This window comes from Rhineura floridana, chromosome 19 (assembly GCF_030035675.1).
Source record: "Rhineura floridana isolate rRhiFlo1 chromosome 19, rRhiFlo1.hap2, whole genome shotgun sequence".
NCBI classification, from domain to species: Eukaryota; Metazoa; Chordata; class Lepidosauria; order Squamata; family Rhineuridae; genus Rhineura; species Rhineura floridana.
In genome coordinates, this window is record NC_084498.1 from 26024146 (window position 1) to 26146041 (window position 121896).

General features: G+C 45.1%; 3 protein-coding genes across 7 annotated transcripts; 2 read left to right on the top strand and 1 right to left on the bottom strand.

Annotated features, from left to right (window-relative positions):
- Window positions 1-307: 307 nt before the first annotated feature.
- On the top strand, window positions 308-14090 carry LOC133373410 (zinc finger protein 14 homolog). Its single transcript, XM_061603095.1, has 5 exons — window positions 308-574; window positions 6438-6667; window positions 8292-8418; window positions 9306-9419; window positions 10617-14090. Exons 2-5 carry the CDS (start codon window positions 6638-6640, stop codon window positions 12125-12127), a joined length of 1782 nt encoding a protein of 593 aa, XP_061459079.1. The 5' UTR covers window positions 308-574; window positions 6438-6637; the 3' UTR covers window positions 12128-14090.
- A 31656-nt stretch (window positions 14091-45746) lies between these two features.
- Window positions 45747-47459, top strand: LOC133373177 (apelin receptor-like). The gene has a single exon (XM_061602563.1). The coding sequence runs from the start codon at window positions 45846-45848 to the stop codon at window positions 47085-47087; it is 1242 nt and encodes a 413-aa protein (XP_061458547.1). The 5' UTR covers window positions 45747-45845; the 3' UTR covers window positions 47088-47459.
- Window positions 47460-58414: 10955 nt separating this feature from the next.
- MORC2 (MORC family CW-type zinc finger 2) lies at window positions 58415-111013 on the bottom strand. Of its 5 annotated transcripts, none has more exons than XM_061603227.1 (26): window positions 110276-111007; window positions 102958-103011; window positions 101624-101658; window positions 99098-99166; window positions 94227-94317; window positions 90309-90417; window positions 88951-89110; window positions 88313-88424; window positions 87118-87243; window positions 85810-85889; window positions 85379-85461; window positions 77370-77455; window positions 73865-74005; window positions 71321-71475; window positions 70684-70812; window positions 70086-70191; window positions 68357-68486; window positions 67292-67366; window positions 66792-67199; window positions 65706-65843; window positions 64899-64953; window positions 64009-64150; window positions 62847-63038; window positions 62299-62392; window positions 59796-59984; window positions 58415-58739 (listed from the first exon to the last, which is right to left on the bottom strand). In XM_061603227.1, exons 1-26 carry the CDS (start codon window positions 110341-110343, stop codon window positions 58671-58673), a joined length of 3096 nt encoding a protein of 1031 aa, XP_061459211.1. In that variant the 5' UTR covers window positions 110344-111007; the 3' UTR covers window positions 58415-58670. The 5 variants fall into 5 exon arrangements, with proteins under 5 accessions (XP_061459211.1, XP_061459212.1, XP_061459213.1 ...); XM_061603228.1 differs by having other exon boundaries at window positions 65718-65843; window positions 110276-111006; XM_061603229.1 differs by lacking the exon at window positions 110276-111007 and adding an exon at window positions 109729-110237.
- Window positions 111014-121896: the final 10883 nt, after the last annotated feature.

A 121896-nucleotide genomic window follows, 5' to 3' on the forward strand; every position in this document is an offset into this window, starting at 1 on the left:
CGGCAAACAAGTATATTTTATAAAGAAATAAAAAAATAAGGACCGCTGGTCATGCAAAGCCCTTTGGGACCACAGTGCCCAAATGTGTTTTTTTTGGGGGGGGCGCGGGAGGGAGGCAGTTCAGAGCCCTTTTGTCTGCACGTCTCCAAACACGCGTCTTGCTGGAAAGGGGAGCCGGCCAGGGGGGGGCGGTATGCGGATCTCCCGCCTGCCTTCCGGATTGCAGCCGCTGGGGAGGCAAGAGTTAATCCTCGGAGAGCTTTGCGGACAGCCCCCGTAGCCTTTTCACTCTGAACCGCACTGTCAGGGAGACGGAGGCGAGCAGAGTAGCTGTCCGGGATCGCCGGCTCCGTTTTCTCTCTTTTGCTTTTGCCTTGCTGTTCTTGTCAAAGGGCTGATCCGGATCCGGATCCGGATCGACCAAGCGGGGGCAACACCCTCTCTCCTCTGTTGCCACTTTTGCAACAAAAACAGAGGGGGTGGCGCAGAAAGGCAACGGGTGGCAAGCCGCGGCGGCCCCGATCCGTGTAAGCGCCCCTGCACGCCTTTCCTCGCACCATGGGAATACTCGCGGGTAAGTGACGGGTGTTTATCAGCAAAGAGCTTAGAAGGGCCCCGCGTTGCAGATCAGCCCCTAAGCGGGTGTCGTTAAAAAAAAAAAAAGTTGGTCTTGCTGCATTCCGTGGGATTTACTCCCGAGGAAACAGGCATCGGGCTGAAGCCTTCAGTGCCAACGAGTTTGGTTGGACTTTGGGTCAACTTTCAGGGCTGGCTGTGCGTGGGGAGTCCGCTCCAGAAACTCTTGGAGTTAGCCAGAAAAAGGAAACGACAAGGGCAAACCTCTTTGTTTCACGCCTGGGCAGAACACAAGCCATCCCGGTTTGAGTTTCACTTTTTGGAATCGTCTTGATTTTTCATTTCTGGCAGCATCTCAGGCTCTCGCTTCCCCACCTACAAACACATTCACCATATGGAACTCTGCTCTGGGGAGGGCCTGGCGGGGAAAGGCAGCTCAAGCACCGCTGTTTTGACGTTGTCGGGATCCCCCCCACCAAAGGTTGCATCCAGGTTGTGGGCATGTGCTGTCCGCGTGTAGCTGAAAAAACCTGGGCTCTAGGAAGAACCTCTCCAGTTAAGGATCAAGTGTGGGAGCGCCTTTTCTTGACAAAGCCTTGACCAAAAAAATATCTGTTTAGGCTGCAATCCTCTGCAGGGGCTGCCTGGGGCTGAAGGGGGTTGCAGTCCAAAACCTCTGGAGCGCACCAGATGTCCAGCATCCCTCTGCATGTTGGTGAGCCGCTTTTGGGAACGGGGTGCCCAGGTGTCTTGGGAAACCCACCAGCTAGTCTGGAGAGGCAGCAGCTCTCCTGAGCAGTCTGATTCCAAAAGCTGGCTTTTGGGGTTATATGTGTGCTGCCTCTGACTGTTGGGCTGTTTAGTATTTATTTTGATTTTTTGTAATCCTGCTTTTCCACTCCAGAGGACTAAGAGCATGCATTTTAAAAGATGTCCTGTATAAAAAAAAAATCACCAAGGACCATGGAAAACTTGCACACAGAGAAGATATGATTGCATTGCATGATGTTATTTGTCAGATGCTGTCTTGAGATCATCACTAAAAGGTGGTATATGAATAGAGTGAATGAATGAACGACTGGTAATGTTGGGCTGTATTCAGCTAAGTCCTACTCAAATTAGACCCACAGAAATTAATGGAACTAAGTTAGCCATCTCTGAGTAGGATGAGCATTGGATTCAAACTGCTGTGTATGGGCTATGTCAGTGGTAACAAAGGAGCAGATGTCTTAAGCTTGCAAAGGCATATTTACATAGCTGAACTTTTTTTTAATCAGTCCATCTATATTTAAATCACACAGAAGCCAGGTGAAACCCAAAAGTCTCCAGGTGGAAAACCAATCGCAAAAGGAGGGTGTTGCTCAGGGCCCCCTCAACTTCCATAGCTTTGAGCGCCTTCCCCTTTGTAAAGCCATAAAGGTAAAGGTGTCCCCGCACTTGTAGTGTGAGTCGTTTCCAACTCTTAGGGTGACGTCTTGTGACGTTTACTAGGCAGACTGTATATATGGGGTGGGATTGCCAGTTCCTTCCCTGTTGTAAAGCCATATGTGGCAGAGAATTCCCTTAGATCCAGCACTGGACAAAGAGTAAAGAGAAATGCTGCCTTTGCCTCTTAAAAAGCAGGCAGAGGGCATATCTCTGATCTCAGTGTTGTGGTGCTCAGTGCTAAGATCAGAGATGACAGATCCCTCTGCCTGCTTTTGAACTTTTAAAGTTACAGAAAACCTCTTGGTTGCCAGCCCCAGCCTCCAAGAGGTCTTCTGTATCTTTAAATGTTGTGCAGGGGGAAGGGAGAATTTCACCTAGTGGTTTTCCCCATTACAGTGTTGCAAGAAAACCTGCACTTGGCTGAATTTTCTCTTCTCTTAAAGATACAGAATCATTCTCAGGCCCTGAGCCTGGCAACCCTATGCCTGGACCACAGATTTAAATGTGAGACTCACAGGAATGGCAGCTTGATGAGAGTGCTGCAAATTCTGTAAGCGGTTCTCCCTCCAATGACAAAGCTACAATTCCCAGAATTCAGGTGGGGTGGGGGAGGACCCATGGCAGTAATTACAATTTAGAAGTCTAGAGTGGTTGCTGTCTTATTTCAGAAGAATTCAAATTTCAGCCTTTTCATAATATGAATTTCTTGGCTCAGTGTTTCATGGTGGTATAAGCCTTCACTAACCTGGAGCCCTGCAGTGTAGACCAAAACATCTGGAGTTCCAGGTTGCTGAAGTCTGCTTTAAAGACATGTCCTAGTTCCAATGGTGTAATCCGAAGCAGGTTTACTCAGAATTAAGCCCCACCGAGCTCAGTGGAGCCTACTCCTGAGTAAGCGTGCCTAGGATTGTACCATGTATATACTTCTCCTCTTCTGATTGTGTGTGGATGCGGCAGCTACATATTCCAAATGTTTGCTTTTCCAGCCGCACCCAAAACAGGACGAGAGAAATCTCAGCTGTGGTTTATTTGCATATGTTAATTCATTTAAATGTATGCACATTTTTAAAATGGCCTATTGTCTAATGCTGAGGCATGCCACTTTCTCCAGAGACAGAGAGAGAGGAAAAGCAGGCGCTGTTCATTTGCATATATTAGATCATTTAAATGGGTGCATATTTGCATTTCCCGGAACAAGGCTGAGGAGGGGAGAGGAGGGGAGGGGAAGGGACGCTGTCAGGCAGGTTTAAAGCAGAGCTGGCTCCAGTTCTGGCTGGATGGTGGGAGGGAGCTGCCCATGGGAGTGGGTGAAACAGTGGCTCCTGTTTGGGGAGCTAGGGGGTGGTGGTGGCACATGCCCGGTTGTTGTAGATGAACTGCCTGCATTGTGTCTTAGGGAGCGATGGTGGTGATGAGGGTTGGTGGGTTTCCTTCTAGGGGAGAAGGAAAGGGGCTCCTTCAGGAAGTGGAAGAGGGCAGCGCCTGATCTCTGATTGCATCACCATGATCAGAAGTGCAACACTGCCTTCCGTTCAGCCCCTTTCACCTCCAGGGATAGTCAAGCTGCTTCTCCCCAGCTGTTGTTGGACTACAGCACCCATCATCCCTGACCATGGAGATGTTAGCTGGGGTTGATGGGAGTTATTGTCCAACTGCTTTTTTTGTAGAAAGCAGTTGCGGCTGGTGGCTCCATGTCAGTGGGGCAGTGGAATCCGTTCTGGGTTTTAGTTCAAACTTTCAAGGCACTGCCCAAGGTGCTTCTGCTTGAAAGTTTGGACTAAAAACCTGGAGCAGATTCACTGACCCACTGACATGGAGGTACCGGCCGCCGCTGTCAGGAGGGCAGCACATTGGCTACCTTTGTGGCCTGTGCCATTGGGAAGGTTGCCGTTTCATCAGCGTGCCCATGCGGTGAGAAGGGCAGCTGTGTATGGGGCTTATCTGAGCCTTGAGGTTGTCCAGCATGTGGAAAATGGTGTGCTTGAATTCCCTGCAGCTAGAAAATCAGCATGTCGGGGGGAAAGCTGGATTAGACAACCCGAATGCCAGGAAAAAGCATATTAGCCAACAGGACGGTTTTCTACATAGATGGATTTTTATTTTTCTATTTGGAGGAGCATTCCAAAACATTCCCTCCACTTGGAAAATTAGCATGTTGGGGGAAAGAGTTTTGGCCTAACCTTCTCCTTGACATACTAGCTTTCCTGATGGAGTGGATTGTTTCAGCAGAGCAGCATTTTTCCATCATGTATGTCACCAGCTGTTGTATGATGTGATACTGCTGAGGCGGGGATGGGAGAAGGTTTTCCTGCAGTCAAAATGCATAGGTTGATGCCGCAAGGTGCTTAATCTAAGATTAACTTTAGGTTCTAAGGTGATGAGCCTTTTCTACCCAAATAAAGAATCCCCCTTTTCAGACACACCCACTCCTTATTGCATCCTTCGCCAACCTGGTGCCTTTCAGATGTGGTTGGAGTGCAACACCCAACAGGTCCAGGCAGCACGACTATCCCCCTAGCATCCTATGGCTGCACCAGCTGAGGCTGATGGGAGGTGAAGTCCAAAACATCTGGAGGATGCCAAATTGGCAAAGGCTGCCTTATTGGGTCACTTGCTGGTCACTAAAAGCCGCTGGACCCATTCCACAGAACAGTGTCAGCATTCTGGACAAGAACCACTTCAGGCAGCAGGCCATATTTGCTCATGCTCCGTTGCATCCCAACGGAAGGGGAAACTGTCCCTGTTTTCCAAAGGTTCCAAGGTTTTGGCCCCTGCCTTCACCCAAATGCTTGTCCCATCTGACCAGGGGGCCTTTTCTGAGCCCCACAATGTCACACTGCGGCAGCGACAGCAGGCCGCCATGGAAACGCTTCAGGAGCCAGAGGGGCTGTGGCTTATATGCACGCTTAATCTGCACATTGCTCATGCTGTTTGCATAAAATTTGCATGAATGAGCTGGACTCCAGGGCCTGGCTTTTGAAATGTCCTGCTGCATGAGGCTGGTTTGTGCAGTTTTTCCAGGATGGAGGCTTCATCTTTGTAAAAGGGCCATTTTATTCAGATGTTTTAGAAATGGGTCTCTCTTAAAATGAAGCTCTCTTGCTCACTCACTCTTTACCTTGTTGACACTATAAAGGAGCAGTGGCAAACACACAGAGTCACAATTTAGGGTTGCCAACTGTCTGTCTGGCTACTGGAGCTTTGCCTGTAAGAGAAGGCTGGTGTGAAACATGATCACACCTGGTACTGCCTTATCTCCAGGCAGCAAGAAATCATCATCTGCTGATTTCTGCATATCCAGGTGCTCTTTAAAGCCTTGTCTGGTGAACTCTGGTCAGTTGGCAACACCTACTCCTTGTTCCGAGGGAAAAGGATGGGAGGGAGTCACAGCAGGCACAAATATTTCTTTGAGCAACGCATAATGAACTTAGGGAATTATCTGCCACAAGATGTTGTGGCTGTGATTTATCTGTTCAGTTTGTTAGTTGCTTAACAGTTATTTATTTCATTTATGAATTACTTCCCCAAAATAATCCCAAAGTGATTTAACAAAAAACGTATTTTAAAAACATGTTCAATGTCTAGAACAGATCTGGGATAAAATAAATACAGAGCCGTTTCTGAGTCAAGGGCTGTGTATACGTCATATGTGTAAAGCACCTTTAAAGCAAATCTTACCCCCCTCCCCAAGAACCCTGGGAACAGTCATTTACCCCTCGCGGAACTACAATTCCCTGCAACCTTAACAAACTACAGTTCTCAGGATTCTTTGGGAGGTACTTTAAATTCGCTTTAATTTTGCATAATGCCCTCAATATAGCGTTGCCCCAAGGCACTGTGGGAAATAAAAATGGTGGCTGTCAGATCCAGTGCAGACAGCCCAGGGTAAGTGGGCTGCGAGAGGAAAACTGCAGCCTGGCAGAGGCCCGAGGATGCATTTGAAATAATGCCGAAGCACCTTCTGGTGGCACTTGGCTTTGGCAGCAGCCCATTCACATGGGCCACTGGCCACTTGGCACTGTGACTGCTGACCAAAGATCACAGCACATGTGATCTTGCCCAGAGCCCTGGCGTTTGGAGCCAGATCTTCCAGGGACTGCTCCAAACAAGACCCAGACCCTGACATCCCTGCTGCAGCTGCGTGCCAGGAAATGGTCTCCATCTGCGTCCTTCCTCTCCGCTGCAGAAGCATTGCGGTGCAGGAAGAAGGAGGCGAGTGATTCAAGGGAGGGTTGCTAAATTCCCTTTATGGAAATGAGCTTTTCTTCCTCCCCAGGCAAAGGCGCAATTTGCATAAGCTTTATGCAAATTTATTCAAAGCCACCAACGCCTTTGAGTTTTCAAAACTTGGAATTGGCAGACCTGCCTGGTTTTAAACTATATTTCTCTCATCACCCCTCCATTATTTTTTTTTCTCTCCCATCTCCCGACAGGCAACAAAGATAAAATTGGAGCCCTCCTTTTTATGTCTGCTTTGACTACGGAACAATGGCCTGCAAGACAGGACCCACGCAGCCATAAGCAGCCACAGTACTGATTCCAGGGCCACCCTCATCACCTCAGTTATTTTTTGGCAGCACGAGGAGTAATCAAGCCTTTGAGAGTCCAGTTCAGAGGAGCATCGGCTTGAGAGATGGCTGGAGCTGCTGAGTCTATGCTTTGGGTAAGAGGCTCTTGCCCCTTTCTGTAAAAGCTTCTGTCATCAGCACCTGATCTGTTTATTATCCTTCATCATTTCTATTGTGCCCTCAACCAGAAGCAAAATAAGACAAGCTCAGAGTTCTCACTGGCTGAGCTTTATCCTAGCTGGGGCTTCGCTCTTGTATCTGTTTTTGATGTCGAGACCCAAACCTGATATATGCAAAGAAAATATGAACTCTCCATCCCTGTCCAGCCCACTCATTTAAAAAAGGATTGGATGGTCCCCTGTGCGAGCCCCACTGAAATGAAATGGAGCCACCATCTCATGCGCAGCCCCTGGTGAATTCTACAAAGTGAGTCAAGAGTAGGGTTGAATCTGATTCGGTTTGCATTTAAATGCAAACTTACCTAATTTGCACTTTCTGAAACAATATGAGAATTGAAACACAGCCGTCCTTCAAAGTTCACACTTCTCTGGATTTTGAAATGCAATTCCCCAGCCAAGTAATCTGTACAAAAATGCATACACAAGGGTAAAGCAGGCACATAAATGCATATATCAATGAAAAGAACATACAAAAATGCACTCTGTTAGGGAAAATTGCATGGCAAAAAAGTGTATAATAGGCAAAATGGCTTTGCAAAAACGTGTATATTAAGATAAATTCACACTAAAATGCTGATGAATTTTCATGAGGACTTAATAATAATAAAAAGCAAACGTATGAAAATGGGGAGAACAGAATGTAAGATTTGGAAAATGAGAGGAATGGAAATTAACATATTTGGCCATTCATTGTCAATTGCTGAGTTTAGCCATCCCTAATATCACCCCAGATCTGTTGTCCATTTTTGTTTTGTTTTAATATATTGTGAAGTCTGTTTTTAAGATGTTTTAAAGTGGTTTTTTAGTGCTTTTGTTTGCCTCCCTGGGCTCCTACTGGCAGGGCGGGTGGGATATAAACCAATCAGTCAATCAGATTTGTTCTCTGCTGCCCCAGAGGGTAGGACTAGGTCTAATGGTTTTAAGTTGCAGGAGCGTAGATTCAGATTGGACATTAGAAGGAACTTCTTGACAGTAAGGGCAGTTCAGCAATGGAACCGACTGCCTAGGGAGGTGGTGGGATCCCCTTCGCTGGATGTCTTCAAGCAGAGGCTGGACAGCTATCTGCGGGAGATGCTCTAGCTGTGGATTTCCTGCTGTGAGCAGGGGGTTGGACTCGATGGCCTACAAGGCCCCTTCCAACTCGATGATTCTATAAATAAATAAATAAAATAAAAAGATACATAAGCTGATGGTAACTTTGTTGCACGACAGATGGCACAATCTGTTGCACGAATTAGTTTCCGCTAGTGCAACTGTTGCATTGGATTCCTCTGTTGTGCAACATTAAAACTCATCCATCCGCCAGGCTAGCGCAAGAAACCTTATGCTAATGGACAGAAAATGTTGGATATACAGCCCTCAGTTTAGAAGAGAGACAAAAGGCATTCTTGTTGCTGCTCATGTGAAACAATTGTGAATCCGAATCCTTGCTGATCTCCTGCAAATCACTTAGAGATCTACCAGTAGATCCCAATCAACCTTATGCATGAGTCTAGAAGCCGAGGTTGTGGAAAGTGTGTTGGTATCATTCCTCTTTCAGGACCCTGTGACTTTTGATGAAGTGGCCATCTATTTTTCCCTGGAGGAATGGAAGGAACTGACAGATTGGCAGAAAGGGCTTTACAAGGACGTAATGAGAGCCAACTACGAGGCGCTGGTTTCATTAGGTAGGTAGCTATCTGCTGTTTGAGGGTTCGATGGTTGTGGCTACCCAGTGAATGTGGGGCTCCAAAAAAGTAGGCCTTCATTTTGTTGAGTTTATAATTTATATCCCACTCTTCTATTTAAAAAAACAACAACCACAACCTAAAATGGCCTACAAGTAAAAAAGGAAATCTACTATATATTTTGGAAACTTCTTGTTACCCGTCCTGGGACCTTTCGGTGAAAGGTGGGTAGTAGTAGTAGTAGTAGCAGTAGTAGTAGTAGTAGTAGCAGTAGTAGTAGTAGTAGTAGTAGTAGCAGTAGTAGTAGTAGTAGTAGTAGTAGCAGTAGCAGTAGCAGTAGTAGTAGTAGTAGTAGCAGTAGTAGTAGTAGTAGCAGTAGTAGCAGTAGGAGTAGTAGTAGTAGTAGCAGTAGCAGTAGCAGTAGCAGTAGTAGTAGCAGTAGCAGTAGTAGTAGCAGTAGCAGTAGTAACAACAACAGCAACAACAATAATCTTGTTCATTTGCTATGCATTTGGATATCTCTTAAGATACTGTCACCAAATTTTGCACTGATGGTTCCTGAGATCAAGGCACAGATTTTTGTCTATGTTTGGATATAATTGGGTGCCATTTTGAATCAAGATGGCCAAGTGAACCTTTCAAAACTACCCTGATGTTAACTACTGATTGCCAAACTGATTTTTTGGTTTCTGTGGCATGGGGGGGGGGAGCAGAGAGAAGGAGAGGTGAAAGGGAACAAGCTGGTCTGCTCAAAATCCTAGAAAGGAGAGGAAGTGAACTGCCCCAGGGCAGGAGTGCATGGAATGAGGGGAGAACCATCTTCCCCTTTGCCTCAGGTGGCATCAAGGGCTAGCCCTGAACTGCCCTGTTGGTCTCTGCTTTTCCAGGCCTTGCTGCCCAGAAGCCTGACATCATCTCGAGGATCGAGCAAGGAGAGGAACCCTGTGATGGGAGACTCCAGTCCTCAAAGATGAGAGAGGTTCCAAACCACAACTTCTACGGTGAGCCCCAAACCATCAATCAGTGTATCAGAGCCTTCTGACCACTCCTTAGATGTGGCTGAATCTGGTGCGTTACTGCAGCGGGAGACCTGCATTCCAAAATCTTCATGGTGTTTTATTTGGGAGGGTTTTTTCTTCTCCTAAGATGGCCTTGCCTACTAAAACAATGAGTGGTGAGGTGGTGCCACTCACTAAAGGTTTTCTTGTTGCTTAAGAGAGGGGTGGAGAAGTGTTTTCAGTCCAAGGGCTGCAGAACCTCATGGGTAGCTTTCCAGGGCTCGCTTGTCATGTAGGGATCAATGTCAGATCACATTGAAAGGCAAATGTACCAAATTCAGACTTTCGAAGCAATATGTGGATTGAAACACAGCCGTCCTGCAAAATCCACACTCCTCCAAACTTTGCAATTTAGCTCTCCAGCCGAGTAACATGTACAAAAAGTGCATACGCCCAGGTAAAGTGTGCCTACAAATGCATATGTTAGTGAAAATAACACCCCCAAATGCATCCTGTTAGGGAAGATTGCGTTGCAAAAACGTGTACATTAGGGAGGAAAAATCACATACAACAAGGTGTACGTTGGGAGAAATTTGCACAAAAACGCTAATGAATTTTCATGAGGGCTTTTAAAAAAATAAATATATCACAGATCACAAACTGATGTGGAAATGCAGAGCACCGAACTTAAGTTTCGAAAAACGAGAAACTGAAATGGGAAGTTTTGTCCATCTCTACGTGGCAGTGATGCCACTGAGGCCTCGTCTGCACCATACATTGAAAACACTCTGTTAGACCCCTCTTCCCCTTACAGAGTGACAATTCCCAGACTTCCCTAGGAAGAGGGGTGGATTATTAAAGCACTCAGGGCATTGTACCTCTGTGAGGGGAAGAGGGGGTCTCCCAATAACTCTCAGCACCCTCAACAAACCACAGTTTCTAGGATTCTTTGGAGGAAGGCATGATTGCTTAAAGTGGTGTAAGAGTGCTTTAAACGGAGAGTGCAGATGGGACCTGAGCTACAGACATTTCCCAAGAACACGAAGAGTACGTAAAGGAGAGACTTTCCACGCTGTGCTGAGGTAGGTGTGCAGAGTCATAGTCTTTCTCGATCAAAACAGAGTCGTGTAATCTGTTGTGATCTAACTGATTGTCTCTTGCTCGTGTATAACATCTGGATCTGGTCTTCCATTGCTGCAGGTGGCCAGATCCTGATTAAGAAGGAACCCTGTCCCGAGGAAAACCTAGAGCGACTGCCCTCCTGTGCGGTACAGCCAGAGGCGACGAAGGGGGACCTGAGCAATGGGACCATCCGTACAGTTCCCACATGGTCAGGAGGTCACCTCAGTGCCGCCTCGGCTGTGAACGGAATGGCTGCTCTGCCTCTGTGGCCCACTGAGCTCCGGTGGCCAAACTGCACAGTGGCTAGTGTGCATGCAGCCCCAGTTGAATTTCAAGTAGGGCAGCCTGGGGCCTCGGGTGGCAGTTTCTGGCCTGGGGGTGTCGTAGTTCCTCCGCCCAGCACCCACGAGGAGATGCTGCTGATCTGCACCCAGTGTCAGAAATGCTTTCCTGCCCGTTTGGCTCATGGTGCCCCCTCCGTGGGACCCACGGGAGAGGTGACGCAAGTCTGCCCCGAGTGTGAGAGCAGCAGCACAAAGGGCCTGCCGCCTGGTGCAGTTCAGCAAAGGCATGTGACCTCGCAGCCCTGCACATGCCTGCACTGTTCAGGGCTCGGCATCCGCCAGAGAGTCCCCAAGGAGGAGCGGCCCTACAAGTGTGGGAAGTGCGACAAGAGCTTCCGGTTTCTCCACGAGTACACCTGGCACCAGAAAGTGCACGCCGGGGAGAAGATTTACAAGTGCAATGTCTGTGAGAAGGTCTTCCGCCACAAGCAAGAGCTGATGTGGCACCAGCGGGCCCACACGGCCGAGTGGCCCCACAAGTGCGGGCTCTGTGGGAAGAACTTCCGCTTCAAGCAGGAGCTGACATGGCACCAGAAGACCCACTCTGTGGAGCGGCCGTACAAGTGTGCCGAGTGCGAGAAAAGCTTCCGCTTCAAGCAGGAGTTCATGTGGCACCAGAGGGCCCACGTTGGGGACCGTCCGTACAAATGCAACGAGTGCGAGAAAAGCTTCCGATTCAAGCAAGAGTACAGCTGGCACCAGAGAAGTCATGCTGGGGAAAAGACCTACAAGTGCCCCGGCTGTGACAAGAGCTTTCGGTACAAGCAAGAGTTCTACTGGCACCAGAGAATCCACACTGGGGAACAACCCTATCCTTGTGCTTCATGCGACTCCACCTTCACCTGCCGGCAGGAATATATGCGTCACCAGCGGCTGCATGATGGAGAGAAGCCCTACCAGTGCCCTCACTGTGATAAAACTTTTCGCCGGGGCTCCACCCTGATCAGGCATCGTCGGATCCACATGGGCGAGGGGCCCTTTAAATGCTCCCACTGCAACAGAGCCTTTGGCCAGAGCGCCAACCTTATCAAACACCAGAGGATCCACGCGGTAAAGGATGAGCCAGTGGATAGTGCTTCGGAATGGACCCCCTGTTTGCAGAACTCAGGGACCCCTGTCCAGGCAGACACCGTCAGCATGCTGAGCCTGAAAACGGTTTCTGTGGGGGCCCTTCTCCTACTGAACCTCCGGGAGCCTAAACAGGAAGAAGATCCAGCTGGCAATTCTTGGGAACCTCAAATGTGACCTAAGTTTTCCGCATTGCCCCTCCAGAAAAGGGGATATCTTCCATAGAGGGGAGAGGGGGAGAGATATTTATTCCAAACTGGTAGATTTGAGTCCATCTATAGATCACGAAATCTTTCGGGGTCGATCACCAGCTTACAGGCATTATAAACTCTACAGCAAGGCAGTGCTCTCTAAAGCCTAGAGGGAGGGGAAACGGTCCACAGTCAGATCCTGGGGAAGAGCCAAATTCCGTGGATGGGGGTCCCTTTGGAATATGTAAGGTTGTTACGTCTCATAGCCCAGCTGTGAACAGGAGCAATAGATAGAAGGAAGGGGCTGAGACTCTTGCAGCCACCTGCCACCTGGTGACTTCCAGATGATGTGGGCTACAACTCCCATCACCTCCAGCCAACATGGCTGTGTCAGCTGAAGCTGATGGGAGTTGTAGTTCAGTACAGTTGGGGCTGATGGGAATTGTAGTCCAAAACGGCCACATTAGCTTGGGCTGATGGGAGTTGCAGTTCCAAAAAATATCTGGACACCTGTGTTCAGAGCCTCTGATAGTTATCTGAGCACCATCACACCGCCCTTTGTTCGTGAGCCTTCCACTGGAGACAGAGCGTCAAATTAGATGTGGTTTTGTTTGGCTTTATTTATTTTTGCCAGATCCAGCCAGGCTACACTTGGAGACAGGCTGCGTTGGTTTTTTAATGCTTAGATCTGGGCCGCATTCTGAATTCATGCAGTTTCTGCCTTGTCTAGGTAGGTCTTGCTGAGGCTCAAAGCTAGACAGTCAGCAGATAGTTTACAAGTACACTTTGCCATTTGTGAAACCATCGAGCTCTACTCTTGTGTCTGCAAGGACATCCATAAGGGTCTTCGTTGGTAATGAGTAGAGGGTCCTTGGCTTTTTGGGGGGGGTTCCTTTCTGTTGTTCATCCCTCCTGCCCCTCTCCTTCTGCACCCTAGAGAATCACCCTCCAGGCATGCAGATGGACGCTTCCAAACTGTCAGCCAATAGCTCATAGCTCTGGGGGTTTCCAAGTGCAAAATGAGACCAACAGCACCTAGCAACAGCTAGCCCAAGAGAAGACTTGCAGGTGTTCCCTGTCGGAGTTTGGAAACAGCAATGAACGTCTGCACAAGGCCCCTTGTTTTGCACCTGCATCACTGCGGCGGCTCAACCAACTCTTGCTCTGAGCACGCTGGTTTCTCCAGTGGCTGGATTCAAACTGGTTGAGCTTTGCCCTTTACTGCCGACACTTTTGCCAGGCGGGAGATTTGCCCATTGAGCTCTCTTGCGTTGACTTAAGTGCCGTTGGGAGGAGCTGAAGGGATTGGCTTGCCCATCTTCACCCAGGCTCTTTCGGAGTAGTGGCAATGAGAGGTCCCTACTGGGAGCGGTCAGGACCTTTTGGATCTTGAATCAAACATTCCAAAGAGCACCTCAAGCCCGCACATTAGAAGGTGTGCAGTGTGGTAGGATAGAATCATAGAATCATAGAATAGTAGAGTTGGAAGGGGCCTACAAGGCCATCAAGTCCAACCCCCTGCTCAATGCTCTTCCTACGCAGGCCACTCTGAAATGAATGGGAGGCTTTTGTCCATTTTGGTGCGCAGGAAAGCATTGTGGCTGACTGTGCTTTATTTGATGAACACTGTCTCCCTCTTTTAATAGCCATGCCACCCGCCGTGTGGCGGCAGTGAGGAGGGCTGCATGGTAGGGGCTACATCTGAATGCCTTTGGCATTTGCACAACATGGAACAAAGACAGCAGGCACTCGCCTGGGACTTCCATTGCACAGTCTGACTCTGTCCCAGCGTGCCAACACGGATCCTTCTGTCCTGAACGGAAACCCCTGGTGCCATTTTGATTTCCTCCAGGTCGATGCTTTCTTATCTTCATTGTGAGTTTCTGCGAAATCCACCTGAAGCCACGAGGCTGCTATTTTCTTACTTAAATGAGTATTTTAATGTTGAATTGTGTTTGGATGTGTCATGAAATATGCAAATTTTTAACGGTGCGTGTTGGAAGGGAAATGCCTACAGTGAAGGTGGGGAAATGCAGCACTACTTTTGGTGTAGAGTTGCCAATGTTTTCTTCCTGGAAGAGCTCTAGTGTCTTTAAAAGCGGCACGATAATCAGAAACTCACCCATAGTGAGCTTTCTCCATCGCTGTGATGAGATTAGCCACTCCTAGCATAAGGGCAAAGATCTGTTGACCACAAATGCCTTTGTTGCTCAAAGATGAGGGCTGGCAAGTTGAATCAGCGGGGAGCGGGGTAGGTTTTTAAACCAGCACCACGTCTATCCCAGCACTGCCACTTTCCACCAACAGGTGGTAATCTTTCCTTCCTTTTCAGCAAAAGAGCCATGGTTTCCTTTGATTGAATATGGATGCTCTTAATTACAGACGGGCTCCCTCCTTTGGCCCTTGGCAGAGGCAGCTGGCTGCAGCTTCAAAAATTATACACCTTCTGCCGCAGGGCTTAGGTAGCAAGCAGGCAGCAATCGCCGAATGACACGTTTAGCTTTATTATGTCAGAAAGGTCTAGGGTTGCCAGGCTCAGGGCCTGAGAATGATTTTGTATCTTTAAGAGAAGAGAAAATTCAGCCAAGTGCAGGTTTTCTTGCAACACTGTAATGGGGAAAACCACAAGGTGGACTTCTCCCTTCCCCCTGCACAACATTTAAAGATACAGAAGACCTCTTGGAGCCTGGGCCCGGCAACCAAGAGGTCTTTTGTATCTTGAAAAGTCTGACTCAGTATAAGGCAGGTTCCTCTGTTCCTAAAATGGATAGGGGAAAGTTTCTCTCTCTCATTTAGACACACCCAGGGAGGTCATCCAATGACATTGACTGGGAAGGGAGTCAGGAGAGACAAAACAGGGCTTCTTCACACACCGCATCATTAAACTGCGGAACTGAACTCCCAGGCTGTGGACTGAAGGCACGTGAGGCCATCTCCCTGCTGAAGCTAAGGAGAGTCAGGTCTGGTCAGTGCCTGGATGGGAGACCACCTGGGAGCCATATGGAAGCCGCCTTGGGTTTCTATCGTGAAAAGCATACGTGTAATAAATAAATAATAAACGAATAAACTCTGAGGAAGGGGGGAGCATCTGCTTTGCCTGCAGAAGGTCCCAGGTTCAATCCCTGGCATCTCCACATAGATCTGGGAACGCCCCCTGTCTGAAACCCTGAAGAGCCGCTGCCAGTCAGTGCTGGTAGTGCTGAGCTATATTGACCAAGGGTCTGACTTGGTATAAACCGTTTCCCTCTAATGTCCTCTATTGCCATTTGCTCTCATGAGATGTAGTGATGGCCCTCGATTTGGGTGGCTTGAAAAGGGTTTAAGACATATTCGTGGCGTTTAAGACTATCAATGGCCTTACTCATTGGTTGGGACCACCAATGCCAATGCAGTGCATCCACTGGGTGTCCCCAACCTTCGCCGCCTGCCCCAGTGACCCCAGTGTCAAGGGGACAGTCCCGTCACACACGCTGCTGTTGATTAGCAGCAACAAAAGGACTCCTCCCTACACTAAGGGATACTGTTATTTTATTTATTAATTAAATATATATCCCGCCCTTCCTCCCGAGGGAGCCCAGGGCGGCAAACACACAAGTGACAAAACAAAACGTCTAAAGACATCTTAAAAACAACTTCAGGACAGATACAGACTGGGAAAGATCTCTGCTTAAAAGGCTTGTTGGAAGGTCTTGGGTAGGCACTGAGTTTTTAATACACACCTGTCGAATTTACACTTCCTGAAACAATTTGTGCCCTGGAACCCAGCTATCCTCTGAAAGGCACACTTCTCTGAATTTGAGATGCAGCACACCAACCGAAACATGTTCACAGAAGTGCATACATTAGGAGGAAGTGCTCATTAAAGATGCATACATTAGTGATGATAACATACTAAATGCATTCTGCTAGGGGATGTTGCTTGCAAAAATGTATATATTAGGCAAAATTGCATGCAAAGGTATATATCAGGAGTAACGTGCACGAAAATGCTGATGAATTTTCATGAGGCCTTTCAAACAAAAATCGCAAACTGATGCAGAACTGTGGAGAACTGAACTTAAGTTTGGGAGAGTGGGAAACTGGCACTGACTCATCCAGCTGTACTCTGTAGTGAGTTTCATTACGTTCCGTGGGCTTCCTCTCAAGGAAATGTGCAGAGAATCACAGCCTTCGTCCATTAAGCGACTGGGTACATGTGCCTGGGTATCTTCGCCTAGGCTCCCCTGTGCGTTTAAATGTGAGATGCGTATAGATTTGTTTTCCTTCATTAGATGCGGGCAGGACATGTTTTGAGCATGGAGGACAAGTCTCATCTGTTGGGGAAGTTGGGGGGGGAGGCTGCGGACCACTTGCTTGTTGATGAAGTGCATGTGTTAATCATAAAGAAAATACAACATTCCCAGGATTGTGTCTTGAGTCCACCCAGCTAGCCTTTATCAGTGCTATTTAAAACCCTGGGTGGGAGCCTGCTCTGTTTCCTATTTGGTTTTGCCACTTAACCCTGAGCTGACTCACATATACACGCACACCACCCCTCCCTCCTCTTCTTGACAGCCGCTTCTCTGCAGCCCAGGTCAAAAGACATTTGGGGCAAGGGAGTCTCAGCACAATTTCCCCAGCCACCTCGCTATAAATGGTCGGGAAAGGGGCTCTTGACAACAGTTAGACTCTTCCTCATTTACAGTTTTCTTTATTCTGGAGTAAGGACTTGATGTAGGAACTGTACGACTTGACGTATAGCTCTCAGGAACTCATTAGGGAAGAATAAAGGAAAGACTCCCTCTGAGTATATGCGGAGCGCACTTCTCATTAGGTAGCCCTATCCAGCTCATGCACTGAAGGTCCGAGGAGCAAGGCCTTCCAGGGGAGAGAGGTGGTGATTGACCGGGCTAGACCCACGCCATACATTTAAAGCACATGATGTCCCCCACAGAATCGTGGGAATGGTAATTTGTTAAGGGTGCTGGGGATTTGTAGCTCGGCAAGGGGGGGGGAACCACCATTCCTGGGATTCTTTGTGGGAAGTCATGTGACTTAAATATGTGTTGGATGCATTTTGCTGACAGACTCTTTCTTTAAATCCTGCCATGGGACGATAACTGCAAGATGATCTTCCATCTCACCCCTCTCCAGGCCCCCAAGTCCTTTGAGAGCAGCCTGAGGGATGGAACCAATGACCAAGGGAGATGGTGGGCTCTCCAACACTGGAGGCCTTCAGGAGGCAGATGGACAGCCACCTGTCAGCGAAGCTTCAAGTTGGATTCCTGCACTGAGCAGGGGGTTGGACTGGATGTACTCACAGTCCCCTTCCAATTCTACTGTTCTATGATTCTATTTGGCACCCCTGGGCAGCTGCAAGGGTCCTATTACTGATACCTTCCCTGCCCCCCCCCAAGAGATTGTACTCAACTAAGTTTTCTTAAAGTCAAACCGCTGAAATTATTAGAACTCACTTAGTCCTGTCCATCAATTTCAATGGGCCTACTTTGAGAATTACTACCATGACAGTCAGTGTGGTGTAGTGGTTAGAGTGTTGGACTATGAACTGGGAGACCAGGGTTTGAATCCCCACACAGCCATGAAGCTCACTGGGTGGCCTTGGGCTGGTCACTGCCTCTCGGCCTCAGAGGAAGGCAATGGTCAACCGCCTCTCAATACCGCTTACCATGAAAACCCTAATTGCAGGGTCGCCCTAAGTTGGGATCAACTTGAAGGCAGCCCATTTCCATTTCACCGTTGCATCGTTAGTCCTACCCCCTACATTGGTCCCATTCATTCAGTTCAATGAGTCTTCTTGGAGTAGAATTAGCACTGGATGCAACCCAATTAATCCAGCAGCTGTTGCTCCATTTAGCAGCAGGCGCTGACTGAGCAGCACTATTTCCCATAATGCACTGGAGCAGCATGCAAACTGAAAAGGGCCATTCACAAGAGGTCAGTGCTGATTCAAAGCGCTCCTGCCACCAGAGCCCAGCACAGGAAGAGTGGAGTGAACCCCACTGGTATGGGGGCCAACTTTTGATTTCAGAAATCCTGGCCGGCTGGCAGGGACCCAGATCCTAAGGAAGAGATTGGGGAGCCAAGGGGTGACCCAAGGTGCATTATGGGAGAAGTCTGGCAAAATCATAGGTGCACAGGAAGAGGCCTTGTGTGAATCAGGATGATTGGTCCATCTAGCTCAGTACTGCCCACACTGACTGGCAGCAGCTCTCCAGAGTTTCAGGCAGGGGATATAAGGGCTACAAGGCACATAAAGGCAATAAGCTCAGTGGTTAGAGCATCTGCTTTGCATGCAGAAGGCCCCAGCTTCAATCCCCAATGGCATCTCCAGGTAGGGATGGGAATGTCCCCTGCCCAAAAGCCTGAAGAGCAGCTGCCAGTCAGTGTAGACAATACTGAGCTAGATGGACCGATGGTCTGACTCTGCGTAAGGCCTCTTCCTATGTTCCAGCCTTTCCTGGAGGTGGTCAAGATTGAACCCCGAGACCTTCTGCATGCAAAGCAGATCCTCTGCCACTGAGCTATGGCCCTTGGAATCTGGAGTTTGTGGACTTTCCAGACCCCCTGCCAAAACACAGCTTTACTGACTGGCTCAGCAAATACTAGTCAGCAGTGAGTGAGTGGGGGGGGGACTTCCTCTCTTTCCTTCTGAGGTGCCCTTGAGTCTTCCAATGCTGAGCTGAAGATTTTCAGAGGAGGAAAGTAACCCGAGCACCAGAATCATTTACCAACGTTTCCTGAGATGTTTCTGCAAAGTTATTGACCTCTCCCTGAAGACTCCCCCATGCGGGGGGGGGGGAGCTGGCTGTTCCTGCGGGGAGGGGATTGAGGGGGAGATTTGGGGAGTCTTGCTGCTTTGCTCCAGGACGAAAGAAACAATTGATCTAGAGTTGCCAATTTGCAAGCGCCATCTGGACAATGGTGAGGAAGTGCAATATAAATAACAAGAGAAAGAGAGGTTTATCTCTCTGCAAAAGGTTGATAAATGTTTCGGCTCAGGACTGGAGCAGAAAAGAACTCCCCCACCCCCCAAGAAATTCTGAATTCAGGCATGACAATTCCAAGTATTTGCCAAATCTTTGCAGAATATTTATTTTCAAATTTCATTTTCAGCACATCTGTCTGCTTTATAAACTCACCCTTGTTCATACTCAGAGGAGACCCACTGGACTCAGTGGACGTACCCACTGATTTCAATGGATCTTCTCTACGATTTAGTGGGATATCACCCAATAGGTGCATTTCATTCTAGGGCAGAATCAATTTATTTACAAATGATGTGAAGCCAAATAACATTATATATATATGTATATATATGTTTAAAAATGGCAGAAATCAAAGGCAGGTAACACAAAGAGATGGACGGAAACCAGTTCTCAACAGCACATGCTCATCTAGGCATGGCCTTGCCAGCTTTCAAAAAATCTGCAGAAAGGAAGTCCAGTTGGCCTCCTCGGGGAGTGACACAGGAGCAACTACTAAGAAGACCGTGTTTGATACTGATAGTTGACATCCATTGATATGGATGAAAAGGCCCTTTTAGATGGAGCCAGCACTAGAAGCTAAAAGGATGAAACTGAGGTTATCATCCTTTGGACACACAATGAGAAGACCTGATTCACTAGAAAAGACAATGATGCTGGGAAAAACAGCAGGGAGTAGAAAAAGAGGAAGGCCAAACAAGAGAAGGATTGATTCTATAAAGGAAGCCACAGACCTGAATGTACAAGATCTGAACAGGGCGGTTCACAACAGCTGCTCTTGGAGGTGGCTGATTCATAGGGTCGCCATAAGTCGTGACTGACTTGAAGGCACATAACAACAACAAGCACTAGAAAAGCTAGCCGTTATCACCTGACTAGTGGTCCCAGCATTACAATCTTCATCCTTACGGGGACCACCAGACACTTCAATCACTGGTCTTAAGGTACTGGAAGATTTGTATGGAAGAGGCATTCTGTGATATATTTGGGTTCCAGGCTGTTCCAGGTGTAAGCGTCGTTGAATTGGACTCAGAAAAAAATTGGCAACATATGAAATTGGTTTAACATGGAAGTTATTTGCCTGCCACTCCCATAAACACTCTGGCCCCCACATATTTTGAACTAAATGTAATTTCCAGACTGCCGTCCAGGGGAGTCCTATGTAGAGTGCATTGCAGTGGTCCAACCTGGAGGTTACCACAACATGGGTGCCCGTACCCCAGCTATCCGTATCCAGGAAAGGCCGCAACTGGTGTATCAGCTGAAGCCAGGCATAGACACTCCTAGCCACCGAGGCCACCTGAGCCACATGTGACAATGAGGGTTCAGGGAGTACCCCCCAAATAATGCATCTGCTCCTTTGGGGGGAGTCAAGAACAGGTCGGCCTAAAACGTCCCAGATGTGAGAACTGCCCACCTGTGCCACCTCCGTCTTCTCTGGATTGGGCTTCTGGTTTTGGGCTCCACATCCAGTTCATTGCTGCCTCCAAATGCTGGTTTGAGACCTGCGCAGCCTTCCTTGGTATGGATGGGACAGGGAGGCAGAGCTGGGTGTCCTCAGCACATTGATGGCGCTTTCCTCCACATCTCCTGATGACAGGTCTACATAGACAGTAACATGTATGAGCAACAAGGCTGAACCCTGAGGAGCGTTGCAGCCCAAAATATCCAGAGGACACCAGGTTGGGGACAGGTGGTCCACTGGGGCGTGTGGGATGCTGCTCCTCCAACCTTCGTCTGCCCTCAGCCAGCCTCCACATGCCTGACCAGTCCAGGGTTGGCCCTGTTAGTCAGCTGGCTCTTCCTTAAGTCTCAGGGCTGCCCTTGTGGAACTCGGCAGGGAGGAGAGTACAATGAGTTGGCCTTGCCTGCCATTGGCTCTGGCTCCACCACGGTTGGGCAACCTGCCTTCTGCCCTACCAATGGGCACTGGCCGCTACTGGTTGGGGAAAGCTGGCTATATGAGCGATTCCCTTTCCTTTCTTGGGACAAAATGAAGTTGCACTCTTTTCCCTTGCAGGCCAAAGTTAGCAGGGTGTGGCTTGGGAGATTTTAAAGCCATAGAGTCAAACTGCCCGTACTGCTCCTAGTCACTTGTTTTTATTTTTAAAAGGGGCTGGGCGTTGGCTGGGGATGGAGATCTAAAGGAAGTGTCTTAAGTGTTTGTGCAGGTCTATCCTCTCCTGAACCCCCACCCCCACCCATTACACAATGGGAGGAAGCAATGGGGGGAGTGTTTGATCCTGTTATTCTCTCTGGGTATCTAATCTGTTTCTTGTCTCTCTCTCCCTTCTCCTTCCTCTGCTAGGAGGATTAATTCAGTCCCTTTTATCTGCTCCCCAAAATGTTTGCAATTAATGTCCTGCAATCACATTTACTGTCTGCCACCCCACCCCATAGACAGCAAAATTCCTGGGGGGGGTCAGCCCAATATCTACATTTTTGTCTGCAATTTGCCTGAAGTACACATTCTTGCGAGCTCTTTCCCCTAACGCATTTTGCATGCTATCTTCACTAATTAGATACATATTTATGGACATTTCCCCTACTTGTTGTTGTTGTTAGAGAGCCGCATTGTAAAATTCTAAGACGTGCAAACTTTGGCACACATATTGTCTTGGGAAGTGGGAATTATGTAGGTGCACATTAAAGGTTTGCATTACCTTGCAAACTGAACTGATTTCTCTTTTTCTGTCTCTTCCCTCCATCTCTATTTGTCAACATGCATTTTTGAAACAAAGCCACCATCACTTGCACTTTATTTCCACATCCACACCATACTTTAAAGCACATGGCTTCCCCACAAAGAATCCTGGGAACAGTAGTTTACCCCTGCCCATTTGCCTCAAAAACACATTAGCCTTCCTCCCAAATGTCCTACCACTAACGGATTAGGAATGGGAATCATCACCAGCTCCCCAAAATCATGTTTCCGTGTCTGCCTGGGGAGCTGGATCCTCTCTGCCCTTCCCAGACCCTCCTGCCCTCCCGAACATCAGTCGTTTTTATGGGCTTTGGCCGGGGAGTTAAAAATGTCAGGGTGATGCTAAACAAAGCCGCCTCTCTCACCTGGCAGGCTCCGAGAGCAAATCTGTTCCTGGGAACTTCCCGCAGCTCCGTTCCCAGCCCAACTTTGCTTTGGCAGCTTATGGGATTTTTTCCCCCTCCTCCAGGCATCAGGCAAACAGCTGGCTATTTGGGGCCTCTGGCAAACATGGCCATCTATGGATCAAACTGGGCTCAGTGTCACTCACTCACATCCTCTCCTTGAACTCCTGTGGGAGGCCAGAAAACAGCAGAGCTCTAACACTAAGGAGAGCCATGCTGGATGGGCCAGACCAGCCTCCCCTAACCTGGTGCCCGCAGATGCTTTGGACTACAGCTCCCATCATGCCCAGCCAGTGTGGCCACCTCTCCCTCCCATTCTGGAGGCTTCGTCAGGCATTGCCTCTATGCTTGCCGTAAGGACTAGAAACGTGCTTTTGAAAAGTGTGTGCAGCTGCTTGGGATGCTGAATCCTGCTGTATTTCCCCTGGGCTCTGTGGGATCATACTGCCTGTGCAACCCTAAAGGCTCCAGCAATTGCACAAGGGGAAACTTCATTTGCATTCCTGGCGGAAGCAGACTCAACCCGGGAGAGAACGTTTTCAGCTGTGGCCCCCAAGCTTTGGAATACTCTACCCCAAAATGTTTGCTCTGCTCCCTCCCTGTTGGTTTTCCGGAGACTTCTGAAAATGACCTTGTGCCTTTGGGAGGGACTGAAGGTAGAGCCTGACACTGATTTTATGCCTCCTACGTTAATTAATACCAATCCCTATATATATGTACACATATAGTATTTTATGTATTTTAATTGTATTTTAATGTTTTTGTGATTTTACTGTTTACAATTTTATTATGTACATGTTTGATTTTATTTTTGTAAGCTGCCCTGAGGGCCCTATTGTAGGGGAGAAGGGCGGGATAGAAATATTTTAAATAAATAAATAAAACCCTATGCCAATGCAGCCTTCATCACATGCATTTTTATTTAATTTATTTCTGCATCCACACCATACATTTACAGCACATGGCTTGCTCCCAAAGAATCCTGGGAACTGTAGTTTGCCCCTCACAGAGCTACAATTCCCCACACCCGCAACAAACTACAGTTCCCAGGGTTCTTTGGAGGGAGGGAACATGCTTTAAATGTACGGCATGGGTGAGATCTTTGAGTCAGAACATTTGTCAGTCTTACTCAGTACAGTCTACCGTAACTGTCACCGACCTTTCAGGCTCTTGATCTGAGGCAGTGCTTAATTACAGCAGGGGAGGGGAATCTTTTTTAGCCCCAGGGCCGCACTGGGTCACAGTCAACTTTCTGGGGGCCACATGGCAGAAGAGGGGAGGGCACAGAACAGAAGTGTGGCCGAAATGGGAGGGAAGAGGCAACGGTGGCTGGTGGTTCCATGTCATTGTACCTTGGACAGCTCCTTGAAAGTTTGGGCTAAAACCCAGAGTGGATTCCACTGCCCTGCTGACATGGAGCTGCCAGTCACCACTGGGAAGAGGGTTGGCACACATACATACGTAACAGCACACACATCAGGCTTGTCTATGTTACAAAGAACACAGGTACAAGCTGTTTCTACACATGTGTTTGTGTGAAAGAGTATATGCTCGTTGCACTGCACAGCTCAAGTGTCGTGTACACACCCCTATTCTCACACACACACAACACACAATATATATCACACATGCATGCTATTATTTATTGACTAAGTGTGCATCTCTCCTTTCCTACCAGAAGGCGCTCAGGGCGGCAAACAATAAGTGATAAAACACTAAAAAATATATTTAAAAATAAAACAGCTTTTTAAAAAATCTTAGAAAGAAAACACCTCTGAACATCTTTAAAGACATCTTAAAAAACAATTCCAGTACAGATGCAGACTGGGATAAGGTCTCTACTTGAAAGGCTTCCTGGAAGAGGAAGGTGGAATGCTGAAATTTATGTCTGTCTGGAAACATCCCATCTGAGATGGAAGCCCTTCCCAAAATAATCCTGATGTGCCAGGACTCAGTGGTGTTGGAAAGGCAGTCTGAGCATGTTCAGGGGCATTTGCAACTCTTCTGACTTCAAATATCTCAGGGTTGATGCTATTAATTAATTAAAGTGCCTTAATGTGTGTGTGTGTGTGTGTATATACATAATTATACACATCATTGTGATTAACAAAACAGAGGTTTTTATTTTACTAGCAAAAAGTTTCGGCTTCCACCTTCATCAACTACTAACATGGTTGTATGTTAGCAGCTGATGAAGGCGGAAGCCAAGATGTATTGCTAGTAAAACAAAAAACTCTGTTTTGTTAATCACAACGATGTGTATATATTTTTAGGTGATTAACGGAATCTTTACAGGGATCCAGAGCGAGCTTGGATGAAGTTCTGTTTCTTGCTTTCAAAACTCTCTCTCTCTATATATATTTTAGGTACCAGTTCTGGCAGGGTTGGAAAGAGGAGCAAAAGTGCCAAGCACAGATTTTATTCTGGGCAGAAGACTTTCCTTGTCACCTGAGATTTTTGTTTTATTTATGAAAAAGATAAGTCAACAGACAATAGTTTGAGAAAGGTGAAAGTGTATATGTACTCCCCATGACATATGCACACATTTCTTGTGCCCCACCTGCCTGTGGTCAAATAGGTTTTGCAGGCTTTTGAAGCGGTACCAAAACCTGCCAAGCCCATTTGAAAAATGAAATGGACGGCCTTCAAGTCAATTCTGACTTCTGGCGACCCCATGAATAGGGTTTTCATGGGAAGCGGTATTCAGAGGTGGTTTACCATTGCCTTCCTCTGAGGTTGAGAGGCAGTGATTGGCCCAAGGTCACCCAGGGAGCGTCATGGCTGGGTGGGGATTCGAACCCTGGTCTCTCAGGTCGTAGTCCAACACTCTAACCACTACACTATACTACCTCTCCCAAGCCCATTTAAGCAGAAGCAAAAGCAGGCTGAGTGTAGACGCTGAGCTCCCTCTTCCAAAAAACCTGCAAATGTGTAAAGGAACAGAAATCTCCTGTCCCCTGAGTCCAGCCTTCGGAGACCAGATGTGATTTCCAACTGGGCTGTGCCATTTTGGCAACATCGGTCAAGCTGGCAGAAAGCCCATGCCTCAGTTTCCCTGCCCCAAAATCAGAAGGAGATGAATGGGCCTATGCTGGGAAACAGCATTGTTCTACTGGAAGGGCATCTTTCCTCTGGGGGATGTTTTCCACTGTGATGGGGACTGTTTTGGCTGCTGTGGTGGAGCCATGCCAGGGTCACCTCAGTGGGGCAGCCACAGAGGTCACGGCCCCCGTCGGCTGCCGCCTGCAAACAGGAACCAGCCTTGCAATAGTCAGCCTTCCGCCGCCCATCTTCAGGAAAATGCCCTCCGAAGGAAGCAATCAAGGATAAAAATGGGACAGCACTGTCAGAGGAAGACCCTGCAATTAGTTAATTCTCTGTGGAAGTTGAAGGAGGAAGCACAGGATATAAACATTATATTTGTGGGGAAACACAGGGACAAATCTCTGTTTCATCATGTAGGGAGACGCATTGAACTGCAAGGCCTGAGCTCATCTTTCCCCAACAGACCTCCCTAGGGGGACCGGCACACTCGTGGTCCACCTCTACCCAAGACATCAGGGCAACTGGTTTTATTCAGGACAGACAAAAGGACTTCTTCACATGGCGTGTAGAATTTGCTCCCATAGGGGGTAGTTATAGCCACCAACATGGATGGCTTTAAAAGAGGATTACGGCTACTAGCCATGATGGCTACGTTCTGCCTTCACTATCGGAGGCAGTATACCTCTCAATACCAGTTGCTGGGAATCACAAGTGCAGAGAGCTCTTTTGCACTCAGGTCTTGCTTTTGGGTTTGCCATTGGGGCATCTGGTTGGCTACTGTGAGAACAGGATGCTGGATTTGGATTCCTGCACTGAGCAGGGGGTTGGACTAGATGGCCTTATAGACCCCTTCCAACACTATTATTCTATGATTCTATGAGCTGATGGCCTGATCCAGCAGGCTGTTCTTGTGTTCTTATGAGGGGAGGGCTCAGCTGTGGAATTCCCTCCCCACACAGGTGCGCCTGGCACCTTAAATTGTACAGTATGCTGAAAACGCCCCTCTTTATTCTGGCTTTTGACACCTGAGAACACAGATAAGGGAGAAATTTGATTCAGTTCATATTTAAAGGTGAATCTATCAAATTTGCACTTTCCAAAACACAGCCATGCTTCGAAATTCATGCTTATCCAAATTTTATTATGCAGTTTTCCAACGAACCACAGGGTTGTGTTCAACTAAGACTTACTCAGAGTAGACCCATTGCAAATGGAACCCAAGTTAGTCAAGTCTATTAACTTCAAGGGAACTGCTCTGAGTGGGACTAGCACTGAATACCACCCACTGTTTACAGAAATGCTTAAATTAGAGGAAGGTGCACATAAAAATGAATATATTGGTGAAAACAACATACAAAAATGCATTTTATGAGAGAAAATGGCCTGCAAAAATGTTAGTCATAACTGCATACAAAAAATGTACTTATTAGACGAAATTTGCACTAAAATGCTAAAGAGTTTTCATGAGGATTTTTTTTTAAATCACAAATTGCTGCAGAAATATGGAGAACTGAATTTAAGACTGGGAAAATGAGGAACAGACAGAACTTTCCATCCCTACTTGAGAGGTAGAGATTTTAGGACCCAACCTATTCTTCTGACTGCAAATTGTTGTGACTGATTTCCTCATTGCCCTGGAGGCTTATGGTGAAGGGCAGGCTAGAAATCTAAAAAAATAAAAATCCGCATCATTTTATTATTTCTGCTGTCCAAGAAGGTAGAGGGCTCGGGATGTCTATTTTGCACTCCCTGAAACGATATGTGAACTAAAACACAGCAATCTTTTGAAACTTCTCGGAATTTTGCAATGCAGACATATCACCTGCCTCTCTCAACAACCAGAACAATTAAAATGACCGTATTGGACCGGCACGTACACCAATATCCAGCAAATGATCTCATGGTGACTCCTGGCAGCAAGTCCTGCTTCCAGCTCTCTGCCTGGCCCTTTCCCACTTTGCCTCAGACTCCAGCTACAAAGTATGTTTAGAGACTGTCAAGGTGAGGTTACTTTTAAGGGTTGTCACTGGGGGTCAAGATTTAAGCAGAAGGGCCGTAACTCAGTGGCAGAGGATCTGCCTTGTGTGCAGACAGTCCCAGGTTCAGTCTCCAGATAGGACTAAGAAAGTGAGAATGGCCCTGTTGGACACCCAGGAGAGCTGCTGCCAATCAGTGCAGACAGTATGGAGCTAGGTCTGACCCGGTGTAAAGTGGCTTCCTATGTTCCTAAACTGACCAAAATCACTTCAAAATGTGTTTATTTTTGCAGGATGGTTTCCTAAACAATCTGAGGTGCAATTAAGAGATCAGGCGAGATAAACTGGCCAGAGCTGAGCTCTGAAATTTAAAACAAAACAAAACACACCCCTACCTGACAACAGTGAAATTGGCCAGAGCTCCTTCGCAAATTAATTCCGGCCTTCAGCTAAACTCCCAAAGGGTTGGGCTGTTGGAACAAACCACCCAAATGATGACGTTTACCAGAGCCCCTTGCAGGAGCGTCTCTGCAAGATCATCACATTTGCCAAATGAGTGTGAGGAGAGGAGAGGTAGAAGAGGGGGGTGGAGGGAGACACTGAATGTGAAGAGGCAGCCTTCAGCTTTCTTTGGGAAACATGAAGGCCATATATTACAACAATATAAAGCCCGAGGTGGCTTCGGACCCAAGTACCTAACAGACCGCCTTCCCAAGTAGCAACCATCGTGGACCCCACAATTGGCAGGTGAGGCCTTAGTGGTGCCGCCACTGGGGGCCGCCCAGTTGATGGTGACCCGTGACAGGGCCTTCTTGGCGGTTGCTCCCTGTTTGTGGAATGCCCTCCCTGGTGAGGCGCCTTAGTCTCCCTCATTGATAGCTGAAAACCTTTGAAATCACTGACTGAGGGAATGTTTTAATTATTTTTAAAATGCTTTTTTAAAAAAATAATTGATGTGTTTGCCACTCTGGGTTCCTTCAGAAGGAAGGGTGGGATATAAACAGAATAAGGAAAATACTAATAAAATAATTCAGTAATTTGTCTGGTTATAAAATTGATCTCAGTAAATCTGGATGGCATTTAATATGCCAGTAGAATGAAAGAATGTGAAGGATTAACATTCAATAGAAAACCAGTCCAGTCAGATATCTAGGAGTCTGGACGCACTCAGAACTGGAAACATCTGTAGAATCTAATAATTAAAAATTAAAAACCTCAGTTGAACAAGACATAGGAAACTGGACCTTGTAACAACCGTCCTGGTTTTAGGAAAGGAATAGCAACTATTACAATACATCTGTAAAATTCATTTCCGCTTATAAGCATCTCATTCTCAGAAAGCCCAGTTCTTAGACCCCATCCACACAATATATTTAAAGCATCTTTATAGCACTTTCACAGTCACGGTTTGCCCCCAAAGAATCCTTGGGACGGTTATTTGTCAAAGGGGCTGGAAACTAGAGCTATGTGAGGAGTTTCCTACCAATTATCAGCACCAGTAACAAACCACAGTTCTCAGGATTCTTTGGTGGAAGCTAGGGCTGTTAAAGTAGTATAAAAATGGAAATGGACTGCCTTCAAGTCGATCCCGACTTATGGTGACCCTATGAATAGGGTGTTCATGGTAAGTGGTATTCAGAGGGGGTTTACCATTACCTCCCTCTGAGGCTAGTCCTCCCCAGCTGGCGAGGGCCTGCTCAATTGCCACAGCTGCATAAGCCAGCCCCTTCCTTGTCCGTAACTGCCAGCAGGGGGGCAACTGGGCTCCTTGGGACTATGCAGCTTGCCCATGGCTGCACAGGTGGCAGGGCACGTGACCCCTTAGCCACTCCCTGTGGGGGTGATCTTTAGCTGGCCCTTGACACCCAGGAGACACGAGTGGGGATTGGAACTCACAGACTCTGGACTCCCAGCCAGGCTCTCCTCCCCACTGCGCTATACCAGCTAAAGTGGTATAAGAGCGCTTTAAATGTTTTGGGTGGATGTGACCTTGCTGTCCGTTAGAAGGCAAAAAAGGGAAATGGTTTTCTCCCTGTCTCATGAAGCAGACAGCTGGAAGATTCAGGACGGATGGAAGGAATGGCTTCTTCATGCAGAGCACTGATCAAACTAGGAATTCGCTGATGGGTTCAAAAGAGGGGTTTGCTTACCATTAAGCCAGGCCCTTCTTGCAACAGCTCCACGGTCTCTTATAATGAGTTGGCAACACTGACAGATTCGGAAAGGGCCGTAGCTCAGTGCCAGGGCATCTGCTTTGCATGGAGAAGGTTCCAGGTTCAAACCATGGCATCCCCAGCTAAGGTTGGGAAAGATTCCATCTGAAACCCCAGAGAGCTGTTGCTGGGCAGTGCAGAAAGTACTGTGCGAAAATATATGTCTTGCTAATAAGGCTGGGGAGAGCCAGTGTTGCACAGTGGTTAGAGTGTTGGACTATGACCTGGGAGACCAGGGTTCAAATCCTCACACAGCCATGACGCTCCCTGGGTGACCTTGGGCCAGTCACTGCCTCTCAGCCTCAGAGGAAGGCAATGGAAAACCCCCTCTGGATACCACTTGCCATGAAAACCCTATTCATAGGGTCACCCATAAGTCAGGATCGACTTGAAGGCAGTCCATTAAAAAAAATTAAGAACAAGCCTGGGACTGGTGGGAGCTGCAGTTTATTTATTTATTTAGTATATTTGTATGCCGCTTTTCATCACCAGGTGACCTCAAAGCGGCTTCCATAGCAATTGAAAACAATTGCAGTTGAAAACACTGGGAAGGCAGCAGATTGGCAGCAGCTGACTTAGATGTATGAAGGGGGTTATAATGAAAAGCAAAGAAGGGAAAGACACTTTGCACACGCTCAGTGGTCCTTTGCGTTTGGAGGTCCAAGCCTTAGCTCTGAACATTGCCAAGTTACTTTATTCAGGTTAAGCCTTGGGTATGCATGCAACTTCAACACAGATCGCCTTCCCTAAAAACATCCCAAGAAACCCGAGCCTCCCCCCCCCCTTTCTCAATCATTCAGTCTCTGCGTCCGAAAGCGAATCTGCGGAAACAAGAACTGAACAGCTGGCAGCGCTGGGCAAGCTGTGTTTGAAATCAGACCTCTGCCAAGGGACAAAAACACACACATCCACCACTGAGTGTCGGCTCTGTCCCGCCAAACAGGCTTCCCAAAAGCCGTCTGCAGGTGCTCACTTCAAAGGCATCCCAAATGGGGAGCTGCTTTTACAGGAGCGTCTGAAGCCAAGGACTTTGTATCTTCCCATTCATGCCCCCTTCCTGAGAAACGCAACTCAGCTTGTCTTCCCTGCCCCCCCCTCCAGTTTGTGATCAGAGCTATGCGCGTTTTAGACAACTCCTTCATTCTGTGTTATTTCTGCATGGGGAGAGAATGGAACAAAGCACGCAGAAGACCGAGGTGTCCTCCCTACCGAGGGGAGGCGGGCACATCACGAGGCAGAGTTTGGGTGCCATTGTAGGTGGGAGACAGACAGCTCTGAGCTGCCTGTCCAGCCAGGAAGGTCTCCTGTGCAAGCCCCCCTTGAAACACACAGAAGCACGTTTGTGGTGTTTCTGCAGCTTCTATGCTTGCTGCAGTGTGAGACCCACCCAATATTCCGGGCGGATTGGGTCCCCTGGGAGTTATTTAGCGGGAAGAGCTGTTGCTCGGTGGCAGAGCATCTGCTTTGAGTGCAGAAGGTCCCAGGTTCAATCCTCAATGGCCTCTCCAGGTAGGGCTGGAAACTCCAGAGAGCCGCTGCCAGTCAGTGCAGACAATACTGAATTAGATGGAACCAAGGGTCTGGCTCAGTATAGTGAAGGGCTGGACTTCAGTGGCAGAGCCTTGCAAACACTGCATGCGTGCTTGGTTGTTATACCCAGACCCCAAATAGAAACCCGAGGTTCTCTATGCCAGGGGAAAGTCTGTATGGGCTGACCCAAGCTGTTTTCTCATTCCAGGGGCTCCCTTGCATGCTCATTCCAGCATCCCCTTTTAATCTCACAGAGAATGCATCACTGGCGATGGAGCACAACGCTCAACAACACCCACAACTCTCCATAAGGCATTGGGAGTCATGTCGATCCATTAGGAAAACGTCAAAATCCACTGCCAGCCTTTATTGGGACCAACCAGAAGAGCACACTTGGGTGGCTTTGAAAGAGGAATAGACAAGTTCTGGAGGAGGAGGGCTATCCATGGCTACTAGCCACGGTGCCTGTGCTCTGCTTCTGTTGTCAGAAGCAGGATGTCTCTGAATGCCAGTTGCTGGGAATCATGAGTGGGGAGAGCGCTCTTCTGCTTAGGTCCTGCCTGTGGGCTTCCCATTGGGGCATCTAGTTGGCCACTGTGAGAACAGGATGCTGGACTAGATGGGCTTCCTTTGCCCTGATCCATCAACTGGGCTCTACTGAGGTTCTTATCTATGCTCTCAAAATAGTGAGCAAGCATTTGAGTTCTCCAGAACTTCAGGACGTCCAGCCAGATGAAGAAGACTTCTAGAGGATTTGGGATTGTGAATTTTGGTTAATCCCAATCCCAATCCCAATAATAATAATAATAATAATAATAAATAATAATAATAATAATAATAATAATAATAATAATAAAAGTTGCCCAATGCTGAATTGTGAAGGACACACTGGAATCATGTTGCAAAGGAGCAACAGAGTGGAGAGTGCTAAGAATTAATTATATAACACAGGTGTCTTGAGATCCAGATTCAACATCGCTGGCTTTTTGGATGGATCCTGATACTTTTTTTTTTTTTTTGAGACACCTGCATGCCATTAATTCTCTGGACCCTTTCAGCAGGTAACTCCGTGGGATGCATCTTCAACTCTGCCCTTAAGGGACACAATCAGTATTTTCTGCAGAGGAAATGAGTGTCAGGAACTGCAAAATTGCTGCTTCTCCCTTGGCTAGGCGTTAATTAAAACCAGGAGGCCTTCCTTGAAAAAGGAGGGCAGGGAATACAATCACATGCAGGTATTTGCCCCGATTACCTGCTTTAAAAGTGAAACAAAACAAAAATGCCCATGGCGAAGAAGGCAGAAAAGGTCTCCCATCTGGTTACAGATGGAGATGGCTATCATTCTGATTGTTACCTGCTGGAGGGCAGGTGGCTTAGAAATGGAAGGTCCCATAGGCGGAAGGAAAGAAATGTCAGTCAATGAGTCAAATGTCAGTCAATGAGGGTTCACATGCCAACAGGTAAGGCGTTCAGGTGAACCACATGAAGCCTTTTCCTCTGCCTTCTCTTAGAAACTAGGATGGAGAGTGACTTCATTAATATAGCCTCAAATTTCTTAAGTTTTGGTTAAAAAGGGGGGGAGAAGAGAGAGGCACGCCTAAGACTATTTTTATTATGCTATTTATTTAAATATTTATAAACCGCACTTTCATAGCAAAATAACAAAGGGGGGTATGGCATGAAAGCATAACACAATAATCATAACATCAAAAAAACATCGATACAACTCTAGAGTTTAAGGCTATCCATTTCATTGTCACTGGCAGGCAGTGCAGTGCTTTCAGGACCAGTGGTGACACATGGTCCCATTGGGTTGCCTCACTTACCAGCCTAGCAGCCACATTCTGTACTGGCTGCAGCCTCTGGATCATCTTCAAGGGTAGCTTCAAGGGGAATGCAGTGCATTACAGTAGTCCAGAGAGAAGGTCACCAGAGCATGGACAATTAAGGCAAGGCTATCACAGTCCAGAAATGGCCATAGCAGGTGAATCAGCCTAAACTGAGCATAAGCATATTGATGAATGAACTGATAATTTCTTCGTCACTTACAGTACTAAATTTCTGTGGCTGGTAGCTGTTGACAGCCTTATCTTCCACGAATGTGTCTGATCCTCTTCTAAAGCCATTTAAGTTGGCAGCCATCACCATTTTTTGTGGGAGTGAATTCTACATGGTGTGAAGGACTTTCGTCCCGAATCTTCCACTGTTCAGTTGGCTGGTGGCCACTACAAGAATTCACACACTTGGCCGGGGTGTCGCCCAGACAGGAGCAGTCTGGAACAGTTTGAAATCTAGGCAACAAGCAAAGGATACAAAGAGTTCAGTTTAATTTAATTTAATCTTTTTGCAGATGCACGGGGAGGCTTTTGCTACCTTAAAGCCAGTCTGTTGGGGGACGTGCTGCTCCCTCCTGTTCAATGTGTACATTAGAAGACATCACAAACTTCTAGAAGCTCCCAGTCTCTCTCTTAACAATGGAAATGATAGTTGCACTCAGTGAAGGGCAGGGCACGGTTTGTATTTTGTGAGATGGATTCAAGGACATACTGGAAATGTAGGTTTGTACAATTAAGGTGGATTAAAGGGCTCTGTTGCCCTAGTGGAACAAATCCACTTTTTAAAAAAACAACCCAGACTTTTTGTGGTCAGGAAAACGATGGAGGGAAATGCACTGAAGAGTACAGGATGAATAATGGGATGACATGTAAACACAAGGAATAAGCATCAAATCAGGATGGATGTCATATACATTATCATTTTTCCTCCCTGCAAACAAAACAGAACAAATGCTCAATGAAGACCAAATATAATTCATCTTCTGTGCAAGCAGATTAGGACGGTCAATAAATAGCTCATCTGCAGCAGCCCTGTTTAAAAAGGTCACGGAAATGTCAAAATAGGATCCACATTCCACACATGCACCAGTGTGCTCCTACTTGGCCAAAGGAATGTGTGCGTGCCTGCACCCCCAGACACATGCACACCTTCATCTGAATGCAGGAGTCAGACCACCCTGTGGGAATCCCAAAAATGAGCTGGAGCAGGCTGTGCTCTGAACTCCAGAAGTTGGCCTCCCCAAAGGGGCATTTTCAACCCACCTGGACTCTTTATGCAGTCCAAGCCTGGCTCCAGCGACAGGAGACACTCAGGGTATATAGCTCATTCCAAAGATCCCAAGAAAATTAACTTAATCCCACACTACCAGGGTGGGCTGGGGGGGGGGGAGAAACTAGGAAGCAGAAAGTGGGGGGGATGTGATGGGGCCCAGGTCAGCAGCAGCAGGAGAGCTGGGAAATGAACCCAAGCTACTTATTTTATGAAATGTAGAGGCTTTGCCTTACAGTCACTAGTCAGGGCCATCTTCAGGTTTCTGGGGGGCCTTGGGTATCAGCTGGGGCCCTTGTGCCTTTGCTTTCCTCCTCAAACCACACTCCTCTGCAGTCTTGGCCCTGCCCCTTTCAAATAAAACAGATCTTGAGATATGGCAAACCACCACCACCACCACTGTCAAAGAAAAACAATACAGTGTTTTGAATTTTTGAAACGAGTGCCGTTTCTTTATCTCTGGATACCCCAATCCCACACATCAAAAATTAACCCTTGGGTCTCTACCATAATCTCATCTCACATTTCCTTTTTTTGGAGATGAAAATGTAACTTTTTCTTTACAGGCAAATAAATAATATTTGATATTATAGCAACAGCCATAAGCTGGGTCTGCTGGCTGGGTAGGGCTGGGGCCAGGGAGGGGCCCCTCTGAGCTCCTGGGATCTTGGCCAGAGCCCCACCTGGCTCACTGCTGGAGCTGGGCTTAGTCACTACAACCCTCTCTGGCGGCTGGTTGCTATTCCCTTTCTTCAGATAGGGAAACCAAGGCTGGTAGAATAGGTGGGCCACCCACACCCGGCACCATCGGAGAGTTGTCCATTGGTGTAAGTGTTCAATAGACCCCTCAGCCTGAGACCTTGGGCCTGACGTGATCCCTTAATTCCACCCATCCCAGACCAGAACAGAGGACAGATTCAGGATCATGGAAGCACGAGTGTGGCATGATCTCATTACAGGCCAGGCAAGATCTTTGCCCTTGATCCAGAGCCAGGTCCGTTTCGCTATGTGCCTTGAACACAAAAGATTTTATGGCTCTTTCTTAAATTTTAGAAAGGATGTTGAATTCAGATTTACAATCCCTGGCTTGTTTTCAACTATTGTTTACTCATAGTTAGACCCACTAAAAGTAATAGGCGTAAGTGAGCCATGACTGCTAATTTCAATGGGTTTATTCATTCAAAGAGTAGAAGTTAGTTGAATACGACCCCTATTTTGCACAAGCGGGTACATTTTCCTGGGAAAAGTTACAGGGGGAGTGAGGGTGAATGGTAAAAATCCTGCATATTTATTATTAATTTATTTATTAGATTTATATCCCGCTCTTCGTCCCAGTAGTTCCATATGTAAATCTTCCGTTACAAACATGTAGCGAAACATTAAAAAAATGTAACGGTGTCAAAGGCTTTCATTAATGCTACTAGTAAGGAAAAAGGCATATTCTATACAATGGGGTGCGGGACCTCAGGCCTGGGGGCCAAATGTGGCCCTTGAACCCTCTCCATTTGGTCCTGGGCTACACTCCCTCCCCAGCCACATCATAATGTTGCGAGGCTCAGGGCCTGAGAATGATTCCGTATCTTTAAGAGAAGAGAAAATTCAGCTAAGTGCAGGTTTTCTTGCAACACCGTAATAGGAAAAACCACAAAGTGAAATTCCCCCTTCCCCCTGCACAACTTTTAAAGATACAGAAGACCTCTTGGTTGCCAGGCCCAGCCTCCAAGGCAACCCTACACACCCATCTCTGGCCTGTCTTTACTCCCCAAGTGTTTTTGCCTGGCTAGAATATGTCCTTAAGCCCTGGCAAGGCCTCTTGTTTGCATGGATGGAGAGACGTGTGTGAGCATGTGTAGAAACCAGCCTACAGCGCAAAAGTAAAAAAAATTGCATGCATTGCTCCTCTAGCTTTTGCCGCTGGCCCCGCCCACTGCCACTGGCATGTGGCCCTCCGAAGGTTGCTCAGAAGGGAATGCGGCCCTCAGGGTGGAAAGGGTTCCTTGCCCGTGGCTCAGTGCAGAGGAAAGGATCCTGGTTGAGAAGCAGCGGGATGGGGGGAAACCTCTGGGGTTTGTGGTTTTGTTGAACTCTCAGACAGATGGTATGAGGCCAGCCGCGGGGTGTGGAGGAGGCCTTTCCTTGCCTCTAATGCTTCTTCCCAACATCCAAGGAACTCACGACCTCGCTGGGATGGCCTCAGCCACAGAAAACCCATCTGTTTATCTTCTCCAAACAAAGCAACTCTTCCAGGAATTGTCTGTGCGGAGGGGACCCCAGGACTGCCCACCTTCCATGGCCCCAGAGCCAAGGGGGAACCCACTGTTTATCAACCAGAACAGAACAGCCTCCTCCACGGGTTTTGTGCCTAGCAAGATCTGCCCCCCGCCCTGCAGTCTCCAACAATGGCAAAGCAGAGGCAGCTCAGCTGTGCCAAGCGACTGGGGTGTGTGTGTGTGTGTTGGGGAGGGGGGTAGAATAGCCTAGGCTGCTCTGAATCTGCAGCTGGATCTGCAAAAAGGAGAATGCAAAGCCTTTTGCTCCAAGGACAGCAGATTGATCATGTGCAGATTCAGCTGCTATTAAAGGCACAAAAGCAAATGGGGCGGTTCATTAGTGACAACGTTTGTTATTATTCATTTAAGGACAGAATATGGAGAAACTGATAGGTTCCCAATCGGAAAGGGTGTGAGACAGGGGTGTATTTTATCACCCTATTTGTTTAATCTATTCGCAGAACGGAAAGTGGGATTGGATCAAGATGAAGGAGGTGTGAAAATTGGAGGGAGAAATATCAATAGTTTAAGATAAGCAGACGATACCATAGTACTAGCAGAAACCAGGAATGATTTGAAATGAATGCTGATGAAAGTTAAAGAGGAAAGCACCAAAGCAGGACTACAGCTGAACGTCAAGAAGACTAAAGTAATGACAACAGAAGATTTATGTCACTTTAAAGTTGAAAACGAGGACATTGAACTTGTCAAAGATTATCAATATCTCGGCACAGTCATTAACCAAAATGGAGACAATAGTCAAGAAATCAGAAGGAGGCTAGGACTGGGGAGGGCAGCTGTGAGAGAACTAGAAAAGGTCCTCAAATGTAAAGATGTATCACTGAACACTAAAGTTAGGATCATTCAGACCATGATATTCCCAATCTCTATGTATGGATATGAAAGCTGGACAGTGAAAAAAGCGGATAAGAGAAAAATCAACTCATTTGAAATGTGGTGTTGGAGAGCTTTGTGGATACCATGGACCAGAAAAAAGACAAATAATTGGGTGTTAGAACAAATTAAACCAGAACTATCACTAGAAGCTAAAATGATGAAACTGAGGTTGTCATACTTTGGACACATAATGAGAAGACCTGATTCACTAGAAAAGACAATAGTGCTGGGGAAAACAGAAGGGAGTAGAAAAAGAGGAAGGCCAAACAAGAGATGGATTGATTCCATAAAGGAAGCCACAGACCGGAACTTATAAGATCTGAACAGGGTGGTTCATGACAGATGCTATAGGAGGTCGCTGATTCAAAGGGTCACCATAAGTTGTAATTGACTTGAAGGCACATAACAACAATTACTATTTATTAAATTTATCTCCTGCCCTCCCTCCCAGAAGGAGTCCAGGGCAGCAAACAAAAACATTAAAAGCACTCTAAAACATCTTACAAACAAAAAGCTTTAAAACATATTAAAAAAAACCATCTTTTAAAAAATCTTTAAAAGAAAAAGTTGGAAAAGCTAGCACATAAGTTGAAACTCTCGAGGGGACAAACTACCCAAGAAAAGGTTTTTTTGCAATATGATTTTATTTTATTTCTAATACAAAGATGCACATGGAAACCCCATTCCATCAGTCATAAGAACATAAGAAGAGCCTGCTGGATCAGGCCAGTGGCCCATCTAGTCCAGCATCCTGTTCTCACAGTGGCCAACCAGGTGCCTGGGGGAAGCCCGCAAGCAGGACCCGAGTGCAAGAACACTCTCCCCTCCTGAGGCTTCCGGCAACTGGTTTTCAGAAGCATGCTGCCTCTGACTAGGGTGGCAGAGCACAGCCATCATGGCTAGTAGCCATTGATAGCCCTGTCCTCCATGAATTTGTCTAATCTTCTTTTAAAGCCATCCAAGCTGGTGGCCATTACTGCATCTTGTGGGAGCAAGTTCCATAGTTTAACTATGCACTGAGTAAAGAAGTACTTCCTTTTGTCTGTCCTGAATCTTCCAACATTCAGCTTCTTTGAATGTCCACGAGTTCTAGTATTATGAGAGAGGGAGAAGAACTTTTCTCTATCCACTTTCTCAATGCCATGCATAATTTTATACACTTCTATCATGTCTCCTCTGACCCGCCTTTTCTCTAAACTAAAAAGCCCCAAATGCTGCAACCTTTCCTCGTAAGGGAGTCGCTCCATCCCCTTGATCATTCTGGTTGCCCTCTTCTGAACCTTTTCCAACTCTATAATATCCTTTTTGAGATGAGGTGACCAGAACTGTACACAGTATTCCAAATGCGGCCGCACCATAGATTTATACAACGGCATTATGATATCGGCTGTTTTATTTTCAATACCTTTCCTAATTATTGCTAGCATGGAATTTGCCTTTTTCACAGCTGCCGCACACTGGGTCGACATTTTCATCGTGCTGTCCACTACAACCCCGAGGTCTCTCTCCTGGTCTGTCACCGCCAGTTCAGACCCCATGAGCGTATATGTGAAATTAAGATTTTTTGCTCCAATATGCATAATTTTACACTTGTTTATATTGAATTGCATTTGCCATTTTTCTGCCCATTCACTCAGTTTGGAGAGGTCTTTTTGGAGCTCTTCGCAATCCCTTTTTGTTTTAACAACCCTGAACAATTTAGTGTCATCAGCAAACTTGGCCACTTCACTGCTCACTCCTAATTCTAGGTCATTAATGAACAAGTTGAAAAGTACAGGTCCCAATACCGATCCTTGAGGGACTCCACTTTCTACAGCCCTCCATTGGGAGAACTGTCCGTTTATTCCTACTCTCTGCTTTCTGCTTCTTAACCAATTTCTTATCCACAAGAGGACCTCTCCTCTTATTCCACGACTGCTAAGCTTCCTCAGAAGCCTTTGGTGAGGTACCTTGTCAAACGCTTTTTGAAAGTCTAAGTACACTATGTCCACTGGATCACCTCTATCTATATGCTTGTTGACACTCTCAAAGAATTCTAATAGGTTACTGAGACAGGACTTTCCCTTGCAGAAGCCATGCTGGCTCTGCTTCAGCAAGGCTTGTTCTTCTATGTGCTTAGTTAATCTAGCTTTAATAATACTTTCTACCAATTTTCCAGGGACAGAAGTTAAGCTAACTTCTGGATCCCTTTTTGAAGACTGGCGTTACATTTGCCACTTTCCAGTCCTCAGGCACGGAGGAGGACCCAAGGGACAAGTTACATATTTTAGTTAGCAGATCAGCAATTTCACATTTGAGTTCTTTGAGAACTCTCGGGTGGATGCCATCCGGGCCTGGTGATTTGTCAGTTTTTATATTGTCCATTAAGCTTAGAACTTCCTCTCTCGTTACCACTATTTGTCTCAGTTCCTCAGAATCCCTTCCTGCAAATGTTAGTTCAGGTTCAGGGATCTGCCCTATATCTTCCACTGTGAAGACAGATGCAAAGAATTCATTTAGCTTCTCTGCAATCTCCTGATCGTTCTTTAGTACACCTTTGACTCCCTTATCATCCAAGGGTCCAATTGTCTCCCTAGATGGTCTCCTGCTTTGAATGTATTTATAGAATTTTTTGTTGTTGGTTTTTATGTTCTTAGCAATGTGCTCCTCAAATTCTTTTTTAGCATCCCTTATTGTCTTCTTGCATTTCTTTTGCCAGAGTTTGTGTTCTTTTTTATTTTCTTCATTTGGACAAGACTTCCATTTTTTGAAGGAAGACTTTTTGCCTCTAAGAGCTTCCTTGACTTTGCTCGTTAACCATGCTGGCATCTTCTTGGCCCTGGCGGTACCTTTTCTGATCTGCGGTATGCACTCCAGTTGAGCTTCTAATATAGTGTTTTTAAAGAACTTCCAAGCATTTTCGAGTGATGTGACCCTCTGGACTTTGTTTTTCAGCTTTCTTTTTACCAATCCCCTCATTTTTGTGAAGTTTCCTCTTTTGAAGTCAAATGTGACCGTGTTGGATTTTCTTGGCAATTGGCCAGTTACATGTATGTTTAATTTAATAGCACTGTGGTCACTGCTCCCAATCGGTTCAACAACACTTACATCTTGCACCAGGTCCCGGTCCCCACTGAGGATTAAGTCCAGGGTTGCCATCCCTCTGGTCGGTTCCATGACCAACTGGTCTAGGGAATAGTCATTTAGAATATCTAGAAACTTTGTCTGGTGAGTATGAAGTACAAATTGTTATTTTTCTTTCTAATCTGTGATGAAACAGAAAAACAGGTTAGTCCCCGGCAGTCTATAGGCTGTTTTATTCTCATGACAGATGTTGGCCCTTAATTATATTACAATTATTAAATATGGTTTAAATTTACCGCAATATCCCTGTTTAGAAATCTCATGTCAGATTTCTTTTTTGTACTTACATTTTTATTTTCATTTACTTTGGTAACCTATTGGTTATTGTACGTTAATTGCTTTGTGTGATAACATGAAAATTTAATAAAATATTGATTCAATAAAAATATTAATCCCCCCCAATTAGGGGGGAAAACACAGTTGGGCATACGAAGTCCTCAAAGCTTGGGAAGAGCCATAGCTCAGTGGTGGAACACCTGCTTTGCATGCAGAAGGTCCCCGGCATCTCCAGATACAGTGGGGAAAGGTTCCATGTCTGAAACCCTGGAAAACTGCTTCCAGTCATTGCAAAGAGGTGGATGGGCAAAGGAGCTGCCTTGCTATAATGCAGGGTTCCTATGTGAGGGAAATGGCTGTAGCTCAGAGGCAGAGCATCTGCCTTGCATGCAGAAGGTCCCGGGTTCAATCCTCAGCATCTCCAGGTAGGGCTGGGGAAGAAAGACTCCTGTCTGAAACCCTGGGGAGCAGCTGTCCGTCAGGGTAGACAATACTGAGCTAGATGGACCATTGGTCTGACTCGGTGCAGAACAGCCTACTGTGTTCCTATGCCAACCTTAAGGCAACAGCAAGAGTGGACATGAACTCACTGAATGGAACAGTGGCAGAACCCTCTGACAATCTTGTACCCAGGTTTATTTGGGAATTCTAAGATACCAAAAGATCAGTGCAGTTTTGAAAGCAGTGGTTAAAATCAGTTCAGTTTTCAGATGTTTCAGTCTGCTGTCTTGATTCAAAATGGCGTCCAATTGTGTCCAATCACAGATGAAAACTTGCTCCTTAGTCCTAGGGACCATCCTCCAACATTCGGCTACAACATCTTAAGAGGTGTCCAAATGCATAGCAAATGGACAGACAAGCAACTTTCCAAGATATATAGTAGTTTTGGAACAGGCCTGAAGACAGCGTCTAGATTCCATGAACCATGTGTGGGTCTAGAATGCACCACTTTGGACAACAGGTGGATGGGGGTTTCCACGACTGAATGCTCCTCTGTACAAAAATAAAGAAATCCCCCTACACACACAAAAACTGGCTTTCCCTATGTAGAGGGTTTTTCTTTTTAATTTTGCATGGAGGGCAATCCAACCCTGGGTGCCCCACCTGCCGTGTGACATGGTACAACCTCAGCACGGGCTCCCAGTGAGAACTAGGGCCAAATGGACAGTTGATGTACAATCATCTCACTCGCCCATGCCACCCCTGAGAAACAGGAGAGCTGCACCCCCTCTTGGTACCAAGCAGAATTGCACGGAATGCGAGGCTGCATCCTTTTCACACCTTACATTCCAGGGTGGGTAGAAGGTAGATGTGGACCTGCCGGTAGATCTCTGGGTGACTCGCAGTCGATTTGCAAGTACAATCTGACTCCCTATCGTTTCACAATAGCAGCGCCAAAACGATCAATTCCATTGAGTTCTGGAATGCAGAACAAACTACTGGGCTCAGAATTCTCCATTCCAGCTCCCTTTTGCACCAGGCTGCAGTTGGTAGATCTAATAACAATGAAAAACATTAAGTACATCCCACAAGCCTGAGGTCGGCCCACCCCTAGCTGACTTACAAGGGTGCCTCTCAGCCCCAGAGCAGCAGAGCAGGAAGCAGCAGGAATCTCTCCTGTTGGCACTTCAGCCATCACCCCCTTATCAGCCTCCTCCTTTGGGAGAATCCAATTTGGCTGGCCTTAGAAAAACATCAAGGAAAAAGAAGGAAAAACAAGGCTGGGATTTCTCTCAACTCATTGAGACCCCAGGGAGAGAAAGGGGCAACAGTGACCCTCCTGGGTTCCCCTTTCCTCTGTTCCCACCCACCCTGACAAAACAACAGGATTAGGGGCGGTGGGGGGCAGGAATTATGACCTCTATAGCTGTTTTGGACCATTTGGGAGGGACCATTACAGTATTTGTTGTTTTAATGTGCTGTTTGCTGCTGGGGGGGGAGGCCTTTAGGCAGTATGTAAATACACTGTAATAATGGTAATAATGATTGTTATAATCATAATTGCTGTTTTTACCGCTTTAATTGTTATGCTGTTTCAAAGGGCTTGTCTTATTGCACATTTTCATTATGGAGGCTTTTAGTGTTTTGATGGAATCGTTTTATTGGGTATTTTAATTATTTGTGTGTGTGTGTATATATGTTTATAAACTACTTAAGAATCCATTTTGGCAAGAAAGCGGTATATAAATGAATAAATTGCAAAATATAATACTGCAAGCCAAAAACCAGCTTGCAACGGGAGATGTGGAATCTATTCCCCATTTTCACAATGGCCATATCTGGAGCAATGATGGTGTCGAGATTAGAGTGTTGGCCTAGGAGCTGAAAAACTTATAGAGATTCAAATCCCTGCTCAGCCATGAAGCTCGCTGGGTAACCTTGGGCCAGTCACTGTCTCTCAGCCTGCCCTGCCCTGCAGGGCTGTCGCCAGGATAAAAATGTGTTTGGAGAGTACCATGTATGTCATCTTGAGCTCTTTGGGTGAAAGGTAGAATATCAATGTAATAATAAATAAATAAATCTGTTTGTGGGAATGTGCATTGTGTATGCACAAGATGGCCATTCTATGAAAACTGTGCGCATCTGGATGGCCAATTTTGGAAGGTGGATAGATAGCAACCTTGCCTCTGAAGGCTCCTGTGCTGGCTGAGGCTAATGAGAGTTGTAGTCCAAAATATCTTGGGGGCACTAGGTTGGGAAAGGCTGTTAGGCAAGACTCTTGGCCTGATCCAGAGACTTCATCTTATGGTCATGGATGTGAACACAGATGTATACAAGTTCCTTGGTGAAGGAACTTAGTGGCAGAGCACTTGTTTTTCGCATGCAGAAGGTCCTGGGTTCAAACCGCGGCATCTCCAGATAGGTCTGGGAGAGAAGCATGCCAGAAATCCTGGAGAGCCCCTGCCAGTCAGTGTAGACAACACTGAGCTAGATGGGCAAATGGTCTGATGCAATATAAAACAGCTTCCTAGGTTCTCATGTGTTCCAGACTGCAAACTGAACGGGTGCCAACAGACCCTTCCTGTGAACGCACGGCTGTCTCGAAGCCGAGTTCAGGAATACGCTGACTCTGCCTGGAAAAAGGGGGAAACATCTGAGCAAGATGACAAAGCAGCCTCCCCCATGCACGCCCCCCCTCAATTTGGGGTGATGAGTGTGGCAGTGAGGAGCAGGCGACACCTCCGACACGCCACCCTTGCACTGCAGAGCATCTGCACACAATGCCAAGCAGGCAGATGTGTGCAAATCCCCGGGATGCCAGGGAAAGAGGGTGGTGTCCTACCGCCTTTGGGTCTGGATTCCCGGCCCTGCATTGTGGTGGCCGTTAGCATGGGGAGGGGGCCACTCAGCGCCCACCCCACGTCCCTGCACAAGCATCCACTTTTGGAATGTTCCCACACGAGGCGGCCAGTGAAAACAAAACAGCGGCTTCTCTTGTTCCGACTCTGAATCGCCTTTCTGTCTTTGGATGTGTGTGTGTGGGGACTGGGGACCGCGCAACGGCAACCAGGCAGCTCAGCGCCTGAAGCAGAGCTCCCCAAACAACCCCCCTTCCTTCCCTCATTAACCCAGGTCAGAATCCAATGAAACCTCCTCACCAAATGGTGAGGGCAACAAGGATGATCAGGGGACTGGAAACAAAGCCCTGTGAGGAGAGACTGAAAGAACTGGGCATGTTTAGCCTGGAGAAGACTGAGGGGAGATAGGATTGCCCTCTTCAAGTACATGAAAGGTTGTCATATAGAGGAGGGCCGGGATCTCTTCTGATCGACAGGGAATAATGGGCTCAAGTTGCAGGAAGCCAGATTTCGACTGAACACCAGGAAAAACTTCCTAACTGTCAGAGCGATACGACAATGGACCCAATGACCTAGAGAGGCAGTGGGCTCTCCAACACTGGAGGCCTTGAAGAGGCAGCTGGACAGTCATCCGTCAGGAATGCTTTGATTTGGATTCCTGCATTGAGCAGGGGGTTGGACTTGATGGCCTTATAGGCCCCTTCCAACACTACTATTCTATGATTCTATGAAATGAGCACGGGCTCGGGTCCCGTTTCAAAGCAGCTGGAATTAGAAGACTTCCACAGATCGTCGAAGGCTTCTTTATATCTAGACGGTCCATCGGTCCATCTAGCTCAGTGTTGTCTGCACTGACTGGCAGCGGCTTTCCACAGTTTCAGGCAGGGAGCACTCCCAGCCCTACTCGGAGATGCTGCCAGGGACTGAACTCGAGACCTTGTGCCTGCAAAGCAGATTTTCTAGCCCTGAGCTAGGGCTGGTTCTCAAAGGGGAGGAGATTGGAGGTGGTGTATACTGAGTCAGTATTGCCTGCACGAGGGGTCCCCAAACTTTTTACTTTTTTTCCTTGCAGACCACTTGAAAATGTCCGAGGGTCTGGAGAAACCACCTCGTGATTTTTTTCTGCCTGTCCTCGCAATTGTCACGCGCTGCGCCAGATCCTGCATGATTGTCAACGGCATTGCTGTAGCTTCTTTCATTGCTTACGTTGTATTTTTTATTGTATTACAGTTTGAATGAAAAATCAGTATATTGAACCAGGACATGCTGTGCACCACGTGCATGCGCCTTGCAGACCATTAGTGGTCCATAGACCACCGTTTGGGAACCAGCCTCCCCAGAGCCTGGTGAAAAAGTCCTGGGGCTTAGCACCAGTGGGTTGCCCCCTAACAATACTGGGGTGCCTGTGAAGAGAGGGGATTGTGCATGTGGGGCTCAAGACAACGGGGACAGAGCATGACGTGGGGATGCCCAGGTTGCAAGGGGGACAGTTCCAAAGGACAGCCACCTCTACCGGGGAAGGTCCGTAGCTCAGGGGCAGAACCTCTGCCTTGCATGAAGATGGCCCCTGGTTAGGGATAGGAGGCTTGAACCTCCCATCTACTTCCAGTTAGTGTGGACCATACTGAGCTAGATGGACCAGCTGGCCTGACCTGATATGAAGCTTCTTTTTCTCTGCCAGCGGAGGATGCTTCTCGCCCCCTCCCCCAGGGGCTGGATGTGTCCGGGCGGGCGCGCAGCCAGAGGGCGGTGTCTTCCGAGCCACTCACCCCCGGTATAGAGACACACGCCCTTTAATAGCTTCTCCCAGCCAGGCGGCCGTCGGAGGAGAAGGCTGGTGGTTGCGCCCGCCGTCGGATGCGAGGGTCCGGCAGGCGACATGGCGCACCACCCGCAGCAGCACGCCGAGTACGCGCCGCCGTCGGGGGAGTTCTACTACGACTACGGTGAGGAGCCGCCGGGCAACTGGAGCGGCGTCGGGGCGCTGGAGTGCGCGTGGGCCGAGGCCGAGGCGGACTGGGAGGTCTCCTTCTCGCTCCTGCCGGTCCTCTACATGCTGGTCTTCGTGCTGGGTCTGTCGGGCAACGGGCTGGTCATCTTCACGGTGTGGCGCGGCCCGCCGGGCAAGCGCCGCTCGGCCGACACCTATATCGGCAACCTGGCGCTGGCCGACCTGGCCTTCGTGGTGACGCTGCCGCTGTGGGCAGCCTACACGGCGCTGCGCTTCCACTGGCCCTTCGGCTCGGCCCTCTGCAAGCTGAGCAGCTACCTGGTGCTGCTCAACATGTTCGCCTCCGCCTTCTGCCTCGGCTGCCTCAGCTTCGAGCGCTACCTGGCCATCGTGCACGCCATCCCGCGCTCCGTCGGCCGGCCGGCCTCCGCCTCCTCCTCCGGGCGGGCCCGCGCCTCCACCCTCTTCTCGCTGGCCGGCGTCTGGCTGCTGGCCGGCCTCTTGGCCCTGCCGGCCCTGCTCCTGCGCGACACGCGCCCGGGCCTGCGCCACGACGGCGAGGGGGAGGAAGACGGCGGCGGCCCCGGCAACGTCTCCTCCTCTTTGGGCTCGGCCGTCGTGGAGTGCGACATGGATTTCAGCAGCGTAGCCTCCAGCCCGCGGGAGAAAGGCTACTGGATGGCGGCACTGAGCCTGGCCACGACGGCGCTGGGCTTCGTCCTGCCGCTGCTGCTCATGACCCTCTGCTACTGCTGCGTCGGCGCCACCGTCAGCCGCCACTTCCAGCAGCACGTGCGCAAGGAGGAGGGCCGCCAGCGCCGACGGCTCCTTCGCATCATCGTCACGCTGGTGGCCGTCTTCGCCCTCTGCTGGTTCCCCTTCCACCTCCTGAAGAACCTCTACGTCCTCTCCTGGGTGGGCCTCATCCACCTGCCCTGCGCCTGGCTGGAGCTCATCCCTCGCCTCCACCCCTACGCCACCTGCCTGGCCTACATCAACAGCTGCCTGAACCCCTTCCTCTACGCCTTCTTCGACAGCCGCTTCCGCGCCCAGTGCCTCCTGCTCCTCGGCTTGCGCAAGGCGCTGCGCGCCCAGGCCGGCTCCGTCTCCTCCACCCTCAGCGGGCAGACCCAGAAGTCCGAGTTGCCCTCCTTGGGCACCAAAGTGTAGAGACAGAGGTGGGCGGCGGCGGCTCCAAACCCTCCCGCACCCCGACGGCGGCGGGCTTTTGGAGGTTGCAGCGGGGGAGAGGGAGAGGCGCGCTCGGGACGGGGCGGGCGGCTCTGGAGTCGCCAGCGCGCCGCTCGGGACTTTGCGCACGGGGCGGCCCTCATCCGCCCCAGGACGGCGATTCAGAACTCATCCCGCCACCGCCCTTTCTTACTTGCTTTTTCTTCGATGTCGGACTTTCGCGCGTTGGTGCTGTCCCAGTACGTCGGACAAGCCCGCAAGTCCCGGGAATTCACCGGTTCGGGCAGGTCCCTCTGGCGGGTGACTCTCTTGTGCTGACCCTTGTAATCAATAAATACTTTTTGTTGGTTTCCTCAGGAAAGAAAAATTGGTTCCTTTCCCCCCACCCCTTGCTTAAAAACCTGGATTTAAGGTGTGGGGGGAGGCGCTGCTTGAGCTGAGCTTGAAAAGGGGTGTGTGTGCATCTTTGGGCTTGGAGGGAGGGGAATAGACCCCAGTGGATGCTGTAGGTTGACCTGCAGAGGAGGATGCTCTGGGTGTGGGTGTGAAAAGTGCCCCCCTCCTTAATTTGGTCAAATTCTAATCCCCTTGTTCCTGGTTTAAACTTTTATTCTTAAGAAAATTGGGGAAAGATTTCCCAGGGATCTCTGGCCTCACCCCTGTTTCTGGCTAGGAGCAGTGAAACCCTTGATGACTGAACAGAGTGAGTGTTGCAGATTAGGTGGGGGGGTTGCCACTTTGTAACTGGGGGGTTGGCCTTTAGCTTTGTTTATATCCCACTCCCCCAGGAGCTTAAGGGTGGCATACATGGTCCTACACATCATGGTTCACAACAACCCTGTAAGGTAGGTACAGCTGAGAGACAGCAATCTCAAGATCACCCAGTGAGCCAGATAGCTGAAGTGGGGATTTGAACCCAGCCTCCCAGGGCCTAGTCCAGCACTCTAACCTTGCTGCTCTGGCTTTCTTTGTGATAACAGTACTAGTAGAGTCTTTGAACATGTGCAGAGGGCATTTCTGTTTACCGTCCCGCAACTCAGCCACACAACAAGGTTTAAAAGGAAAGAGCATTTGCTACATGACATTGAGCCGCCCCACCCTTTCCCTCCCAGCACTTCATAGATAATGAGCACTGTCTCTAAAAGCCCCCTTCACTTGTCTAAATTTCTCTCCCCTCCTTACAGGGATTCCAGAAGCCAAGAAAGAGCTGAGGGGAGGGAAATGCTGAGTTTGGAAAAATAGGGAGTGATTCATGGACAGACACACACACCCCTGTCATCCTGCCCGATAGAGCTCGCCATCACAACTGCAACAGGCATCCATTTGTTTGAGTTAGAGAATTTGCTTTCAAAACCAGAATAGGGGAGAAGATAGATTGGGAGGGAAGTGTGGCAAAAGGTTTCCGACTCTTGTTATTTTTTAAATCTGGGAAATGGCACCAGGAGGGTTACAAGCCCCTCTCTCAAAATCGTGGGCCACGAATCTCTCTGTCTCTCCCCACCCAACTCTTCTAAGTAAAGACATTGTGAGATTATATCACAAATATCCCCTGCTATGTCCCAACTGGCCTTCAGCGTCTGACTTGCCCTCTTTTAAAATGGTCAAGCAAGTTTTTAGACCTCATGGTTGCAAAAGCGGGTGCTCAGCATTGTTTTTTTTAATGACCCGCCCTATTTTTTTGTGATGTTTAGGTTGCTTTTAACAGTTTTTAATTATGTGCTTTAAAAATGGTTGTAACCCACCCTGGGACCTTTGGGTGAAGGGCAGGTAATAAATTCGAAGAAGAAGAAGAAGAAGAAGAAATACTGCCTTAGCACCTGGCAGCCCTTTATCTCCTCCAACAAGGACTCTCTATCCAACCACTTCCATCCCTTGCCAGTTTAAAAGCTGCATTAAGCCTTTAAGCTATTTCCAGGATGCTTCCGTGGGCCTTATCCTTCCTGGCTCTCAGCGAGTCCCAAAGTCCTAATGGGCTGCTCTCACTCTTTCCTGCAACCTGGTGCCCTCCAGATGGTTTGAACTACATCTCCCATCAGCCCCAGCCAACATGGCTGTTGGTCAGGAATGATGGGAATTATGTGGCTCAAAAACATCTGGAGGGCACCACGTTGGGGAAGGCTCACCTCTTTCAGCTGGCATCTGTTGCTTGGGAGGGGCTGTAGCACAATGGGAGAGCACATGCGTTGCATTTGGAAGGTCCCACACGGTACAATCAACTGCCTTTCCAAATAGGAGATTTCAGACTCCTGTCTGAAAACCTGTCACCACTCAGAGTAGACAGGCTTGGGGACTCTGTGGCTCTCCAGATGTTGGTCTCCAACTCTGATCAACCCCAGCCAGCATTGCCACTGGTCAGGGAGCTGGAGTGCAGCAATATCTGGAGAGCCACAGGTTAAGTCACCTGATTTACAGAAAAACATACACATTAATTGCCTGCTCCAGCAAATGGTGGGGAACCTTTTTCAGACCAAGGGCTGCATTCGCTGCTAGGAAACATTCAGACCAAGGGCCACACAGAATCACAGAACAGTAGAGTTGGAAGGGGCCTATAAGGCCATCAAGTCCAACCCCCTGCTCAATGCAGGAATCCAGTTCAAAGTATGCCAGTAATGAGCAAAAGTTGGTAGAATAATTAATACAAATTTTGCTTTTTACAATGAGTTACTTTCTATACACTCCCCTCTCCATGCTCCATCCAGGCAGAGAATAAAACAAATTCAGTTCCTGAGCAGTGGAGAAGAGTCTTGGGTGTTTCAAGGGCACAAAAGAGTGTGGCTGTCTTCATCTGGGATATATTTGTGTACGTGTGTGCCTGCGCATGGGGTGTGCTGTCACCTCTACCCTTTTCAAAGCCTGCAAATTGAATGCAATCTGGTTTCTTAACAGCTCCCCAATTGCTCTCTGCAGGTCAGTCTGAGGCCTGGCTGTCTCTGAGGAGGTGTGAAAGGAGTTCTTCAGTGAGAGATTTGGGGACTTTTCACTTTCATGTGTGAAAAAAGAGAGATCTCCCACGTTTTGGCAAAGTTAGGGCTAAGAAACATCTAGCATGTGGAGGTAGGGTATTGCTGGACCCAACACAGATTTAGGAATACTCCCATCCTTGCAGGAACCAGGTAGGGACTTCACAACACACAACGAAAAACACAGATTCGCACTTCTCTGAATTTTGCAATGCAGTTCTGCAGCCAAGTGATGTGTACACAAATGTATATAGTAGGCTAAAGTGTGCATAAACACCCGTATGTTAGTGAAATGGACATGCAAAGGTGCATTATATTCAGAGAAACTGTGTAGTAAAAATGTGAGTATAAAGCAAAATTGCATTACAAAATGCGTGTGTTATGAGACGTCCGCACTAAAATGCTGTTGAATTTTCACGAGGCCTTTTTTTAAATTGCAAAATGCAGAGAATTGAACTTGATTCTAATGGACAGACTTGCCCAGCCCTAGAACCAGGCTCCTTTGCTGCATGCACATGCAGTGCGCTGATGCAGCAACATGGCAACACAGGAAGAGGTGCGGAGCCTGCACTGGTGATGGGGAGGGTGCTCCCTCTCCGTGATTTGTGACAGGATCGGGTTGTTGGGTGCACACTCTGTGACCTGATGCTAGTGCAGTTCACTTCAGTGGGAGCTATACCCACCCAGACTCGGTTGCAGGGGCCCTCGGCCAGTGCCTAACCTGGCCATCCGCTGGCACTGAGCCTCATGGGACATACCCTTTGGCATGGTGGGCCAGTGTACCCCAGGGAGGCAAATTGGGTTATGTGGGTAAACACATGGTTTGTGATGACCTGTTGACTACCATGTAGGCTGCCCTTTGGATTTTCAGCCTCAGTCTGGGTCTGACTGGAGCTGTAGATATCTGGAGGTCACCCCATTTGGGAAGACTGATCCATAATTGTGTAATTGCATAAAACCTGCAGCCTGCTCTCCCCATCAGCAACAACCCCGCCTCTTTGCACTCTGTGTGTGGACAAGCGATTTCTTCCTCCTGTCCCTCATCTGTTTGCCATTCCCTGCCCACTGTTTGCTTTACTCGCTGAGGAGGTCTCGGGGAGGATAATCCAAACCATTGATCTTGGATTCGCACTCTCCAGCTCCTATTAACACCTTGGCTACCTGAGATCAGAGGATCCCCACCCTATGGCAGTGCACCCCTCCCACACTCAGCACTGCCCATTTGTCAGGTCTGCCCCCTCTTCCCACGACCCACCCCATCCCCCTCACAGCAGCTTCCTTGCCTCAGTCCTAACTCACTATCCATAATTGGTTTGCCTGCCTTGTGTTTATAATAATAATAATAATAAACTTTAATTTATAGGCCGCCTATCTGGCCGATGGCCACTCTAGGCGGCGTACAATAAAGCACAATAAAATACATCTGACTTTCAGTTCTTTTTAATACTGTTTGCAAAACCTTTTCATGTTATAATATAGGCAGTCTGTATTTGAATAGAAGGTAAGCAGGAGACAGAGCAGGGTTTCTTAACCTGGGTCCATGGATGGGCTTTAGGGGGTCCATGAACCGGGCACAAAACATAAATCAATTTCCAATGCAATGAAATAAAATTTATTTGTGTACAGGGGTGTCCACAGTTTTCATCAGATTCTCAAAGGGGTCCCTAACCCCAAACAGGTTAATTAACCACTGACATACAGCAACCTTTGCCAACCTGGTGCCTGCCAGCTGTTTTGGACTACAACTCCCATCAGCCTCAGCATCTCTACCAGTTTCGATTTTGGGTTTATTATTGCATTTCTATCCTGCCTTTCCTCCACGGAGCTCAAGGTGGCCTACATAATTCTCCCCCTCTCCATTTTATCCTCACAACAACCCTGTGAGGTAGGTTGGGCTGAGAGGCAATGATTGGCTCACGGCCGAGAGAGGATCTGAACCCTGGTCTCCCAGGTTGTAGTCCGACACTCTAACCACTACACCACACTGACAAATGCTGGCATAGAGGGAGCCTGTCTTTCAAAGGGGCTGCAGAACTGTGTGTGTGTGTGTGTTGGGACCCCCAGTCTGAGGTGTAAGAAGATTCTTAAACGCTTTTGCTGCAACAGACTAACCCTCTGGAAGTTCTTACATAGCGCTGGGCTAGATGGACTGGCTGGCTTCTACTTTCCAGGGTGTGTTTGCACTCATGTGGGAAGCAGGGAACGTTTGGTGTCAACGCTTCCACTCCATGCTAAGGGGAAGGAAGCAAATGGGCTGTCAATGAGGGGGGAATTGTGCATGGGGGGGTCATAAAGAGGGATGCTACGGCCTGGTGAGACGCACCAGGAGCATTGAAACTGGTGGGGCAGCCATACCCCTCCAGACCCAAAGAAGAGTGAGCAAAGCCCCCAGAGGAGTTGCAGAGACTGGTGTGCACCGCAGATAGTGTGCTGGAGGGCTGCTGATGTGAGGCCGAGGGCTACAGCATGCCTTCTGCTACCAGGGAAACCGGTGCCTGGGCTGCACACTGAAGGCGAGGGCTGGCATGGCAAAATGCTCCTCCATAGGTGGGAAAAAGCCCTGCACACAGAAAACTAGCTTGTCAAGGTAGACACCTTTCTCTTTAACAGGCAACTTTTCTAACTGAAGGGATTCTGTGGGGGTATATATTGAGCTTTTCATTACACAAGCTCTTACTATATAGCTGAAGAGCATCTCCTTGTGCTTTATCATACAGAGACACTCTATGCTGCTCTTAATCGTACAGAGACGCTCACTCTGAGAAAAGCAGAGTGCATCTGGATGGCACAACTGAAGACTTAAGAGTCATTGGGGCTTGGATATGGCTGCATTGCAGAAGAGCTTTAGACCATTTTTCTCAAAACGCTGAATCCGCAGCAGCATTATTTATTAATATAAATTGGCTCTCTGAGACCCATGCACAAGGAGAGGCACTTCTTCAACTATATCCCACTGAAGAAGACTTTAGAAGTTGAATTGTGCATCAGGCGTGTCTTCTGAAATACATCTCCTCTAAACAGTCTTTTATCTTCTGGATTTCAAAGTTTTAGTCCGTCATACTTTTTCATTTAATTTCTGTGGTGCTGTTAACATTTGAAAGACGTATTTGGTCAGCACAGCTGGATATTTTAGGACATTCGTGTCCAACGCAGTTGCCACATGTGGCAAAATAGCTATTGATCTTTGGCAAATTGGTGCTTTACTTCTACCACCTATTTTCTAAAATAAATTTTAAATACAATTCTTTTACACATGTACCAGTTCAAAATAGTGTCCACCCTCTGCCCTCAACAATAGACTGGGAGGAAGGGCTGGATATAAATTAAATAAATACTACTACTACTACAAATAATAATTTTCCTTGGGTCATATATGCTGCAAAATGCACCGTGACACAGTTTTCATCTCTCTCAAGAGCTTATTTACCTTCTTTCTTTGGAGAGGCATCTTTTCAAGACAAATGTGATTTTACTTCAAACACTCAACATTTGAAAGATGATCCAACTTTTATGATGTGGACTTTTAAATCCAAGCAAGTTTGGTGTTCTAAATACAGTTATTCCAAAACTGTTTTTTTATTTTTGGGTCAGCATGGCTCTGTGAATCAACTTTTTCTGGGGCAAAAATGGTGAAATTGAAATATAGGTCACAGATATTGGATGAAAATTTGGCGGTAGAGTTGAGATGAGTCTAACTGATTTTATGCATGGTTTCCCAACCCTACTTAATGAAAAGATATGCTCGATTTCTCACTAATTCTATCAATATATAATTCAAAACATTGTCTATTTTTTCTACCCTTAGAATCAGTTTTTGTTTTTGGTTATGGGGTGAAATTGTTAACACATTCGCCACAGTTTTGGCAAGTATGATAAAACTGTTGGACACCACTGTTTTAGAACACACAGTGTGGTATTACACACTATGCCTTCTTTGCAGTGTTGTGAAAACATCGATTGCTTGGTTATCACTGTACATTCCATTTTGGCCACCAGCCAGAGACCCATTTTTTGGAAACGTTTTAAAAATTCTTTCACACCTATGAGACAGCAACACATTTGTTTAGACCTTGACTCGATTCACTCATTTGCATGTCAAGAGTGCTCACGGAGCGGCGCTCTCATGCACCTTCCCTGGGAATCCTGCTGTCAGAGACACCTGCATGCTCCTTCCAGTAGCATCTTCCCAAGAGAGCCGAGGGGGAATGCCAGAATTGCCAACAAGGGCCCAGTGTCCAAAACGCAGCAGGAAACTTGGCAAGCCCTTGAAGGCTCAACCCAGGCAGGAGCCCCCCCCCCCCAAAGTCTCCTCCTGGCATAGGGAAATAGCAGTTGCGGAGGTTTCTTGCAAGGGCTCCTGCCGCAGAGCAGGGAAGAGGAATCAGTGGGAAGAAGGAAGAATCCTTGCTTATCTCTGAAGGAAGCCTCAATGACACGGCACAGAGGCGGAGGGCAGGCATACCTCTAGCTTCACAGGAGGTTGTTGTGGTGATGGAAGCAGCCTGTAACTGGGGGCAGGGAAGAGAAGACCTCCAGAAGGCACTGCTGCTGAGCTCAGGTTCTGGGGAAAGCTTGCTGTGTGGACAACTGCTTTATTTGCCTATCTTATCAACAGGAGGAGGAGGGGAAGACTCTTTCATCAATTCAAGTGCTGTTCTGGGCAGCTGCACCATACACCTTCTGGGCAGCACAGAGCAGCCACTGTAAAAGGGGGTTCAGTGATGATAAAGGAGGGGGGATGTCTTAGAGGCAAGGTCCAGCTGGGAAAGTCTACAAAAGAGAATCAATGTACTAGTGTGCCGGGTTTTTTTTTGAGGGGAATGTCTTTCAGCTTGCAGTGGCTGCATTTGAGATGCCTTTATATGCACCTACCTATAATCTCAATGCTGTGTAAAAACAAAGGCTGCTAACGCGGGACGAACTCTTCAACTGCTGTACTGATTAGTCATAAGTGCCTTCCCTGCCCTTCACCATGCGGAAGTTCTGTTATGTTTTTAAGTGAGAGCCATTTGCCATACTTCATTGTAGCACTGTTTTAGGGATGCACCACTTCAATCTCTCCAAGATGTAGCTCCCATCAACCCTTGCTGCCACAAGCAGATGACCAACTAAAGCATGTGTGGGAGATCTTTGGCCCTCCAGATGTTACTGAACTACAACTCTCATCATCATACTTGCTAGGGCTGATGGGAGTTGTAGTTCAGCAACATCTGGAGGGCCAAAGGCTCCTCACTTCTGAACTAAAGTCTTGTTTTGGAAGCCTGTGTTTTCTTCCATGTGCCTTAGCTTCAAGTCTCCTCTGATCTATGGTCTTTGATAAATTGTGCATATAATAGGGCGTGCTTCTGTTCCTGTTGTTACCGGGGTAAGATTTGAAAATAAAGAATGGTAAAGGCTGCTATGCAGATGTTGGCAAGACTGCCTTCCTTCCAGAGGAAAGAACTCAAGACTAGCATCTAGCATTTTACGGTTAGGCAGCCTGAGAACATGTTTTAGGCAGGATGGGATACACATTTTGAAATTAAGAACTTTTACTTCCTTCAGTCCCGTGACTCCCATCAGTGGCTATTCCCACCTAGTTGCTGTTTATTTATTAAATTTATTAGTTGATGGGCTAACAACAGGAGGGCTCTGGGATCCAGCCTGACTTGGACCAAGTGAGAGTCCCACTGCAAGCACTGCACAGTGTCACATTTTAAGTGAACCTGTCTGAAATCTGCCTTGCTTCATTCAACCATATGTCGTTTCCTTTTGCCTGGTACCTATTAGATTGGAAAAGGCACCTAGTCTGTTCTTTGTAACACTTTTTAAGGTCCCAGGGCAAGGGGCTGCAGCCTTTTCCAATACAGTACAGCCCCCGGCGGGTTAGGGACCAGGCCCCCACTGTAAAGCGGAAATTGCCATAAAGTGGAACCCATTGACTATAATGGGTCACATAGCGCGAAAATGCTGCAAAAGCACAAAATTGGCTTTAAAACGGGGAATTTCCCTTAATTGAAAGCCGCCGCATCAGCAGAACGCCAGAAAACAGAACACTGTAAAGTGGGGCCCTACTGTAGTTGGGTCCCCAGATGCTGCTGAACTACAGTTCCCATAATTCCAGGCAATTGACCATGTTGGCTGGGGCTGATGGGAGTCGTAGTCCAACATCTGGGTTGGGACCAGCTGGGTTGAAGGCAATATTTTAAAGTGTATTTTAACAGTATTTCACTATTATCTTGTATTTTGGACGTTGTTTGGTTCTTTTTATTGTTTCGTTTGTTTTTTGATTTATTGTACTTACACACTGTGCTTGTTTTATCTTTTATGTACACCGCCCAGAGAGCCTTCGGGCTTAGGGTGGTATATAAATAAAATAAAATAAATAAAATAAAAATATGAAGAAGCACCCTGGCTGAAGCCTCTCATCAAAGTCCACAGGGGAGGGGGCCTGGGAAGCTCTCTGCACCAACACTGAGATGGCAAAGTAGAAATGTAATTAAAAAAAATGGCAATCACAAACATGTCCCAGGCCAGTGAGTGAAAATATAAATACAAATAAAAATCCTGACTAATTTGGCATACTGACTTTAGGAACTTCATACCGATGACATAATCTCATAATACTGAAGACACGGCTAGGCTCTGACATAGCACCAGAACATGTTTGCACTGAGAATCTGCTTGTGGGACTAGTCTGCTCACACAAACCTATCAGAACTTCACAGTTCCTCTTTGGAAAAAAACAAAAACAAAACAGGAGTTGCTTTTTTCACTCTTTTGCTGAAGAGGCAGCTGTGGCCTTGTATGATTTCATGCCTCCTCAACCCTCTGCTCACACAAGCCATTTATTTCCTCCCGCCCCTCCCATGAGCCTCACTGCCTCATGAAAGCCAGCTCTTAGTCACTTCAAAGGTTCACAGCAACCCCTTTTTCCATATTTAGCACAGGGCACAGGTGAGGGCCTTGCTTTGTCCACCTTAACAGCATGACTGAATCAGTCTCTCCACAGGAAGTCTCTGCATGAAGGTTGAAGTCTCCGCACCATTCTACAGAAAAAAAGAGAAAGGACCCATTTCTCTTCTTGGGATGATCCCTCTGGGAACTGCTGCTGAGCCTTGTTGGTGTCTTAATCAGAACTGGGGAAAAGATTATTTTTTCCTCACGTTGCTTCGATGCTTGTAGCAGCTGTGGGGTCAGCTCAGTTTGCAATGCTTCTGCACTTGCTGACTACTCCTTTGAGACAGAGCCTCTTTTCCTGTTTTTTGGCTTGATGCTAAAGTTTATTATTACTGTTTTTAAAAAAAAGAGAAGCAGCAACAGAAGCAACAAGGGAGACTATTTTTGAATCCCATTTCCCCCCTGTATTCTATTGAATTCTGCCGTTATTCAGAGACTGATTCACAGTCAGCTGTGTTTGCCTGCAAAGGGCCTCCTTGTCCAGGGATTTTGTGTGGGGGAACAGTATCATTCAAAAAAATAAAGAACCCACCAAACCATTGGAAATCACCATATGTTAGGTCATCCCCACACACCCCTTTTAAGGGACTATTTCCCTGTAAGAAGAATACGCTGATCTGTGTGATCGTTTAGCAGTCTGGTAAAATCTGACCTGGAGTGATACTGTGAACTCCATCTTTATTAACACAATCGCTTGCTAATGCTTGGTCTCATTTGTTCTTAACAAGGGGCAGAGGCGCTTAGAGTCTTTATAAAGGACAAAATGCTCTGCCTTCTCCAAAGTCAGAACATTTGCTCCTTGAAGCGGCAGCAGCTCCTGCAAGGCCTGAAACCTTGGGTGATTCCCATTTTTAATTGAAGATGCTGGCACCAAATGCATGAGCTCTACTGAGGAACTAAATGAAGGGTTCTACCACCAGCTCTTTCTCCCTGTAAGCCAGAGAAGAAGAGCGTTAAAGGCTCCCTGAAGATTAACAAGATTAGTCCTTGTCCCCTGTACAAAGGACTCCCAAGAGAACCTATCAGGCTGATGGTGCGACAGGGTGCTCAAGGTTTAACGCTGATCAGAATCCCTATGGCATCAGTGTGAGTAAAAAGGTCCAGCCTGCCTCCAAGCTCTCTTTTGGGTTGAGCAATGCTGCCCTCTGTCAGCCAAGATTCACTTTTCCACTCCTGCACAAGGAATGCTTCCTGGCTGTGGAGAGTTTATGCTTGACATTTGTTTTCACCTTCTTCCGGCAAAGGAACAGCCACAGGTGAGAGACAGGTAGGATTGCCCTTGTGCTGCCTGCAAAATTTGTTTTAGCTCTAGCGTTATCTCTTCATTAACAAGCACGATCCACCACGTGCTTAAGCTTACAGAGGCCGCACAGCAAATCCTCACATAATACCAAAAAATGCTTCAGGTTTTGTACGATTATTTTTCTTTTTACAAAATATATATAAACAAAAAGTTAAAAACCTTCAATAGCACTGTTGCTTCTTACACTGTATATGTAAAAAAAGTAATAAGAACAAGTTGTACGCCAATTCACACTAAGACAGTACACATGGCCTCGGCCACACCTCTACACATTGCCCTGGGCTGCTCCCTCTACACATATTGATTTCCTGGGGGACTGAGTTCTTGAAGATTCCACACTGGTGCAGAAATCTGGCCTGGTCAGTCTCCCCTCGTGATCAGGTCCTCAATGTAAGCATCCAGCTCATCATCTGTATTGAAATCGATGTCCTGAAACCAGAAAAAGAAGGGAGAAATAGTACTGTACCTGTTAGCTCAATGCCTATGTGTGAAATAAGAAGACATTCCTACCCAAGAGTGAGACTACATCTGGACCCTTTTAGTGCCTTGGCTTTTAAATTTTTTTTTTTAATGTGGTTACACATGCACAGGAACTCCTTGTTAAATAGGATCACCTTGAACAGGTGTGTCTGGAAGCACAAGAGACCAGGGGCAGTATTTAAGAATTATATAGTAGTAACTTTATACCATCTAAATAATCAGAAGCAAGATCTATCCATGTGTAAGGGCCTACATGCCAATATCCTCATTTAATGAGGGCTACAAAGATTTTAGCACCTAGCTTAAACTATCGACGGCTACATCCATAAAGCTTTATTAGAAAACAGTGATAATCAGTTAATAATACTAATCACTCTCCAAACATTAGCAACAGTACCCTAAATGGTGCACTGTGGTGTAGTTTTAGAATGCTGGACTGAGACATGGGAGGCCAAGTGTTCAAATCCTCACTCAGCCATCAAGACCACTGGGTGACTTTGGCCAGTCACTGATTGTCAGCCTAACCTACCTCACAGGGTTGCTGTTAGGATAAAATGGAGAAGGGGAGAACCACTGTGCTCCTTGGACAAAAGGGGGTATATACGTGTAATAATAATAATAATAATAATAATAATGGATGTCAAGAAAGCATCTGATACAGTAGAGTGACTGGTGTGCTGGCAGAAGGTGATGGGAGGTGCAGTTGAAAAACACTGGAGGACACCAGGTTAAAAATACGTGCAGGTTTTTGAGATTCTGCAGTGTCTACAAGATTCTGTCTGATGCAGTTTTGTGATTATGAGCATGGAAGCAGATTCCTACATCTCCTTATAGCCAGACACAAAAGGGGAACAGCAAGGAAATATGCAGAACTGCAGCAGGAGTTTGTGTTCATTTCAGTGGAGTAGATGCAACAGAAGTTCTTGGCATATTATATTTAAATAAAAAGTTAAAATTAAAAACGTGCTCAGGTCTTTCTGTGATTCTGCCTGAGGCCTCACTTGCCTCTTGTACTTTTTGGAGCAGTGCTACTATGTTAGTCCTGAGCTTCTGGAGTTTCTCCTTGGTCTCTGTGAGCTTCTGTTCCTGGACGCGAAGCCTCTCCTCAGACGCTTTTGCTTGGGCATTTGCCCGTGTCTGGTAGGAGTTGCATAGGTTCTGCAGACCCATCTCGTACTGCTTGAAGTACTCTTTCTGTGGGGGAAGCAGACACAGGAGAGCTGATTCTACGGCTACGAGGAAAGCAACGTGTACTTGCACAGCAAGAGAAGCGCTGACCACCTTACGAGTCACTCCCAGCATCACAAAAGAACAAGGACCGAATGAGTCAAAGGACAGAATTGCGTAAAGTAGTATTTTTAACGAAGCAACCTATTTTGCACCTGTTACTCTGTGGAACAGAATCAGCAACTACAGCCTAAACAATGAGGTTTTACCTCCCTTACTTTCAGACTGCAGGATTCTCATCAAGGTGTTCTCCTCTCCAACTCACTGGAAGCCAGAGGACTCATTAAAAACACTTGTAAGTAAGCAGTTGGATTTGCCTCTAGGTCCAATAATCTTACCACCACGCCCAGCTTCAAACATCGCATCCAACACTACTCATTCCTTCTAACACGGGACTTGGGGGTCTGGGGCCTGTCAGCCAGGCCCTGAGACAAGGCAGTGGTTTCTGCATACTTGAGGAATACCTTGTGTACACAAAATATTATTTATTGATTGATTGATTTATATCCCACCCTTCCTCCCAGCAGGAGCCCAGGGTGGCAAACAAAAGCACTAAAAACACTTTAAAACATCATAAAAACAGACTTTGAAATACATTAAAACAAAACATCTTTAAAAACATTTTTTTTTTAAAGTTAAGAACATATTTTTGAAAAGAAGGTTTAACAACATATTAAAAAGCAATTCCAACACAGACGCAGACTGTGTAAGGTCTCAACTCAAGAAAAGATTTTCAACAGGTTCCGAAAGGACAACTGTGTCTAAATTGACAGGCAAAAGCTGGAGCCCAAATAGTCCCAACAAGAACCCATGCTCAGTGGCATCAGTTGGGCGACAGGTAAAAAAAGGAAGCACTGAGGCAGTGAACTGGTAGTCAGGGGGCGATGCACACCATGAGGTTGAACTCCCCTCCCCGTGGGCGTTTCCAGGACTGCCATACCTGCTGTAACACAATGAAGTGCAGCAGGGAGAGTTTCAGGAGAGTAAGACGGGGGAAAAGTCTACATTTTTCCTCCTGAACAGTGTCATAAGGCTCCTGTTTGGGGACGGGGATACGCTGCAACTTTTTGCTGCAATTCTTATCCAATTTCTCTTATTTAGTGATTCTCTTTAAATAATATCCATGTCTGTCAGAAGCAACAGATCCAATTTGAATTAAAAATGTCAATTTTGTTGCGGAAGCCTTTGCTTTTGCCGATATTAAAATGAGATTTTTCCTACCAATTTTGGTTTTTCCAGCAATGGCTGCCCTCTGCTGGCTAAATCGTGTCTGGAAAATAGTTCACATCCTCTCATCTGCTACGGGCCTATCTAAGCTAACAAGTCCCATGGCTTCTTCCAGAGTCCTGGGAAAGGAAGATTGAACCCTGTTTTATGTGTTTAAATTCCCTGAATTCCTGTTTTATTTGTTTTTATGCAGCTGCTGTATTTGCTCTATTTTTGTTTTAATGATATTGTTTGTTTTTATTTTGTATACATCAGATGTCCAATTTGTGCCACTCAGGATGAATGGGAAGTTGATGAGAAAATCATGTTCCAGGAAGCATGGCAGGGTTCTCTAGAGATCCTGGATTGCTTGATGTCTGGGCCAGGATCCAGGTATATGCCCAAATAAGGATAGATGTGGCCCCCTTGGAGGCAGAGATGTGTCCCCACAGGTGCTCACGGGGCTAAGGCTAGTCCAAAGGTACATGGCCGCGTATTGGCTGCTGATACTTTTTGTATGTGAATCTGAGGAACCTCCTGTGTAGATTGGACTAACCCATCAGTAACAGGTGACTCCTTCACCTGAAATGGAGAACTGAAGTTTGGTGAAGGTGCTGACAGAGATCCCTATTTGCCACCACCCATCATTACAAAACTATGAGTCCCTGGAAGTGGAATGATTGTTGAATAAGTCTGGAATTTAGGTATCTCCTGTGGATGATGGACAACGTTTGGTTCAGGCACCCGGGTTCTGACTAAGGTTAATGCTTTTGTCATAAATTAGCACAAAATATAAGCACCAACCAACCCTTCCTCTCCTCTGTATGCCATGTTCAATTTAGAATTTGAGTGTTCAGCTCCTAATTTAGACGCTTTATAAACATTAAACGGTAACTATTATGGACGGCGATATAAGCACTGACCCCCAAAACAGTCCTAATAATGTCAATGTGACACTGAGCTAAAGGGGAAGAAATCTACGTCTCTTACAACTGACCGCCAGCAGCGTAGAGAATAAGAATGTTACCAATGACATCAGTTCACATCCTGCCCCAGCCAGAAGTGCAGGACTTACCAGAGGGAAAGCCGCCAACTCTTCTGAATTCATGGCACTCAGATCCTTCTTGGAGATGGGGAAATTTGGGGGCAGGAAGTACCGCAAGCAATTCCTACTCAAACAAACAGAAACAAATAGGCTAAGAAGAACAAGGCTATGTGTGCGCTGCAAGTCTGGAATTCTGTAAAAGCACACAGGAGAAGCACAGAATATTTCACAGAGTGCAGAATTCAGCTTCTAGGAAGTCTAATCTTCCCTCTTTTTATTACAAGAGCCAAGTTTTAAGTCCTTATGACTATGAAGAAATGCTTCCAAAGATTGTGCGGCAATGCTGGGCGAAGCCTCCACGAAGCCGGAATACCTTGCGTAAAGTTGCTCAGTTTGCAGTAGTTAATTAATACAGGTTTGCAGAACGCACAGATTATTAATTCACTTTGCACTTTATGCCCCAAACCAAGAAGGCTCCAGGGCACTTAAGAACAGGTCAGCTGCAATGAGGACACCACATCAACAACCAAGTATTAAGTCAACAGCTATGAATCAGCAAAGATAGGAAAGAGGCTCACCGGAGAGATTGGGCTAGCAAGTCCACCGTTTCGTGGCCACTGCTAGAAGCGGTGGTGTCTGGCTCGGTTCGGACACACTCAGAGGTGGAGGGTTTGGCTGCCACAACTTCCTGCTGCTGCTGCATGCCTGGGCTTCGCAGTTCTGGAGAGGGAGGCTTCATCAGCCGAACATCCTCACTGCCTCTCTCTACCCTGAAGGGAGTGACAGGCATGTCACAGGAAGTCTTTGCCGCTCCAAAAGACCCTAGAAGTAGTCTTGGCTACCTCTCCATGACCAACTGACAAGACAGACTGCTATTCTCTGGGTACGGAAGATGTTTTACACAGCAAGGTGAAACAACAAGCAGTTCAGAACACACAAAGGCCCAATTCGGGCATTCAGGTCTCTGACGTGATTAGGGGCCCATCTGCACTATGTATTTAAAGCAGTATTATACCACTTTAAACACTCAGGGCTTCTCCCAAAGTATTCTGAGAAGTGTCGTTTGTTAAGGGTGCTAAGAGCTGTTAGGAGGCCCCTATTGCCCTCACAGAGAGAGCTACAATTCCCAAGGTTCTCTGGTAAGAGGGACAGACTATTAAAGCATTCTGGGAATTGTTCTGGAGGGCAATGAAGGCAGGGATAAAATGGTGGGGGTGAGGCTAGAAAGCACATTCCTGCTCTCCCTCAATCAATTATAATCACGAGAAGGAATTAAACTCTACAACAATCTCTCTTAGCAGACCAGCTTATGGTGATGCAGAACCATGCAGCTATAATCTATTGAAACGGAGATGCTGCGAATTCTCAGGCATGATACAGAACCAAGCTACTTACTCTCAGGACTGGATGAATGCTGTGATTCTGCAGGAAAAAGAGCCACAGAATGCAACACTAGGTGCAGAATTCATCATCCGGAGAATCTCAGTTTCTTCACGTTTTATGGAGGAGGAGAAAAAGGGCGCTTGTATCAGGAAAGGACAGCCTCTAAGCTACATGGCAGGTTTTTAAACTTTCCTGTCTGTCTACATTTCCCTAGCAACAGCAGTGACTACACAACAATCCCTGCCGTACAAAAAGCTCTCTTCCAACACGGAACTTGCTTCCATCAGACATTGGCTAGGATGAGATGATGCCAGAGGCCACCACACCACCACCCGCATCCCAATAGGCAAAACTTACCAGCGATCTCTTGGAGTGGTATCTGTTGGGACATAATCAAACTTCACTTTCCAGCGGACTGCTTTCTTGCCCACCTCCACAGCTGTAACTCGGCCCGTGAACCACTCCTTGTTCACTCGGACTTCCACGTGCTGCCCTTTATCTGAGAAGCACAGAAGGGCAAAAGGCCGAAAGGCTAATATCAAGCATCGGTTTCCAAAATAAACAAGACTCTGGTGTCCTCTTTAAGGTCTTGTAAGAGCCCATCTCAAGATTCACTTAATATGGGATAACAGCCACAATAATAAAATTGGGAACGGCACAGAATTGTTTCAGTACAGGACTGAGGTTTAATATAGAACACAGGTTATATCTCTTAACGTGCAACATACTAGCCTGAGATACAGCTTGATCCCAAAGTTCAGTCTCATGCAGCTCTAAAGATTATTCACAATTAGAGGCATGAAGGCCCAGAAAAAAAACTTAAGCATTAGGGGAAAAAGCTTCCCTCCAGTTTTTTCAGGGAAAAAAAGTTGTCGCCCCGCCTATTCTTCCATCTCCCCACCCCCAAGGCCTTCACATCTCTCCTCACGATGCAACTGGCTACGTTCACAGAGCCTAGAGTAGTGGTTCTTAACCTTTTTTGGGTTGTGGCCCCTTTGAGAATCTGATGATGGACCTCCTCCCTAGAAAAATGCACGTAAAAGGCGCAAACAAAAGTTTGCACCCAGTTCACAGACCCCCTGAAGCCCAGGTTAAGAACCCCTGGCCTAGAGGATTGAGTTTAATCTGGATTATAATCTAAACTGATATTAAAGAGATGTGCCCCAACCCTGCAATCGGTATTTTGGAATTTTGCTCCTACACAAGAATCTAGCAGGTGTAGAGACCAACCTATTTATTTTTTTTACCTTTTTGTACTCTTTTCAGTTCTGCTAATTCCTCTTCCCCTGCACTTTCTGTGAGCTGAAAGCAGAGAGTTCAAATAAATTAAGACTCAGTATCAAGCTCTTTTACTAGCTAAAAAAAACAAGGACCCAACAAAAGGCAAGCTTTAGAATTGAACAAAACACTGTATGTGGGCATTTTCATTTGCACTCAAGCTTTTAGCTGGTGATAAACAGACAAAAGGTATTTGTGGAGTAAAATATTATTATATTGCTTAAATGCAACAGCCTTGCAGCCATTTAGCATCCAGAACAAAGCCTATAGAGTCTTTGTGCATGGCTGCAAACATGCATACCCATTTTCTATCAACTGCAAGCATTTCATGCAACCTGCACTGCGGGGTTACTTGAGTAATGACTGCACACAGACACACTGCACTGTGGGATCCCATTTGCAGACTGGCGTCAGGGTAAAGCATAGCAAAGGCAGGGAATTTCCAAACAGGAACATAAACAGTCATCAGTGACAGAAGGCGCCACCAAATGGGGACAGAAGCAGCTGCCTTATGACGAGTCAGACCATTGGTCTGTCTGGTCCAGTATTGCCAGCAATGGCTCTCCAGGGTTTCAGACAGAGAGTTTCTCCCAGCCCTACCTGGAGATGCCAGGGATTGAACCTGGGGCCTTCTGCATGCACAGCAGATGCTCTCTACCACTGAGCTACAGCCTGTATTGTTGGGTTAGGAACAGGGAGACTCAGGTTCAAATCCTAAATTTGCCATTTTTAATGACTGTGAATGGCAAAACTGGGCTTCCAAACTCCTCACTCACTTCCACCTCTACCTCATTGGAGTCCTCTTCTTTTACTGTCACATGTCTGCTGTGCTTCCTTTTCTCTTTCCTTGGCCCGATTTCCTCTTCCAACTCATCCTCTACGGTGCTAACGTTCCTCTTCAGGGAACTTGATGCCTGCAGAGATGAAACACCCCCCCCCAACAACCACAGGAATGTCCATTACTCCACAGACAACATGGGCGCACTTTCTTCATTTCCAAAAGGCGGGTATGCAGAAGTGTCAGCATTAAGCAGCTATATGAACAAAAAAAGCTGACACAGACCGTCGGGCCCATCTAGCTCAGTTCTGCCCACACTGACTGGCAGGAGCTGTCCAGCGTTTCAGGTAGAGCACATTACCTGGAGAGGCTGAGGGCTGAAGGTGGGGCCTTCTGCATGCAAAGCTGGTGACCGTGAGAGCCCAGCTGGGGCAGGCCAAAGGGAGCTCGCCTCGTCCAGCATCCCGTTCTCTCAACCGCTAACCAGTTGATGATGGGAAGCCCAAAAGCAGGACATGAGCACAACAGCACTTGCAATTCCCAGCAACTAGCACTCTGAGACACACTATCTTCAAAGTTTATGCATTGCATGAAGTATTTTGGTATTTTATAATTAAGCCACATTGGGTGCCTTGGCAAAAAGGCAGCATATCAATTTAATCAACCAATCAATGGCGTGTAAACTCTGCTGAAATGTTACAGTGCCTGAACATTTTTGGCAGGAATCCAGCGTGAAGCATAACATCTAGTTCTGCCTTTTAATCACCGCCACTGGAAGTCTAGAGTGGGCTCCCTGAATGCTCAAATCTAAAAGACTTGGTTTTTCTAAATAAACAAAACAAATAATCAAAGCCATCTTTGCCAACTTGGCGCCCTTCAGATGTTTTGGACTACAACTCCAATGCTCCCTGGGGCTGATGGGAGTTGCAGTTCAAAACATCTAGAGGGCACCACGTTGGCAAAGGCAAATCTAAAGCATTTTTTTAGGACTCACATAAACCTGTGTGAAAATGTAAGGGGTGGTGAGAGCGAGCGAGCGAGCGAGCGAGCTTCTCCCCCAAATTTTTAGAAAGAGGAATCTCACCTGGGGGTGCTTGACGAGTGGTGGTTTCCTTGGTGGAAGTTGCACCTTGACATATTTTGGGCTGGGGTCTCTAGGGTGGCTCTTAGAGTTCTGAAGAGGCATAGGGGGCATCTTCCCACCTGCTACAGGTTTGGACACAGGCCTTACAAAGGCGGATGTTGACCTCCCAGGTGCCACCATGTGAGGCTGTCCCCTGGAAAGGCTAGATTCTTCCCTGGGCACTGTGTTTTGTGGCTTAGAGCAGTTAATGGCTGGGCGAGGTGGGGGCTCCTTCTTCTGTTGGCTGGTGGACCTGCTGGCTGAGGGAGACGGCAGGGCCGTGGCCAGAGACCTGCTAGGAGCATTTCTAATCACATCCGGCAGAGGGGGAGAGCGTGGCCGTGGTGGCCTGCTCAGTGAGTCTGGGTTCTGCAAGGACAGAAAGAACCAGGTTAGCTCTTGCTAACTGCAGAGAGCACGTCTGCATGCAGCAGTGGGAGAGGAGGAGAGGGGGCACTCACCTCTAGCACAGGCCGGGTGGTGACGTCCAGGGGCAGCTTGTTCACGTCAGCCCGAGAATGTACGGGAGTCATTTTCTGGAGCAGAAGGATTGGAACCAGGGCATCATGTTACAAACGGCCTTTGCTTACTTGAAACCCTACTCCCTCAGCAAACAGTGGCCCAAATAGTGACCCTCTCCGTTCCTGGGAATTTTCAATAGTCCCCCTCCACTGACTCAGTGAAACCCCACCCAGGTTTAATCTTTTCAGACAGGCTACTGCAAAACTAAGGGATTAGTTCGCACACATATGTAATGTTGGCAGCTGAATAGGTGAATTAATAAGGAAAAATCATACCACCCTCCATGCAATGCAAGTATGACAGGCTCAAACGACACTTGCTGTTATGTAGGACTGAGCTAAAAATTCTCCATTTTAGGGGATGTAGAGCCACAAAAGCAGGTGAAGCCCCCTTGCATTTTTTTTTTGTGGGGAGGAGGCCTCCATTGCCCCTAGATTTTCCTAGTAGTCAGTGGCTGCCACTCCTCGGCTAGGTCCTTGCTCCAGAGGTCATGCAGTGATGTTCCAGGGATGGAGGGCTGAACATTGTTCCAAGGAGGTGAGAAAGCCGCTGGTAAACGTTCCAGGGTGGTGGAAGCTAGTGTAGCCCACAAGACCCCCAGAATTCTCTCCCTCCTCTGAAAAATAATCTGCAATTCCCTCCCCTCCCATTTTGCCACCTAAAAAATGGTGGAAACATTGGAGGCATGTGGGGAGGAGGGACATGTTTTGGTTTGGCCCTATTTTACAGTGAAGTGGCAAACATATATATAGGAACCAGCCTCGAATGCCTCAAAGCGGCCTGCGTGAACTAACTTCATGACAATTCTATCCAGCTGTGGCTCATTCACACATGCAAAGCATGACTTGACGCCGCAGTTGTCAACAGATGGATATGTGTGAGCTTGAGCACCCTTGCTACATACTGACAAGAGGCTCACTTTAAATAAACCACTGAATTGACGGGGCTTCTGGCGAAGGATGCAGCATCCTGCAGGTGTGGTAGGGTCCACCCTCCCAACTTGCCTGCATGGCTTTCAGCTTCTCCTCGTGCTGGCGAATCTTCTCCGTCAGCTCTTTCTGCTTGTCTTCGTGCGACTTCTCCTTCCTCAGCACGCACAGGGGAACCTTCTGCTTTTGCTCTGGAGCTTCACATCTGCGAGGGCAAAGAAAAAGACAGCAGGCAGGCCTCAACAAGGTGAAGAAAGAGTGAAAACATTTGAAAGGGCATAAAAAAGGACAACCCAGACCAAGGCTGGGACCTGCCTGCCCTGTCCAGAGTCTAAACTTCTAACATCATACACCCTCCTCCCTGTAACAAACAAAAAGACAAAAAAGAAAGGAAAAAGGATCAGTTCAAGTTGTCACACCCATGCTGCTGTTGCACTCGGGTCCTGCTTGCGGGTTTCCCATAATGGGCTTCTGGTTGGCCACTGTGAGAACAAGATGCTGGACTAGAAGAGCTACTGGCCTGATCCAGCAGCCAGGCGCTTCTAATGTTCTGGTTCATGCTGCCTTGATCACTGCATGATCTTTCAAAGGGAACCTGAACATCTGGGTCTGCAGGAATTTGTTTTTCCCCACAAGTCGTACTGTAGTGGCAAAATCAGAAGTGCAGGGTCCCTTCATGATAATCATAGCCACGCCCCCTCCAATGTTTTTTTTAATTCTGGGTTGAGGATGAGATCTTTGTTAATGCCTTCTCTGACAACAAAGACATCTCGAGCAGCCAAATAAGTATGAAAGGGGACAGTGTTAGTTACTGAGAATTTTCTCAGTGGCTCTTTCCTCCTTTTATTCTGATTAGCTTCAAACCGCAGAAAAGGACAAGCAAACATGTTAGAAGACTCTTCTCAGTGGCTAGCATACTCCCCCTTCATGTGGATTGACTCATAGGATGCTGGAGACATAGGGACCCTGCTTCCAGAAAAGTAAAGGTTCTAAGACCTCCAAGACTCTGAATGACTACACTCCTGCCCACAAGTGATATTTTGTTTCAGAGTGATCCCTGGAGGCACATACACAAGCATGGCCTTTCCCACTAACTGATGGAGGGCACCACTCCCAAGTTCCTAGGTGCTGGAGAAGAAATTGTACATTTACTCTCTCGACCCCTCCTTCCGGGCCCAGATGCACACACCAGTTCCATGCCTTCAATGCCTTACTCGCCAGGATAATTTGTACTTTATTCCACTGTAATTACATGGCAGGCCTACAACCAGGGCCAGCCCCTGTGAGCAGGCAGGGGGCGGGCGAGTGAGTGAGGTGAGCGGGTGGGGGGTGGGCACGGACAGCGGAGGGTGAGCAGGTGGGCACAGGTGGGCTGGCAAGCAGCTCCCTCACTGCGATCCGTGGCAGGCCCTGCCGCGGAAGCGAAGCGCTACTTCCCCACCATAACCTTTGGAGCTAGCCTTGCCGACAACATATGCTCTCTCGATGGCTCACAGAAAAGATAAACCCCAAACCAACATACAAATATCAAGACAACAGAAAGCAGCATATAATTGTTCTTCCTGGGAGTGGAAGAAACAAAACAGTTTAACGTGGATACATAATGAAAGCCAAACAGCAGATTGAGAAGCCGAGATGGTAATTATTTTTTTTAAAAAGGCTTGGGTCAACAAAAAGCCTTCACCTAGTACCAAATATACCAGGGACGGAGTACCTGTGGCCCTCTGGATGTTGCTAGTTTTAACAGATTGTCGTGTGGACGACTGAACTGAAGAATGCTCAGAGAGCTTCATAACAGACTCACCTGTCCTGTTCAGGATCAGGGTTTATGGAGCATACCCAGGCATCTGGAAAATCTTGCTCCACAGAGCTGAGCTGGAAAGGGAGGGTCCGCCATTTCAGACACACGTCTGTTGACACAACACACCGCGCAATCAGCAAATTGCAAAGCCTGCTGGGAAAAAAGCCCACCTGCAGACGAGGCCCACCTGAAGCTCTTGGGAATGCTACTGTGCATCAAGTATGCAATTGCTTTAACTGTTTTTATATATGCGTTTCTAAAAATACATTGCTATACTGTAAACTTCTTCAGGATACTTCAAGAGAAGCGAGTCATAAGTAAACTTTTAAAAGAATCACCCATTTTTTAAGACTGCAGATAAGAATGGTATATACAGATCTCATATGCTCATTGTATCTTTGCTTGCTATACTTGGCAACATCGTCAGGACAGGACTCGGCCCTCCTTCTATACAGAAGATCTCGGTTCCCAAGGCAGAGCTACAGGGGAAAATGGAGGAAGGGGCTTTTGTGTTGCTGCCTAAGCAGTCGCTGGTGGCTACGACAACACAGATTGCCCTTCCAACCCCGGGATGCTGGAATCTCAGCCCAGCCAGACTTACCACACTGAATGGTAGTGGGGATCTCCATAGCTCTCCGCCGCTTGTACCGCAATTCATTTGATGGAGGCTGATTCCAGTTAGCAGACAAATAGCCAAAGTCATCCCAGAACTTGCTTATACCTTTCTGAGCTGGAGGTTTTTGTAAAAAGAAAACATCAAGATGAGCAAACACGCTCATCCATGATGTGAAGTACTATTCACGGTCTCTTTCCTGTGCCGAGGATCTCCCTTCCAGGCCCAACACTCCCACTGAGTTGCAAGGGCTGCCTGAACCCTTATTCTCCACCCTCAATAATGGAGATCTTCTGATGGGGCACTTCTGGTGATCCCACATGCCCCTGAAGTTTGGCTGTCCTTTACCAGGGACCAAGACTTAAGCGTGGCACAACCCGCCCTGTGGAATGCCTTGCCAACAAAGGCTTGGCAGGAGCTGTTCCTGCTTGGTTTTAGACATCTTCTCAATATTGTATTATTCAGACAAGACTTTCAAACCTGAGATTCTTTGACAACCAGCGTTTAACTGAAGCATTTGCCAGTTTAAACTTTTTACTGCGTTTTTAAAAAATGTGCATATGCAACATTATGAAATGTGCAGTTGATAAATACTTGAATGAATGACTAGAAAGGGCCTTCTTACCAATCTCAACATCCTTCCAGTACTGAGCCAAATGTTCCCCCATCGCCCTCAGCAAGTGTCGATACTCTTTGGCATCCGCAAAGTCCTGCTTGTTGTGCGTTGGCTCCAAAACCAGGTAAGGGACGTCTACCACCCCTACAACTCCACCACATGCCCTTTGGGGGGAAAACACCACACAGTGACACACTGGCCTGGCCTGAGGAGACCGTACTGAAAGACTCCCACCCTCCCACTATGGCAAACATGAACCCGGTCCGGTTAAGAGTACATGGAGAGGAGCATTTTACAAAAGTTAAGGATGGCATAATTAAAAAGGCTTGATGCAATTGGAGGCTCCAGCAAACTGGTTCCCAAGGAATGAACAAAACTGGCTGTTAAAACAGCCGTGAGGTTTATTCACAGACAAAACATTCCAGGCAGTGACGTGCATTATGGGGAAGGGCTGTAACTCTGTGACACGAGCATCCACTTTGCATGCAGAAGGCACCAGGAGTCTCCAGGGAGGGCTGGGAGAGAGACCCTGGAGAGTTGTTGCCAGTCAGTGTAGGCAACACTGAGCAAGATGGACCAATGTTCAGCACAAGGCAGCTTCCTATGGCTAGTTATTGCTGTGTCACAAAGAATCATAGAACAGTAGAGTTGGAAGGGGCCTATAAGGTCAGTGCAACCCTCTCCTCAGTGCAGGAATCCAACTTAAAGCATAGAGTAAGAACATGCATTGGTTTCCATTAACCATCAGTTGCACACACACATCTCTGGGCAACACAGACAGATGGTTCCCTGAAATAATGTCCTCCTAAAAGGAAATTGTTGTTGTTATATGCCTTCAAGTCTATTACAACTTACGACAACCCTATAAATCTTTTTATATATATATATATATTCATAGGGTTTTCATGGTGAGGTGTTCAGAGGTGGTTTACCATTGCCTTCTTCTAAGCCTACGGCAGCTGGTATTCCCAGGCGGTCTCCCATCCAAGGACTAACCAAGCCTGACTCTACTAAAAAAAGAGTGCTCCAACAAGTTAATTTCTCTGTCAACACCTATACACTGCATAGAGCAAATGCTCTCTGCCAAGTTGTAAATATGGTCAGTTTAGCACTATGGGCTCCTGCTGGGAAGGGTGGGATATAAATCAAATAATAAATAAATAAATGATCCACACTCCTCATATCGACTCTGTCAATTTGCCTTCTCTTCTTATGAACACTGCACTTCCCTGCCTGGAATCTCTGTTTCCTTGAGGTCTGAACTCTGGGAAGCTGGGTTCAGGGCACCCTATGACAATTTAGAAGCTGTAACTCAGCACATAGATGCAAAGCCCACAACAATGGATTAGTTACTCTTAACAATATATTTAATAACCCGCATGCAATCAGAAGGAAAAGAGAAGTTTTCCTTTGAATGTATATTTCTGCTTTCAGGCTTCCTACTGGGGCACCTGGTTGGACACTGCGAGAACAGGATGCTTGACCAGATGGGCCTTTGGCCTGATCTAGCAGCCAGGCTTTTCTTATTTTTATGGATGTAGATTCTAATTTGAATCTATAACTAAAAGAGAACTAGGAAGAGGTAGATTCCCCCTCCCTCCAGATTTGAAAGGGTTGTGACATTTGGCTACACTGCATCGAAGAGACAGTTTGGGGGGCAATGGCTGGAGAATCTAGCTGGGTTATCAGCAGTGCAACTCTTAAATATTGCACTCCTTATCATGGGATTTGACAAAATCATTCCAAGGAAAAGAAAGTCATTTGTTAAGCATGGCAGTTTGGACCTTTTGGGGCAGCTCTTCAGTTCTCTCCCCATCCCTACATTAAGGGAAACAAAGGAAGCTTGCAAGGGTTCAGGAGGAAGCTGGCCAACAGATGGGGTACTCCGCTTACTGAGTGGCTTTACAGAACTGGGGTGGAAGCCGAGCACCGGAGGCAGACAGTGAGATGTAGCAGAGGATAAGAGAGAATCTGCTTCTGAAGGAGGAGGGGAAAAGCTTAGCCTTTGTTTGGAAGCCAACTAACTGAGGGATCCAACCAACTTCCGGGGCTGTGTGTATTCCATGATGCTGGTTGATCTCACATTTCATTTTAAAAGTTTCTAGCCCTCATGGCTTCAAAGGTCGATTTGGAGGTATGCGAGAGGAAGCTAAGATCTCCAAAGGTCAAGAGTGGCGCTTCAATGCCCTGCACAGGCCCTCGCCCCTTTCCACGAATGACAAAACTAGAAAACACCAAGGAAGTAAGAACGGAATAAAGCTTGCAGAAAAATAATAAAATGCATTAGCCCGATTTCCATTTACAAGTTGCAGAATTTTGATTGCCTGGGCTTGGATTTTTTTTCTTTTTTAAAAAAAGTAAAGAAGACTCACAGCCCCGCATAGATCAAAATGGTTCTAGAAGTGGAGGATTAGGGGATGGTCAAGCCTCACATATACGGGGGGAAAAATCCAAGTTTTCCATAACAGGAAATAGGCCGATTCACTTTACTGTAGAAAGAGGTCCTCTGTTCTTAAGGCAAGAGTTAACCGGAGGTCTCTGCAAAGAACTCACATGCCACCCTCCAGCTGCGGGCCCACCTTCTCATACATCTTAATCAGTCGGCTGCAGTTATAGACAAACATCCCATCCAAGTGCCGCTGCTCTATGTTCACGCCAAATATGAAGGTCAGCATTTTTGGCTCCTTCAAGGCTCTGTGACAAAGATGTAAAGAACCAAAGTCAAGGAAAACCTAGCGCTGTTCTGATAAAAGACACCAGCTGAGTCTGGAAGCCCATCGACACAGAACAGGGACACTCAATAGTTCTTGGTGCTTAGGACACACAGATCAAATGCTTCCAACTAGTGAAGGAAATATATTGTGGATACCTGCTGAAAGTAAAATGACAGGTTAATTAGCTGTGTGGATGAGGAAAGGGTGAGCGTGGGCAGATGAGGGCCTGCCCATGCATGACAAGAATAAATGCTTTTTGCTAAATTATTATTTATAAAATTCATATTCTGCCAGGTGGCAAGCAAATGATAAAGCACCAAAGACATCTTAAAAACAATTCCAATACAGATTCAGACAAGGATAAGGCAGCTACTTAAAAGGCTTGTTAGAAGAGGAAGATCTTCAGTAGGCGCCAAAAGGACAGCAAAAGCAGTGCCTTTGAGGGGAGGGAATTCTAAGGGGGAGGTGCCACTCATTTTATGATGAAAATCTTTGAAGCGCAGGACGCTTACCGGGTTTCCTCTGTGCAAGACTTGTTCTGTCGCAAAAAGCCTATTCGCTACATTGCTCTATTACATGACACTATGTTTTGGGGGAATCTCAAAGACTATCTCCATATTCTACGTTGGCCTTTACAGATCAGAACCATTAATGTTTTCCCCCTATTGATGTCTCTCCCATTTTCCTGGAACTGTGTGTCAATAAACTGCTCTTGACACCACCCTGAGCAAGAGTGAAAACATGTTCTCCCTTACGCTCTATGTTGTTATCTCCTTTTTCCTCCTCTACGTTGCCTGATATTTGGAATAAGTGGAAGTGCTCAATATTTGACATTCCAGTCCTCCAGGAACGAAGCTCCTTTTAAGGAAGGCTTTTTTAAAGGTGAAACTGTCCAACTTTGCTTTGCTATGGATAAACTTTCAAGCCTGTGCCTTTGCTTTATGGTGAAACTGACTAGCATGAACCTTTGCTGTGGATAAACTTTCAAGCCTGTGCCTTTGCTTTATGGTGAAACTGACTAGCATGAACCTTTGCTATTGATAAACAAACAAGCCTGTGCCTTTGCTTTATGGTGAAACTGACTAGCATGAACCTTTGCTATTGATAAACAGACAAGCCTATGTCTTTGCTTTAAGGTGAAACTGACCAGCCTGTGTTTGCTATGCATAAAGTTTCAAGCCTTTGCTTTGCTAGGGTGAAACTGACCAGCCTGTGTCTTGCTATCAGTAAACTGGCCAGCCTGTGTCTTTGCTTTGCATTAAAGAGATCTCTTGCTTTCTCCCAGGGCTGGGGAAGGAAGGATCCAACATGATTCACAGGAGGAGCATGAGGGGGAGTGAGTGGGTGGGTGCTGGGTAGGCACCCTTTAAAACCCCTGTTGAAGCTGTTCCCACCATCTATGAGCGGGTGTAGGAACCTATCCCTATTCTTTCAATGTTATTCCTACCTCTGGTACCCAAGTTTCTGTTAAAAAAGTAATGTCCAGACATGCATCTACTTTGTTACATCAGGGATTAGTGTATCAGGATTGGCCAGGTCCTATTTCCTACTTTGAATAATCACCACCTCTGCCTCTGGTCTATACTCTTCATGTTATTATGCAAGCATCTCATGGATTAATAGTCTGCTGCTTCACTGTGATCCAGACTCATTTCTAACTTAGGTAAATGGAATAGGAAGCTAAGCATTAGGGGAATGATAAACATTGAGCAGGTAAAGCAATGTCCTTTCGACATGCGTTCAACAGTTGGATCAATACAGTAAAAAGCAGACTATGCCATTATTATACTGGGATCCCGGGGAATGGGAGATTGTCCCTTAACCCTGAAGGTTCCTTCTGGTCTAGCAAGAGTATGTCTGGCCCTTCCCAAGGCAGGTAGGGTCATGTGACCTAGAACTCTTTTTGTGCTGTCACTCAGAAGGCTCAGCCTCAGTTCTGCCCCATTGCCATGTGTGAGATGAGAGTGGTTGCGTGAGACTAGATGGGGGGAAATGACTGTAAAAAAAAAAGGAAAAAGCCAGGACCTCCCCTGGGAAAGCAGGCACGGGGTGGACATACACACAGAGCCCTTTAGGATGAATTAGTAACATAAATGCCAATTCTAAGACAATTGCCTGAAAACAAAGAGCAGGGTTGGATGCCTCCCTCTCACTAGACCAGAAGAAATCTTTAGGGCAAGCAACCAACCTTTCATTCTCTGTCCAGCCAGAGGAAGCATACAAACATGTTACATATCTAAGCCACTCCCTCTTACAGGGTGCACCATGTAGGTGGCAGGATGTGCTGTGGCACTCTTCTGCCAAAACCCATCTCCGCCAAGGTCATCTTGTCAATTTTGCAGTGCCTTGTAGAAGAGTCTGGGGACACCTACGTAGCCGCTCTACGCATCTCTCCTAGTGGAACATTAGTGGAAAGAGCAGCGGAAGCAGCCGCTGCCCTGGTGGGGTATGCCATGATGTTGAGAAGCATGGCAAGGTGAGGTTTTCTGCACACGCAATTTGGATTATCTTGGCCAGGCCCGGCTCCAGCAAAGGGCCAGGTGGGGCACTGGCTGGGGGGTTGGGACCTCAGAGAGGCCCCTCACTGACCCCAGCCCAAGGGGGTAAGATGGGGACTGAAGACAAACAAGCGTGTAGCAGAGGGAAGGTGAGTGAGTAGTGTGAGCCAACAGGCAGCGCCCTGGGTGACCCAGAGCCATCCCGGACCAGCACCCCCCAGCCTAGAGGAAAGGAAGGCCTTGCGGTAGCAATGCCGAGGCCTCCCACGAAATGGCTTACGCAGGCTGCTGCCTGCCACTGCCCACTCTCTGCCTGATCTCGCCTGCCCGCCTTCACACCACCACATAAGCCTGGAGGAAAGGGCGGCACCACAGTGGCGATGCTGCGGCCTCCCATGAAGCAGCTCCAAGGGTCACCTGCTTGCTCACTTGCACTGCTCGCTCGCCTTCCTTCCGCTGCACGCTTTCTTTCCACATCTTCTCCCCTTGGGCTGGAGCCAGTGAGGGGCCCCTCTAAACTCCTGGGCCCCTGGCTAGTGTCCTGCCTGGCCAAGGTAATCCAAATTGTGCACGCAGAAAATCTCAAATCATGAAACCTGCATGAAGTAAAACAAATTTGCACAATTGCTGGTATTTGACACAATTTGTTCTGTCATGTTCCTCTTCTACATGATTTATTTTGGGTTTATGGGACATGGAGTGGGGCAAAGAGCTATGTGGGACTCTGAAATGCTGCTTTCTAATGGCTCAAAGTGTTGTCCAGCCACTCCTTTGGAACGGCAAGATCCTTTATGGCCACTTATTTGGAGAGAAAGAAAGCAAGTCCTGAAACTCTGTGCCACTCACCGATGCTTTGCCTCCTTGATTCTCTTCTTAACATCTGCCTCTCTGCGCATGGTTAGCGCCATGTCCTGGGCTTGGCGGAGCATGACCTGCAGAAGCGAAGCAGTCTCAAATGGACAGGCAATCTTAAAAAGCACTACCTAAAATTAGTGTTTTTCTAAACAGTTTCTTCCTAATGGTCCTAAAACACATTTCTTTTAAGGAGAACAGTGGTTGGACAGACTACTTTGAAAAAAAATTAATATGAAATAAATTCATACGATATGTGCAATATCATACTTATAAAGTCCACACATATATTAAAAACACAAACATTCCATTTTCCTATTTTATCACAAGTTCCAACATCTCAAAATTATAATCCACTGGTCTTTTAATTAATTGCCCTATTATTTTTCCTTCTTGATTTACAGCGGCACCATTCTATTAAGCTTAAGTACTCCATGTCGTCTGTTTCATTAGTTATTTGACATAAATATTGTGTCACAGGTTTCCATATTTCACAAATATTTTAAAACTTCTTTTCGTCTGATAAGCGGTGGTGTTACATTAGAGTATCAAAACTTTGCGAAGGAATAGTTGTTCTCACCGTAAACAGTGTTTCTTCATGGATGACAAGAGGTCTTCAAGCGAGTAATGTAGCTCCCCCTACAGCTCAGAGACAGGAAATGCTTCAGCAAATAGTTTCGCCCCTCCCCTTTTGTTGAAGCTCAGTTCATTTCTGGCAAAAGCCTGAGACCAGCCTCAACAGAAACCTCAAGGACCAAAACACAGTATGCGAGTAAGAATACTGAACCATACCACAGTGTGTTAGGAACAAGATCAGCTGATCATCAGCAAATAAAGTTATAGTAGAAAGGAATCACGGCACTCACTGACTCAGTCCCAGCCACCGGAATTTACAAAGGCACAGAATGCTAAAAGGGTGGGCCTTGGAGACCTCTTGTCATCCATGAAGAAACACCGTTTACAGTAAGAAAAATGGTTCCTTCTCTCATGGATGACAGAGGTATCCAAGTAGGACATACTAAAGCTGCAGACCTAGGGTGGGACACACGTAGGCACAGGTGAGAATAAGACCTGTCGCAGAACCCTGCGCCCAAACACTGCCTCTGGCGAGGCATGTACATCAATTTTATAAAGTCTTGTGACACCATTGGTCATGGACCATGTTGCTGCCCTGCAAATATCTATTACCAGATCATTAGTTGAGAAAACTGCTGATATAGCAGCAGATGTGGTAGAGTGCACTGTAGCGCGCAGCGGTGATGGCAGGTGCAAGGCCTGCTATTGAGATACACGCTCTGATCCAATGAGCTAGAGTTGAACTTGTAACTTTTTTGCCCATAGTGGTAGGGTGGAATGACACAAATAGGGACTTGGATCGCCTAATTGGTTCTATTAATGTATACCTTCAGTGCCTGTCTGACGTCTAATGAGTGCCATGCCCTCTCTTTGGGGTGAGAAGAGTTAGGACAGAAAGAAGGCAGAATTATTTCCTGCTGTCTGTGGAAGACCGTGTTCACTTTGGGAACAAATACTGGGTTAGTGCTGAGCACCACCCTGTCTTTGTGGAAAATACACAGGTGCTATTCGACAGATAGAGCCTGTAGCTCAGACACCCTACATGCTGTTGTAATAGCCAGCAGAAAATTTACTTTGAAGGAAAGAATCCTTAATAGGACTGCTGGCAAAGGCTCGAAGGGAGGTTTCTGTAAGGCAGAAAGTACAGAATGTAGATTCCAAGTTGGAAAATGGTGCTGGACTAGTGGACTGATGGCTGCTGCTCCACGGAGAAATCTCTTTAGTATGGGATGGGAACCAAGAAATTCAGAACCTGTTACCGATGTGATCAAAGATAAGGCTGACATTTGCCTCTTCAGTGTATTGGGATGCAGACCCATTAGTATACCTTCTTGTAAAAATAATAGCACTTTGGTCAGTTACTGACTTGAAAAAAATGCCTTGACTATTACACCAATGAGAGAATGTCTTCTACAAACCCTGATAACTACGGATAGTTGAAAATGGACATGGACTGCCTTCAAGTCGATTCCGACTTATGGCAACCCTATGAATAGGGTTTTCATGGTAAGCAGTATTCAGAGAGGGTTTACCATTGCCTCCCTCTGAGGGTGAGAGGCAGTGACGTGCCCAAGGTCACCCAGTGAGCTTCATGGCTGTGTGGGGATTCGAACACAGTTGTAGTCCAACACCTTAACCACTGGCTCTCATACAGATAGTTGAAGGGCACTAATATGGTATCCACTACTGCTGATGGAATCCCCGACTCTTACAGTCACTTGTGCTCAATTTCCAAGCAGCTGAAGCCACTGTGGGTCTGGATGGAGGAAAGGACCCTGGTGGAGTAGATCCAGACTTGGCAGAAGATGATATGGTGGTGACTTCGCAAGATGGATGATATCTGAAAACCAGGGCATCTTGGCCAATAAGGGGCTACCAGCACTACTTGAGATTTCTCTGACCTGATCTTTTTGAGCAACCTGGATAACAGCGGAGTTGGAGGAAACGCATAAAGGAAGTCCTTCAGCCAAGAGCATCCACTTGTTCAGCTCCTTGATTCAGGAAGCGTGCAAGAAAGTATTGTTTCTGTTGTTTTCTCTCAGATGCAAACAGGACTATCGTGAAACTGCCAAATCTTGCTTGGAGAGGTTGGAACACTTCCTTGTTGAGAGTCCATTCCCCTGGGAACAGTTGCTGGCAGCTCAACCAGTAAGCTGTAACATTTAAGTGTTCTTGAATGTACTTTGCTGTGACTGATGTCATGTATTGCTCCGCCAATGACAGCACTGCCACTGCTTCGGTGTTAAGGGCCATCGACCAATTACCCCTTTGCTTGTTCAAATGGGCACGAGTTGTCATGTTGTCGGTGTGAATTAGCACATCTGGATAAGTGAGGATGTGGAAGTAGTGGGGTGCCAGGTGAGCAACATGTGGTTCCAGCCAGTTGATGCTCCTGTGCACCTCCATTGGCAACCATGCCCCTTGCGCACCCTTGACAATGCACTCCCCATCCCGAGACTTGCATCAGTGGTGATGACTGAGTGGAGTGGATCCTGGAGAGGAATGCCTTTTTGTAGGTGTCTTAATGACGTCCACCAACGAAGAGACTCATTGACCTGCTAGGAGACAAGTACAAACCAATGTCTGCAGTGCGTGATGTCGTCCTGAAAATGTAGGAGCAGCTATTGAAGAGGACTAGAGTGCAAGTGAGCCCGGGGGTAATCCCTATTGCCGATGCCATCATGCCTAAGAAGTTCGAAAGCACCATGACATCTGCCGAGCGTACACTAATTAGCGGAATAGTCATGACCATGATTTTCTGAATCCTCTGGTGAAAGGGAGATGGATTCTTGAACTGTGTCAAACTGTGCTCCCAAGTGCTGTACATGTTGAGATGGACTGAGATTATTATTATTATTATTATTTATTAAATTTATTAGTTGCCCATCTGGCTGGTTTACCAGTCACTCTGGGCGACGTACAACATAAAAACATATAATTCAGATTAAAACCTTAATATTCCAACAATAACACTAAAATGGCTCTTTTGAATGTTCACCAGGAAACCGTGGTCTTTCAGATGAGCTAACGTTATCTGGACGTCCTCCTGAGCCTAATGGAAACTCTTGGACCTGATCAAGAGATTGTCCAGAAGGATATACATGTAGCCCTTCAAGGTGTAGACCTGCCACCAATGTCACCATAACTTTGGTAAAAACTCGTGATGTGGAGGTTAGATCAAATGGTAGGGCTTTGTACTGATAATGGTGACCATTGTAGTAAAAGTGTATAGTCAACAGTGTGAGGGGAATATTGGGATGTGGAGATAAGCTTCCTTCAAGTCCACAGATGCTAGGAAGTCCTGGGGGTGCAGTGCCTCTATGGACTAGAGGGTTTCCATTCTGAATTTCCAGTAAGTGACAAGCTGGTTCAGAAATTTGAGATCGAGTACCGCACACCATGTTCTGTCCTTCTTCCCCACCAAGAAGACTGAGTAGAGACCTGAGAAAAAGTCTTCTGATGGAACTCTCTCTATTGCTGAGATGTCTAATGAATGATGAACCTCGTTTGAGGCAGCTTCTTGTTTCGAGATGGATTTGGAAACAGGGCAAGGAGGAAACCTGGCAGGTAGGTACTTCCTCATTTCTATCTTGTAGCCCTCCTGCACCACCTTTAGAACCCATCTGTCCCGAGTAGTGTCTCGCCAACGATGGAAAAACCTGCTTAGTCTTTCCTCCTTCGGTGGCAACGCAGTTGAGTCAGAACTGGTGCTGGCGTCCCTGGTTAGATGAATTTCAGGAATAACAGACTTGGGGTTTCTGCTAGAATCTTGGTTGGTTCCACGAGGGATGGCCAATTCTGAAATCATAACCTTGTTCTGCAGATCTGGACCCATGAAAGGACTGGTAGGATGTGGACTGGTAGGGTATGGAGGAGTGCCTGTAGAAACATCTATCATTCTGCTTCTGAAAGGGCACCGTTGTCTTCTTATCCTTAGTTTCCACTTTTACTGCTGCGTCACCAAATAACTTAAGACTCAGAAAAGGGAACCGAAGGTGAATTAGAGTGTGAAGAACCATCCATATCCTAGTGGGTAAGTCATAGGTCTCTACGGACAACTACTGCTGCCGCGTGGCTCGGCATGAAAATTGAGTGGAGTCCATAGTAGCATCCGCTATAAATGTTGGGGATCTGGAAACTTTTAGCAGTCTTCCTAAGTCTAGTGGGATCCTTCCTGATTAGGATTGTCCAACAGATCTTCCACAGATTTAGCAAAAACAGGCTGACATGGAGGCACATTATTGACAGGGCATACACATAATGAGAGCGCTTGAGGGCCAGATCTGACCTGCATTGATTGGGGCATTTCAGCTGTGCATCTCCATCCCACATTAGTAGAGCACAGGAAAGCAGAGCAGAAGCAGGACCATCCACTGCCGGAGTTTTAAGTTGCTCCATGATGTCAGCATCTAAAACATAGAACGTATTTGCATAGTTAATACCCTTTTTACACTGAAGCGGTGAATCCCACTCTGAGTTCGTTATTGCCTTAAAGGGAACTGGCAATGGTATGCATCTACTTGACATTTTTGGAACAGGCAGGACCAGGGCACTTTTAGAAGGTGGTTCCTGCTGCTGCTATTGTGCTGGAGATAAATCCAAGGCAGCTACTACTTTGAAAAATACAGTAGGGCCCCGCTTTATGGCGTTCCGCTGATGCGGCAGCTTTCAAGCAGGAGAAATTCCCAGTTTTAAAGCCGGTTTTGCGACATTTTGGCGTCATTTTTTCACGACACGGCCCATTATAGTCTATGGACTCCGCTTTACGGCGGAGGCCTGGTCCCTAACCTGCCATATTAGCAGGGCCCTACTGTAAAGGCGGATAATATACGTCTATGAATAGTCTAGTTGAAATTAACTCATCTGCTCCTGAGCCATCACTCCATTCTCCTTCCTCTAGGTCATCCTGATTTTCAGCATCAGGTTGAGCGTCATACCCAGCATGCAGTTGTTATCTAGTCACTCTAATAGAGCCTTGCTCTCTAGCAGTTCTAAAAGGACTGGGAGAAGACAAAATTTCTCGATGCTGTAGCCCTGTATGTCTCTTTGACTGTGGGGCATCTGTTTCCATATCACCCTGAGGAGGTAGAATTCGTTGTGCTGTTACTCCCTTCGCCAACTCAACTGTCAAATCACCAGTCATAGCATCTTTCAGCTGTTGGAGCACTTCAGGTGAAAAGAGATTAGGCAGCATTACGTGCTGTGGCTGTTGTTACACTAGTGCAAGTGCTGGGGGGGGTAGCCTGTTGATCCATCACATGGCCAGACTGTGTGCCAATTCAACCACTTCCTCATCTGAGGACAGGGGCTCTTGCTCCCTAGCCATACTTGGCAACAGATATGGTCTGGGGACAGCGTCTACCGTGCAGTTGCCAGGGCAGAAATGTGGGAATCTGCAGGTGCTGCTGCTCTGCTGTGCTCTAAAAAGACACGTGCTGCCGCTCAGGTGGGCTGCTGCAAAATGGTGGTTGCGGCCACTCCACAACTTTCCAAAATGGCGGCTGCCACTGCTTCTCCCAACCCCGCTGACATTTGGACCACCTCTGTGGACTCACCGACCAAGGTTATGTTTGAGTCCTGGCAACTTCTTGCGGGCCGCAAATCTGATGAAGTTCTCTCAGCAGGATCAGCAGTGCCCAAATTTGGCATCTGCTGTAAAGCGGTAGGAAGTGGCTGGGCGGGAAGCAGCTGGGCACTGACTGTGGCTACCGCTGAGCGCTGCCCAAGCCTCTTGAAATGCTTCTTCTTTGCAGATTGATTTTTACTTTTCTCCATTTTATTTTTCTCCATCGGTGACTTGGAGTACAGAATGAAAAAGCAGAAAGATTTTTTCCCCGAGAGGATTTTTTAAAAGACAAATGGAAGTAGTATTACAAAAGACAAACAGAGGTAAGTATGAGGGGGGAAGGAAAATAGATATAGAAACGTAACTCAGTGAGGAGAGAGATCACCAACAGGATGCACTCCATGCTGAGACAAGAAACGAACTGAGCCTCAACAAGAGGGGAGGGGCAACAGCATTTGCTGAAGCATTTCATGTCTCTGAGCTGTAGGGGGAGCTACATTACCCGCTTGGAGACCTCTGTTATCCATGAGAGAATGTAATTTTTGTTGCTGTTACCTATAGAATAGCTCTTTGATCGACTACCTTTGTGGAGTTACAATGCAGCAGAGGCTCAAAAATCCAAAAAAACCCACACCACAGACACAGGGTACGATCCAGCCAGAGTTAAGTACATGTAAGGTTCCTTTGATTTCAGAACAGAAAGAAAGTTAAGCATGTGCTTAAAATTTTCCATTGTATCAAAAGGACTTAAACATGCTTCCATTTGCTGGGTCATACTGAAATGAACACACACTGGTAAATAAGAGGTAGCTTTATTAAAATAAAATGTAAGTGTGAAAAAGAGAGCAGAAAAATAATTCCTTAAACCAAACACTCCAAGGGTTAGGTAAAATACAAAAGGCAAAGAGTTCAAGTCACAGGTAAAAAATAACCAAGATGTCTAGCCTAATCTATACTCACATAAGATAGGTAAACCAGCAGAACAACATCATGGTTCCACATCTCCCCAGAGATGTATAGCCTAGATAACAGATGGAAGATGGAACCCCAACATCAGGTAGCACTAAGGAACATTAGAATCACAGTTCTATTTTTATGGGGAAAAGCCCAGCAATAGACAGGAATTAATTAGCCAATCAGGGGGCTTTCTGACGACGAAATCCTCTGGAGCTTTCACGCCTTCTCCAACCTTCCCAGGCCTGTGGCCTTGAGGCACCAGTCTCAGGCTGATAAGCAGGTGTTCTTGCTCCTGTCTAATTAACTGAGTTCAGCTGTAAGAACTGACAGTCTCATGGCGTCCCAAAGGCCCTAATTCAGGCAAGATGTTTCCCCCAGCATTCCTTGCCACAGAACCATCTTAGCTGACAACCTTACAAACCAGGCGTTCTTGACAGGTGGCTGTAAAATTATGCTCCTTGTTTCGATTCTGACCTTTGAATCTTCTGAACTGAATCTTCTCTAGAAGAAGAAACTCTACATACGTTAAAGGGCATTATGCAATTATTATCTAACTGAGCCCCAGATGGGGATGTGTGTGACTAGCCTTAGGCACTAAAGATTAATAGGCCAAATCTGATAAAAAGGATTTTCTAAAGTTTCAGAATGTTCAGCCACTCCATTCTACACATAGCTGGACACTATATGGCACACACCTAACCAAGGTTTCTCGATTCTTGAAGAGAAGTAGTTGTACAACCATTAGAAATATGGATGATCGTCTGCCAGAATAGACACTCAATGTGTTTTGATAGCATAAGCAGACACTGTTCCTTCACCCCCTTGCATATGCTGGCAGCTCCTGTGTACTTGTCTTCTTGAATACTAGGATCTCAAATCACCAGTCAGACACTGTAGATCTTACCCTTGATTCTCTTGTGAGGTCCCCTCCCAAGCGCAGCTCCAAAGCACGGGCTTTACTTTCTGCTTCTCGGGCCTTCTCTTCCGCTGAACACACAAAGCCGTATTTAGCATCAATACAAGGAAGAGCCATTTGCAGAAAAGCAAACACAAGACAAACAAAAAAAAGAAACAAAAAGAGGTCCCTGGGAAGCCAGAGGCAATTTACTAGAAGCAAACAAGCATCTACATAGTAGAAGCAGGCCTCAATCTTTACGACACATATTTATTTTAATTACATTTAAAGAAGGCCTGAAATGTTTTGAGGCTAGGCTACTCAAAGAAGCGACTACGTTCATATCAACCTGCCTGTGTGTTAACACCAGGAGGCCCTCTCCTTGTATCTGCAGTGCGAGCAATTATATGAGTGGGCAGGGGGACACCCAGGGGACTCACCGATCCGAGCCATATGCTCTGCTTTCTTCACTTCTTGCTCAGCTCTGGTCTTGAACCGCTTGGAAGTATACTTGTACATTCTGCCGAAAGAGGTGGAGAAAAAAGGTATGTTAATTAGCAACCTCTAGGCTAATACAAAAGTAACAGCTTGCAAATTCCACAAGGGCGGACCATCAAAACCTAATGCCCTTTGGGGGATGGAGCAGTTAAGGTGGAATAGGAGTGCAGCTTTAATAGCCTTATGGCACACAAAGAAAGCAGACCTCAGCTTGCAGCAGAGGATTCTCCAACCTCAGAATGAGTGGATGACATCTAAGGTGGGAGGGGACCCCCGCTGGAGCCAAAGGGCCTTGAGGATTACAAATTCTAGCAAGGCAGCATGGTTGACGGTAATGATAACTGGGTATTTAACTGGGCAGAAGTCAGAAGACCCTGAGACTGAAGGGGATGGCACCATGCCGTAACTGATCAGTGAGTCAGTTGCACAGGTAAGAGGAGGCCATGAAGCTTTGCAGGTGAAAGAGGCAAGAACAATGACCATGCATTTGTAAAATATAAGAGGGGCTGCACAGAGGCCAAATGGCAATATTCATTCACATGATGCATCCTTCTGAAGAGGAACTGGAAGAGCCAACGCTGTTGGGTCTCATATAGTTAGAAGGGAAATGAGCACTTTGGCGGCGCAAAGAAAAGAACAGCGTATCCCTCTACAGGGAGGGGGACAATATCTCCTAGTATGCAAAATTTCTGACTAACAACAAACAGGTGCAAATCTATGATTAGGCAACCACCGCCATCTCTTTTTGAACCCACAAAATATCACGTAGATACTAGCACAGGCATATAGCCTCAATTCCAGACTCAATTCCATACAAACTTGACCTCTCCCCCAAAGCCTGCATTCGATCTAAGAAAAAGCCAAAGCAATGCCTGAACTGAGGGGAGATGAGCAATAAGGCGGCTTGATTCCTGTAAAGCTCTTGGGTTGCTCTATATACACACGCAAGGGTCACCGCAAGTGAAGGGAAAGCCTCACTTGCAGGATGCCAAGCACAGGTTGCAAAGCTTGCTGACTGAAGTTTACCCCGAAGTCACTTGTATGACACCAGTCATAGGATATGTTCTTCATCTAACTGCAAATCTCCGTAAGACTCTATAGGAGTATCAGGATACAGTCCTGAATGGACTCAGAACCAGTATCTGGAAGTGAGGAAACTCTGGGATCCCTATAACTGGGATCCAGTGGAAGGTCCGTCAATATCACAGTGTCTAGGTTCTGGCAAAGGGAAGGAAGCCATCTCCCCCTACCTAGGCTTGAACAAGCAGCAGGAAAGACGCTTAGTTTGCACTTTGTGTCCATGGATGAAGATTCTCATTCTGGGATCAATGTAGAGCACAGCAGCGTAAGCACGGAAGGAGCGACGCTCTGGCTTCCTGAAAGAGAACGGAACTCAAAAGGAGGCAGAGAACCTACCCCAATCCTTAGGAACAGCCCAATCATCCTCTGAAAAAGAGGATTTCCACCCATCTCTTAGCTGCATGCCATCATGCATAGAAGAGACTAAAATTATTCACTCATCCTCAAGATGCAAGAAGAGAGCCACATCAATCCACTGAAATCCACAGGCAGCAAGGTTAAGTAAATCAAAGGCAGTCCTTTGTCACCCGATAAATTTGGTTTGGCTGGACATGACAACCCTTATACTCTCTACCCGACTGACTCAAAGCTAGGAAAAACTGTCTTCATTCTTCCAGAGATGTTTGGAGAGGGCCAGAGTCTCACCTCCCTGTTTGTATCAGCTTTGTGGAGAAAGCTGAGGGCATGAGAATCTCTCCCACTGCTCCTGCCTTTACTCCAGTGGCGGGTGTGAAATGATCAAAGACTTGCTTCGAGCCAGGCACCGGGGAAATGTTAGAAACAGCAGAAAGACTTTTGCTGTTCCTCCCTTTCCTCAAGGTTAGTGCAAATTGAGAGACGAGTTTTTAATCTTCCTGAGTTCTCTGTGCAGAGGCTGGCTAATACATCCAACCAAACTTGGTGGATTCTTCAACAAGCTTGTTATGAGAATGCCAAAGTTGGCTTTCCTTGACAGAGATTGAAATGTGGATACAATTTTGAGACTACAACATTGTCAGCATTCCATATGGTTTCTTTCATGCACTCCCAACTTTGTATTTCTCAATCAAGTGAATGCCTGTGACTGAATAGCCTCTCAATTCTCTCCTCTGAGGCTTAAAAATCTGAATGTTCCTCAAAGACTGGGGCATTTCAGAGTGCACAGCTCTACCCCCCCATTTCCATCTTCCTTCCCCATAGAATTCTAGCTCAGATGATATCTGGGTCATTATGTGCAATCTCCACCATTAAGGGCTGACTGAAGACAGAGAAACTCTCCTTCTACCAAAGTGCAAAAATAATAGTTCAGTTGCTTGATAGCAAGGGGTGCCCTCTGCCTTACTGGACACAGACTTAGAAATGACATTTAGGTTGTGTCATGCTTACGTTCCCTCAGGTGGTGTTTCAGCCATTTGGATATCTTGGGGATCTGAGACCACATCCAGCTCAGGTTCACCATTGTCCATCAGTTTGAGGTTGAAGATTATCACCAAGGTCCCTGGTGCATCAGATACAATTATTTATTATATTTATTTATTCATTAAATTTATATCCCGTCCTTTCTCCCAGAAGGAGCCCAGGGCGGCAAACAAAAACACCAAAAGCACTTTAAAACATCTAGAAACAAAAGACTTTAAAACAAAACAGCTTTAAAAACATCTGTTTTAAAAAAGGCTTCAAAAACATCTTAAAAAGCTATTTCAGCACAGAAGCAGACTGGGATAAGGCCTCTAAAAGGCTTTTTGAGAGAGGAAGATCTTCAGTAGGTGTCAAAAAGATAACAGCCTGTCTACAGGAGAGGGAATATTTAAGGTAAACAATCTTTCAGGTATCCTGGTCCCAAGCTGCATAGGGCTTTGTACACCAAACCCAGAACTAGAAATGGTATTAACTCTTAACATATAACCATCATTCCTTTGGGAAGAGAGATTAAGTATCACAGAAGCACGGAATTTGGCATTTTGAAAATTGACATTTTTGCACAGAGCTGACTTTATGAAAAATCAGACAGATTATATTCTCACCTTTCTGCCCAGGAATCTTGTTAAACTGCTCCATCACTTCCTGCTCTGATTTGAAAGGGGAATACTTGTAAATCAGTTCAGTCTCGATGGAGAATTTCTCCATGTTGTCTGTCAAAGGCTCCTTGGTACGGGCATTCCAAGTAGGCAGTGGAACAATTACCTACCATTCAAGAACGAGAAAGACTTGAAATGGATACTTTAACACAGTTCTAGTAAAATTCAGTTGATGTGTGTCTTATGGTCACTGCTTCTAAATGTACAAAGTACAAAAGTCATCCTTTTCCAAACCCCTCCAATAACAAGGCATCTCCTATCCTCTGGCCACATCCCTGATCAACCCTCAAGTGTTTTTGCCTGGCTGGAATGTGTACTTGACCCCTGATAATGCTTCTTACCTCCCAGGAGGACAAAGGGGTGTGTGAGTCTGCGCAGAAACTACCTTAAAGTGATCATGGTTTTCATGAACCTATTTTTGGTTGCCTCCTATACATTCTCTCATGAAATCAAGGAACAAAACCATAACAGGATTATGTTCCATAAAGATGGTAAGCAAACAAAAAGGTGGCAAATAGTGGAGACTGGGAGGGAAAAAATGACATTAATGAAGCTGAAGTTCCGCATTTTGGGTACAGGGATCATCTATTGCTCTTATCAAGATTAGAATTTTCGGTACCTCCCCATTTGGCAATGGGTAAAGACAAGGATCACCAAATGCAAAGTTGGTGCAAACACCAAGCATTGTAAAAGCTTGAGCTGCAGTGTAGACAGTCCATGTGTATCAGAAACACCAAAACATCTTGACTGTTTATTACAAATGGCCCCCAGCAAATCCATGCCATGTTAAATTGTCCCAATGCAATGCTTTTAAAAAGTTTTGCTTTTAGAGAATTCTTCCTAAATTAACTCACCAGCCGTAAAACCTGAGGGTTGCAATGGGTTCCGAGACACATTTCTGTGAAGACCAGACCAGACCTACTGCACCTAACTATTACTCACACATGAATCCATAGGACATCCTAAAATATGTCCTGGTTACATACTGCAGAGCAGGTTCAGTTGTGGGTGAGCAAGCCATCTTTCAGACCAAACAGTCCATAATTACTGATCTTCTAATGAAGATCTCTCCAAGCTTTCAAGGAACCCCAAAATTTTGAAGGATGCTGTTGGACAACTATTGCCCTACTGATTCAGTTGGCTTACACTTTGTCTTTGTATAATACAAAATTTGTTATAAATACTAAAAAAATATTGGGGGGATAACTATGTATAATTGATACCTAAGAAGAACAAGAACATAACTGTAGCGAAAACAGATATGTACTGTATGATTTTCAAAAATAAAAAGTATGTTTGCAAACCTCATCAATGCCTTCTTCTTCATGAAATGTGCGAGACAAGAAGAGGCATGTCATACTGTTATCCTTCTTCGTGAAGAGGATAAAATCCTTGCCAATCCGCATGGAACCCCTGTGGAAAGATTTCAGTGTTACTATATATACTGACAACTGCTCAAAAGCAGAACATTTATTATAGCTACTCACAGATACCTAGCAGAAGTGGAGCAGAACTTTGTTGGTTTTTGCTAATTGCATATGCCAGGGGTACCAAACCGTCATCTGTGGACCACCAGTGGCCTACAACCTTCATCCAGGTGGTCCGCGATGTGTCTGTGGATTTGTGGCTTGAGGTGGTAGATGTCATGTTGATTTTTAATTGCATTTTTATTGCTCCTTTTATTTCTTGTATCATCTTGCTCCATTCTGCCATTAAAAGTCACCAACAATAATACATGAGGGTCTACAATCACAGAATGGGCACCGTTATCCAGAATTTCCCATATACGAGAGTTCAAGCAGACAGTGTGGTTTAGAGCCTCCACTGAGGTTTGATTAAAGGGAGGAATCCAGAAAAATATATAGATGCACAATAGAAAATGCATCTCCAAGGAAATCAGCGGCCACATCCCACTTTGTTGCAGATGTGGAACTATTTCTAGTCAAGGCATTTAGTTCTTCACACATCAACTGCATGGTCAGATGTTAAACGTTCTGCATGGTTAGGGCATCAGCCACAAGAATTATTGTTGCTCTAGTCCTTTTGAAGAGGGGGATGTGGCTCAGTGGTAGAGAACATGTCTTGCTTGTAAAAGGTCCCAGATTCAATTCTCAGCATCTCCATGTAGGGCAGGGAAATACCGTTGTCTAAAAACCTGGACAACAAGCCCTTTTCTTGGATGAGCGTTTGAAAGATATTCTTGCTTACAATTATTTATTGGCCAGAATCCATCTATTGGAAGCAGCCTTGTACATTAACTGTTACAGTGATTTAATATTTGCAATACAAATCACCATATGGAAACAGCTGCATATATCAATCGTAAGAGGAAATCTACACTTCCAAAAGAACTTATCACTCCTGCCAAGGACAGTACATTTATAACAATATCTGAGGAAGACATTTAGTGGAAACGGCTTTATATCTACTAGTGTGCCATTATTCATGATTAATCCATGACTACTTTATATACTTTATTTCCTTATGGACTTTTTTGTATGTTTATGTTATTATTATCGTTAAATACAGAACCTTTTGCATATTGTGGGTCTTCTATTATTCTTATTGTATTTGTTCTTGAACTCTCACACATTGTAGGTTTATTCTTGACTCCATGTAAGGCAGCTTCCTACATCTCCAACATGCACTTGAAGAAATGAAGAGGACGCACATCTCCCAGAGACAGATAGCTGTCTATTAGACTCAGCTCTTCCCTTTTGTTCCACAATGTTCAAATTCACAGACAGTCTTTCTGTGGAGATTTAGGATGGCCTTCCTTCACAGGATAGTTCTGAAGGAGAGAAGGGCTAACTTGACAACCCCTGAAGCTGGTTAAAAGTTCAAGCTGAAGCCGTATCTTCCATTCACCATATAAGTGGTAGACTACACAATGTCCCCCTTCAAACCTCATTTGCATCTGAGATCACTAAAAGCAATAGCGTTGGTATGAATACACTAGATCTGAAAGTATTCTATCAAGTAGAAGTCATGAAGAAACCACAGTCGTGGGGGCTAGAGGTACTATGATGTATGAAACCATGAGTGATATAGAAAACTACAAGGTCTGACAGTCAGTAGACAGCCTTCCCCTGGGGCATGGGAACACAAATAATGTTTTAGTTGTGGCCAGTGTAGTTCAAGTCCTTGTGCTGAACAGATCCAGTATAGCTATAAGGTGGATTCTGAGTTGTTATTAATAACATCATGTGGTTTACTCCAAGTTTCATCCATGGCAGTCATTTCGAAGACCTAGGAGGAAACTAGTTCTCCATGTAGAGAAATAATTTGTAAGTATTCTACAACTGTTGCTATGCATTTTGTGACTACATCTTGATATTAGTAGCACTCTCCATCCACTTTAGATCTTGGATACGAACTGTCATTCAATCACAGCAAGTAAGCATGCTTTAGATACAAGGATGTGGAAAGAGAACTCCTGGTCCAGCTGTAAGAGTTAACTCCTGCTGCACACCATCTTCAATTTTTTCTTGGACAAACTTGTTCAGAACCATGAGTTTAGATCCTCACTGCCTTCTTCAAAACATGAAATCTCACTGATGACATGCAGGATGTGATACTGTTCCCTGCTTAAGTCATTTATTTAAACAATTGTGAAACTCCAGTGGTCTTTGACGATGGCTTGACTAAGGTTCAGGAAAGATCACAATTCATCTGAAAAGAATGGAGCCCATTTGAATTTGGGGTACAGTCCAATGAGAGCATTAAACCCTCCTACTTGGCTGAAGATGTATTGTCACCCAAGAACTTGCTCCGTGCATTTTGCTTTGTTTTGGGATAGCATGCCATGGAAGACGCTTGCCACTGGCTGCCACTTGTCTCAAGGATACCAGCTTCTCAATAAGTAATAAAGGTCTGTGATGAAATGGCTTCATGTGACACTCCAACGTCTTTAGCAGTAGGTCTCATCTCAGTTAGCTACTCGAAGGAAGTCAACTTCAGTTTACATCTCTCAAGAATGTGAGCAAGATGTTTGTTCACCTTGTTTATTCAAGCCTCACCCATCTTGGCAATTAAACCCTAGTCAGTGGAGATTGGTGCCTGTGCTTTCTGATGTCTATATCATGTGCCAGCTGCCTTGAGGGAGTCATCACCCAATCCCGTCAAATGATTTTTTTGCTCTCTCGCTCCGTTATTCCTTTCTTATTGTTATTTCTATTCAAAGAACTTATTAAATGTGTAGTTGCCAACTAACTCCAGGCACTTCTGGTCAAAACTGATTTTTCAGACTCTTATCAAATCAGGATTTCAGACTGTTTAATGCCATTTCTGTTCCAATATCTGTGACTAGACAGACAGTTTGGAGTAGGAACATAATTGTTAAGTTCCTATTGTTTCCCCACTTAATATCCAACAGTTGCTGGTTGGGATAATTCAGTGTTTTGGAGGTACAGTGAGTGTCCAAGTCAAGGTGCTGATTAATTCCTATAAAGGCTTAAAGAGTACTTGCGAGGATGTCTCCTCTTAAACTGCATTCAGACCGCAGTTTATTCTGTTTTCCCAGTGTTTCCTTACCCCGTAATTTCTACATTTGATCTTTCACACAACATAGAAGCAACTTCTGGAAATCTAGCAGAATATAGTGGAAGTTTAGTGCTCATTTCAGTGTCGTGTCCAGAAAAAAAATCTGTTTGCAACCCCAAAAAATCAAGGGAGTCAAGTGACAAAATTTGGGGTGGAATATGGCATGCAGTTCTTTCGTGCCATTTTCAGAATGTGCCATTTTCAGAGTGCATGTGCAGAAAGGATGGGGGAGTAGCAACATGTCCAATGACGTTCTTTGTTGTGTCACACCATGCCCAGTGGTGTGAATGAAATTTAGCATGACATGGCAATATATTGGTCAAAAAGCCATAGTTGTATAATGCAACGGGTACTGCAGCATGCACGGAATGTTAGAAATTGAGGCAGAAGTGCTACCATTATAATCAGTAAAACTAACGCAATAAAACCTTGTCTGAATGCAGCCCTATACAAGCTTGCCTTGAGAATATAAGGATGGAACACTGTCTTGGCTTAACTTGATTCCTGAAGCAAAATGTAAGATAAAAGACAGACAAACAACATGCCTAGTCCTAGGAAGCAAGCAAGCAAACTCATGCAGAAATTCTTATTGATATGGGAAAGCGAAGCGGGTTTTCTTGCTTTTCCCATCCCTGTAGCCAAACCAAAAGGTTTCAGGAGGTTGGCATCCATATACCTACGATTTCAAGCCATTCCCATATTGTCCAATCTGAGTAGATTCTGGTGACCGTTTAGCAGATTTACCAAACTGAATCACACTTGCAGCATCATCTAAAAGCAAGCAAAAAAAACGGGGAGATTATTACTCACAGTATATGTCTCTCTAATTTTCTTCAATTCCACAGCATATTAACACACTACACAGCCATGAATAGAACATGTAAATGATGGGTTGCATCCAACGCTAGTCTTAGAGTAGACCCACTAAAATTAATGGATATTACTAATTTAGGATATGATCCTACCACTATGAATGTGTAATTTATTATGCATTCTGAACGTTTAGAAGTCTTGTTTTTTTAAAAAATAGAATTGCTCCAGCGCAGAAATATGAGTTTTCCCTACTGTTTGTACTAGTCTGTCTGAATGTCCAGAGAGGTGCTGGACATGGCCCCAAAGGAGAAAAAAATGAGTGACATAAAGGCGCTTTCTCATACCCTAAGATACCTCACAAGATAGGAATAAGGGGTAAGAATTGCAGCACACTCCATACATTGAAGAATGCTAAAGATATTATAATTCGCACTATACATCAGGGCTTCAGGGGGTCTGTGAACTGGACATAAAAAATCAATTTCCAACTCAAAATAAGTTTTATTTATTTATTTATGGGGGTCCATCGCTTTCATCAGATTCTCACAAGGGTCTGTGATCCAAAAATGGTTAAGAACTACTACTGTATGTAATGAGCAAATAAAATATTAGGTACGATATGCAGTGTACTATTCATTTATTTGTGGGATTTTTACCATGGCTTTAGTTTCAAGGCACCTCGCAAAGCAGAAGTCTCATAAAACTTGGATTTGTGCTGCTTTCTTGAAGCATCAATGAATCTGATCAAAGTCTGTTATTTGGATGGTGTCTATTCAAAAGTCTGTTCCCAGCTTTTCAGTATCACCGAATATCCGATGATGAGGGAACAGCTGCCTACTTGCTCAGATCTGGTGGAGGGACCCTTTCTCTGCGTCCCACCTCCATGTGACAAGAAATAGGCCCTTCTCTGTAACACCCAATGTGTATCTATCTGAATTTTCTTTTTTAAAAAATTGTTATTGGCTGCTTTCATTGTATTGCAGATTATTATGTTCCTGTGATACTGTGATTTTAAACGGCAAGCTGCCCAACTGATACATAAACACTAGAAAGGTGGGACACAGACACACACTTGGTGAGCAACCTGTATATTTTAGCAGGTTTATTGTTTCAGCTTCTGTTCCCTTTTAATCTTCTAATATGGCTGCAAACTCATAGACGCTATACAACATAGCTCTGGGAAAGGGAAGAGAGGAGCCAAATGGTAGCTGATCCAAGCCAGGCTGACTTGATTTCTGTATTATTGATTGCAGCATGACAAACCATAGCTCAACGTTGAAAGACTTAGGGTGGATTTGATATTTGTTTGGTATAAAAACAAAAATATTGCAGTTTTGGAAAAGATTCCTCGCAACCTTCGTCTTTTAAAAGGAAAAATTAAACCACAGGCTTTATTGCCACCTGGTTGAAATTTATTTATACAATTGAACATGATATGTGACCAACTGCCAAGTGTAGTCACATCCGTTTGGTTATCTTGATCCTTATCTTGGTGGGTTCTAACCCTGTAAAGTGTAGAATTCGATTAATGTATAACTCTGTCCTTGGTTTCCTATGCAGAATTGTACTTTTTTGTTTGCTTGTTCTTTGTTTTTGTTGTGTTTTTATATTAATAAAATTTAATTCCTTGTTTTAATTTTTTTCGGAAGTAAATTCCAATTGAAATCCATGGGAATGACCACTGAAGAAGTATGTTAAGTTGGAATAAGTTTTTTGGAACAGCCAGTGTTCTATTTCTGATCCTTTACATTCTCAAAACAACTGAGGAGTTGTTATATGTCTCCAACGTGGTCATCATGTACTCATTTATTACATTATACTGCCTATATCCATACCAAAGTCTCCATCCAATAAGCAGAAGACAATCTAGTACTTTGGTCAATTGTAAACATGGATTTCCTTTGTTAATAAATGTGACTTAGGGTTGTGTGGTAAAAGAAGTCCAAGCCAGGCTGATGGAGAGGGCCTTGCTGTCTTGTTTCTCCCTCTATTAGGTATAATTTCAGGGTAATAGAGCATAACTTACAGAAGACTCCCTTGTGAGCTTTTTTTGTACAGCCGTCTTGCTACTTGGGCCAGTGATTTTATGCAAATAGGCTAAAAGAACAGGTAGCAAGCTTCACCATGCTGTAGAAAAGAAATCTACAGGAAATGATCTTAATCTTCCATACTATAACCAAAGAGTAAACAATAATCACACAACCACTAAGAATACTGGAACATGCCAGAGCTCAGGAAACTCTTGTTGCTCAAGTAGGGCTCAGCTGGAAGAAAACTTTATACTCCTTCCTAGTCAAGAAGATCCATTGGTGAGTCTGGGTGGGTCCCGTCTGTCTGGGAAGTTCTTCACTGAGAAGGCCATCGCCTGCAGTTTAGTGGCTCGTCACATGGGAAGTCACATTCAGATTCTAGCAGCTCCTGATTATGAAACAGGTTTTATTATGGTAGGAGTGTTGGGAGAGCATGGACTTTACCCAGAACATATTTTCTGCTAGGCCAACAGCCGTCTCAATCAATTATCTAGCGAGATCCGTATTTCAGTTGCATGTGGTACTTTCCTGGGCCTAACAAGAAGTGTTGGATGAACTGTGTGATCAGGGAAGGGGTTGGCATGGTACATTTTTTAATGGGACACACAAAAGAATGGGTGGGGCTTCATCGTATCGGGATGGTCCAATCCGTAGGTTGGCTCATCATCTTGGTTGCACACTTTTTAGATTTTACATTTCTAAAACCACACTTAACACTTGGCTCTTCTTAGATGTGTACCTTGCTCTCAGTTGTCAATGCTAGATTCAGTGAGACCGTAGGAATGAACTTGGCACAAAACAGCATGAGTGCAGATTCTGCAAGAATGTATAATGCTCAATTATGTACACGTGGCAACAGCAAAATCATCCTTGTCCAAGATGATGAAGTGACTGGATAAGGGAATAGCAGATTTTAGTTTGTCAACCAAAAGGTACAGAAGATGAATCTGAAGCATAATACTCAGCATTAATTCTGTTTTTAACAACTTTTTCCTAGTGTGTAGCTGGAAGCTCGCAGTACAGAAGCCTTGATAAGGAGATGAAGATGTACAGTCTCACAGAAGCCAGTTGAGAAGCCTCTCTGCTCTTGCTGACATGGATTCCATGCCAAATTTCATACTGGTGGAGTTTGCAGAAGTTTGCATTATAAGACTCCGCAGATGTAACTGTCAAGCAATCTTTTTTTCTCCACTGACTTGAAGCCACTGAGGATCTTTCCGGTATCTTCATGTGATCACCACATTTTTGTCTAATTTGATACACAGGATTCAGACAAAAGCCTTCAAGCTACATAACTAGATATGGGATTTCATGGCACAGCAGCTACGCAATAAACACTGGAATAATTCCTCTGAATCTGGCCATCACATTACATTTTACTGATTTCATGAAAGTGCAAGTCATTCAACAGCTGAGACTATATTATTTGATGATAAGCAGTTGGTGTACCCTGGTTTCAGCAATGTCTGGAACACATACAATTCAGCTATTTGTTCCTAACTTTCATTTCCCCAAGGAGGCAATTCTGCTAGAGGGGTATCATATTTTTCTAACGCTAAATTGTCTTGTTGCTGTGAAAATGTAGTTACGACTCCTGCTTGCACCATCTACTACATGCAAAATGTGGTTGAGCGCCTCCTGGAACACCAACTGGGTTAGTGCACTGAACCGTCAGTCAAATATTTATGGTTGAACCAACTAGTTTATTACAAGACTTCATAATTACAAGTGGTATAAAACCAAAAATTAAATGAAAACTCGATCTAGAATAAAAGCAACCAAGCAAATGCTGTACATTTTGACAGCTAACAGTGCTTGTGGTAAGATTTCCCCCCCCTTTCTCTGAGTGTAACATACTTCTCTTGATTTGACAGATGGTAAATTATTTTAAATAGAACAGAATTGGCCAAGCCACCCAACAGCATCTAATTGAATTTTATCCTAGGTTTGATATAAATACTACAATAAAGTACCCAATGACTTGATTTTTCAGTCATCTGAACTCCACAAGGTCTTGGGGATCTCAGATATTGTCCCTCAAGAGAGTGTGTAGGCATTATCTTGAATCTCAGTGCAAAAAATAATATACACAATTAATAGCTGCTAGCTCTGTCAAGGAGAAAGACTATGCATTGGATTAGCTGCTTGGTTGCTGTGTCAAATAATTTCTCCCGAAGAACCTCTTGAATCTTCAAGACCCTCTGGAAGCAACATCAGATTAAAGGTAAAGGTGTCCCCACACTTATAGTGCGAGTCGTTTCCGACTCTTAGGGTGACGTCTTGCGACGTTTACTAGGCAGACTGTATATATGGGGTGGGATTGCCAGTTCCTTCTCCAGCCTTTCTTTACCCCCCAGCATATGCCGGGTACTCATTTTACCGACCACGGATGGATGGAAGGCTGAGTGGACCTCGACCTCTTTTACCGGAGATTCTACTTCCTCCTTCCGTTGGAACTCCGGCCATGAGCAGAGCTTCGGCTGCGTTACCGCCGCTTACCCTTATTAAACAGGGGCAATCAGAATTAATTTTGTGCTTCTGGGAAATGTTTTCTTGCACATCTTTTAGTGATGTTGCTTCAAAACAAAGAGCAAAACATTCTCATTTGGCATGAACCCATTCCCCCTAACCATGCTAAGACATACTGAATTATCCCTAATAATTCCAGTTTTAAATCAGTATCTCCTCTCCAATCCCTTTTCACTTACTTGAATCCATTCCTGCTCCATCATCCAAAAAACACAGCATGAAACCACCTCTCAGATCTTCTCTATGTACTACAAGAAGAAGAACAAAATCAATGCCAAAGGTCCATCATTTCTGGCCAGTCTTGGTAGTCAAGCCAAAATCCATGGCTTCTGGGACCCTACCCCTCCATTCATCCTTGACCTCATGCTGAATCATCAAGCAAGGTCAGAGTCCCCATCCTAACTCAAAAGACTACAGAGCACAGCAGAACTATAGAATGGTTCTTATTCTTTCCCAAGCTCTTAAGCTGGAGAAAAAGGCAGAGGCTCTTCTCATCATGTTCACCAGACAGTGATGGAATGCTTGCCATGGCAAGTGGAACTGCGGACCCTGATCAGTGCCAAACATGAAGCGGTAAGAAAATTTAGAATTGCATGGTACTGGAGTTGAAGCACTATAAGCTATTGGAAGTTATATATCCAAGATCCTAATGTAAAAAATGAAGTCTACTTAAATTCAATAATGTAATTAAATTGAACGATCACTAGCAATAAGGACTCTTTGTGCCCAATTAATGCATAGTACAATGCTGCTATGGACATAATCATATCCGTTGCCTGACCCTGTTCCACACTTCTGCTGCAAAGTTAGCAGTTTGATACAGAGATTTCTGCTTTTCTTTTCCCCACTTAGATTTATATCCTGACTTTCTTCCATCATGGAATTCAAGGCAGCATACATGGTTGCAACCTGGGGGCAGCCTCCAGGTTATGGCATGAAGGCACATGAGACCACTGGGTCTGGTCAGTGCCTGGGTGGGTGAGTTAGCCTGGAGGCTGCTCCCAGGTTGCAACCGTAACATCAGAATGGGCAACAGGAGCTGCAGCCTCCCCCCCCTTCAAACAATAGTTAAACAGGATAAAGATTTATCTAAATTCTGCATCCAAAAATTGTATTCCAGTGTAAAAGCCTTTTAAAAAATGTTCTTCAATAAAATTACAAGTTACAAGATTATTCAGCCTAAATCATGAAAGCTGATACTGTATTTTAGTGACAATTTTAATTTTGTTTATGTGCCTTCAAGTCAATTCTGAGTTATGGCGACCCTATGAATCAGTGACCTCCAAGAGCATCTGTCATAAACCACCCTGTTCAGATCTTGTAAGTTCAGGTCTGTGGCTTCCTTTATGGAATCAATCCATCTCTTGTTTGGTCTTCCTCTCTTTCTGCTCCCTTCTGTTTTTCCCAGCATTATTGTCTTTTCTAGTGAATCATGTCTTCTCATGATGTGTCCAAAGTATGATAACCTCAGTTTCATCCTTTTAGCTTCTGGTGACAGTTCTGGTTTAATTTGTTCTAACACCCAATTATTTGTCTTTTTCGCGGTCCATGGTATCTGCAAAGCTCTCCTCCATTTCAAATGAGTTGATTTTTCTCTTATCCGCTGACAATTTTAATAGTACAACCTAATCTTATATTTTGTCATTCCAAAACATTGTCCCATTTTTTAATATTGTCTGCTTGTCTTTCTTCTCTCGCCTGAACAGTATTAAATACTTTAGTCATGCAGACTACATCCCAGATTCTTACTCTTAACTTCTACTCCATCTTTGGTGGTGGATTTTGGGTGGAGTTCTTTTTGATCTACTTATATAGGCTACTGTCATTCTGGTTGTCATTAAATCTAGTTAGTTCTAAATTGTTGGTAAGGACTGTGTTTTTAAAATTACCAAGACAGATTAACAGCAGACATAACAGTAATTCACAGCCAGTCATTTGTTTTGTACAATTCAGAACAGATGTTTAGTATCTTGTAACATTTTCAAAAAACAGAGAACACAAAATCCTACGTTTCCCCCCCCCCCAGAAACAAATGTCGAGACAAGTTTTCCAGGTTCTTGTCCTATTTCCCCTAAAAGATCTTACATTCAGTTCTATAATATTCTGTACAATCTACTTAATAAATCTTTTTGAGCTATTTCCAGAAACAAGAAGTTCAAAGCCTGTCTTTTCTTAATGATGTACAACATTGCAAACCAGAAAATACTGAAATATTCAATACTGAAACAGTTCTCTGTGCGTAACTGGTCGGCATGGTAGTCTGGTAGGACTTGACAGCAGTTAGATCTGACTTGTTACAATACTAGAACGTGTATTTTAAGCTTGTAGATATTTCCCTCTATCATTGTCCGAAAATGGCTGCATAGTAGTTCCTCTTTTTTAAAAATAAGGGTGACTACAGCTACCTAATTTTGTTGCCTCATGTTAAGGTATTAGTTAAGCCAGGCAGAGTCTTCTGTCAAACAGCCAACAAACTATTTTCTATAATCATGACATATAATGGCATATTTCTTTTAAGAACTACTAAAGGAGGAAACATTTCTTCTGTTAAGGCTTTGTTGCCAAGAGACAGGGCAGGGCATTGCATGAGCACATATGCAAATGTTTCATGTAGTTCTCAACTTTTGTTTTTGTATTTTACTATTCCCAGTTATATATTCCTGGTTTCTAACCAGAGATGGCAATTACAGAGAGAGAAAACTTACCAGTAAAGATATCTATTCTTGTGGCATCAGCATCTCTACAAAACAGCAGACATTAAAATCAACATTCAAAATGCTGAGCAGAAATGAAGCAATTGAAGTAGTAAAGCATGCCTGGGTAGTAAATCCAGCAAGAACTTAAGAGCATGGATAAAAATGTTTGGATGGCTAACATGCCAGCACTTCTCAAGGAGGTTCTCATGTATTTATTTCTACCCTATGAGCAGCACCTGTACTTTGCAAAACAGTTTTAAAAGTAGCAAATGTATTGTTCCATAGACAAAGGACCATTAAATCACGCTACAGGACAAATAAAAAAAGGAAGTCTTTGCACATCACAAGTATTGTTTCCCATCTTCTTTCATAAGCTGTGGGTTTTCTGAGCAGCCCTAGATCTTGAAAGTGGCAGGTCTTCCCAAGCAGGCTCAGGCAATTACAACAGCATTAACTGTTCTCTAAGTAGGCATGGCACTCCTGTCTGCTGGATACACACTATACAAAATAGGCAGAAAGGGCTTGGACACTTCGCAGCAAGTTCCCAGGAGGGAAGTTTCAGATCTTTTGCTAGAGTTGCAGACTTGTATTTCATGTGTTTCTGCATTGGGGATCATTATAGTTAGCGCTGGTGATTAAAACCCTGGTTACAGCACCTCACTATAAGAACAACTGAACACCTACTTTAATGTAGATTGCTAGTAAGTTCACATAAGCGGATATAGAATTGCAACTCGAAACTTTTTTTTTTAAAAAAAATGTTCCTGATGAATTGGTTTCATGAGCATTCTCGTAAATTCAGAGAACCAACTGAAGTAATGGCCTGCATATTCCTTCCAGCTTTTTGAAGTAATTTTCTATGCTTGTGTCTTTCAACTCTGTAAGAATATGTTCAGTTTAGCCGCTATTCCTGTAAGTTAGTCAAACAAATCAAACTCCTTCCCCATCATTCCTTCCTTCATTTTGCATCTTTTGTGACTGTTTCCTTGCCTAGGGCATGGTTCTGCTTGCAGGCATCCCACCGGGGCATCTGATTTGCCACAGTGAGCACAGCATGCTGGACTAGATGGGCCATTGGCCTGATCAAGCCACAGGACTCTTATGTTCTTGTCTTTACCCCCCCCCATATTAGATACTTCCTAGTTTCAGACACAGTTCTACATTTTTCAGCTTAAAAAAGTGATGTAAAGTAAAAATGGTTTTGACAAAGTAGAAAATCTCTTGCCTAAAACTTGGTAAAATCAATCCCCTTTCTTCACAAGGGTTGTATCCATACCCTTACTTCAATTAGGTAAGCTGGTTAAATAATATAACCTCTTGCAGTTATAATCATGACTACATACCTGGCATTATCTACAAGCTCAGCAAGGGCCCCAAATAAGAATTCGTGCGTGGTTCTGCAATGTCAAACAGAGTCAGTGATGTTACGTTGGATCTGGGAAGTAGTGTACACATTGCTCATTGTTTCAGTGTTACATATTTCAAACTGAACCATTAAAAACCTTATTACTGGTAACAGAGATCTTTACCAAAGCCAAGATCAGAATATAATTAGTTGTGTAACTGTCCATAAGAGCCAAACAAGATAAAACATCTCCAATAAAACACCAATAAATACTGTATGTATTTCAAGACCAGTCAACATGGAGCAACACAATCCAACTACTATCAAGATAGCAATATAAAACTGTCGGTTCAGCAACAATGATTTCCCCCCAAAGGTTCAGTGCTGTGAACTATTCACTAGAGATTCACAGTTCATAGTGGATAATCCTTGCTCGGGCATTACTGATCGTAGTTCTTAACATATGTAGAACTAAGAACCTTCGTTTCACAAAAGCAGCTCTTCTGATTTCATAGATGCGCTTTCAGCAAATGGGAATCCTGCACCCAAATAGTGTTGTTTGGTGTTCCGAATATCCAATGACGTTCCCCACAGAGATGCATGTTGGCAGCTACTGCTAATCCAGATCTTTTTTAGAACAAATCTGTATTGGATCTGTCAACATGACATATTTGTTCTATGATGGATCCATTTGGTTGATTCCCAGTATTTTACAATCCTTACCTGTTGAACAGCTATAAACTACTACCTGAGGGTGCATCTTTCTAGCATTTCTTTCTAGCATACCAAATATTTGAAGATGCTCGACTAATATATTAGCAAACTGGCTTTAAAAGATTTGCCAGAATACTTGAAACAATTAAATTCAGTTACAGTGACCTATTTTCAGTACATTGCCTTATTATTCACAAATATGCTTCATATACACAAGTTAAAGGAAGATATTTAAGTAATACTCAGAGTAGACCCACTGAAATCAATGGACAGTTATTTATGTCTATTGATTTTAATGGGTTTACAATGTTTGTTATCACCTTAAATAATTTAAAGACAAAGGAAGATGGGAAGTTTCCAACACCTGAAATGTCAGTTTCATATCTACATCACACTATAACCCAACAAGCCAAAACAAGCTTTTATAGACAACGCATCTCACCCAGAACATCCAAACACCTGCGGCAATTTCAAGACATCAAAAAAAAAAAAAAAAAAAAAAAAGGTGGAGGAGTATCAAAGGCACTTTTCACTAGATGAGGTATATGAACAATTTGTTCACCTACATTCCTACACAGATGTTTAACACATTATCAACACTGTACTCTTTCTTTCCAAAGTTATTCCGAGTCTCACACAGTCATATTCAAAGTCTCACAGTTCTGTATTAATATACATATTGGACTAGGGAAAAATTGCAAACACAGACTGAGGCCTATCGTGAGCTAGAAGTGAATTTACCTCAGACAAATATAACAGTATCCCTTCAGTGTTGCTTGCTTCCCCCTAAAAAGATGACTATATTGAAACTCTTCAAATAAACTTGGGAAGATAAAACCAGAAACAACTGAAGCATCAGTCTCTCTCTGAATTTAAGAGATCCCACGAATCCTGTCTTCCATCTCAACTGGCTAACTAGGCTACCAATAAAGACAGAGAAATGCAAACTTCTCAGAATGAAAATATGTATGCAGAGGATCATAGTAGTATGCCAAGTGCAGTGTACAATCTAAATAGCACTTTAGCTCAACGTAAGTTTTAAGTAACACTGTTAGTTAAGAAAATACCAATCCTCAGAAGGCAAACACAGCTTTCCCAAAAAGAATGATCCAATGCTTCAGTGATTAACAGTGGACATATATTGGGGAATTTTATTCAGGAAAAAGTCAGAAAAAACCTTGCTAGAAAACAGCAGTTTTCATCTCAACGTTCTTATCCATTTACATTTCGTCAAAGTTGTCACTTTTTTTTAATTTCAGAGATATTAGAGTAAAAACTCTAAATGCTTAAAGCAATTTAGTTCTAAGAAAGAGTTCAGTATCTTGCCAAGTCTCAACATGGCTGCTCTTCATAAACCTCAGGTTCTTAGTATGGGCAATGTTTTTTTTCTTTTTCTCCTTAAGCACATGTAGGGTGAAATTATCCAGAGGCGTTTCAGGTCAATAATGCAATTTCTTTAAACTGAAAGACGAACTACGACATCAAGGTTCAACAGTATACCTATTATTGGTATTAACATCCATACTGCAGCAAGAAGAACCTGCAACAAATCTTTGCAGGGTTGTATTCTCCTACTCAGGGTGACAGCCAGCCATGCCTTCTTCCAGACACTTCATTCTATTCCTTTCTCTTCTCCCACTGCCGAATCCAAGTCAGCATAACACAGAACTTGCAGTCCTCATTGCGTTGCTCTGGTTCTGTGCTCCTTAAGACTCCCCCCCCCTCTAAACGTCTACTAAAACTGACCTTGTGAGTAGATTGAGCCATTCTGGCTTCATAAAGACCAGCACTTGGAGAATTGAGCTTACTATTTATATGACTTTTTAAAAAAAAAATCACACACATTTGAAAGCATGACTTCACTATTACATTGAAAAGTGGGTATTTTTATATTCCAAGTTCAAATTTACAATGAAAGGTTTACAAGGTCAAACTAATGAGATCTCTTTCGTCCGAGAAACTATTTCCTTGTTGGACTCAAACAGCCATTATTTGCTTACATAAAGGCAATTAAAAGCAGAGATCAAATAAGCTGCTCGTGAACAAGTAAGTCCGCATGTTGAAATTACGTTTCCCTGCAGTACCAGAACAATCTGTTACTCCGACTGTTGGAAACTCTATGCTTTCTTACCCCTACTCGCACCTCTCTAAAACATTTTCAGTTGTACTTCCATCCACTTAGTATCTCCAGCTACCAGTTACATCATTCTATCTGGATGTTTCTCTCCAATCTCAAACTCAGTACATCTGAAACCGAACTACTTCCCTTTCTTCAATTATTGTCCGCCTGACCAAAAAAAAAAAGCATGTTGATTTATATTTTTGTTGAATTGTTATGAACCTTAAGCATATACGATTCGCTAATACAGCTGTCTCAATTAGACACAATTAGACTAAAGCCCCACACATACGGCACTTGTTCTGCTTTTACGGTGGTTTTCGGGCATCGCGCACCATTCTATTCCATTAGTTCTGCTTTACAGTGGTTTTCGCTTTACAGTGGGGGTCCAGAATGTAACCCGCCGTATGAGTGGGGCCCTACTGTACAACTGCATTTGTGCATATCTAGCCATTAATTCCCCCCTCCTTCCCTCTATTGTCCAGCAAGTGACTTAATTTAGGTTGCAAACTCCTCAAAACCAGCAACATTCTTTTGCTTATATCACTGTCTAAAGCACTCTGAAACCAATGGCACTACAAAAATAATCTTATTTGCTACTAGTGATATGTTTCTTAAAGCTCTGATTAAGCTAAAGGTAAAGGTGTCCCCGCACTTATAGTGCGAGTCGTTTCCGACTCTTAGGGTGACGTCTTGCGACGTTTACTTGGCAGACTGTATATATGGGGTGGGATTGCCAGTTCCTTCTCCAGCCTTTCTTTACCCCCCAGCATATGCCGGGTACTCATTTTACCGACCACGGATGGATGGAAGGCTGAGTGGACCTCGACCCCTTTTACCGGAGATTCGACTTCCTCCTTCCGTTGGAATCGAACTCCAGCCGTGAGCAGAGCTTTGGCTGCATTACCGCCGCTTACCACTCTGCGCCACAGAGCTAGACATACATAAACTAAAATGTTACTTTACTCCAGTAAGGGAGATCACTATAATCTGATTTCTTATATACTGAAAAACCAGTAATTGCATTTCAGATCAATTCTGTGTGCATTATCTCATTACCTCAAGTCACCTATTTTATTATTAATTAAATTTATATCCCACCCTTCCTTCCAAGAGTCGTCACCAAACTATTAATTGCCAGCACTTCAAAAAATATTGTACATTTTGTTTAATCCTAGTCTGTAGTACACTATAATTTAAGATTATTTTAAATGCATAGTGTTGATCTGTGGAGGTTCTTATCAGTCCCATTATTCTATATATTGTATGAACTGGCAAACTAAGCCAATACTAACAAGTGATCCAATTCTTGAAAAACTTTGCTATGTACTATCACAAAGAATGGACTTCCAAGACTTTCCGCTTCAGCCTCCGACTAGTCAACAAAACATGTCAGTATTTAAAATAGCTGAACCTGTTGTATATATTTCAATCTGTTTATTATCCTACTGCTATACCCAATCTGTTTAGCATCCTAGATATACTTTTAAGAGAGCCAGTGTTGTGTAGTGGTTAAGGTGTTGGACTACGACCTGGGAGACCAGGGTTCAAATCCCCACAGCCATGAAGCGCACTGGGTGATCTTGGGCCAGTCACTGCCTCTCAGCCTCCTGAAAACCCTATTCATAGGGTCGCCATAAGTCGGAATCGACTTGAAGGCAGTACATTTTATATACTTTTAACATTAATGGAATGTTGTTCAGTGTCTTACATGAATCAACTATCAACATTGTGTTTTTAAATGCCTGAAAAAAGTTAGCCATGCTTTATGTGACCTGGTCTCTCTGTTTATGGCGGTGGTCTCAGCAAAGGACTGGGAGATGAAGATGTCAGTCAACTTTCACCAGCATGCATGTCCTAGCTCTACTGTGTATTGTTCTCCAAAGCCAAGTGGCAAGCCCAGGGAAAAATAGAACCTTCAGATGTCAGTTGGTACAGTTGCCAAGGGGGCACACTCTGATGCTGACATCACACATGCCAAGAAACTGACTCTCTAGCAGCAGCAAAGGGCTAATAGGGATGAAGATATCAACCAGTCTTCAGCTCAAATAGTTTCCTAGCTGTGCTGGTGATCTTTCTCAGGGGCCAATTGCATGTTGGTCCATTCCTATAGTACGGAATGGGTAGCAAACATTTTAAAAGTCACAGATTCGACTCAATGCTATAATCAACTTTCAGAAAACCAATAATTTCCTCTCTCATATCTTCCTTCAGTGTGGTCTGATCCTGGTAGAGTTTTCAAGAACCAGCAGATACAGGTGCTGGACAAAATCACTCCATAGGTTGGGTGATGACGATTCTCCACCAACTGAACATCTCTGCTCTGGAAGAAGTACACAGAACAATGGTACCATAGTACCACTCCCTCCCATGTATTATATGTCACTATAATCATTTGTCATCCACGAGAAGAGTATTTGTGTCAAAAAAAGTATTACTGTCAATAAAGAAAATCAGAAGGTAAACCTAATCTATACTTTGATGAATGACCCAGAAGTTCACCGATACCACAGCACACCACTGTTTTCAAAGATTTAACACAAAAAAGATGAATTCCACACCAGAAGCCCCTTCCTACTGGTATATGCAACTTTCAAAACAGACCTTTCCACAAACATATATCGTTAAAGATAAAACCTAATATATATATATGCATGTGGACACCTCTTAACCAAATTCTGCATGCAGGTTCCCAAGATCAAGAAGCAGGTTTTACCAGTGTTTGGATGCCATTTTGAATCTAGATAGCAAACAGAACCTTTCAAAACTGTACTGGTTTTAAAATACAGAAAATATACAAACAAATTACAACAGATCTTACATATTATGGACCACCTCTGTAATTTTCCTAACTACTGAATTTCTTGCTTTCCATAATTTTGCTAAGTTCTTTTTCAAATGTAGTTGAAATTCAACAGGTGACTTGTGAGTAAATGTTTCAGTCTGTGCTTCAGTTTCAGCAAGTACCCTTCTGGTTCTACTGACATTTTGTAAGAGAGTGCATTGTTCCTTGCTCACGTTTTCCAATCTGATGGCAGCTGTATGTGCATCCTTTTTATAGGGCTCATCGTATATGTTGACAGGTCCTGACCATTTTGATTTTTTCTTTATACAACCTTCCATCTCTTTTTTTTTTGCCATTTCTTGCGCCATTTCCAGCTGTACTAATGGGGGCTGGGGGACATGCAGGCATCCACAGAATTCAAGATCACAAATGTCGCTAATTTATGCCGTACCATGTTGTACACATTCTTGAAGTGTTCTCTCTTCGATGTCTATTCCAATTATGTAATTTTAAAGATACACTGTAATAAGCAAACCTTCCAATACGAACACTAATTTTAAAGAATGCACTGCCCAGCACCCAATGATCTACACCCAATTGTACAACAGAAAACTGCTTGTTTTTGTTTCTCTTCTCCCTGTGTACACCACCAAACTCTACTTGATGTCGTCCCCCCCAGCCTCAAAAAGGTCCTTCTGGAACAGATGGGTGGGTATTGGGGGGGGAGAAGCGCACACCTTCTTACACTACATTGGATCTCACCCATTATGAAATTAGCAAGATGGATCCTGTTGAAAGTAGTTTAGCTTCTTCAGTATTTGGGAAATTCCAATCTATTGGGTCCAGCTAACAGCAATAATACACCAGCCATTTCTCATAGTGAAAAACAACCACTAAATTGCAGCAGTATTAATAAAGGTATACTACAGTAAGACTTACAGCCATTTACAAATAATCAAGTCTTAACTGCTGACCTGCTACACTATTTTGGAATCCAACATCTTCTCCTTCCGCTCATATTTCCTATGTTTTATATATATAGTTACTTGTTTACAAGCTCTGGCAGGCTACAAATTTGACTCTCAATTTCTACTAGGAAAGTTACTTTTGCAACACATAACTCCTACTTTTAATATTGTTAATATACTTACCTATCTATTTCTTAGAAGCATGATGCTTCCATATTTGTCCAGAATCTATGTTCCTCGATTGCAGACTTATGCACACACATAATATTAAACCCTATATTTTGGGCAAGTACCAACTTGATTACTTTTGCCCATCAACCAGGATTTCTTTCCATCAGTTCTTCAAAAAATGCTGCATTATTAGGATTTCACTATACGTATTATCTTCTCCATTCTAGCATCCTTCTTCTGGTTGCTTTTGCTTACTTCGTTATTTACTATCCGTCATACTTTCTCATTTCTTGGACCACCAGTGTCACCTAAGGACATGGAACCTGTGATTTCATCAAAATCCTGGAGGAACAAATGAGTTTTATGGGAGAGAGGGTTCAATTTGAGCATGCTGAACCAAATTGTCTTTTCTTTCTTCCCTCGATGATACTGGGCTCCCATTCCTTCCAGCGAATCCAATTACGTTTCTTTTTCTGGATTAGCAGCTGCTGCCAACTTGCAAGTGAAAAAGCAAACTCTCAATGCTACACCGAGCCCCACAATCTCCTTTCCTACTCACGAGTTTGTATGAAGATATTCGAAGGTCAGTTGAGCACGCTGCAGACTGCTGTAGTTGGTGAACGCCATGACGGTGACAAAGACGACGCCCCACCCACCAAATCCCAGGATCTCGAGGGATGGAAAAATTTAAAAACCAGCACCGACGGTCACGCGCCCTCCCCTGCTACTTTTCAGAAACGAAACTTCCAGAACGTTCCCCTATCCAAGACGCGCGCCTTCCTGCCAATCTTTTCGCACGGGCGCGCGCATCAGCTCCTACCTCGCAATTCGCGCTCTCCCTCTTCCCCACCCTATTTTTCCTCCCCCCCTCCTTCCTCTTCACAGCGCCGCTACAAGGCTGAGGACCTTCTTTAACCGTGTTCCTTCTCCCCCCACACCAGAGTTCATCGACCACCGTCCATTTCGTCCGTTCTCCTTTATTTCCCGACGTGCTATATTTTGCGAGGATAATAAGACGGCGCGCGCGGCGCGACCCTCGCGGCTTCTTTTGTTCGCTACTGACGGCCCTCCCCCACCCTTCTCCTCCACGACCGCACCGCTTCGCCTCCCTCACACACTGCGCTAAACTGAGAAGAAGGCGGAGAGCCGTCGCCACAGCTTCTAAGCCATTGGGCGACGACGCGCCACGTGACAATGGAAGCATCGCGCTAGGACAGAAGCAAACCGAGCGACCGCGATAGAGGGAGGCTGTTTTCTTCTCAAGCGTGTGAGGTAATATGAGAAGACCGCTTCCCCTCCCCCACTTCTGGGCACGTTCTTTCCCTGCACGCTCCACCGCCGCATGACCGTTTAAACCGTTGGGGGGGGGCGGAGCGTTTGATTGGCGCGCGTGCGCGTTGGGAAGGCGTTGCGCTTGTTATTCCGAACGGCCCGCAGTAGAAGCGGAGACGGCTTGCGGGGATCGAGGTGCGAGTGCGCGGTTCTCTCCCCCGCCCCATTTTGCCTAAGGTCCTTGCCCGCCACTCCAATGTCCTCCACCCTCCGCTTTGCAGCTTGGCCGTTTCGTCTGAAGAAGCCATTTTCCTCATCGGCGTGGTCATCCCGCCTGAAGAAGACGGTGACTTAAAATGGCGGCGGCGTCCTCTCAGCAGTCTCGCCTTCTTTCTCTCACTTGTTTACTCCTTTCTTCTATTTAGATCAGTAAATGTACCTGCTATTTGTTTAGTATCAGTAAATGTACAGTACAGTACTTAGTCTTCATGTTGAAGTGTTCCTCGCCTGATTGAGATTTGTTATTAAAGATAAATTGATTGTTCAAGGGTACCTTTTATTAGACTCCCTGTACTCTCAAGTTTCAGAAGAACAGGATTTTGACAACTTCGCTGTGTCTTCTTTGGGGTTAAAATAATGAGATTTCTCTGTCGCGTTTGGGATTAAAGTATTGAGCGTCCTCCCGTGTAGTCGTTGGGATTAAATACTGCGTTTCTTCTCTTTGAGTTGTTTTCTTTCCCTTTCCCCCATATTCCAGAACATTCAGGAACAAAATATTGACTAGAAAATGGCGTCCTTTTCAACTCTTTTCAGGACAATGGTTGTTCAGAACGATCAGCCAGTCTCTTGGCACAAAAGCGCTACAAGGAGATAGAGAGGAGAAAGCACTAGGAAGATGAAGTTGCTTCTAGTTGAAATGTTAAGCAACAGTAAACAATTCATAATGAAATCATGAGTATCAGACAATATAGAAGTTTAGAGGATAGCCCAATGTGGACTTTTGTTGTTGCGAACATTCTGAAGTGTCGTCCTGATTCCGAATGATAATAAGCCCTAGATTAGCAAAAGAGAAAAGGCTGACTAGGTAGGTATGCAGTTTTTACTCATTATATGTTTAACGCCTCTGTATACTGTGTTTTTCATATTTGAAATAAATGTGGAAAAAGGGCTTGTTTTTTTCTTTTGTTTGAATAAACTGAGAAATGAAATGTTTCACATAACAAATGGCCATGACATCATAGTGTCTGAGACAGCACCTGGAATTTTCTCTTCAGCCGAATGCCATTTGTCGGAACAACTTATATTTGAAAGAACCTAGCAAACATGGTTTTAGTAGAACTAGGTAAGTAAAGTTTTATAGTGGTATAAACTTTAGAGGAAAGATCAGGATGAAATGATGAAAAGATTTATCAGGTGATTGCAATAATATATCACTGCTGTCAAACATACTAAAGAATAATGGTGTAAGCTACAACATATCAATGGTTAAATTCAATTTTATTCTTGAGACCCTCCATCCTTATGGAAAAACAAAACAGCCTAACAGAGTATTTTAGGAGGTACAATAAAATAAAAAGATTTAAAATGAAACGTACCCGGCTCTCATTCACCCCAGACAGATGAATTACCTGACTGCAGAACATTGCTTCCTTTGGTTTACAAGAACTTCTGGACCACCCATAATAGACTGCAGAAGAAATTGATGTACCTGTTCATCCAAGAAACCTTAGATTTCACACTCAAGAATAACCAAAGATTTCTGGTGGCCTCATGAAAAAATTGTAAAGCTTGTGTGCCCAGAACCAATTCCAGAGGAACTACTATATTGCAAGTTAGCAGTTCATACTGATCTACTACTACTTCTCATAGCGTATAAAGTTTCTAGGCATTTGTTGGACTTCTCAGCTCTTCTACTTGTGGTGCCCTGGTCTCCCTCCCCAGGGAGACTTGCCTGGCCCTGATATATTTTGGTGTCAGCTGAAGACCTTTTTCTTTGCAGTCTTTTGGGGATTCTCGATTATAATTTGCTTTTAATGGTCAGATTGCTTTTTCACTCTTCAGGTTTTTACTGCTTTATATTTTTCAGCATGTGGTTGGACTGCTTTGAAAGCAGCTCTGGGACAGAAAAACAATAAACACTCAAGCTAGGCTTATGAATATATATTAAAAAATCACAGGACCTGTTTATCTTTTCACCCTTTGTTCGATGATGTATTTCTGTAACAGATGAAGAGCATGATACATATCTCAGTTGTGCACAGAGAAGCAAGAAGACACTACTTTATATTTGCAAGGTGTTGGTCTTAGCCTTTAAAACCCTGTACGGTTTCGGCCCAGTTTACCTGAAAGAGCGCCTCCACCGCCACCAATTATGCCGCCCGACCAGATCAGCCACGCAAGGCCTTCTCTCAATCCCACCAACCAAAACAGCTAGGTTGGTGGGTACTAGGGAGAGGGCTTTTTCTGTGGTGGCCCCCACTCTCTGGAACTCCCTCTCGTTTGATCTCCGACATGCCCCTTCCCTGGATTTATTCTGCAAGGCCCTGAAGACGTGGCTATTTCAACAGGCCTTTGAGATCTTTGGGATGGGTTAATCTCCATGATTTTGTCATCTATTATATGCTGTATATGTAAATGTTTTTATAAATGTACTGATGACTGTCCAATATTTTATTTATTGAGATTAATGTGACTGCATTTGATACTATTGTATTTTATCCCATTTTAATGTACGTCGCCTAGAGTGGCTATCTGCCAGATAGGCGACACACAAATTAAATATTATTATTATTATAATTCAGATACTGCTTTATGTTTTTGGATTTAAAGCAAATTCTAGATTCCAGCAATTGTATCAAACTAACATAGGCCATGTCAGTGAAAACTTTTCATCCATAATATCTGAAAAGAAAAAAATTGTTATGCTAGGCTGTATGAAGTAGGCTGCACTGAATTCGAAACAATTTGTATTTAGTGCTAAGAAGTACGTGCAGTACTTTTTTACAGGTAGCTGTAAACATCTAAATTTAAATATTCTGCTTAAAATAAAAGGTGCTTGTTTTCTTTGCAAGAATGTGTTGTATGACTTGCCGTCTGACTAAGAATCGGGGTTCAGAACATTTCAGCTGTGACTTGCAGTAAGACTCGGATTAAAGCAAAAGTGTTGGCCACTAAAATAGCTCTTTTTTGTTTTACTGCATTCTTGATCATCACTAAGGGCTTCAGTTTGTTTTTCAGTACAGCAGCATCACATCTTTAGCATCATCACACTTACCTTTAGTGTGATTCCTGTTACTCACTTTATATATCAAAGCTAGAGCAGAAAATAATTGTTTGTCAGTTTAAAACTTGGGAAGACTATGCAGGCACTCTGACTTTCAATACCATGGCACTGTTCTTGGCTAATATGTAGCACTGGAATGTAGGAGTAGCTATTTTGCAGTCGTGCCAGTCTTTTGCCTTGAAAGTCAAAGAATGTAGTGCTGGCGGGACTGCCAGACTGCCCATGGTCTCTTATATATGGGGTTCCACGATATACCATCTTGTTTTCTATGTTTTTATCAACTCTGTGAATCTGCTGTGTGCAGTCATATGAAGTTCTGGCCTAGGATGTCATCAGTATGCATATGATGACACCCAGTTTTATTTTTATCCATTCTTCGAAAGGCAATGGAAAATCTGAACTGATGTTTAGAACCCATCTTGAAGTGAATGTGGATGAACAAACAAAATTTGATCCATATAACACCAAAATACTTAGGTTAGGTTCCTGATGATCTTGAGGTTGTTCCCTCTGTCTGATTGGACTATACTTCCCCTGAAGCAACAGTTTGGATTCATCTGTGAATATGGAGGTGGTGGCAGTACTTAGGCATGCCTCTGCCAAATTTCATCAGGTAATGCCTGCTGCATCATTTCTTAGAAGTCAAAACTAATACAATCATTTATGCTTTGGATATCTCCCGATTGTATTGCTGTAATGTATTCTAAAAGGGGATTGCCCTTTAAGATAACCCAGAAACATTTGTTCCAGAAAATAACAGCCAGATTGTCTGGGCTTAATAGGATCAACTCTTACTATGATGGGTTTGTATCAATGTTGTTGGCTGCCAATTTTTATTTCTTAAAAAGGTGGGAGATGATAAAAACTAAATCCAGAGTTCTGAAAGCTAGTGAGCAGAGTTGAATTTTCATCTGACAGACCTCTATGGCTTCTGTTCCTGTCTTGCAGAGGTATTCTGAAAGCATTCTCAAAGTTTTTAAAGCATTTTGCAAATTGAGAAATAGTACTGTATTAGGGAAAGAATACAATGTCCTGATTCGACAGCTTAACAAAGTATTATTTGCTCACCTTCATGTCCACATTTCACTGGATGCCAGGACTGGATACCCACCCTCTCCCATTCTGAAAAGAGGAGAGAGGTGCCAAGAGCATCTCTCTGTTTGCAAGTGGCTGATATAGATGCCTTTTTCCCATTGGTGGAGGAGCATTCCTGCACCATTGTGTGGTACTGGCTTTTTTCCTGGTGGTTTGGATGTGTCAGCCATTTTGTCTCTGGCACTCATTATACTTCCTCAAAATTCAATGTGCCTACTTCCCCAAAAAGTTTGATGACCCCTGATGCATCGTTTGTGTTGCTGCAGCTAAAAAAAGGATATTATAGAGTTAGAAAATATGCAGAAAAGGACAACGAAAATAAGGGGCAGGAGCAAGCCCACTACGAGGAAAGGTTACAATATTTGAAGCATTTTGGTTTGGGGAAAAAGATCAAGGGGTGGTAGTAAGATAAGAGATGTGGAGAGAATGATTAGGGAGAAGTGTTTCTCCTACTTCTAGGGCCTGGGATCATCTAATAAATATTACGGACATACTCAAGGAAGTGTTGCTTCACACAGCACTAGTTCTACCACAGAAGTAGCAATGGCCACCAACCTGGATGGCTTTAAAACGGGATCGGAGAAATTCATGGAGGCTAAGGGTACCAATGGCTACTAATAATAGCTTTGTACTGCCTCCCATTGGAAATGGTATGCTTCTGAATACCAGTTGCTGAAGAACACAAGTGGGGGAAGAGTGATGTTGCATTCATGCCCTCTTTGTGCATCTGGTTGACCACTGTATGAACCGCATGCTGGACTAGATGGGTGTGTGGTCTGATCCAGCAGGGTTCATTCTTTCAGAAAATGTGAGTCTTGTACAGATGAAAACAAGGCAACAAACGTTTTGTAACATAAATGCAAGCAAACCATAAGGAAGACAGAAGAAAAGGAGAGGAACCCCTGAGGAGCACATTGCTAAAAACAAAACAAACTCTAAATACGTTAGAAGCAAGGAAACAACTAGGGGACTATTAGACAATGAGGAAGTTAAGATTGCTAACCAGCTGAAAGAAGAGTTGCATCTATTTTCTTCGAGGACAATGTAGGGAGATACCTGATCCTGAATATTTTCAGGAAGGATATATGAAGTAAAGTTAGTTGTGACAAGTAATGAAATTGTAGGACTTATTCATAAACTAAAAATTAACAACCTGGGTCTGGACAGACTTGAATTGACATTAAAGTGGCAAATGTGGTTCGGTGTAAGCAAGTACCAGGTTACAAGCAGGAGGTGCTGATGAAGAGCAGGCAAGCAACTAAAAATACCTGGAATCTTAGAAATTTTCTCGCAAATGTAAAGGTTAAAGAGCAGTAAAAGTCACAAAAGTGTGGCAGTTGGTTCTTACATAGTTAAATGAAAACTCCTGTCTCCTCCGGATGGTAGTCAAAAATCTACAGCTGCTGAAGGTGAAAACAGATTCTCCAGTCTCAAATACGTGTGCATGTGTTTATTTGAAACACTGTTTAGACACGATCTCTAGCTTCAGCTACAGCTTATACCCAATTCATTCCCAAAGGGGCATATGTCAACTGGTGCTTCTTGAGAGTTCTGGCACAAAATTCGTCCACACTCATAAGTTCCTTCCATGTGTAAATAACTGCTTTTTATACAACCTCAAATGTGCACCAGAAAAAATACACTAGGTGGCTACTGTATCTTCTTACCTGTATTTTTGTAATGATCAGCTTGTATAGGCATCAAACTTCAGAGAAATATCCTGGCTTGTCCATTGCTATGTCGACTGAGTTGGAAGGGTAGACCAGTCTAATCTCTAGTGCTAAAGAAAGGGTTAGCTTATCATTAACATTCAGTTACACACTGAAGAGGCAGAGGAACAAGAATGATTACCATAGTAGCTGTATCAGTTTTCAAGAAAATGTACTTTAAAGTTAGCCTAGCAACAGAAGAGATTGAAAACTGCCTCCATTGACTGGGAGGATTATGACAGCGTAATTCAAGCTCTCTCCTCAACTGTTGATGCATTTGCAGCTTATTCTAGTGGCTTTTCATGTTCCTGCTTACCCCCCTCCCTTTTTTAATAACTCAGCCATCACTTGTCAGACCCAAAAATCCTGTTGGCCTATCAGGATGAGCAAGGAGAAGTCTTTTAGATGGAAGATGCGGGCTGTTTCTCCAGCTACTGTTAACAAGATGGATTTCCACTGTCTTGTCTTCTGCCTTTCCTAATTAGGTTGCTGTCATTTGTTACAGACCACCAAAAAGCTTGCCCTGGCATGACTGTACAGTCCCAGCTGATTTTTGAGATCTTCCATGGAGACCCTGCTGGTCATTCCACAACCAGTGGATTATCACTTGATGACAATGTGGAAGCAGACCTGCTTCAGGCATTGTACCCGCCCTCTGGAATGCCCTTCCTCAGTTGAATTGTGGATATATTTATGACCTTTAAATACTTTTGGAAAATGCATAAGTTTACCCAAGCTTTCCTGGACTCTTACATTTTTAATGTTTGGTTTTGTACACTGATCAGATTTATTTATGATACGCAGTTGTGTGTTTAAAGGTACTTTTATTGAATGTTTTGTTCCTGTATCTTGTAAACTGCTTAGAGATTTTTATTGTATTAAGCAGTCTGGACATTTTATACATAACAAGGTCTTGCAGCTGTTACCTGGAGGAGGCCACTGATGAACTCTCCCCATTGCCAGGGAGTCCCTGGGAGGAGTGGTGGAGAGCAGAAGGCGGGAGAGAGATTACTAGAGTGAGTGAAAGGAACAGCCTTGGAAAGTGTGTAGTCTGATGTGTTAAATGTTTCTCAGGTTGCAGGGGCAACAAACAAACAAAAACACCCTGGTTTGGGTGGATGGATGGGTCAAAGGAGATGGAAGCAGAACTGGGGAGACTTTCTATGAACTGTGCCCAGAGGTTTCCTTCAACTGTTGGCTTAATCCATCTGGCTAAAAATCTGCATAGCCAATCCATGTTGGCTAAAACATCTGCACTGGTTGCCCATATGCTACCAGGCCAAGTTGTGGGTTCTTCTGTTGATATACAAAGCCCTGAACAACTTTGGTCCACGATGCCATAAGGTCTGCATGAGCCATTATATCCCTGAGATCAGACAGAGGCATGCCGTTAGTTATCCCCGTCTCAGAAGCCTGAATGGCCTAAAGTTGAAGTTGGACATTTAGGGTCATCAGTTCCATGCTGTGGAATATTCTTCCAGCAAAGAGTCAGTTCCTCTCCCTCAAAAGGAATATGCCATCTGCCCTGGAATCCCTGCACTTTAATCTAACATATGTAAGGCTAGGTTACAGTTATTGATGACGAAGAAAAGGCACTCTACAAATGCATTTGTACTATTCTTGAGTACTACTGCACATATACGTGCACTCAGTCTGTCCAAAAAACTCGGGTTAACATTCATGCACAGATCTATGGGCACACAAATATGTGTCTGCGCATGTTTGTGTTTACAGGATCTGTAATATCTATTTGGGGAAAGTAAAGAAACTGCTTCAGTCTCCCAGAACTGCTGCCGCTTGGCCTTTAAGGGTTGGAAATGCAAATTTAACAAGATTTAATGATTTACACGAGTGGCCATTTACATCTTTACTACCAAGTTCTTAAAACTTGGTATTAACGTTGGCATTAATACCAACTCGCTGGTGCAACTTTATATCTTCATACCTTGTTCAAGTTATACATCATATACCGTGTGAATTAGCAGAGTTTGAAATTTTGTCAAATACTTACGAGGGTCTTTTAGAATAAAATAAAATGGTATTTCAGTGAAATCCTGAGGGCTGATTTATATAAGAAATAATGGGGAAAGGGGCTGTGCTTTGAGATATTTCTGGACAACGGCTTTACAGCTGCTCAGTTGGAACCAAGATATCTCCTATTAATGCAATTTAAAGGAACAACACAATCTCTATACCACTTTTTCTGTGGTGACATTAAAACTCCAGCAAGATTGAAAACATGGAAATGGACTGCCTTCAAGTTGATCCTGACCTATGGCAACCCTATGAATAGTGTTTTCATGGTAAGCTGTATTCAGAGGTGGTTTACCATTGCCTTCCTCTGAGGTTGAGAGGCAGTGACTGGCCTAAGGTCACCCAGTGAGCTTCATGGCTCTGTGGGGATTTGAACCCTGGTCTCCCAGATCGTAGTCCAGCACCTTAACCACTATACCACACTGGCTAAGCTCTCCAGACCACTGCACAGAAAAAATACCGACTGGGAAGTGTCATTCCTGCTGCACTAGGAGTTAGTCCCAAAGTAAAGATGAAAGGGTCTGTCCATTTAGGTACTCTCATCTTCTCATTTTTCCAAATGTAAATTCAGTTCTTCCCATTTTTGCAGCAGTACACAATTGAAAAAAAACCTCATGCAAATTCATCAGCATTTTAGTGCAAATGTCTCCTAATAAACACACTTTTGTATACATTTGACTAAGGTACACATTTTGAAAGCAATTTCCCCTAGTATAATGCATGTTTGCATGTTATTTTTACTATTTTTTTTATGGGCTTTCCCTTAACAGACACGTCTTCATAAACCTTGTTTGGCTGAACTGCACTGTAAAGTTTTGAGGAATGGCTGTGTTTTGGTTTTTTTCTTTTGGAAAGAGTGAATTGGTTGGCTCGCCTTTAAATGCGAACCAAATTTAATTTCTCGCCCACCCCTAGTCCCAAGACATCTCTTCATCACCCCACCTGCATGCAGGTAATGGTGAGAAAAAACTTCTGGGATGGAGAACAGAGTTCCTTTCTGTTGTTTCATCTGTGATGCTTCCCATATATATTTGTCACATTTCTCCTCCTGCTGCTCTTAACGAGGTGACACTATCCCTGACAGGAGCCCTCCTTTGTGCTACTCAGGAATTGGGGAAAGAGGGGTGTTGAGAGTGAAAGATTTATGAAGAGCATCTGGCCAGGCTCAATTTCTTCATCTTTTCTCTGGTTGCATGAGCCAAAGTGTGCCCTGTGCTCTAATAAATAAATCCAGCAAGTGCACAAGCATGAAAAAAAGTATGCCTTTCCAAATGCTTGGCATGTTTGCAAAGACTTTTTCATATCCAAGGACAAAGATTACTGCAATGCCCTTGGGTCACTTCTCATCCCTTTGGCATCCAAGCTACAGCTCTCCCTTGTGCTCCACACCAATAATTGAGCATGACACCCTAAACCCTTGGATACTTCTGTGTGACCCGCACACCAGCTGAAAAACTTGTGTGTGCCCTTTCAGGCTAAACACACCATTAATAGCAAACACCACTTCTATTCTCTGCCCAAACCATTTCCCCATTTAGGGTCTGGGAGAAATCTTAGCTGCCCTTGATGATTCAGAGCTTTGGTATCAGAACCTGAAATGTTTAGTTTTTATATACTTGTAAATGTTTTGTTTGAAAGGCAAAGAGTGTTGGCCAGGATTTTCAGGAACCCAAGTGGTTTGATTCCAGCTGTAGAAATCTGGCAGGGTTTGTAGTTTGAGATGCTGCCCTGGAGTCCCATAGCCTAGCTAGGCCTTAATGAGAGCTTAGTGTTTACTGGGGGTCTTTAGAACAGGACAAGCCACCAGTGCCAAACAAGGTTTTGCACATGTGGCCAAAAAAGAGGCTTTACACAAGTAATCTTACAAAATGCCTGCAGCCAGCACTCCAGAGGATGTCAGTGTCAAATCTGTGTATTTTGTGTTAGTGAAGTTGTGCATTTGAGAATTTGTAGCTGTATGCAGTGTTATCTGTCTTAGGTGAGAATTTGGGGCTGTATGCAGTGTTCTCTCTGCTAGCACAACTTAGGGTTCCTGTGCTAACGGATGGGCGAGTTTTAATGTTGTGCAGAGGAATCCAGCACTGTAGTTGTACCAGCAGAAACTTGTTTTGGACAGATGGTGCAATCTATTGTGCAACAAAGTTGCCAGCAAACATGATTATGCATTCTCCTGTGTAACACCATTCTGCTGGAGCAAAACATTTTGCCCATGAACAAGGATACTGCTAACTGACTTTCACTTAGTGCTAGAGATGTGAAGGCTTGGAAAAACTAGAAGAAGAAAACCCCCACAGCTTCCCCCCCAAAAGTTTTTCTGAGTTTTTCCCGGGCCTTCAAGTCTCTACATAGTGCTACATTGGATACAATCCTAGTCTGTAGTAGGCTTTCTGTTGCAGAATCACTACAATGACATGACGAATTCTAAAAAGCGGACTACCAGAGTACATGGCTTGAGGATTTCCAGTACTGCAGCATTTCCCCACAGCTGCCACAGTTCTTTGAGCTAAGCCATGGTTTGGCTTCACATGTTGTCTAAACCCAGGCTTATGGTGTGTCTCGCTGCAGACAAACCATAAGCTGTAACTACAAGCTGTAATCAAATCTTTGACACAGCTAGGCACCTTCTAAAAACATGAAGAACACTTAAGGCCCCTTGATCTGGAACTGGGCTGGCTCAGATCCATTTCCTTTTCTTAACAAGAAAAGTGAAGAAATTAAACATTGTTTCAATGAGAGAGAGAAAATATTTACATTCTCTGTTATAAAAAGAAAGGTGTACAGCCTGCA

Coding starts and splice junctions, on each gene's coding strand:
- LOC133373410 (XM_061603095.1), top strand. CDS start 6,638: ATGGCTGGAGCTGCTGAGTCTATGCTTTGG. Junction 6,668..8,291: donor CTGCTGAGTCTATGCTTTGG/GTAAGAGGCTCT, acceptor TTCCTCTTTCAG/GACCCTGTGACTTTTGATGA. Junction 9,420..10,616: donor TCCAAACCACAACTTCTACG/GTGAGCCCCAAA, acceptor CCATTGCTGCAG/GTGGCCAGATCCTGATTAAG.
- LOC133373177 (XM_061602563.1), top strand. CDS start 45,846: ATGGCGCACCACCCGCAGCAGCACGCCGAGTACGCGCCGCCGTCGGGG.
- MORC2 (XM_061603227.1), bottom strand. CDS start 110,343: ATGGCGTTCACCAACTACAGCAGTCTGCAGCGTGCTCAACTGACCTTC. Junction 85,890..87,117: donor TGCTGCTTGTTCAAGCCTAG/GTAGGGGGAGAT, acceptor CTCTTTCGGCAG/AATGTACAAGTATACTTCCA. Junction 59,985..62,298: donor AGTTGGCGGCTTTCCCTCTG/GTAAGTCCTGCA, acceptor CTTCCCCCACAG/AAAGAGTACTTCAAGCAGTA.